The sequence below is a fragment of the Neopelma chrysocephalum genome, unplaced genomic scaffold (genome assembly GCF_003984885.1).
Source record: "Neopelma chrysocephalum unplaced genomic scaffold, ASM398488v2 Primary Assembly neopelma1_61b, whole genome shotgun sequence".
NCBI lineage: Eukaryota > Metazoa > Chordata > Aves > Passeriformes > Pipridae > Neopelma > Neopelma chrysocephalum.
Window position 1 is genome coordinate 3,226,570 of NW_020897717.1, and position 124,258 is coordinate 3,350,827.

Sequence of the window (124,258 nt, forward strand, 5' to 3'; positions counted from 1 at the left end):
CTGCCTTCATGCTGCTGAGGCAGACCACAGCAGGGATGGGGAGGGCATGCGGGGGCAGAAGCAATTTTTATACTGCAACTGCCGCCAAGCTGACAGCAGCCAGCCAGAGATGGATTTTCCCACGATCTCTTCCCCTTCCCATCAGTGCCGGGGTGGAGGTGCCAGTCTGGCCCCCAGCTGCTGGCCAGCTTTCAAGGGGTGGGGAGGTGGAAGGGGCTGCCCAGATTCAGCTGGAGCTTCTCTGACCTGGACATCAAGCATGATGTGGTTTTGGCAATGCACTTTGCCCTCCTTTTCTGTGAGCCAAGAGTTTACAAAGGCACAGGGAGAAGTGCCTCCTCTTCCTCCCAGGCACCACTAGTCCTGCTTTTGGCCACAAGCACTTCTTTGCCACATGCTCTGAGCTGCAAACAGGTCTCTGCTGCTCACTCTTTCTTCTTGTCTTATCCAAGGAAAAAAGAGGAAAGAGAAATCAAACAGATCTTTGATTTCCTCTTCAGGAACTGATTACAGCGAGAACAGCAGATTGTCACCCTGGCCAGTGCCACCCTCCTGCCCTCCCATATTTTGCCCCAGATTCAGCAAAGTGGCTGCTCCACGTAAGTTCCCGAGGAGCAGGAGGCTCATATCACCTGCAGGCGCCATGGGGATCTGCTGATCTGAAGGTAGCTCCACTTGTTTCACCATCTTCAAGGGACATGTTGCATTCAAGGTCACGTCAGCTCAGACACATCCCCATCTGCCTGACATCGGTCTCAGGGTCTTCCTGCCCATTGCAAACGCAGGGGCAAGTCTATGCTGGCAGCTGTGATGAGACACCTGGACACAGACAGCACGGAAGAGAAATGGGACCCTTCCCTCTGTACACACCAAGGAGGGAATCCCCATCACGTGTCCCCACCACACCCACACATCCCCAACAACCTGTCACAGCCCAACTCATGACATGAAAGGATGACTTGAGCTACACCCTGTGTATTTCCATCCTTGCTCTTCCTATCACAAGCCCAGGAGGCCCAGACTATTTACCTGATACAGAGGAAGGCGATGGAGTGATTCAGAGATCGAGGCTTTTCCTTTTTCAAAGGGAAGAAATACTTCCATGCTCCTTTGCAGCTTGTAAACTATTTGGTTGTGCCAGCACCATGACAAAATGTGTTGTTCTTGTGGTTTACAAAGGAGCATCAAGGCCAGGCCTCCAATGGGCTCTGCAGAGGTGGCACAGCCATCAGTCAGAGGCAGTGCTGGCATCTCCAAAGCATGCTGGGGGCTTCCAACCTGTATGAGTCTTAGAAGATGAATTTCTGAGTGGCTATTGTATGGAAAGGGCCAGGCAGCTGCAAGATGCTATGGGAAAGTGGGATGACGAGTCACTCAGTCTATGGTACCCATCCTCTTGCAGCAGCAAGCAACCACACAGCAGGTGGCCCCAGACGAGAAGACCGAAGTCTGTGGCACATGTCCAGAGCATTTCCTGGCATACTGCAATGAGCCCAAGAGCCTTGGGCAGCCTCACCTCCACAGAGCAGCAGCATCACTCAAGGAGCAAAGGCCTGGTTGTGCAGGAAGTCCTTGGCAGCATCCCTAGCTCAGCACCAGCAGGTGCCTTTGGTGGGCTGCATTGAAGTCCTGGGTCCCCTTGATTAACCCAGAACATAGGAGCAGCTCTTGCCCTCTCCTGGCCTGTGTTCCCTCATGAGAGGGACTGGAGAGGTATGGAAGGACTCTCACATCTCATCTTGCATACCCTGGATGGGGCTGCAGTCCAGGCTCCTATAGCTCAACCCAGGGATGGGCAAAGTCCTTCAACTGCCCCAGCTCCTTATTCTGCTGAAGAACAGCTATAACACTCTTTGGCACATGGACAAGCTCAATGAAGAAGCAATGGAAAGTGTGAAGCCTGTCTAAATACCTTGTTCATGGTGATGTTCTCAGACAGCACTGCCTGCAGGCCAAGGCACAAAGAGATTGACTTCCCACAGCCCACAAATTATAGGACATGTTCTTCTTTTAACTGGTGCTTCAGATGATCCCAATTACCTGGGATCAGTTTGGGTGGTTAACCACTCTGCAGATTCTACTTCAAGCACCCTGGGTAGTGCGGACATTTCCGCCACCTGCTTCCCTTTCCATTTCAGCCACAGCTGAAAGTCTTCATGCAACCAACAATTTCTCTAAGGACCTAAACGATTTGCTTACTCTGCTCTGCATTTCAGCTCTGAAGGGAGGATCTTTCCTCTGTGCAGTACCAGTCGGTTCAAAAATAGCCAGAAAATTCAGTATTTTGGTGTGCACAAGAAGTAAAATCCTATTTACCTCAAATATTGTGCTGTCTCCCAGAGGCAATCACAAGGCTACAGTTTGTAGAGCACCATAGTAATGAAAGCCCCAGAAATACCACTGGAGATGGAAAGGTTAGGTGATTTAATAGGAACCATACGTGCTGCTCTGAATTTTCTGAGTAATCCAGCTTCTGCATGTCCTCACTGTATTACAGAAATGATGCATCGTCTCCCCTTTTCTTGGCTTTGTTAGGGGGAATGAATCTCCCCCAAGACTCTAATTGCTTCAAATGCTCTCTGCTCTATTTATATTTGATTTTATCCAGTGGTTGCAAGCAATACTGATCCTGAATGACTGTTGATCTAGGGCTGTACCCTGGATAACATCTGCTTTGAAGGATTTGTGTGCAGGTCTGTTTGAGTAACATTACACAGGGCAGAGAGGACTCGGCTCTTCAATTAGAGGCTTTATAATGGTCCTGTCGATACAGTGTTTTTCTTCACAGACAGAGCCATGTGACCACGATGGTTTTCATATCTGTGGACTTATGCTAATGTCTATCTTTCCACTATCTTTGTGTCAGGTCCTTGCCTTAGCTGCTCCCTATGTCAGTTTCCCCCTCACAAATTGGCCTTAGCTCCCATTGCTTGGGCCATGGTGCAGTCAAAACCTTGAAAACCCATCCTGCCCTCTCTGAAAAGGGACCTTTCCTGCCCTGCCTGGTGGAAATATTTGCATCACGCCCCACTGCTGGCAGCCCTGGCATCCAGAGGTCAGCAGAGATGAGTGGCATCTCTTGCTGCTTCTGGGTAGAGCAGAGGGAAGAACATTTCTTCCCTTCTCTGGGTGCTCAGAGACCCTCTTCATGTCCTGGGCAAAGCGATGCTGCCGCAAGGGCAGAGACACAGCTCGGTCTGTGTGGTGGTGGAGGGTGGGGGGCAGGAGGAGCGCGTAAAGCAGACAGATGGCTACACAGCCAGCCCGGTTATTACCAGAATAAATTGGGTAAATCACAGGCTAAGCAGTTGCTCTCCCTGCGGTAGAAGAGGATCTGACACTGTGATTGAAAATTAGCAGCATCTCAGAGTCAATCATGGCTGGGAAGCTTGCTGTGCTGGGAAGCTCCACTCAACCGGGTGTTGCACTTGGACTATGTTATTACTGCACTTTAAACCACAAGAACAAAATGTTTGGGACATGCTAATAACATCAGGAGAAACAGAAGCATTTTGATTTGGTAGTAATTGTAGTAATTATTTGCTACCAGAGAAGACATGAATCCAATATAATGGGTCTGATTATTTATCAGCATTCAACACCAGAAAGAAAACAATGCTGGTAAATAGCAGAGGGTTTATTTTGGGGAACTGTTTAAAGCCAGGAAAGGACAAAACATCTCTCTTCAAAACAGGGCCCGTGGATGCTCTGTGGTGAATATCTGAAAAAGGCTTTCAGGATTCGCAAGAGCTGTGTATGATCGAGGTTTGGCCCTGATGTACTTGGCTGCGTTGCATTGCCAAGGCCAGGTTTGCAAGCAGCCTGCCATTGGGCAAGACCCTCACCACCATATTGCCAAAAGTCACCCGTTGGCAATGAAACCACCCAGAGGAGAACACTCTGGCTACCCATTTTGGAAAAACTTGGCAAAGATGCTTCAAACACTTTCAGGAGCGGCACAAACAGGAGAGCTGTAAGCACACAAGGACAGGTCTTACACTAGCAATACTCACTGTCCCTCAGTGGGGAGCAAATGCCTGTGAGACCCACCGCTACAGCCTCCAGCATGCTCCCAGGTCACTCTAGACCAAGTACAGGTGCTGACTAGCCCGCTTTGGGGTGTCTGCAGGACATGCCAGGGTGAGGTAGACAGAGCTCCCTGGGGACCCTTCAGTAGAAAGCAACTTTCCTCCCATTGCAGATGGCAACCACTTTCCTTGTCAAAGGGGCTTTGTTGTCTCCATTTTCTTCCCCACTGGCACCCAGCTCCCATGGCATTTTCAGTTCCTCCACTCATCTGACCTCAGAGCTACTATGCTGCGAACGTGTTAGATGGGAACATGCAATCAGTGCTGGCCAACCCACTAACAGACCAAGCTATTATTACAGCAGGCACTGATGTGAGCAGCCACAAAAAGGAAAACAGACCTTTGGGCTCCTCATGTGTCCGGAGCTGTCTGCACATCCTGCCCAGCGTTAACTGAAAACATGTGGTCAGGCCCTGCCAGGCTGTCATGCAGCTACAGCCCCAGTGAGCTCTCAAAGCATCTACAACTTCTGTTTCCTCACCCTCTTACTTGAATAAGCTACTGAAATCTAGCGCAGGGAAATGGTGAGACCAATACATTTAAGTGACCTCCTCATCACTGGTGTTAGTTCTGCAGAGCCTTGCTGTTTCAGCTGCACCTTCTTTGGCTTGCTCATTCCTATATAAGGATTACCAATCGCTGGAAGACGCTTGTCTCTGCTTTCCTAATGTGTTCCTAAATTCCAAAAGATAATTACATGTATAATATACCCATTGTAAGCCTGCAGCAGTGCTCAGACTCATTTTGTTCCTATGATACATGGACACTGACCTGCCACTTGGCACAAGACCTGTCACACTTCAGAAACCTGAGCCTGAGCTATGCCCTTGTGACCAACCTCTGCACATAGTGACCATGGATGATTCAGGCTCAGCCTGGCTATGTTGAGGGACACAATGGATGCCAGGCAGCCATGATGACCTGGGGTTCTCCTAGCAGGGCCCCAGAACCCACACACTGAGGGCAGAGAGGATCAGTAGGATGCCCATTTGCAGCTCATTTGTGGCCCAGGGCTCAAGGTCCTCCCTGATGCTGGCAGCTCAGTAGATGAACTGGGCCATCCCTGGCCTCACCATCAAATACACGAGGGCCAAGTCACCACTGAGGCCTCACAACATGGAGGAATTCTTGGAAGAGTAAAGGCAACAAGCATGCAAACAAGACAGCACTGGCATGCCAGAGTTGGTTGCCGGTGCATGTGCCTGTTTGGAGCTACTGGCCCACCTTGAATTCCGGCAGGAGCGGACTCTGCCACAGAGGAGAGGGAGGAGATGGGGCTGGCATACAGTAACCCACCCCAGAAAATGCCTCTGCCTCATCACCCTCCTCAGCCAGAGATAGCATTTGTGCATGCAGTTTCCTGAGGAGTTTTTTTCTTTTTTCTTCTTGCTTTCTTTTCAAGTCTGGAGCCATATAAATACTGAGCAGCCGCAGTGTCCTGTGGTACAGGGTTCGCCAGTGCAACCCCGCACTCTGTGCAGATCTGCCTGCAGTTGTTTGCTTTGAACCTGCCACCTGCTACTTTTATTTGATGTCCCTGAAGTTCTTGTCTGAGAAGGAACAGTCACACTCCAATTTGTATTGAGGTCACTTTGCTTTGAGTCACTGTTCTCCAGGTGCCTGCTTTTTTTAATTCAATGGTGAAAGCTCCCAAGTGCCTCAAGGGCACGGATCAGGCATTCGTAATTTTTTCTTACCTTTTCCAGTCATTTCTGGCGTGATGCATTGCAAAAGTCTGCCAGTTATTACCACAAATGGCTGAGACTGTAGAAACAGCAAAGAAATACTCACCACCCTTGCCTTGGCATATATAACCTCCTTGTATATCCTCTGTGCATCACTTTCTGCAGCCACTTGCGAACACACAGCCTCATTCATGCCCCTCCCCAGCACAAGCTCTTCTGCCCATGCCCCAGATGCATATCCACCAGCACCCATTCTCACAGGTCCATGCTTGCTTGCATGTATGCTCCTTACCTTTATTCCTCTAAGACTTCCTTCTGCTTAAAATATAACTAACATGCCATAAATATAAATGCCTCAAGCATATAAATGCCACTGTAAATGCATTCTATGTGTGTATCAGCACATACCCTATTCAGCTCTAACTTGATACACACCCTTGAATGCATTCTTCTACCCCACACCTTGCCACAAGGAAGAGCACACCTTCAGGAAGAGCAAGGGAAAGCCCGAAGTTGTTTGAAGGAGACAGTCTGTCCAGCTGGAAATTCTGCTTCTCAGTTGTTTCTGTGCCAAGCCACGTTTCAGTGGCCTCCATCTAGCCTAGGGTGAGAATCCTGGCAGCACTGCCAATTTTGCCCATTTTCCTAGTCAATCCAGTAGGTGGGCTGATAGGTCTACACTAAGCACACAGTTGGAAACAGAGTGGTGAGTGTGTTTTCCAAGCATCACTATGCCTTGTAGCACAGAAAAGGTGAGTGTGCCACATACGGGCTTCACATGGAGCCCTGTCAAAGACAGACCCAGGTGAGCACAGGACATCTGCTTGTGGGTGAGTGTAAGAGGGCAGAGATTTCTGCATAAATGAAACATATAGAGCTAAACATATATGTATATCATGTGTGTTCATGCACGTACACAGGTATGTACAAGAAAATATTCAGACAACACAAGCAGAGATAATCCTCTGTGCTGGCTCACCAAGTCTCACGGTACACATATAACAACCCACTTTGCCAGTGCTGTGAGCTTGGTTCCTCTCTGTTATTTTTATAAGGCTATAACATTAATGTAATTAATTTACTTTAATTGGAGAATAGTATTAGCCTAAATGGTCCCACTTAAATCACAGAGCAGCCACAGCAAGCTCTTCAAAGAGCTGCCTGTCCCCATTCACCCTCCTGCAGATGGTTAACACAGCTGAGCCTGGGCTGCACCTTGGCACAACAGTCCTGCTCTCCTCGCAGGGTTTGTTTTTTGCTCTGAAGGGAAACACCTGCACATCTCCAAGCAAGATGGCTCAGAGCAGGGAGAGATCTCAGCTTAGAAGTTATGGGCTCCCCCACCAAGCCACAAACCAAACCTGATGGGAGGATTAACAGTGGAGCCAGGAGTTTCAGCAAAGCAAAGGTCCTGTGGTCCAAGGGACCTATGCCAAGCTGACCATGCTCACAAAATGCTTTGCTCACATCCCAGCCACTGCCCCTGCCTGCTCCAGCAGAGAAGGGAATGTTTGCACAAGGTGGTTTGGAAGCCACAGAGGTGAACAGGCCCTCACTGGCGTACGCCAGAGGCAGCAACAGGGCCCAGCAAGGAACAGCATTACGAAGACCTCAGCTCAGCTCTCATTTCCCTGGTTTCTGCTGATAGCTCCTGCAGCAGGCTTTGGGAAACTGTTCCCCCATGCCAGGGTCTGGCATCCAAAGGAGGTCAACATCCTCATTCCCTTTGTCAGTAGCACTGGTATCTACAGCTGAAAAGCTCTCTGTAAGATCTTCATGAATACCACTAACCTGCTTTCTTTGAGCTTCAGAGTTGTTGCCATATCAAGGCTTATCTTCATGTTTTACCACAAAAACTACCCTGTTTGGTCATTAACCTGGAGGCCCAGCTTGCAGGGAGAGATGATGGGTGGGCATGATTGAACTAAACCCAAACACATGCCAGGGGCCCAGGCAGCAGCTCCGGGGGCAGCAGAAGCAGCTCACCATGGTCAATAAGCTGGCTGTGCACTGCAAAGATGCCATCACACTGACTGTACCCTGGCTTTGGCATGCTAGGTGTCTGTACCTACAGCCTGGCTGATACAAGGTCAGGGCATCCCTCTCTATGTATATATAAAATATACCTATGACCAAGCTTGACCTGGCAGAAGCCCACAGATGATCAGGGTTTGTGGAGTCATAGCCACCACCATGGTTTTGAACGGCATCTGGGGCCCCAAAGGTGGGTGCACTGAGCAATCAGGTTGTGCTGGAAGAAACATCACAGAGAAAGGCAATTCTTTACAGAAGGTACAAGAGCGAAGGGCTCGGGGGAGCCAGCAAGTCCACCTTACAACCCTTGTAAAATTGGCCAAGGCCAATTAACAACAAGCTGCAGCTGACAGAGAGGGGAGGATTTCATGATAAGAGAGATGGCAGGAAGCCTAGAGCAGATCAGAGCTTGGAGGGAAGAGTGGAAAAGGCCTCCTGGGAATGAGTCTAAGTAGGACTACTAAGGGAATTTATGCTAATATCTCTCAGGAGGCCTTGGAAAAGGGAACATAGGTAATAGCCTTGTGAGATGCTGGTGAAGATACAGGGGAGAGACAAGAATTAGCTTAAGTAGATAGCAAGGGGTGGGGAATGCACATTACAAGTATCCAAGACGGAGGTTTTAGAGCAAGATCCAGAAGAAGGGGTGAACTATAGTTCAATTATAGAGTAGCACAAGTGTAAACAAAAGGGTTGCTGAGAATCTTGGGATAGAGATGTAAGACTTCCTGAAGATAAAACTACAAGCCAAAGACCAGTCGGTTACCCAAACCCTCTTCTGTTTTGGGGGGATGGAGAGGTTACATTTTACCCCCAAGCAACAGGCAAGTCACTCAAAAGCCAAAGCACTTTCCTGGTGAGGGAAGAGTCAGTGAGGGACAATATACCATATACAGGGCGCAGCTGCACATGGAGCTTCTCTTCCATGCAAAGAATCTGGCATTCGTTTTAGAAAACCTCTTCAAAGCCATTCTCCTGCAGACGTGGCCTCCTTGCACGAGGGAGTACGTGGGACTGGCTGCACTGTCACAGCTTACTCTATTCCATCCCCTCCTACACCCCTATCCACAAATACACAGAAAAGGCAAACACATGAGACCCAGCAGAGGTGTGAATATAGCAGCTGTCACACTTTATTTCGTTGTTTTGTGGTTTGTTTGGTTTTTTTTATTATTTTTCCTTCTGCTTGAAAAAGAAGAGACAGAGAAAAGTTACAAAAATACTAAAAGGCAACAATATTGGCAGGATATCCCTGTCTCCCGCTCCCACCCAGGGCAAGGCAGCCTGCCACACCTGCGGGCTGGCAGAAACACACCTCTGGGTCCCTGCACCTCAGCAGCTCTCGCTGAGCAAAGCCTGGGGCTGCAGGGCCATACAGAGGCTGCTGCCCCAGCCATCTGCATGGATAATGCACCTCTCAGACAGGTACCAGGCTACGGCTGTCCCAGTTCCTGAGCACAGGAATTTGGTCCAAAGGGGCAATGCTTTCGGTCCTGCACTGGTCAGCTTGATCTGGCAGCAGTTAAAAAGCTGAGCTGTGCCATCAAAATGAGATAAGCAGAGTTTCTACAGGGCAGGAGGAATCAGCAGAGGAATCAGCCTCTCTTGGAAAAAGGGACTTGCAGGGAACCACAATGCTCTGCCAGAGGTTCCTCACCAGTAAACACAAGCGGCCTCTTGGAGGTGGTGCTGGTGCAGCAGGTGGCCCAGCTATAACAGCCTGGAGCCAAAAAGCAGGCTGAGCTGGGGCAGCATCAGGACTTTGCCCAGCTGCTCTGCCTGCCTGAATGAGAGGCGGCTAGGGACATAAGAGGGTAGGGTGGGGGATTCAGGTCCCCAAATCTACAGCCTTTGGGCTTTCCCCAAGGATCTCAGTGGAGGGCCCAGACAGTACCAGTGAAAGCTGGTTCACTGTGTGGCCTCCTACTGGCAGCTGGACTGACCATTGGTCTCATCCAAAGAGCAGCATCAAAGACCTCCACACTGGAGCAGATTTAAAAACAAAAATTATTTTGTATTATTCACAGTTGCTTCTCTTGATCCAAACAAGTAGTAAACTGCTTGCTCCCTCTTCCACTCAGATACACGTTCTTGGTGGGGAATGCCTAGACAAAGAGGTTACTCTCTCCACCAGGTGCAGGAAAGGGAAATGCCTTGTACCTCTGCTTCAACAGGAGAGGCAAGAGTTTGTTCCATTAACTCTTGCCTTGTGGCACAAAACACACATGTGCCTCAAGAACAGATCCCAGTCAAACACCAGTGGTACCAAGGCCTGGCACAGTCCTGACTGCATCAGAGCTGTCTATGGAGAAACGACCCACAGGTTCACCCAAACTCCTCTCCTGTTTCTTCCACCAGCAGACAGCCACAAAACAAACCTCTTTTTCCCACTCCTTGCTACATCTGGGAATACTAGTTCCACTGATACCAGAAGAGTCCACGTGAATTTAATAGCTAGTATGAACAAGGGGAGTGGAAAGCTTGCTGGAGACATTAAATTGGGTTGGGTTTGATGGTACCAGTTACCTTCAGAAACATGTTAGGGCAGCAGGGTATTGGGACAATGCTATGGGGAAGTGCTGCTTATGCCAGAACACAGACAGCCTCAGCAGAGAGAAGACCCAAGAGCACACAGTCACCCCCAAGTTCTTCTCTTCTGCTGAGAGGACTGAGGGTGGGCGCTGTGTTTTCCTGGATGGCTGGACTCAGACCTCTCATTCTAGAATTTTATTCTAACCCCTGATCTACAAGTGGGAGGCTCATGCCTTCCCTTTCAATCCCTTTTTTGACAATATCACTGAATTACAGCAGACCACCTGGAATACACAGTTAAATGTGCCAGTTACCCCTCCACACATCCCCCTGTCATAGGATTTTCCACTTAAGAGAGCTTGATGTGAATGCAATGATAACCATATCAGAGAAGGATCTTCTTGTTTTGCAAGCAGCCCTGTATAGCCTCTTTCTCCAGTCCTGAGCTCACTTTGGAGTAGGAGAAGTGTCAGGTCTATAGCAAAGCACTGTAACTCGGGTATCTTTGGAAAACTGATTGGACTTGGTTTCACACCTTGATTACTCATCCCTGCTGCCATGCAGGACGTACTAAGCCCAGAACCCCTCATACATATCTTCATTACTACCATTCTCATATTTAACACTGCCTTGGTGGCTCTCCTTACAGTTTGCGGATCTGACTGGTTTGTTTTGCCCTGAAAGACAAAACTTACTCCCTTTGCCACTGTTCGCATGTGGCAATGGTAAGAAAACAGGTGCTGATGCAAAGCTTCTTCTTGCCAGAGCGGCTGCATTGCAAAGATGTATCATTGGCCCTTTCTTCTCCCACCCCTCCCCTTGGGCATCACCACCTCCCCTTCTCCCTGCCAGGCAGGAGGTTGGTTGATAGTTCCTGAGGTTCTCTGGAGAAACTCCTTCAGTAGGCACATGACGGTTCTTCCACTGGAGCTATTGGGCTCAGCGGCTTCAAGGTGCTGAGGGAACGGAAGGCAAACGTGGATGGATCATACATAAAGTGGGGTGGTGGGCAGCCTCCATTGATGCTCTGCAGGGAAATAAAAAGAGGGATGAAGTCAGCACTCATATAAGCTGCAAACAGTGAAGTTCTTGCCTCAAGTGCTTTGTCATACCCCTCTCTGGTACAATTACACCTCCCTGAATGGGTGGTCATGCTTGTACTTGCAGCAAATGGCACTAACATAAGCAGTGCTCACAACCTAACCTTCAACTAAAAGGCATGCATGCCTCCCTCCTCCAGGACTGAGGTCCCTAGGATTCACGTGACTAGGAGCTATGGGACCTGTAGCCACTAAATGAAACAGGTTAACCATGATGCATTTAGAGTCCCAGAGTCAGAACAGCATCACTGCTAAAAGGTATCACATGGAAAAGCTAAATTCAGATTCACTTAGCATTGAAACAGGGTCTATTACAATTTTGGAGCACTGAGACAAACCAAGTTATCTCTGAAGACTCATTCTTCAGGCACATTTTATAATGACTCTACAGTAAGGATTTACAAATCAGCCTTTCTTAATCTCTCAAGTCCCAGGCACACTAAAACTCTCAAGAGTTTCGGTTCCAGACTCCACAGTTTAATGAGGAATGGCTGAGAGATGCCTGGAGGAAAAGATCCCACCTGATGGCCTTACAGCCTGGTTTGTACCATGGCCACTAAAAGCCATTCTCTTCCCTTTTTCTCCCAGTGCTCAGAGCATGGTCAAAGCAGATTCAGAGTAAGGAGACCAGAAATACCCATGCACTCCCTGCACTGTGTGACAGGACAGAAACACTGTTCCCCACTAGGCTTTGTGGTGACCCATGGATCCCAGAGGAATTATGGTGCCGAAGAAGTGATTCCAGTCTGTTAAATGTGAAGAGTTTTCTTTTTACTTTTCAGGAACTTTGTTTTGTTTCTTTCCTTATGCAAGCAGAAACACTAGAGGGGCAGCTACTTCACAGACACTTTTTGGTCAGGAGAGGAGGTCTCACTGCTCTATCAGCCAATAGAGTATTTACTCATGATCCTGCAGAGTTCATTCTCCATGAATAGGCGTGAGCTACTGAGTGCCACAAGCTGGGAAACTCATGCAAATGTCCCCTACTCTCACTTCCATCACTGTTGAGAAGGGCTTTACCATTGTTTTCATGGAGATTAGAAAAAAAACAACGAGAAATGGGTTAGAAAAAACACAAACACCACAGGCTGGGCAGACAAGTGAATGAGAGCAGCCCTGCGGAGGAGGACTTGGGGGTGATGGTTGATGAAAAACTCAACATGAGCTGTCAATGTGCACTCACAGCCCAGAAAGCCAACTGTGTCCTGGGCTGCACCAAAAGAAGCATAACCAGCAGGTCAACAGATGTGATTCTCCCCCTCTACTCTGCTCTGGTGAGACCCCACATGGTGTACTGCATCCAAGTCTGGTGCCCCCAATATAAGGACATGGAACTGTTGGAGCAAGTCCAGAGGAAGTCCACGAAGTTGACAGGAGGACTGGAGCACCTTTCCAAGAAGATGGGCTGAGGAAGTTGGAGCTGTTCAGCCTGGAGAAGAAAAGGTTATGTGGAGACCTCATAGCAGACTTCCAGTATCTGAAGGGGGCCTACAGGGAAGCCAGAGAGGGACTCTTTGTCAGGAACTGTAGTGACAGGACAAGGAACAATGGGTACAAATTGAAAGAGGGGAAATTTAGGCTGGATATTAGGAAGAAGTTATTTACTGTTAGGGTGATAAGGTACTGGAACGGGTTGCCTAGGGAGGTTGTGGACACCCCAACCCTGTCAGTGTTCAAGGCCAGGGCAGATAAGGCCTTGAGAAACCCGGTCTAGTGGGAGGTGTCCCTGCCCATGGCAGGCAGGGTTGGGACTAGGGATCTTTAAGGTCCCGTGCAACCCTTAACATTCTGTGTGATTTGGATTGGGATCTGGTGTTACGTGACTCCCTGTTGCCTTTTCTAGGCCTTTCCTAACTAGAACCATGGTTTCCTTTGCTCAGCCTGCATTATGACTGTTCCTCAAAGAATCAGGCTCTCTAGGAACAATTACAAACTTTACTGTCTCATCTAAGACAGAGACTCATTCTGGCACTTCAAAATCAGGTCTATCAGACAGCTGCAACCACATAACAGCACAGTAAGGTGATGCTTTGAGGCCCCACCTCTACCCTGACTGTGTTTTAACTTGTCATCACAGGACAAGCACACACAAATTTTCCCAAAAAGCTGCTCAGATGGTTGGTCTCACCCAAACAGCCATAGCAAATCAGACAGAGCTAGGGAAGTGTCCAAAAGCCAGGCCCCAGATGCTGCAGTAACTGCAGCAGGATCTGGAAGCCTCTGCCTCCAGCTCTTGGTCACAGTTTGGCCCCATGGGGCAGCCTTCATGTCAAAAAGGACATCTTTAAAAGCCAGTGTGGGCAGCATGTTCCTGCCTAGTTGGTATGTCCTCTGCAAATTAAGATGGGCACTTGAAAATGGAAAATGCCAACATGGTGCTTGGCATCAGTTGTGCCTGGAGTTTCAGCCAGCAAATCATGCCCTGCTACATTCCCCTGACACCTTGGCCAGCAGCATAAGAAACAAGAGAGGCAGATTTAAGGGCCTTTACTCAATAGCCACCTGCTGTGGGGTTATATATGGTGTGTGCTCTGGCAGGCCTCAGAGCTGGAGGGTAACATAGCAACCCCTATTCAAAGCTAAGGGGCAGAATAAATCAGCACATTTGTCCTTCTCCAGAGCAGAGGAGGTCCCCTGCCAGTGCCAAGAGGGAATGGGAACAAAGAACCTGGCAGTCCCCTCCATTTTGAAATGCCAGACAGGATTAGGGAAGGCAGCTGAATCAGTTCATTTCTGGCAGACAGCAAATGAAGAGGCTGGGGAAAGATGGGTCCAAAGGACAGACGAAAGTCATCTACAAAATTCACCAGGCTTTGGGTGGGCAGGTGCTCTGCAGTTTCTCTCTGGGCCTCCTTCTGAGGCCCTTCTGTGTGGGGCAGAAAGCTTTCCCAGGGCACTGTGAGGAAGACAGGCACAGAGAAAGGGTTGAGGTGAAGGACAGGGATGTGAGAAGACATGGGAGAATGCAGAGATTCACAGGTGGCCAGGCAGCTGCAAGTAAGACTCAAACTGCACCCAATCCTGCCTCTTTATCATGGCACCCTTTTAAGCAGCCACAGGATGATGGCTGGCTTTCAACAGCAGCAGACAAGGGCAGAATGAGAAGGGGCCTGTGCCTGACTGTGGGCAGTAACAGGAGAGGCAGTAATGCAACTGCCCTCATTCAAGGCAACACCCTGACCAACCTGCACTCCTTTATAACCCTGAGCAGTACAGGACTGTCTTGCACCTACTTCATGACTGACAGGGCAGCACCTCTGCTACGGATCTTGTTGGAAGTAGGAAACCTCCAAATCCCTCGATTTCCCTCTTGCAGAGGAGCGTTTTTTGATTAGAGCTCTCAGGATGACCAGGCCTGATCTGGCTTAGTCCAAGATACCATTTGGGCTCACAGCATGTGGCAGTCTGGCTCTGATGAGTAGCACAAGACAAAGCCCTATAGATGTATTTCCAGAAAGAAGACGGATAGAGCCGGCTGCCAGGGAGAGAAACACGTTCCTCCCATCCTGTCGCTGGGCCAGGTGGCTCCCCATAGTACGGTCAAGTGTCCTAGCCAGCCTGCCCTTCCCCTTGGGCACCCAACCCCAGACTGTGATTCTTGGGACATTGCTTTGACTATGGAAGGGTGTTAAGAGTGGTTGCTGCGGCAGCAGGTCCCCAGTGAGTTTGCCATAAACCTGCCTGACAGCCCCTGGTGAGCAACCCCAGGCCAGCTCCTGCAGAGGCTCCTCAGAGTGCAAACAATATGTGCTTGACATTAAAGGCTTGTGTGTTCACTCTAATGGCATTCGGGCAGCTGGGTAACGTGCACAAAACGGAGCCTAATATGGGCTCTGTGCTAATGGAAATCATTAACCAGAGCCCTCAATTTGTTAAGCAATGTATTTACACAGCTGGGGAATGGCCCGAGTCAGAGCCACTTGGCTGCTGACAGGAGGGCACACGCTCTGTCACACACACATGCTCACTTGCACACACTCACACACGCCTCAGGTTCTCCCCAGTACTCAGGCGCTTCCTGGTCACTTGTTCACATCCCTCTGTGTACACACAGACCTCCTCTTGACTTGGAAATCACAAGAACTGTCCCATTCATACAGATCTTGTCTGCTCATATAGTAACTCAAGACAAGCAGGCAGAAACTCCATAGCATCCAGGGGATGGTCATCACTTGTTTGCACAACTCCTCAGAAGACGAGGTAGTTCCAGTACCTCCAGATACCCATGATGCCTCATTGCACACCTTATTTGAGTTAGATGAGCTCCTAAGGGAGATAAGCTCATCCTACACACATTTCAAGCAGCTATGGGCAGAACACCTTAGTCAAGGACACATCTTCACCTATGTATGTGTGCTTACGCATACATACGCTTACACAAACCTGTATTATGATCACCAATAGTGTCATCACCTTTAAATACAGGTGGCAAATAAGCAACCAGGTTTGAAAGATATCTGAAGCACAATAAGGAAGAAGCACACCTAAAGATAGTGACTGGATGGAGACGCCTCAAAGAAGAGTAGTAAGACCAAACACCACAGAAGAAATGTAGAATTTTGATCCTATTAGCAGCTCTCAGAAAACAGAGAAATGAGCAACTGTTCCATAAATCCATCTGTAACATAACTATACATTTCAGCAAGGAAAAGTACATAGGAAGAAGATAAAACACGTAAACATGAATCTACTACTATGAACTCACAGTCCTCCTAGAAACAAGTCCCTTACCTCTATGAAGTCTGAGAAAATATCTCAAATGCAGATTATAACATAATTTTGGTCTCATGGTTTCAAAGAATTGCAGTTCTCCTCTTTGGACAAAGCAAAAGCAAGCACAGCTCCAAGTGTGCTTTCAGCTGTGAGAATGACAATCCCCAGAGGAGGGGGGAAATGCAGTTACCCAACACAATGTCTTCGAAGGGAGTGGTGTGCTAGGGGTGAAAATTACGCCCTGCTTAAAATTATTTGGTCTTCTTTCATAAGAGCTCTAGTATCCTGGCGGGATTCAAAATCACATCAGCTTGTGCATTCTGCCAACCCATTCCTACTCAAGGCCAATCCAGCACAGGAGTCCCTTCTTTCCTACCCCTGGGCCCCAGTGGTTGGGAAATGCTGCTGAGCTCCATTAAAGGATGCTGCCTTCCAGTGGTGGGTGAATGATCCCTTTGCAGTGTGTAGACTCACTTGTTAAAAGTCCTTTGGGATGAAAGGCACCATGTAATTGCAAGCTGTAAAGGCGCATCCGATTCCCACCACCACCCTGTGTGGAAAGGAATAAATCCCCAGAATAGCCTTGGCAAAGACAGGTCCCTGCCTGAGATGCTGTCTGTTTGTGAGACAGTTGCCTTGCTCAGAAGTGAACAGAGCCAGAGGTAGCACCAATATCCAGGCAGGGCACAGAGAGAGTAAAGGCTGTCAGACTCCACAGTGGAACATTTACAGGTACACTGCTTTTAGTTCCACTTTGTCTTCCTTCCGCTCACCCCTGCCAGGTGGTGAGAAAATAAACTCCTCCACACTTCAGCTTCAATGTGTGAAACTATCAGCTGTGAGCAAGGGAAGGGGACCAACACACCTACTCTTAGCTACATCTGTAATTCCAAACATGGTTCTGACCAGGCCACTTCCTATCACCTCTGCCTCAGTTTCTCCAGTGCATAATACACATATGTCCTGGCTTCTGCAGGAATAAAATTAATTTTCTTCCTACTAGTTGGTGTATCCTGTGGTTTAGATTAAGGATGAGAATAATGGTGACAGCAACAACTAAAAGCATCAGTATGTTAAGCAATGTTTATACTAAGTCAAGGACTTCTCAGATCTTCATGCCCTGACAGTGAAAAGGCTGGAGGTGCATGAGAAGCTGGGAAGGGAAACAGCCAGGACAGCTGACCCAAAATGGACAAAGGGTTATTCCATACCATATGATGCCATGAACTGGTGTTTTGTCTTCCCAAGTCACTGTTACGCATGATGGAGCCCTGCTTCCCTGGAGATGGCTGAACACCTGCCTGCTGATGGGAAGTAGTGAATGAATTCCTAGGTTTGCTTTGCTTGTGTGCACAGTTTTTGCTTTCCCTATTAAACTGTCTTTATCTAAACCCACAAGCTATCTCACTTTAAGCCTTCCAACTCTCTCCCCCATCCCATAGGGGTAGCAAGTGAGCAGCTTCACAGTGCTTGGTTAGAGCTGGGGTTAAGCCACTGCAGTTCACCACTGTCAGGCAGCTGGGATGGACCAACTAACATCCAGGTGTTTCGATCTTCTGACGAGGGGAGATTTCCTTTCAGTTACAGTCTTGCTTCAGGCAATTTCCAAGAAATAGTCCCTAGCAAGCAGGACCAGCTCCTCCAGTGGAGCAACGATTCATATTTAACTGCTCCTTCATTAAGTCCAATAGGACCTCTGACAATTTATTCTAGTCACAGACCTGGAGTGACCAGTCACTAGTCACAGCTCAAAGCGTAACTTGTCAAAGGCAAACTCCTTTCTCCTGAAAGTTTCTCCTTCACCCCCAGGTTCATATGGAATTGTATTTCAGGGGATAGTTAAAAGATAGACCATGACAGAACTTCATTTTAAGACTACTTTTTTCCCTTCTCTTCCAAGAAAAGAAAAGGTCATTTCCAAATGCTGTTCTGACAAGGAACCCAAAACTTTACAGTTAGCACTGTTTTCTTATATTTTCAAATACCCTCCCCTAAAAGACTGAAAGTCCTGCCTTACAACACCAGCATAAGGCTGCCTAACACCTACTTCCTTCTACACCACCGCATTGCAAAGAGCAGTTCAACAGTTTACAAATACATCACTGTTCCTCTAAGAAAGCTTTAAAAAATTTTTAAAAATCAAACATTTGCAAATGTGTGTGCAGGGTTGTCAGATGGTAACTACCAGACTTAGAGAGGTGCCACCAGACAGACAACACTGAACCTTTTTGGAACATACTTCAAAGGGCCTACCAGATGCTTGCTGGTCACTTGCCCAAAAGCAGAAACAGGCCAGTTTCAGCTATGGATCCTTGCTGGCACCAGTGTGATAAGCCTTTCTTCTCCTCTCTCACACACATCTTTAGATACGTCTTTGAGAAAGCTGACTGCAAGCTTTGATTTTGCCTGCCTGACAACCTGAAGGAAAGAGGCTGCACAAATAAAAGGGACAGATGGGTCATTCAGAGGGACAGGCTGTTGGTGCTCCCCAGCCAAGCTGCAGAACTCAAAGCTCCTGGGCCCCAGTGAAGATCATGCTCTGAAGGCAACTCAAATCTCTTAGGAACAAGTGAATGAACCCACGTTTACCTACTAGTGAGCTGTGTCTTGCCCCCACTTTTTCTCCTTCTGTTAAGAAACGGCCTGTGCTTCTTACATACCTGCAGCAGCTCCTGCCCATACCACAGGGTCTGTGTGTGCCTGATCAGGAGGAGAGGCAAGCATAAGAGTAGCTCCAAACAAACACAGGCAAGGTATGATCTGGCCCTAAATCTCTCAACTGCATCTGCATCGGAGCCCTTAGCAGTTTGCTCTGCGCTCAAGTGACACTACTTTGCCCTCTCCTTCCTCCCCACCTTCCCCTTTCCAACTCTTGCTCTGTAGCAGGACCATGCTTTCTTCAGACAGATGGCAGCCAGCTGCCTCACAGTCTTTCTCCCTTGGGGCCAGGAACCCCAGGTACCGTGCTTCTCCCAGAGCCTGCACGTGGTGTCTTCTTGGGCGTGTGCAGCATCCAGGTTGCATAAGGCCAGGGTAAGCAGATACCCTCCAGCCAGACAGGCTGGCATAGAACAGCACGCTGCTTTCAACTTAAAGGGTACCCAAATTAAAACTGCAAAGTGAGTATTAATTAGCCTGGCATGAGCAGGCTGTGAACACATGCTGACATAGTGTGCTTGCCTCTGGACAAACCGCCTCAGCTGTGGAAGCCGAACACAGGAAGTGGGTGTATTATGGGAGAGGTGTGTGGGAAAAGAGGATTACAGCTCTGGGGACTGGGAGAGGCAACAGGTGCCAGGTTCCCACAGCCATGCGAACAAAAGGGAGCAGGGAGCAACTGCAGCAGGCCTGGATGCAGTGGTAAAAGAACTGCCTAATCTGTCATCTTGTATTTGAAGCTCTGACAGAAAACAGTGGCTTTTGGTGTCCCTGTGCCATCCCCTACAACTCTCTCTCTACTCCATCACTCAGGTGTGACCCAAAAGGCATTAAATCTGACCCCTTCTCTGTGAAACATGCCTTGGCACTTTCCAGCCCCTTGAACCACGGTGCCACTAGCCATAGCCACCACTGACACACAGGACTGTGTCAGGAGCAGCCTTTGCCATGAAATCCAGTAAAAGCAATGCTAAATAATGTCCAGAGCCAAATGTTTGGAATAGTTTTTAACAGACAGAGACATTCTCCCCCTGGCTACACTGGATCCTTCCCCACACTGAGGAAACTCTAGACAAAGTGTTTTGTCGGGAATTATTCAGAACAAGGGCTGGCCTTCTCCAGGACCGTCTATCACTGCAGAGACCTTCAGCAGGCAGCTCACTGGCTGGGTTGGGAGGAGCATTGGATAAGCAAAGGGATATTCATGCTGTCACTTAGCAGAGGACCTTCTCCATTTTGCTCAGCAGCAGTGTGCCTATCAACTGGAGTCAAGAACCCATCTAGGGAACTAGAATGCCAAAAATCTCCATAAGGAGTTTCTGCCTAGCAAGTAATCCAAGGATGCAACTGGCCAGAGAGGTGAGTCTCTCTTGTTGATTCTAAAGGGTAGGCTCAGGTTTAGGCACTCAGTCCCATACTAAAAACAATCAGGAGCATCTGACAAACCCTGCAGTTTGGGATTTCTGCTGCCTAAGAGCTGTTTATATTCATGGCATGGTATGGTATGAATAAGGACACAACTCCAGGAACATGGCCTGGAGTTCTCCTCACCCTACCTCTCTTCAGGTGAGTGACACTTTCTGCTGATTTCTCAGTGTAACTCACTCTGAAATTGCAATCATGATATCTATCTGCCTCTGGTGTGCACCCAGAGCTAAACACTTGGGGGCCTATGATAGAAGGGGCAACATCTGTGTGCATGTATATATATGTGTGTATATATATATATATGGATATACACACTCTCTTCGGATTTTTAGAAATCATTACTTCATGCTGTGCGGCCAGAACTGCAGGCTTGCACCAATACTGCTCTGTCACCTAGTACTCCTTGCATTTCTGTATAGCTCAGGCATCTGCCTAGAAGGCTCAAGCCAGCGTATCTCCTGCCTAGCTCCAAGCTGAAAAGGTCCCTTGTTTTAGAAGAAGAAAAGCCAGCATGTTTCTCAGTGGCCTTTTAGGATGCAGATGTAAGATATAAGAGACAGGGAAGTCATTCAAGGGATTTGGCCCCTGTCCAAGCAGAGGGCGTTCTCAACATTGATAAGATCAAGGCAAGAGCACAAGAGGTTTATGTTCTGATTTAAAATTCTTATTTTTACATAGCAGAAAACATCTCTCTCATCAGCCAGGTTATCAGATTGGCCTTGAAATCCTTACTTCCTCTCTGCCAGCCCCAACAAGATCTCTTGAGATACCCAGGGGCTTACCAGTTGTGTCTTCTACCCACCTACTGGTGTTAAAATAAGCTCAGCTCCACTAATCCCATTCAGAGACTGCATGTAGGAGTTTGTGAAGGAAGAACAAGAATAGGAATAAATGAAAGACTTGTAAGCCTCATCTCGAGAGGGCCTGGAGAACTGAAGACTTGTGATATTACAGACACTCTGGAAGACAGGTCTAAGCACTCAGAGCTGACCAAGCCTAGTCCAGGGCAGAGGTAGAGGTGCATACAGTCATCCTCCTTCCAGTGCTAGGGAAGTGTCTCCATGTAACACCCAACTCACCACGCAAACATGCTCTGAATGCTAAAATACCCCCATACATGTGTACCCCTCACCCACTGCCAGTGCCTCGCTTCCAGTTACAGACATTACGCTGGCTGACACTTTGGGGCACCAGTGACCAGGTCTGCACACAGGCATTGCCCACCTCACTGTGAAACACCTACCCCTCACATTGCCCTGATGTGTGTATGCTACACGTATCTATTATGTACAAACCCATACTTCATATACACACTGTTACCTCTAATTTATCTCTGCTCACCTGCCTGCAGGGGCTGATTCTCTTGTTCCATTATCCTTTACGGGGTGGGAAGAGAAGGCAAGACTTTTTTTAATATAATTTGCTTTTCACCTCTCACAGCTGCCATTATTCCTGAAAACATAACTGAGCTGCTGCACATTAGAAAAGGTTATTAATTTCTCTGCCTTAATCTGTCTAGGTTCTTAAATTTGTCACATTACTGTCCCATCATCCTGCTCAAGAACCACTGAGTGAGTGGAAAAGCTGTAGCTGATCACAACCTGAGCTGGCCCATGGGAAAGTTATTTATAGGAAACAACAGCAAGGTGACACCTTAGTGTTAAAACAGCAGCAAAACCCAACCTAGGTCACCTGCTTAAGAAAGACTCTCAAGGACCACGAATATTTCCAAGGGTTGTTTTTCCATGCCAGAGAGCAAAGACACTGTCCCTCCATCTCACCTTCCCATGGGAGACTTCCAGCAGAAGTGGGAGGAAGAGCATAGCTGTGATGATGCATAAGAGCACAACACCTTGCATCGTGACATGCCAGCAAAGCCCCAAGATGCCAAGGGAACCAAAGTATCACCAGGAGGAGGGCGTTTTTATAAGCACACAGTATCTCACAACCACATGAGACACTGATTTCAGCAAGAATAGGATGAAAACGCTTCACTGATGTTACTAGAAGGTCACTGTCATCATCGTCCTCACACAATCCTTTCTCTGTCAGCAGCAGGAGGACTGGAGAGAGAAAGAAAGGATCCTTGCTCCAAACCCTTGGCATAGGCCATTAGGTAACCTGCCTGCTCCTCAGATCAGTTTACTCACTACATCTCCATCCAGCTGTACGCTGTCTGGATGTCGCTGCCCACCACAGTTCAGAAAGAGGCTCTTTACCTGTGTTGAAACAGGAGCGCTTGTGCATTAGGGCTCCTCAGGGCTACAGTGACACAAGCTGGTTCACATGGTGATGTTTCCTGCTCAGACATGTAGACAGTTGCCTGGTTCTTCCTGTAACAGCTCATCAACCCATTCGCTAAGAGAAATCTGTCTTCATTTCTTCTACCCTCACCACAATGGCCAAGTTCCAACACTGAACCTGTGTCACCAGACCCTCAGCAAGAGAGAACCAAACCTCTCACCTCGCTTCCTGCTATCACTCTTTGCAAAAGGCCACATTCACTAGGGCCTCAGAATAGCCCTTCCAAGTGAACTTAGGTCCCTAGTGTGCTCTGACTCCATTACTGAATGTTGGGCCAGAGCCAGAAATCACAGAATGGTTGAGGTTGGCAGGCACCTCTAGAGATAACTGAGTTCAATCCCCCTCCTCTGAGCAGGGTCAGCAGAAGCTTGTTGCCCAAGACTACATCCTGGCACACTTTGACTATCTCCATGGACAGAGATTCCACAATTTCTCTGGGCAGTCTGAACATCCTGCATTTCAATTTGTGCCTGTTACCTCTTGTTCTGCTGCTGGGCAACACTGAGAAGGAAAACTGTGCCAAACATGTCTTGCTGGTTGGATTGAGGTTTCCCTTTATATGACGAGAGCACAGCATTGTCCTCCAGAGGTATTGACCTCTCTCAGCTGCTTCCAGAGCTGAGGCACCTCAGCAAGGTATTCTGTCAGGGACCTGCTGCCTCCTCTCTCAGCTAGGTACAAAAAAGTGGGCATTCTCAATCACTTGAAAAATGGAAGCAAAAATGCACCTTTACCTAATGGCTCCACCATCATAAGAGATCAGTAAGAGACTGTGAAGTGTCATATGCTATTGTCAGGGAAACCACAAGTGCCTCAGGTAGAGATGCAGTCTCCCAGTGGAGAGGGTGGCCAGAAGGGAGTGGATTTTGTATCATCTATCAGAATAGTGTGCTCTCTGTTTCTGCTGTTTATTATAGTGCAAGCTGACATGAGTTTAGGGAGCAAAGGGATAATTGTCCTCTCAGATTCTCCAGGGGCACAAGAGTAAGCCACAATAATGAGCTTAAAGTGTCAGAGGAAACCACCCAACTGAGGCATCACTGAAACCTCAAGCACCACTGGAAATTTCTGGGTGTCCAGGGGACACCCAGAAAAAAAGCAGCGAAAGCACATGGGGCAGGCATAAAGGAAGGTGATAAACAAGTTGCGCTAAAACATTGCAGCAGGATTAGACGGCCAGTAGGTCTGAAGGACAGGCACAGTCTGGGGAGAGCTCGTGGAGCACAGGAGGACACAGCTGCACTGAAAACAATCCAAGCAGGAGCACATGAGAGAACAAAATAGATCAGGATTAATGGGGCAATAAGAAGTACTGGGTCACTGTGGTACTGCTGCTGTGAGGCTGCTGGAAGACAGGACTGAAGTGCCCTGGCAGAAAGCATATGAGGAGTCAGAGAAATACCACCCAGCTCTGCACAAGGCTTTAGCCAGTCCTACCTGCTCCTTCTCCCTTTAGACACTAAATTCACTCCCAGAACAGTGATGGGCAAGGGCACCCAACAGCATGCTTATAAACTGCAGTACTTCTTCGTATACAAAGGCATCAGTCCTATTTCGTGCTGGGCAAGGTGTAAACCCTGAAAGATCCTGGTCTGTCATTCATTCCTCTTGCAAGGTTATAAATTACTGCAGTGAAAGTAGCATCTTCATCACAAAGGATATTTGTTTTCTTCACCTTGATCTGTTTTGATCTGTGTATCACAAATATGTGGAGGATCATATGGGGCTCAGTAGACTGAGGTACACCTGCTTTGGCTGCCATGTGCAAGGCCACACACACAGAATCAGAGAATTGTTTGGGTTCGAAGGAACCTTAAACATCATCTAGTTTCAACACCCCTGCTGTGGACAGGGACACCTCCACAGGACCAGGTTGCTCAGAGTGATCATCTGACCTGGCCTTGAACACTTCCAGGGATAGGGCATCCACACATTCTCTTGGCAACCTGTTCCAGTGCCTCACCACTCTCACAGTAAAGAATTTCTTCCTAACATCTAAACTAAACCTACCCTCCTTCAGTTTAAAGCCATTCCCCCTTGTCCTATTACTACATGCCCTTGTAAAAAGTCCCTCTCCAGCTCTCTTGTAGCCCTCTTTAGGTACTGAAAGGCTGCTATAAGATCTCCACAGAGCCTTCTTTTTTCTCTAGGCTGAACAACCCCAACTCTCTCAGCCAATTTTCACAGAAGAGGTGCTCCAGCCCTCTGATCATCTTGGTGGTCCTCCTCTGGACTCATTCCAAAAGGTCCATGTCTTTCTTGTACTGGGGGCTCAAAAGCTTGATGCAGCACTCCAGATGGGGTCTCACAAGAACAGAGCAGAAGGGGAGAATCACCTTCCTTGACCTGCTCATCATGCTGCTTTTGATCCAGCCCAGGATACCTCTCCCACAGCACCATACAGCACTGACCAAAGAAAGCTAAGATACCCACAAAGGAGGTAGGAGTTGGCTGAAGAGTCAGGTAATAAGCTGCTAAAGACAAAAGACTCAGAAGTGCAGGCAGCAAAAACTAAAAGAAGGAGACTTGAGCAAACCTAGACCTGACAGACGTGTGCTCTCAAGCATGAGATGCTTAGACACTGCAGTGTCATCCCAGCTACAAAGCCATCCAAGCAACGTAGCTCTCATCTGCCATCACCCTGTCCCACATCCCATAGAGTTCTGCAAACATCAGTGCACCATGCGGGTATAGCCCCTTTTTCACAGCTATCTACCAGTACCTCTCACCCCTACCAAACACCACTTGCACCTTAGATCAGCACTTGGTCAAGAAGGATCCAAATGACACCCTATAGGACAGCTGTGGTGTATGAGTTCATAGCATGGGATGTAGACTTTCACTCCAAGGAAGCTTTGAAACCCCAGTCTCCAAAATGGAAAAGACAATGTATTATTAGCCTTGTCAGCACCTAACCTAAATTTCAACTACATCCTATACTCCAGACTAGCAATTTTTGTTATGCAGCTTTTGTTATCAAGCCACAGGAAATCTCCAGGAATCATCTTTTAAACCTCAGTATTCAACAAGAATTGCCACATTTAGACATATGTGGAAAGATGAAGGAACTGCACCAGAAAAGGGCAACTTACATGAATTTTAATTACTCTAGTCTTCGCTCCACAATTCTTCTTGAGCAGCATCTTCTGAAAGAGAAATAGAATCCAGGGATTAGTAGAAGTAGCATGAGGGAACAGAAAGAGGGAGGTTGTAGGGAGTCTCTTTTCATCAACATTTAATTAAAACAAGATGAATGAATGGTTAGGTGAGGTACGAAAGATTACAATTTACCTAAAGTGGCCATCAAGTAATCTGACCATCTCCTAATCTGAGACTGTTTCAAGCAGCCTGCACAAAGTCCCGCGGCAGTGGCCAATGCACAGAGTCCTTTGGCAGTGACTAATACACTGGGTTTTGAAAGAACATACAAGAAATTTCATAGAGAAAGGGATGGAACAACTGCCTAAAAGGAAGTTTTTTCCTAATGTCCGTCAATTAGTGGTTAGACTTCGCCCCGAAGCAGGTGAATTTATCTTCCTTTATGAAGGAAAAAAATAGTCTCTTTCATGTAAATGTGGACGTTCCCATTCTTTAAGAGTTATTTTCATTATGCTTATTTATTTAGAATTTAAAAATCCAAGGTAAAAGCACCTGCCTGCAGTCCTAGATCCCTTTGCCATATATTGTAAGAGCCATTAAAGTTGTCTTAAGAAGAACTGCACAACTTAGCAAACAGGATATACTTGAACCAGCAATTATTCTGTGTAACTGGAGAAATAAACAGGTGAGTTTCAGTTCTAACCCAGTTCTGAGACAGTGCTTTGAAAGGTGGCAAGTGAATAAAATTATTCTTTCCCAAGGAAAAAAAAAGTCAAAAAAATCCTCCCAAGTGGAAAAACAAGGCTTCAAGAGAGAACAGTTTTTCCATTAAAAAAATACTTCAATTACATTTTTCATAGTGAAAAACCTGATGATGGAGGCATGTCAGGAAGAAACTTCTCCATCAAATTTTGAAAAAAAAATAATAGATTTTCCTAGCTCCCATTTTTTACCCTTCTTCAGTTGGAAAGCTGTGTGAAGTGCAGGAAAACACTCACCACACTCACATGCTTTCACAAAGCAATTGAAGTGTTTTTTCACATGAAATTCTTAACACAAAAGACATGTAGAAAGTCATCCCATCATTTTACCAATATCACTTTTTATTTGTTGTCTTCTTACTTTTTCCAGTACAAGACAAGATAAAAACAATACAGTACAGTGAGCCTTGGAAACTCAAAAAGCTTAAAAAATACAAAATACACAAAAAAACCCTAAAAAATTCAGAAGAAAAGCCACCATCCCAAAACTGAAGACAGCACTCAGGTAAAAGTATTTGTTATTTTTCCAGCTGAAACTACTACTGGGAGGTGGTAAGAAGTCCCATTCCTCCACCACCATCTGCCACTCTACATCCCATAAGCACATCTTTGCAACCCCAGCCCACATAACTGCTCAAAACTTAGAGACGGACTTGGAGACCCACCCAGCATTTCTACACACATTAGCTTCTTTGATCTAAAATCCAGAACTCAGCACACTCACAGCCCACTTTGAAACTTTCAACGCACAGTTTGGGGCTCAAGAACAGTGTATTTCACTGTCCAAGCATGCATGGGGAAGAAGGGAGGTGCTGCAAGGATTTTGAACTTTTTCTCTTAATCCTTTAGCAGGTGAATCCTAATGCTGTCTCGATTATTCAAAGGGCTCAACAGTAGCTGTGCCTGATGGCTCTGCCCCCAGGTCTGACCTAGCAGCACAGCACCAAGTTTTCCAACCTAAAAGGACCCAACAGGTCTTTGCACAAAACAGGTAGAAGGAGACAACCGGAATAGCTGAGGTAAACTAACCTGAGCCTTGGCTGTCTGAGTAAACCAGTAATTACCAGGGAATTCCTATAAAACATCTAAGGGCTCGGTTCCCAGCCAGGCTGCAAGGCAGCTATTGTATTTACTTTGAGGTCACTGCCGTTCTTAAGGCCCCCACAACAACACAGTGAAAAAGACCGACAAGGAAGGAGAATGTGGTAGGGCTGACAAACCCCAGGGTTTAGGGAAAGGCAAAGTGAGGAGTTGTGAGGTCTTGCAAAGTTTTGGGTTCTCCCTAAGGTTTTCTTCCAGCTGCTGTGAAATGTTGGCTGGTGGGGATGAGAAGGATAGACTAGGTAGCTCAAAGCCACAAGCCCACTGGTGGGATAAAATGTGCTAGATACAGTCGGGTTCAGCAATGAAAGGGAGAATCAGGACTCCTGATTCTGAGCCCCATCCTTCAGGAGAAGAACACTTACAGCAGAACATACCCTGCTGCAACATATTTGACCACAAGCTGCATGACTTTGGGTGAGCCCTTCAGCTTCTCTAGGCTGCTGTAAACCTGAGCTTTAGAGTAGTACTTGGCTGAACTCCCAAGGATGAAGAGAGGTTGTGACACCAAATTCCTCAGTGCCTCAGTAGCACCACTGGATCCTCTGCTGAAAAGGGAAAAACAGAACTCTGTTGGCCAGGGAGCAAGTACAACACCTTCCAGTACGGTGAAATGCCTGGCACAGTCACACCCACAAGTCCCTCAATGACTCCATCAGGGTGCAATAAAAGACATTATTTCCCAACTATAAATTGGCAGAGGCAGCAAGATATTTACCCATCCTGGCCTTCTATTAAAAAGTATAGGGAGGACCAACAGAGACAGAAATTACAGGATGACGATAAAGACTGACTGAAAAGTTTGAACTAGCCTGTAGGCAGATGGACAACCAACCAGACTCTTCCAAGAGGAATTCAAGTGCTCAGCTGTATCACAAGTCCTACACTTCTGGTAGAAAACAGAAATGCTCCTTTAGTGATGCTGTTGTGATAAGCTTTAATTACATGAGGATCTTACCACTATTTGCACTGTTGCTGCAGTTTGCAGAGGCTGGATTGTGCAGCAAGAGCAGGATGCCCTACATAACTATTTTTGTTTCGTCTTTGTTCCTGGTGTTCCTCTTGATGGACTTAGTAGTAAAATGAAAACAGGACATTCCCTCATCCACAGGCTGTTAAACTGGAGCATAAACCTCAGCATAGGAAGATCCCTGGAACTGTTGGGTTCTCCTATTTCCACTTAGGCTGAAAGGAAAGCAAGACCCCTTGTGCTGTACTCTTGTGTAGCGGTGAATCTACCTTGTATGGAAGCTGTGGTTTGAGTGTGTTTCAAAATGGCTTTTTCTGGTCCCTGGGATGGCTCGTGTTTTCTTCTTCCCAAAATCCCCCATGGCCAGTTCTTATCTCTGTCTCAGGAATGTCCTGAGAAGATATCAAGAAGTCTTCTCATTGGACCTTTTAACCCCTTCCTGCGATTGGGCGTCCTGTAAACCCCCTGACCCCGTAATTGGTCACTCTCTGAATCCTCCAAAACCCTATAAATGTAACCACCCCATCAATAAACTCTCTCTCGCCTCCTCTCCAAGTCCCGTGTGCTGTCTCTTTCCGGCTGCCATGGGACCATGTGGGTGGGGGGAGGGGTGAGCACCTAACCCCTCCATGCATCCAGGACCCTGAAGAAACCCCTGGAGCTGGAGTAACCCCTTCCCTATCCACCTCAAGCCTTCGGAAATGGAACGCCACAATGGGAGGAATGCACCCAGACTCTTGCAGCTTCCAGGTCCAAAATCATAATAAGATACAAAACAGAGGGAGGGAGAGAAAGAGTAAGCTAGCCACATGATCCTGCAGCTAAGAATGAATACATAGAAGGCCAGTTATCAAATGTTATTCTATTTAATCAAATTGCTTCTACCTCACTTGCAGCCACACGCTTTCTGCGCCCAGCACAGTAAAGCCACGCTTTACAAAAAGTAAGTCAAGCATCTTTGAATGGTTTTCCATCTCTCAGTTTTCCCTTTCCTTGCCAAACCTGAGGGCAGACTTTTGGACAGGGAAGCTAAAATGCAGTGCTGCTTAGCAACAGCCAGGGACTTTCCACAGCAGCCTCTCCTCATCCTCTCTCTGGAGACCTCCACGTCACAAGCCAGCCATGAGATGCAGCAACTCATTAACTCCTATTTACATAGATACAAGGCAGAGCTGAAATAACATTTATTTGGCTACACGACTTGCAGTAGCCTAAAGCAGGGAGAATGGCCTACAAGAAAGGTGACATGTTCAGTTTAGTAACCCTGGGATCATTCCTAACCAATGTGAAAGTGCAGTTTTATTTCCTCAAGTTATTTTCTGGGAGTTATGACAAAGAAAAGAGATAAATCAAAGGTCATGGAGAATATTAGTAGCAGAGCTGGGATTAAACCATAGGGTATGGTTTCCAAAACCCATTCTTCCATTTCCTTTTCTGCAGGTAGAAGAAAATGACACAGCATCCCTATTTCAATTAAAAAGTCTCTCCTGCTGGTCTCTGACAGAATTGCTTTTTATACGTACATTTCTCGTTTTAGAATAGTTTCCTTTTCACTACCTCCATAGGACAAAGCAACAACTCTTTTGTCCATTAGTGTTTTGGGTCTTTTTTTTAATTGTTATTATTTAATTTTATTATCTGGTCACAGTTTTAAACCCAAGGAACTGTCCAGAGTTGGATGCAGTTTAACTATTACTGTTTTTTTCAGACCAGTTTAGTCTATTTCATGCAAAAGAACACAGGAACTCTCAGTTCAACACAATTCATCATTTAATGACACACTTCATCAAATGCTACATACTGGTATACAACCAGCTTGTTACAACTCAAGAATTTTGCAGGGATTTTCACTTGCTTAATGAAAGATTTCAAAATGTAATTAAAAAAAAAAATCTGTGCTGTATCTTGACTCAAAGACCAGACTTGCAGAAGAACATCAGGCAGGCCAGAAGTCTGCCTTTCTTTAGTTTGTTGGGAACCTTCCACAGAAGGGCTGGTGCACTTTGAAGGTATGGACACATCTTTCTGTTGTTGACATCTTAAAGCTCTTGACAGAATACAAAGTTTTAAGCACTGCAAGTTTTCAGAAAAAGCCTCCGATCCGTAAGCCTTGTTTTACTTCCATGCTGTTAACCCTACCAGCCCATTTCCCAACTGTTCAGGTACAAGAAGGCAGACCAAGCTTGAATGTCTAGCACAGAGAATAGAGAAACAGACTGATGATGTTCCTTGCTTTATTCAAAAAAAAAGAAAAAAGAACTGAAAGAAGAAACATTACAGTGTGAGGAGAAATCGCACTCTAAGTCACGGTAGAAGGCTGATGCAAAGGGAGAAACCATACCCAGTGATGCAATGTGCAGAGAGAAAATTGCCTCACACAGGGCAGGGAGGCAGCTCCATGGCCCATTGGGCAGAGGGCTAAAGGGGCCTCAACAAGACGCATCTTGGGACAGGGAGGTGAAGTGGATGCCGGCGCAGAGTCAGTGCCCACTCATGAGCTCCAGCCCAACACCACTCCCATTGCACACGGTGAGCTGGCTGGGGAAGCGTGGACCTGTGGCCCTTCTCTCCCGGGAAGGCATTTGAGAGCAAGAAGCCTGCTTGATCTCCTTTCCTAACAACCTTCAGAGATGGGTTTGGGCCAGGAGGAACAGCTTTCCCCACCAGCTGCCAATCAGAGCCTGTCCCCTGCCCCACCACTGCTCGGGCGGGGGGGGTGTGCAGAGGGTTAAGGCGCAGGGCAGCACAGTGGGCAGATGAGGTCAGGGTGCTGCACAAAGTGGCCATTGTGCAGCACACTGCAGCCACAGCTTCTGCTTGACCAAGTCCCACCTCTGTCCCACTGCATGGCACAGACAGACAGCCCAGGGGGCGCAGGGGCCCACAGCTGTGAGCCACCGGAGTAGAGAGATGCATGCAGGCAAACCAGCAGCAGCCTCATGCTACTAATGGAGCAGAGGATTTCAGCAGAGCCCTTTTAACAGCACAGGCTAAACTAAAGGAAGAGGATTGGCTACCCCCCCAAAGGCAGTGTTTCCACAAGCCAGACATGAAACCCCAGCAAGGCCCCAGCCAGAGCTCAGTGCCTTCATCTTCCCATTTCAACAGCTTCAGGCATCTCCAGGCTTAAATATCACAGCCCAGTGCCCTCTGCTTTGGAGAAATCTTCCACCCGGGAGAGCAATGCATGCCCATGTGGCAGGGCATGAGGGAGCAGGGCCATGGCTCCTGTCCTTTTGCCAACATGGTGATGGGCACTCTGCAAGTGGAAAGCCAGGTCTGCCCTCCCAATAGATTTAGGAGGATAATAAGCAAAAAAAAAAAAAAAAAAAAAAAAGGCTATTTTGTAGGTTGATTTTGAACTGGGGTTTTTAATTCCTTGGCTCTGAGCAGTGCTGCTAGGACATCGGCATCCACTCTTAGCCCTGCAGTACAAAAACAGTACAGAAAAAGAGTAAGTCAGAGGCTCCTCCTTACTGCTTTTAAGCTGAAGCAACTCCAGCTGACACTACCCTCCATCCAGGCTCAGGCTCTCAGGCATACCCGACTTAAATCAGCAGAGAAATAAGAGGGCCAGGCCTTCCCAGCAGTCACCTGAGCATGCTCTGCATTTGCACCACCAGGGATGCCCTGTGCCAGGGAAGCACCCATTGTCTGTTATCCAGTGCATCCATGTGCCAGAGGCGGACACAAGTTCCCTGCCCAGCCCCTGAAGCAATACAGCACCCTGAAGGCTATAGTTCAGCCACAGCCTTAAATAATGATTATCATCTGTCACAGTCTCCAGACTTCTCCAACACAAGTTAACAGCCTCACAGCACTTTAAAATACAAGCCAATTCAAATGATTTGGCCAATGGTCCCCTCCTGCAAAAACAAACCCTGGTATCCAAACACTGTAAGCTGCAAAGATGCTGTGAAACATCCTGAAAAGCCTCTGAACTCTTTAGAAGGTTATTTCTAGTTCACATTCTGTCGAATTAGTCATCAACGCTTTTTTTGCCACATTTATTTTCAACCTGTCTGAAGCCCCTTCAAAACATCAATACATTTGGTCTCTTAACACTGTGGTAAAGGGCTCCCATTTCTATCAAGATGAGAACCTCAGTTTTCCAGGCAGCACCTCTGCCACTAAGTGCCTCAAATCCACAGTCTCCATACAGTGCAAACACTGATGGCTTAATGCCTCTGGACAGGGCAACAGAGAAAATGCTAATTACTAAGTGATCATTGAGAACAAATTCAAATTAAAAAATAACTAAAAAAAGCCAGACAAGCCTTCCAATAAAGATGTACTGCACGGACTTGCCCAGGATCACACTCAAGCAGTGGACCATGAAAACCACAATAAAATTATTTCTGTGGTCACCCCTCCAACATGGTGTCATTAATCACCTTATTTTGTGCACTACTGGGAGGGGCTCAGCTATCACTGCTGAAGTGAAATGGGTGAGAGCTTACAGCAAATATGAAATGCCCCTGAACCACAGATAAGTCTTAAGTGGCAGAATAGCAAGTCAATCCCACCAGGGATTGCCCTCCAAACACACACAGGCCACTTGCACCCCAATCAAGAAAGGTGATCCCTGCAGGTGATCCCTGCAGAGTGGCACCAGGCTGCTGGGCCTAGTCAACACCCACTACAGAAGAGAGTGAGCTAAAGTCTGGACAGCAAGGCCTGCCACCTGGCAGAGCATCCAAATTCCCACTGCTCCCAAGGCCCAGAAAGCAGATAACATTATTCAAATTACAGGCTACTTTTTGAAGTTCTACCTCCATATCCTAGAGCCACAGTTAATGCAAACACGGCGCTACCTACTCACACAGTTGTGGTCTAAGCAAACAGACTCTCTGCCTGTCTGTAGGTGACTACAGGTTTTCTACTGCTCCTCTGTCTTCTTTGTGGCATATAGTCTCCAGATATGCTCTGGATCTGTACAGAAGCCCCATCCTCCTAGGAACAGATAAAACAGGCCAGATTTGCCCTGGCACTTTTACCACCAGCCCTTTGATTTGAATTTGGGGATGGAGGAAGTGAACACTCTCTATGGAGCATCTCTGGCTCAGCAGCCGCTTCCCCTGCTGGTCTGGCAGAGTCTGAGTCTGCTGATCTGCAGGGTACATCAGATGGTTCATCTATTCACTCTATGCCAACCCCAAATCCCTCACTGAGTTTTCTTTGAGGCCTGGAAAAAATGCAAAGCTCCATTTGTGCAGGAAACAGATCTGACCAAAAACTCCAGCACCTGTGGAGTAACAAAAATGTAAAGAACAGGCAGGATTCATTAATTCCCTATCACTCATCTGCACATGCCAAAGTTACCAAAGTTCAAATGCTGGGCTTGCCCCTCCTGCTCACTAGAGCCTGTGAAGGGAGGAGGGGTGCAAAGGGACAGGGAGGTCTAGTTTCACAGCTGGCAAGCATGGCAGCAGCCCCTGAGAGAAAGCTTACAAGGCTTTTATGTCAGGGCTGCCAACGTGACTGTTTCTTCCCCTCACTCCTGGCCTTGGCTCCAAAGCTGTCCACAGGGAATGTCCAGTCTAGTCTAACATATCATCTGATGTCTCTATAGTTTGTCTCACTTCTAACTGAAGTCTTGGCTCGGACGTGAGGCCAAAGCCCTCCCTCCCCATGGACTTTTGCCATAGGCAGAGCTAGGGCAGAAGGCATGTTGCCTCCTGCAGCTTTAATCCATTCCCCTCAGCACTGCTGCCGCAGCACATGGAAGATGGCAGCGCTGAGGGCTTGAAACAAGCAGCCCTAGATTCTTCCACCATTTGCTGTTCAAATGTTGTCACCACAAGCACCAAGAAGGGGTTAAGACATTAGCCCAAGTCAGGCAATAGAGTAAGCAGAGTTCCCTTTAAGCAGGGAGATACAGAAAGGGCTCTGAAAGTCACACAGCTGTATACCCTGGGAAAGAGGAAAAAAAAATTCTAAAATCAGGGGAAGGTACAGATTCTTGTCAGCTGTGACATTACAGGGACACAAAGAAGAAGAGAATCCACAGATGGCTGCTCCAAACCCAGAGGACACAGGAGCATGTGCCTTTACACCATCCTCAATTAACTGAAAAAACTACAGGACATTCCAAATGCTCTGTGAAAGCTACAGGGCCTCGTGCACACCAGCCACAAAGTGAACAGCCAAGCATCTGGAACACCAGGTTTCCAGAAGAGACTGCATGCTTGCACAGGTTTGCCCCAGAAAAGGATAGGTGTACATGTGGAAGGTAAAAGGAAAAAAAAAAAAAGCTGAAACAACCAGCTCAAAATGGTTTCAAGTCTAGGTTTTTAGGGCAATTTCTTCAGGGTTTTTAGCCAACCTGAATGTTTTAGATGTTAATGTTTAAAAGTAAAAATTCTTGGACCTCAATGCCTCTTTGTCAGACCAAAAACCTGCCATGAAGTATAGATAGCATAAGGGACTTTTCAGGAGGCATAAAATCCATACCACATCTATCTAATCCATCATGGAAAACATCCATTGGAAATCAGTGGGTTTCTCTGAGGAGAACCTGGAATATGCACCTTTTCAACAGATTTTCAGCCAGAGGGTTGGTTTAGTGGAGCTTCTCAAAAATAGGGCAATATAGGGTACACCCACTGCACTAAATGAGAAAAGGATTTGTCAGTGGCCTGGACCTTCACAATAGAAACCTCAAAAGGTGGCTCTGAATTGCCTCCCACCCTCTCCAGGTGAGTGCAAGGTAAGTTACCCTGTGGGAACCTTTGCCTTGGGTTCAGCTGGTGCTGCTGGGAGCACTCACAAATGGAATTTTATGCAGAAAAGAAACAAATACTATATTAGAAATTACAGGCCAGAAGATAATTAACAAACTAGAGAGACCCTTTTTTGTCTTCAAATAGACATCCAGGAAGGGGGAGTAGTAGAACACTAATAAACACAGAGAGAAATGATGATGTAACCCAACTGTTCCCACATTCCCCACCCAACCACTTACTTGTTCCCCTGCTCCCCTGCACGACTGAACCTCACTTACACATTAGTGACAAGGGAACATGCTGAAGCAGCTAGCTAGCTAACAGGATAAAGGCCTCTTACTCCACGGAGCTAATCCATTTAGGCAGAACATAACTAATGACTGCACTCTCCCATGCCCACACGCAGCAGTGCCTGCCCACACCTGTCTCACAGCACAACACTGCACAGCACACAGGGCCTTGGGTGGTGTTTGAGAGTTGGAACTCAGAGCTTGTGATGGGGTTTGACTTACCAACTTTGGAAGGGCTGGCCTAGGCCTGTACCCATGTGAATAGCTTGCAAATATTTCTGAGGAGTCAGTATGCCCTGTCTGGTGCATCGTCCTTCCTTTTAAGTAACTGTATGGTCCCCTTCAGAGTTGGTGATCAGCACTTGCTGATCCTGCTACCATGTTACATCCCTTTGTTCACACCCTCACAGCTGTACGTGGCTTGAGATGGCACAAAGATGGTCCAGGGAACTCTCCCCAGTGCAAGGAACAATACAACCAATTCAGCAAACAGTGCTTTTCCCTGGACACTCCAATGCTGATTGAGCTTCAGCATCTCTACTTGTCCACGGGTACTATTGGATAAACATTACTCCTGCTAATTTTTGAAACTCCCCTGTGCAAGGGCAGTGATGTACCAGCTCAGAACCAGAAGCAGGCCACTGCCCTTCTAAACAGGTGTTAGCAGGGCATAGCAAGCCTTAGAGCTGTGCCCAAAGCTGTGCATGAAGAGCTAGTTGGAGAACTGCTGACCTCATGCATGCAACTCCACTGTCTGCATCAAGATCCACTTTCCAAGTAGATGGAAATAAACCTTCAACTCAATAGCTTGCAAGATCCATATCAGAGCCTGTATAACACGTGCCAGTGCTCATAACACATGCATCAATTTTAATACACAAATCATTTCAGTGTTTCCTTCTTTCAGTTCAGGCTTTTGGCCCGTCTCACGCTTATGAAATGGTCAAGTCCCAGGACCAAGAGGGTCCATTCACCCACCACACTGCAGAAGAGCAAAAGTTCAGATTAACTTATTAAAAAAGATAATGAACTTGGTCTTGAGATATTCAGGTAAGACCCTCTGTGCAGAGAAAGGTTGATAATAAAGCAAAAGTTTATACCACATTTATATGAATTGTTTTGAGGGTGTTTAAATTATTTGAATGTTGGCATCTGAAACATTGTGAACCAGTGTCTCAATTCAGTACAGTTTTATACAGTGGACTGAGCAACACAGGCAAGTCTCACAGTTGCAGCAGCAGTTACAGCTGCTTTCTACCTCTAACCCTACCAGCAGCCACATCACGAGATAGCAATCTGATTTTTTTCAGCTTCTTGTGGTTTACCATTTCACTCAGCTCTAGAGAGAGTCCATAGTCTGTTTAGCATAACTGCCCATAGTAAGAGTCTGCAAAATGCAAATGGGAAGAATTAGCCTTTCCCACTTCTTGTAGCAGTCAGGCTTGAACAGAACATTGGTGTATTGTGAAAGAGAAGATACAAGAATACTAAAAAAGTTGTACTATAAATCTTTCTGCTCAGAAAATATTTTCTAAGAGCACCACTTCCAGTGCTCAAAATTACACTCATTCTGCTAACAATAATTAGAAACTAATAGAGCTGGCTGTATTATTTCAGAGGCTGACAAGACATTATATTAAGTTGAAAATTAGTTAAGAGCTTGATTTGATAGCACACCAAATGCAGTACTACAATGAAAACATCATGAATTCACTGTGCTATTTCCATCAGAGCTCTGAACAAAGCACCACATCTTAGATTAAGACTTACATTAAGGTACACTCAATATCTTATCACCTAGTCAGGTGCACCATGTTCTTTTGTGAGGTTTGTCTGTCTTTCCTGCACATACAACAAACAGGAGCAGTAACAAACTTTCCTGAACAAACTGACAGCATTCCCTGACCTGCAGTGGTTCGCCCAACTGCAAACCACATCACCTCTAATGAAACGAGAAACAGGTTTACAGAAGTGAGAAAACCAGATATCTGACTAGCTCTATTTAAGGATATTCTACCTGTACTAGGAACTACACAGATCCTCTGGCTCTGCAATTTGGAAAATGATTTTTTAAACTGTTCTTTGTTTCTTAAACATAATATGCCCATATACCATCATGGCAGAGCCTATAGGACTGTTTGATAAGCCTCTAAAGTGATATGCAAGATAGACAGTTTCTAAAGCCTCCACAGGTAGACAAAAGATTTTATTTATGCTGTACAAAAGAGCATGCTTACAATAAGATTACAATGTAACTTGCAAAGCATTTCAGGGTTCTATCCTTTGTACAGCTGATCAACCTATTTTTTCCATAATCAAAGGTGAAATTACAGCTTGCAAGAGTATGCCAGATTTTAAAACACAAGCACATTTTTTAATTAAAAATATAGTTTACCCTTGTATAGACATGACCACAGACTTTATTTACCTTAAGTTCCTAACGCTCCAGAGGATCCTCAGTTTTGTAAATTCATCCCTATGGAAATTGCTTTGCAGGAGCAAAGTCCAACAGGAGACCAAAAAGACTATGTTCAATAATGAAAACCAGCAAACTTCATAGGGTTTCTCTTAAGCACCTTCATTTGTGCTTTTTTAAATTTACCTGTGGCCCCTAGGACACCTATGTTTTTGAAACCTTGAATTTAGAAAAAATGTAATTACATGTTTTTCGGCTTGGAGGAGGAGGGTTCAACTCTGATTTATCAGACATCATTTCCTCAAAACCAATTGCAGCTCAACAAGAAGCATGCATCTGGGATCACAGCCCTGGAACAGGGCAGGGAGTTTCACAAGTGAATCTGCTCTGGTTTAACTCAGTCTCCGTCTACATGGGAAGTAGATGCCTCTATTGAGTGCCTCCTCCTGAGAGATGAGCTGTGGACCAATGCCCAAAACTCCCATTGACATCAACAGGCTGAAAGAAAGCGCGAGCAGAGCCCAGCAGTGTGGTTCTCATGTGAGCCAACAATGGAGAGGCTATTCAGAGCTAAGGTAGAAAATCAGAGCTAAACCCCAGTCCACGCCAAGGACAGCTGTGTTGTTGACAGCCAGGCTGGCTATTCTACCATGCCAAAGTTTGTCTCAAAAACAGCATTTCCTAGAGTGTTTACTCAAGTCACGGGCTTGGCCTTAAAAGCTCAGCCGGCTTCTGCCTATTGAAGAGTAATGGCTGCTGCACTTTCAAGTCTCAGACACACCCAGGACAAGCTGCTTGCTTTCTGTCTGTGGTGTCAAAACTGGAGCACAAACACCCGACATTAATAGTTAATCTGCACCATCACACAACTGCCCTGTTTCTGCTGTTTCCAAACCCACACTACCACCTCTCTCCTTCCTTCTCACTCAAGGCAGTGCCCCATGGGGAGACCACAGGGTGCAAAGCACACCCATGTCACCTTTCAGACACGAGTGCCCCAGTGCCAAGCCATGTTGGGCAAGGAAGGTGTCCTACTTCACAGATACAGGGCTAAGCAATGCCAGTGAAAAGCTACCATCTCTCCTTTGTAGTGCTTTGAAACAAGTCTCTTACCATCTGATTTTTAAGCCGCAGCAGTCCCCGTTATCTTGTGGCTGCTGAATTCTAAGGAAATTCAATGCTTAGTGGTGGTAGGGTAGAAACAAAGGGGGGAAAAAAGCCTAGTCTATCTCTACTGTTCATTGTAGTTTCTTAACCTATATAATAAAGTCAGAAAAGCAAGTAGAAAAGTGCCACCACCATCAGATGCTCTCTGGACTATATAAGGAATAACCAGATTGGTTCTAAACAGCCATTCACCCTCCCCAGTCTCCTCAAGCCACTTCCCTAATCCTCCAAAGAACTAAACTGTAAGGCTTTCTCCTTTTTGGACGTTGCTAGCATAAGCAAAAGTCACAACTTATCATGCCTGAAGAGATATCCATTCATCTGCACACCAAATACAACTTGGGCAGTGACAGCATATGGTGGAGCCGCCTGCAAACTCCTTTTCTCCCCAGGCAAGGGTGAGATATTTGTATCACAATGAGCCACATGCTGAGGGAGGAGTGGGCAGGGAGAGGTATCTGGCCAGCACAACAGTACATTGGGACTGGACCCAAGCAGCCTTTCTAGTCCAGACACACCAAGGCTGGGGGAGGTGAGGAGAATCCAGCCCTATTGCAGAGAAGAGCACTGTAGAGAAGGTCCTGACCTTCCCTTCCAAGCAACATCTCCAAACCGGCGTTGCTGGAAAATATAAACAGGTTGCAGCAAAACTTTTGAATCTGCCAGGCCCTAGAGGTTACTTAGGCTGAACTCAGGATGTGAGAAAGAGAACATGCCAGCATTATCCTTTTACACTATACTGTGTCAAAACAAGAAACAAAAATATCCTTCGGAAAACCTTCTTGGAAAAGGACCTGCAACAGTCAATACACAAGAGACAGAACAGGGATACCTTGCAGGATGGCCACCCTTGGGGATCCAACCCGGCACCTACTCTGTGACTCTCATTCACCCCACCTCCAACCACATTTTACCCAGTTTTGTTGTTGCTGCAGTTAGGAGCTCTTGGTTTTGCTGAGTGATGTTTTCTGTGACCAGCTGGCAGCCCATCATAAAACACTGCCAGTAGATATGGGAGACTGGGCTTTTCCTTCTACTAGTCCAGTAGGAATTATTCTCTGTGGTCAAAACTCCAGCTTTGTCCATTCACATGCAGAGCTTCTGGTAGCCACTTTCAGGTGATTTACCCCCCAGATTTGCTCCTCCCATGCCTACCTAGCCCCCAGAGTCAGACCAGGAGTTCAAGACCTACACAGTATCACCAGCACCACTCAGGACTTCTCTCTAAGTCACATCCCGAGGCCACATGCCAGTGGTGCCCATATGCCCATTTGATCTCCTCTCTCTGGTCTGCAGCCAAAGAATCAGCTCTAGTTTAATACCTTCTTACCAGGCTTAAGAGCTTTGAGAAAAAGAGAAAGACAGCAGGGTTGGGAAGGTAGCCAGCAAGCCTGCCAATCTAAATGATAAGCCCTTGGCTTTAACCTCAGGTTCATCATTTACTGCCTCTGGTGCCAGGTGCTAATATTGTCCCTTTGCAAATCCTAATACAACAAAATTAGTCTCTCTTGCTCTGTCTCCACCATTCTTAACCTTCCTATTCTACAGATCTCTACTGTCTTCAACATATACTCTCCAAACTTCAGCCACACCTAATTTCCTTCCCTCATCTTCCTTTTGCTCAACAAAGCTCTCTTGTGGCCTCAAAAATCACCCTGACCAACGCAATCCCTACTCTTACATGATTCACAGCAGCACCTCGAGGAACTACATTTCAGATGTTTCAGCAGATAGCTACTGGTTCACACTGTCATGGTAGTCCAAATGGCTATATTCACCAACATGCAAGCTTCCAGGAAAAGGCAAAGTTACACAGCCAGATATGCAGGGAAAAAGAGATCGGTAAGTATTTCCAGACAGAAGTTCACTTGTCTACCTCCCCCTTGAACTGTTGCCTTTGCACATGTTACAAAGCCACGTAATACAAATCAAAGATGCACTCAGGCAAAACAAGGAGGCAAAACATTAAGGGAAAAAAGTTTGGCCCTAGGAATGGACAAGCCAACACACTCTGTGCCAGGGCTGGCACAACAGTGGAAGAGATCCAAGAGACGTGTGATCAGAATGAAAGTCTGCTAGCAGCACACCTGAAAGGTGAACATAGTATCAACAGATATCACGGGGCAGGGCAGAAGTGGAACAGATCTCTTCCATTTAAATTAATTCTGCGTTTCAACACTGTACAGAGAACATAGATCCTCATGGAGAAGCTGGTGATGTACAGGCTATCTGAACTCCAGATGACCCTGCTTGAGCAGAGAGGTTCGACAAGATAACTTCTAGAGGCCCTTTCCAATCTCAACCATTCTGTGAAAATGCTCTAACCACTGGAACACTGATTGATGCTGAAAGTTTGAGAATAGGACTAGATTATCCTGCCTGCCTTGCCTTTGGCATTTACAAGCTGGCAGCAGATGAACCTTACCATAAGTGAAAACTCAGTTGCCTCCTTCAGAAAAGAAGAGGAAATCATGATGCTTTCTAGAAGCAGCCAGGCCAAGTTCTACATGGGTTACTGCTCTCTTATGCTCCGATTCATCCAGCTGCAGCAGTGCACAGGCACTTCCTAATGTTTTTGCATGAATTAGATAGCCATCCAGGGAACACTTAAGAGACATAGAGACAGAGGTATCTGCTGTCTGGCAGTCATACTCACCTCCCTGGGGCTGGGTGGGGTTCCTCGTGCCTTCCCTTGCTATTGAGTCTCTCTCTCTACCTCCTGGACCACACAATTTCTTCCCACCCTCCCCCTCTCCACCACTGTCAGACTACCAATGCCTTAATCAGCAAACCAGACATCAGCTGGGTGGCACTGAGCCAGAGAGTCTTTATAACAGAGATCAAACCAGAAGGGAACATGTCAGCTCCTCCAAAGACACAAAGAACAAGACAACTCTACCATGCTCTATCTCCCACTCATATGGTACATCTTTAAGATACCAGAGCCTCCTGCCACAGAACTACATCCTTGCAGGCAAGTAGACCAGACAATCTCATCGATCATGTTCACCCCTAAACTTTCTCATGCTCAGATTGCCTTGCAGCAGCCAGGCATAGCATTTGTTTTCTGGCTACTTCAGTGCCAAACACTGGCAGGGGTGAGATAGACAGGGGCTTCTATGCTGGAAGAACAGCTGCTATAGCATATTTCTGGGGATGAAAAATAAAAGCAAAATTGCAGGAGGTTACCAGAAGCAGAATTTCTCATTCTGTACTGGCACAATCAGTTTCTGCAACAGTTTCTTTATCATATTGCTTCAACAAGTGCTCTACTGCACCCAGGAACAAAGAACTGCTATGGCCCAACTTCCCACACTTGAGAGACAAGTTCTGGCACTGGGCCCCTTAGGAAATGGTGTAAGCCATTACACTCAGCACAGGCCTCTGAACTCTGCTCAGTTACTCTGGAGAGCGAGGCCCAGGGCAGAGACTGTGATTAAACTACTACCAGCACCAGCAGTAGATTTTCCGGCACCCTCTCGTCACAGAGAGAAGCTCAGATGGGCAAACAGATGGTAACAATTCTCAGGAACTGAGAAGGCCTGGATTCAAAGGGGAGGCCAAGAGGTGAAAAGGACTCACGAGCTCACACGTGGAAGCTATCTGGAAGCTATTTTTCAAGTCCTAGAGAGACAACCAAGGGCAAAACCCAGCTGTGCTAAGGATACAGAAATCTCACCCTGGAGCCATTAACAGTCCAAAGCCCAGACCCCGGCGTACCAGGGGTCACACACTGGTCCTCGGTCACATGTGGCGAATGCTGTTGTGCAGCCTCTGCACAACCAGTATCGGCCCAAAGAAAGCTTTTAGTGCTCATCACTTCACCAATGCCCAGTCCAACCAAAATGCCAGTATTCAAATACACAGTAGAAGAAAGATGGTCTTGATATCACACAGCTAAGCCCAGACCAGGGCTCACACTATACCCAGGACACTTTCAGTGTCAAATCATGAAGTTCCACTCGCCTGTCATGCACTGAAACTAGTCACTAGTCCAAAGGAGTGAATGAACAATCCAAATGTTAGCACAGGATGTATTTTTCTCTTCTGTGCTGGCCTTTTTCATCCCAGCATCTCAACGCATTTTAAATAATGCACTAAGCCTCCGTAAGAAAATGTTATTGATACTCTAGAGGGGAAGCCAAACAAGGAGCAGCTGAAATCACTCAGCTTGTTCAGAGAAGAGGAGAGTGAGGGGAGACCTCATTGCAGTCTGCAACTTCCTCATAAAGAAAAGCAGAGGGGTAGCCACCAATCTCTTCTCTGAGACAACCAGTGACAGGTACTGAGGGGATGCCATGAAGCTGTGTCAGGGGAGGTTTAAGGTGGATATTAGGAAAAAGGTGGTTGAGTACTGGAACAGGCTCCCCAGGGAAGTGGTCAGAGCATCAAGCCTGATAGAGTTCAAGAAGCATTTGGACAATGCTCAGGCCCATGGTGTGACTCTTGGGGCTGTCCTTTGCAGGACCAGGAGCTGGACTTCAATGAGCTTTGTGGGTCCCTTCCAACTCAGGGTATTCTATGAATCTATGATTCTATCTACTCATAAAAGTAAGCAAACCATGGCAGAAAGTTCAGAGCAAGTTGTGAAACCTATCTAGTGACTTTATAGTGTAACTGGAAATACACTCATGTACCCAAATCCTCTGTCTTGTACTTTAAAACAATGCTTTCATATCAGCCACCTACCCTCACATAAATGAGGACAATTTGGATTTTGCTCATTGTACCACCCCAAAGCTGCTCTCCTCCAAGAGATGTCTCTCCCTGCAAATGCTGACAGTCTGACTTCCCAAGCTTCAGTAAGTAGATTTCAAAGGTGATCCAGGCAGTCCCACTGAACAATACAGGAGGATGGATCCATTACTTCCTCTCTATCAGTTTACACAACATGCCAAGACCAATTAGTCCCCTGGGAATGAGCTTAGCAGCTCCAAGAAGTCTTTGTGACACCCTGGACTTCCTTACACCTCAGCTAACCATTATATCCACTGGTGCCTTTACCTTGAGCCATCAAAGGATGGCCCTACTCTCCCTAACTTTGTGCTCTCATCGTTGCCAAAAAAATCCAGTCAACAGGTGAAGTTAACAGGTGGCAGCAGCTACAGTCTTTCTAGGACATGCACAGCCTTCATTAAATAGCAAGTGGTTGGCAGCAGGGCCTGAATGCAAGGACATGTCTGCCCAAAGATCATGATCAAGGCAGAGCTGGGAGAGAGCATTCACTGCAGCTATGTGGGTGTCTGCACAAGCCAAGGTATTTCTGCCCAATTAAGGGAAAGAATAAAAGCCTTCTGAGGTAATTTTCTAGTCCTTTGGAGAAGTGAAGAAAAGCGTTGCATTGAAATGCCCTCGCTCAGCCTCAGCAGGGAGAGACTGGGTGACCAGCTGACCAGCCAGCCAGGGTGGGAAATACCACTGACTGTCCAAACTCAAGTCTGGGACACAAAAAGGCAGAATACTTTGCCTTGTGAAGCTAGAAAGGCATGGCTGGACACCTAACTGAAACAGGACTTTTTAAACCTGCTCCTGTGCAGCCTTCCCTGCTGCAGGAGGTTGAACTGAAAGGTATGGATGATGGAGATTTTCATTTATTCGCAGGCCATGAAAGTACAGCATTCCCTAACCCCTTAAAAGCACTCACATTGCCCCCAACCCACTTGTCTCTCCCAAATTTGCTCCTCTTTCTTCCCAAATGGCACCAAATTCATTGGAACACAGGGAAACATTTGGACACCACATGCCACTGACCAAATGGCCTTCCTGCAAAAGCTGTCTTGGTCTGTCCAACCCTAAGAATAGCTAAAGCATCCCAACACAGAGCCACTTCACACCATAACTCTTGGGACCCATGTTCCACCACCATCTGACATAAACAGAATTTGATGCAAAGCACTCAGCGTCTCTTCATCCACCCTTGAGTTACCCATACACATCACACTCTCAGAGTGTCTTATCTCAGAACACATTTGCTTCTGGCACAAATTAATCTTGCCTGATACTCTTTGTCAACTGTCAGCTGCACAGAGCTGCAGGAATGGGAATAAGGTTCAGGTTCAGGGATGTTGCTCAAAAGAGTCTATCTGATAAAAAAATTTTTCAGCTGCATTCTCATGGGCAAGCATATGATGGAAAGGAAAAGAATCATAAAGCAAGAATAGCTTGATTTCAGAGCCCAGATGAAGCCTCATACCATTCCTCATTAGAATTGTTTACCTGACTAAAAAACACATGATGCCAAGTGCTGCCCAGGCAGTTAATAAGAACCACTTTTGTTGGAAAATGGAAACAGACCAAAAAAGAAACACCCTGGCCCCATTTTATAAGGGGAATATGGAAGTCCTGAATCATTTTCATAGGAGAAATAAGTACAGATAATGAGCAAAAAGTCGTCATAAAGCTTCAGGATGTTACTGTCTCAAAGTTAGCCAAATAAAACTATAAAAAATAATACAAATGACCAAACACTTAAAATATTCAGGCTGCATCTCACTTTGCATGTGTGTGTCTTGTCATCCCTGACAGTACACTTTCTTTCAAATTAAAAACACCAACTGACTATCCTTTCTTTGTAACATGATTTCCATAACCTGAAATGTTAATGACATCTACAGTAAAAATGTTATTTAAAAAAACACACCACCACCTCCACTCTGGATTTCAATTTCTTTTGCAAAAATTTTTGCCACAGTCAATTCAGAAGTATAGAGAGCAAGATGGACCAGGAAACAAATTGTTCTCATAAGGTTTCCCCCCAAAAAACCACAACAGTTTGGAAAGCTTATCTAAATTAGCCCCTAACCTTCACACCAAAACACTCCCAAACACAGTGCTGAAAGGAACTTAAGGCTGAGCAGGCAGATGCTATGCCTGGGATCCAAATCAGAGAAATCACCTGGGCCAAAAAGAACATTTCCCCATTTACTCATGTGCACTCTGGGGGACAAAAAAAAAAAAAAAAAAAAAGAAAAAAGAAGGCTGGGCACAGGCTTACTAGCTTTCTTCTCCTCTCATAAGGATGTGAGACTAATTAAAGTCTGTCAGTATCAGTAGAAGATTTGGGTGATGTGAAATGCAAGACTGGGCCTTTTGAATGTTCTGTGAGCAGAAACTTGGCTAGAAGGGTGAAGAGGGGATGAGGAAAACTGTATTGAAAAAAAGTCTCTGCATTATGTATTCATGGGATGTATGCTGCCAGCAGGACTGAGAACAAGCAGCAATGTAATGGGGAAATGGAGAAGTCTAACTTTTATAGATGTTAGAAAATAAATACATAGTCCTTTCTTTTAGTGGGTCCACCTTGTAGGCTTTAAAGAGGGTGTTGTTAGCAAGGTTAAAACTAGTACATCCAAACAACCAGAGAGAGCGAAATTCTTCCCTGATGAGAGGAAATTCAGAACTAAAAATAATTGTTTTTTAACTTACTGCAATTTAGCAGGGCCAGCAGATGTCTGCAGATACTCTTTCAAACTGACATTATCCCAGTGCAAAAAGGAAAACAAATAATGAAGAGAGCTGAAATACTAACTCTACACCAATGCCTTTTGAAAGAGGGGCACCAGATGGGAACTGCACAGGGCAGCCTGTCCCATCAGTACCAGGCATGCCCCATTTCTCAGGCTCCGCAGAGACGATGCAAACTCCACACCTCAATCGTAGACCCCAACAAAAGTCCTGCAAAATCAAGAGTAACTGCATCTAGAGCAAACTGGAATCAGTTTGTGTTTTTAAAGTATTGAGAAGGTAAAAAGCACTGTTTTACACTGCTATAAAACTCCTAGGAGGCATAAAGAGACCTGAGCTCAAAGAGGTCAACAGTGTGGAAATAGCTATCATCATCAAGTCTACAACCACTTACATCAAAAGCTTTTTTTATACATCCCTAAGCAATCATTTATTTTGGAGCAAGTGATATAGGTCAGATCATGGCAGCAGGGGTAACTCAAAAGCAAACTCCAATTATTTTGCATGCAATGAACCAGACAGTACAAGTCCTGCCTTCCTAATGAGGGTTGCAAGAGAACAGTCCATCTGTAGCAGGAGCCACTCAAGTAGCAGCAGCTTTACCTCTCAAGACAGGTATCTACACTTAGTCCTAGTTTATCCGAGACAGAGAGCAGAAGTACCAGCTATGCCCCTGGAGACGTGACCACAAGAAGCAACCCTGTGAATTTACTGAGCCCTGCCTCAATAACACTTTTCTGTCTTTGCTTACAACACCTCTTTTTTCAAGCAACGCTACTTTCCTCACGTGAAGTTCTGCCTTACCTGCTGCATTTTTTCCAGGTCAAGGCTGGGCCTCCTGACCTTATCCCCATATCCTTGTCGATGTCTCTTACAAGGCATGACTTGCTCAAGGCCCGCCCCAACGCTTGTGAAGATTAAAGGTCTGGAGGCTGGGCTCCGCACCAGGGGCTGGAGTCTCTTGGGAGGGGAGGCACTGAACAGCACGGGGCTTGGGCTGGCGTGCAGGCCATCGGCCTGCTCTGCCACAGGCCGGAAGGACATGGCGCACAAGTTCTTCACTTCTTCGTCACTGGAGGAGGTGTTGTTGCCGTCGCTGCAGCAGGCAAGCCTGCTGACCTGGGACCACTTCCGCTTCTCTGCGGAAAACTCACGGTTGATGAGCTCCAGCTCCTCTTCTGAGCTGTGGCGGTCAAGGTTGGCATGGAAGAGGGCCCGAACCTTGCAGCATTGGTTATCCTGGTTCTGGAGCTGGTTGGTGGCCAGAGGGGTCAAGGTACAATTCCGTCTTCTCTCTAGTGGGAGGAGGAGATACAGGAATGGCAGAGCAGATCTGTGTCCCATGCCCTAATAAATTTGGCCTGTTTTCTCCTGACCTGTTGTTTTTATCCCCTCCCAAGTAAACTTCTGAGCTGTTTTCCCACCTTTTCTTCCCCAGATGAAACACCCTCAGCTGAATGCTACCGTTTGGAAGTTTCCAGACATTTGTTTAGACCAGACAGCTATACATCCCCTTTCAAGCTGTCACCTGGAAGTCTAGTTCCAGAGCAAGAACACGGACCTGTCACACACCTCATCTCCTGAAGATGGAGAAGACATGATCTTACAAATGTGTTGCTCAGCACTTGGCTCTAGCTAAAAATATTCAGTTCTAGTGACCAGTTCCCAGGGCAGAAGAGGCAAGTAAGTTACGTTACTCTTAAGTGTCACCTTTGTGGCTCAAATAAGGGAGATCTGGTTTCTGGAGATACAAGTCCTCTATTACAAGACTTGTCACACAAGAGAGCCTGCCTTCAGCCATAATCTGGGCACACTTTACCTCTTCTGCTGAGCTCTTTCTATGTTAAGCACACGGAGCAGGGATTTGAATTTGACTTGACATGGGTCAGGAATTTAACTACTTCTGCCTTTGCATAAGAATCCACTTGAAGGTGGGCACAGGGCATGCAAAAATGGCAGAGACTTAGTATAGCTCAAGAGATGCATTTATTACAGATTTCACCTGCAGCTCTAAGCTACTTCATACCTAGTCCAAAAACAATATCATGAGCCCCTGTCTCTTCTCTATCAAACACCCTTAGCTAGTTGCAAGAATAGGGCTGCCCAATACCAACAGTACAGGAGGAACGGAGAGAGCTCATCAGATAAGGAGTGGAGAGGAATCAGGAATGTGAAGGTCAAAACTCAAAATGGCAAGGATGAGGAAACCAAGAACAAAGATGATAAAGGTGCAAAAGAATGGAATAGTAGATAAATTTTTAGTCCCAGCTCTGCTGCTGGCACAATTGTGGACCATGTCTGCCTCATATCTGCAACACTGAGACCTTAACACATGGTTAACAATGTCTATCTCTGGTAATAAAAACCTGACTGCAGCATCTGGTAACGCTAGCTTCTCCTTGTGAGGTCTCAAAGGCTTCAAGGTGACTTATTTAATGCATCTGGTTGTGGTATACCGGGGACTGAGAAGGAGGCACTTGCAAAAGTACAAGTGAAAAGCAAAATGGACTTCAGCTGTGGTATCCCAGGATCCTCCTATCTCATCCCTTTACCTCTGTCGATCTGAGCAAGTTCCTGGTTCTCTTCCTCAGAGTCATCGCTGTCCTCATCACTTGGGGGATAGGAGATCTAGGGGACAAGGAGAAAGAAAAGGCTTCATTGTGAACACTGAATGTTGCCCTGCTGCTGCCCAAGTCACTTCCCCCACCCTCCTACTCTCATATCCTGCAGGCATCCATACCACCTAACCACACATACCCAGCCATAGCACCTCCCTCTATACACATCCTCATCTCCCAACCTCAAACTCCCATCGTATCCTCTTATTTGCAGCAACACAAAACACATGACCTGCCGCTATTTCTACCTTAATGCACCACCAACTCTTTCCCAAGCACAATGAACATATCCTGCCCTTTGGCTCCCAGACACGAAGCTTGTAATCATCATGGCTTACCACATCCACATCACGTGGATAACTGAATCTCCAAAATCTCCACTTCCGAAATAAAGACACATCCTGTCAACAGCACTATCATCTTGCATGGCACCCACAAATGAAAGTGGCACGTTAACTTTAGCCATCCTGTGTATGTACCAACACTTCCCCCTTGAAGGTTCACACACCAGCCACCACTGAATAGACTCAGCTTGCTTTCCTACAAGACAACCCTGAAGAATGTAACAGAAATAAAAGAAACAGGATTTCACAGAAATGCAAACAATACCATAATGCTGTCCCCTCCAGGACAGAATCTGACAGTACTGCTGAACACCCTTAAATGATCCAAGAGTACTGAAAATTCACATTTTTTGTCTATCAAGACTTTTCAGGAACATTTGCTCTCAATCAGACAGTGGACTTCAAACCACTTGCTGTATACACAGATACCCACTTACTCACTCAAATCATGTTCTAACACTGAACAAACTTGGTAGTTGCCTCTTGAGAGGCTTGAGAGATCTGAAACCAAGCTTTTGTAAGTCAGACAGACTGCACTGCTACCGAGTTTCCTAAGCAGAGGAAATCCTTACCTACCTTGTACCCAAAGTGACTTTTGTTCGGCTGCATAGAGCATACCTGGAAGTTATTAGATCAAACCTCTGAGCTACACAACTTAGTTTGTGTGTCTGGCAACTGCCAAATCAAAATGAGTCAAAGGAAAATGCAATACTTAAAGAAGCCTTTATAAGAAACAGTTCTGGAATAACATCATCACTACAAGATGAACTTCACTATTCCTTACACCTTTTTATTCAGAATAACAACAAACATTGCCATCATTCTTAGCTGCCTCACAAGCTACAGAATTCAGTGGCAACAGGTTCATGCTGTGTTTCTATTTTAAGTGTGACTGATGTGCTGTGCTTGACTTTTACAGAAGATGAGGCAGTATGCAACCATTACAGTGATACAGACCCATTTCAACTCCACCACCCTAGGGAAACATCCTTTGAGTGTTTCAGCCTCCCAGAAGCCCAAAAGAGTAACTAGGTGCCTATGAAAGACACATACAGCAGATGCAGAGAGACAACAATAACAGAAAAATTCTGGTTGATACTAAATTTGACAGCTATTAAGCCAACACACCTATTTTTGTGATCATCCTCCAGGATTGTGTTTGCAGGTTTTGTTCCCCCAAAAACATATTGACACTTTTCTTCTCCTCCTTTTTTAAAACTACCTTTTGCCCTTCTGTATTTACAATGCTCTTCAGGAAATCAAAAATATATTTTCCTTTCTTGCTAGTCTTCAAACTACTTTCTCAACTGTCAAACAACGAATCGGGCAAGTGGCACAGTTTTATCCCCACTGCCTACATTCTTGAAATAAATGCAGGGGGTTGTTTTTCCCACCACAACTACAATTTTCTTGTACATATTCACACACGCATTATTTAATAAAGGCAGCTGGCACTGAGGAACACTGCCAAATACAGAGAGACTTCTAGTTGTCCCCAGAGCAGGTATAATACCTTGTTTGTACCATGGCAGTTCACAGAGGGGACAGCTGACACTGAGGTGCCATTGTGCAAGCTGCTGTACAGACAGACAGAGGTCCTGTCTCCGTTACAAAAGCTAAGGCTCCCATTCTAACCCTAGAGGTACTGACCTTCGTCTGTGGCTCATTCCCACATAAAAACCTTTCATTTGGACACAGCAAGGTTTTCAGTGAGGTTTAGCGGCTCTGCGTGGGAAATTTATCAACTTCAGGTTTTGTAGTACATAAATGTCAATATATAGCATGGTGCTGCTTCCAAAAAAGAGGCAGTGACATCTAGCACATGCAGGTCAAACAGCTACTGCACAATGCCACTGGTTCGAGATGCTTAAAATAGGAGTTAGATGAGTCAATGACTGACATTTTGAAAAATTAAGGAGAATAAAAGAAAACCTTCAATTCACATACTTGAATGTTTACAAGCCATGGCACAAAACAATCCTGAAAACAAAGGACAGGAGCTCATCCACCCTTCTGTCTTTCTTCAGGAAATGTATCAAAGAGCACTCTCCTGTTGATGAGGATCTCAGTCTTACACCCGGGTCCTTCAGCTCCAGCATCTGACATGCCTTCTGTCAGGCTAAGGACTCCTTCTGTGCTAGATGGAAGCATGAACAAACTTCCCCATGAATTTGACTTTACATACATGTCCAGTAAGGAAAGACAAGTTTGTGTAAAATAAACAGATGGTATTTAAGGAAAACTGAGTGCAAAGCTTATACCTTTGAGGGATTTTCAATATGAAAGACAAACTAGCAGATATAAGAAAAAACTTGAGAGAAAATCTGTCTCACCACACTGCTGCTTGTCAACTGAGTAATGGTAACTAGCTGCAGCTGGAATTGACCACGTCCTAAAGGGTCCCATGACCCTTAAAGTCTAAAGCCCTGAAATACAACAGACAATAAAAAAGCCCCACCCTGTTAAAGTGCAGTTCCTCTTGGCTTTGCTTACAGAAGAGAAAGTAAGCTGCTATCATATAATCAAAAGTAATGACATTAAGAATTATCTGTGAGCTTACAAAGGAGAAGGAAGCTCACTTCTAAGACAAAATAAAACTCTCACCACAGGCTTCACCTAAAGGCTGCATTATCCTAAAAACCTGTAACACCAACAGTATGGTTTGGTGCAGTGGAAGGTGTATTTGTGAGGAAGAGATAATACAAAGATACAACTGACCACAGGCAACCCCTTGTTTCCAGCTTGAATCGAGAATGCACACAGTCTGGAGGGCATAATTCCCAATCTCCCTCTAGGAGGGAAAGAGGGAGGGAGTTTACCCTCCAGGGGGATGGTTTCCCCAGTAGAGGCAAATGCTACCAGTGCTGCCCCATATAAGACTGTTTGTGATATAGACTCATTCATTAGAGGCTGACCACTCCAGGGAATCTTTGCAACTAAGTAGAGTCCCTTCCAAGAGGCCTGGAAAGAGACTTTGCTGAAATTGGTCTCACACAATGGTTCCTGGCCCAAAACCGGAAAGGGATGATGAGCTCACCAATGATTACTGATACCTCTGCTATGGGGAACTGATTTCCATTTCTCCAGATTTCAGATTCTCCCTGCCACAGCTGCTACAGACATGGGCAACCTGCAGCACAGAGTTCTCTGTTGGCTCTTCTCCACCTCCCCTACTTGGCTTTAGCAAAAACGTCTTACTGAATCTCCCCAGCGTTACTTTTCCAGGACAACAATTGGTGCAGTTGCCATGAGACACTGCCTGATCTTGAATGAGGGAGGTGCCATCCTCCCAGTTATAAGAAACTCTGAATTAGAGAGAGTTGGAAAACAAGGGAGATGATGAGACACCAAAAGGCAGTTTTGAGCCATGGAACAACATGAAGAAGGAAAGAATTAGTCAAACAGACCTTCAAATTAACATGTAACTCCTTTCCCAAGAGCTCCTTTAATTTTATTTGAGAGGTATTCAGCACTACAGGGAAAATGTATGCTAGTAGAACAGACTTGCTCTCTCCTCAAGAAAAGTAGCAGAATCAAACATCCACAAGTGAGATATGACTGCCCAGACTAGTTCTGGGGTTTACAGCTGGGGTCCTTCAACAGCTAAATTTCTAGCCAGAGCAGTCTTTTCCCCCACACACATTGTTATTATTTTCCTTTTTAATTTTCATAATAGGTCTGCCTTCAAACTCCTTTCCCCATTTCCTTGCAAATGGCTACAATTCAAATCCAGGGTTCATAACCCTTGAACATGGTCCTGCTTGACAGAGCAGCTGTCTGGGTCAGTGAAAGCAGGGATGGGCCAGTGGGACACAACACTCCTCGAGGCCATTGTTTTCTAGGCCAGTCCCATGCCAAAGACAGCAAAATCCCCATTGTTGTAGGAATGCTGCACGTTTAGTCAGATGTATCATCTTCTTCATGGCCCTGGAGTCTACTTAACTTCACAGATCTGAGGGAAGCAAAGAATTGCTCCAGGAAACCAAACCTGCAACTTCGTTCAGTGCTTAGTGTACACAGACACAGGCAAACATGGTGACTGGCAACTCTCAGGGTGCAAGTGGTGGGAGTCATTAATTCAAGAACATGGAAATTGAGCTTCTCCTCTGAGAAACAACGACTGAACTTGATTTCCAGAAGCACAGGTTTAAGATGGGTTACCTGGATCTTGAGAGGAAGGCACTAGGCTTACACAGAATAGTGAGCACGTGAGTGGTGCATGGGTGTGAGGAGGCACATGCATGGTGCTCTTACTGTTTCAAGTCCTCTCCCTCATCCATCTGTAATTTCACAAATACGTACATATGTATGTTTTGACTGTACTATTTACATGGTGAGATTATGTTTATCTACTGTCTACAGCTTCTGAAAAGAATTTACACCTCTGGCCAAACCTGACTAGAACTACAGCAAAGATAGGGCACTGCCCTAGTCTTGGGGATCCTCATCTGCAAGTGGAGTAAATTGGAGGACTCTATGCAGGGACAAGTGCAGTGGGGCTGACTTCAGCACTGGGAAGGGGTACAAAGTCTGGTCAAAATATGGTTCAGGCCAAACCCACAGAACACAGCTGACAGTGCACTCTCTCATCTGCCCCACATCAGTTCTCTTTGCAGCAGTCAGAGTGTGTATTAAACCTCTTTTTCTAAATCTTCACCGGCTTTTCCCAGGGCTAAGCTGATATGATTTTGCAAGGATATCCCTAAGGATAAAAACACCAGGGAGTTTTGCAAAATAGAAGAAACAAAAAATAAAATAGAAAAAAAGAAGAAAAAAAGAAAAAAACAGCAAGTCCTGATGCTTCACCATTAATCCAGAAAAGTATGGTATACAGCATCAGTGAGCCTATGGTGTATGAGCACATGGACTCACCATAAACAGCAGACATCTGATGTTCACCAAACACACGAAAGTGAATGCACCTGATGCCTACAATTCAGACTCCTATCCATCCCGGGTCTGTTTTCAAACACTCCAGGCAGATACTGTTACAAGAGTAAAACAAAGGTCACCCTTTTAAATTCCACTCAAGATGGAGAGAAGTACTTGCAAAGAGACTAGAACAGACTCAGTTCTACCAATGGTATAGGCACCCACACACTCCTCCCATCAGCCATCACACTTGGATGACAACCAAAGACATAAAAGGAAAGCTATCAAATAAAAAAATCAGTCTTTAAAAGGCCTTCAAGCAGAACACACCCAGACTCTCATCCTGAGCACTCAAAATACTACAGACATGAGAGAACCCCATTCAGTTTATTTATCTTCAAAGACACTATGAGAACAAGAATCTCTCTGATCAAACATAGCTGCAGTCATGTTTGGGGCCATGATTTCACAGGTTATAAATTTCATGTGTTAAAATTACAAATAGACCAAAGTCACTACAGCCTGCACTCAACAGGTGGATGGGGGCTGGTAACAAAGGTGTTACCACAGAAGTAGAGTCTTTAATCCTTCAATTTACTCCTTGACTTCCCAGACCACTATGTCACAAAAGAACACCGCTTCTGCAGTACAGAAGCCTGGGGAATGGTGCAGCTCCGTGCTGTGATATGCATCATTCTCCCTGGAAGCAAGAACTTTTACAAAATTCTCAAACTATGCCTATGTTGTTAGCTTAAGAGGTTGGTTTATAGCTCTTACTGTAGTGACAGAAACCATACACTCCTCCAACTCCACCTCTACCTGCAAGTAAAGCTCACAGATATGCCACTTTCCAGTAGGTCTCCCACAAGTCTCCTACCTTCCTCCCACCACTCAGCTTCTACTCAGTACAAATACCCAGTACAGCCTGGTCTCAGCTGGCAGTCACCTGCAAGAGTGGCTAATTTATATCCAAGTTTCAAGGATTCTCGTGAAGACTAGCATTCACCTGTAAAACCTTCTCATTCTATGTGGGGATATAGCATATTTTAGAAGAGAATTAACAAAGAAAAAGGTGGCAAAGTGTTGGGAAGCACCCATCAGAAAGAAGCAGCAACGCACAAAACAGTTGGGGTGCAAAGAGATCCCTTTGCAAAGGAGGTCAACTCCCTTGACAGCTCACAGCTTGGAGCCCTGGCATCCCCCTGGCTTGAACTCAGCAGGAGCAGCGTTATTCAGCAGTGTTGACACCACAAAGCACAGCAGTCCAGAAAGACAAAAGGAGCCTGAAGAATTAAAGACCTTCATTACAGGGCCTCATCCACCCTACATTAAAATATAGTGACTTAGATCCATCTGTAATTTACAGCCCAATTGCTGCCGAAACTCAGCTCCAAACACTCAGATTAAAAGCAGCACTATTTATCACAGGCTGACAACCCTTTCAGACATAAGAGGAAGACAGTAAAGGGACACCTAGAATTGGAGAGGCACCTATAATAGTTAATCTTATCTGTAATGCATTTACTGAGAGAAGGGAGGATGGGAGATGGCTGCTGACACCAATGCCAACCATTGCTGCCCTGCCACAGGGATTTAAACACACCCCTCCCGACTCACATCCCAGCCCCACTGACGTAGCTCAGTTATTACACTGCTGTGATGAGAAAAGGTCTCTTTGCACAGGCCAGCTTCTCTGACAGTTTACAACAACTCCTCAGCATTCCACAAGTCCCCTCAACCAGGGAAGTATGGCTGACAGCAGCTGGCATAAACAACACATCTGGTAACAGTTTTTCCATTCTCTATTCAAAAGGCCCAGAGAGGGCAGCTGCCTTTGCCCTGAGATACTTCCTTAGCTTAGGAGAAGCTGCTTGTGTTGGGAGACCTCACTCGACACTCACCTCTGCTCAGCCATAAAGAACTACATTAGCCAGATTTGCAAACACAAGAAACAATGCCTTACAGTCAGGCTGGAAAATGCATTTGGAGCACATGAAACATTTCAGGCTTCTCCTCAAAATCCCACATTAACCCTTCTGAGTGCAAGCAGCATTTGGATTTACACCAAACTTCTGTTTTATCAGGGAGCAAGCCAGTAATATAGGATAATCCTTTCAGATCAGATCTTTGATCCAGCTGGTCAGGCAACTTTAAAGTAAGGGTTAGGAGCATGCAAAAACTTGCAATGGCTCTCACTGCACCAGTTCCTTTCCTGGTAAGCATTGTGTGATTCCAAGCGGTTCCTAATTGGGAAAATCTGACAAAGGGGTTGTCATATCATCTGAACATGGAGGGAGGGCTAGAGATGAGTGGCACAAAGACAGAATTTGAACATTCACTCTCTTCTCCAATATATATGCTTAGTCTCTTTAGCAATATATGACATAGAAGGTGCAAAATTAAATTAGTGAGGCAGGTCCTAAACAAACAACATGTGATCCTTCAGCAATGTGTAGTTAAGATGTAAAGCATTCTGCCACAGGATGTTCTGGATGCAAAGACCCTACAAAGATTTGGTGGGGTAAAATGAATAGGTTTAGGTAAAAGAAGTCTACTGGGCTACTAATGCACAGACAGCAGTTCTGTCTCAAGAAGAACTCAAGATTAAAATATGTGATGTTCTTGGTCTCCTGTAGGTGCCCACCTCTTAGTGCCCGCAGAATACTGGGGCAAACTGTACATCTAACACAGGATGGGTGCTCCTAAGCCCCATTCATGGAAGCGGGACACAGAGCACATGCACTTACTTGTAATGTCACAACATAAGGGGATGCACAGAACAAACTCAGTGTTCTTCCAGATCCAGTGTTCCTCCAGATCCAACTCACCTCTCTCAACACAGAATGCTACTGAGGCAGTGTCCAAGCACCACATAATAAAGTGGCACTCCCACATACCATTTCAGCAGTGAGATGGGAAAAGTTGCACTGCACTGTTGCCCTCTGCAAAATACCACTGAGGGGTTTCCCAAAAATGATTTTTTCTGTCCAAGCCAGAAAAAAGGGTTTTCTGAGAACAAAACCATATACAGGGAAGCTGCTGATTTTTCAAATCTCTAAATTATTTCACTTCATATGCTCCACACCAAATACCACTGTTCTCTCCCATTAATTAGCCATTAGATGAAGAACTTTTATTTCTTTGGAATAACCAACTCTTAGGAATAAAGAAAAAATTATAAAGGAAGAAAGAAACACACATACAAAAACAATCTGGCTGCAGACAACTGTCTGGAACAGCCTCTTGGCTTTGTGTATAATAACTGGGTGACAGGATATGGAAGGATTATTTTATATTTTTCCAGCTTACATCCAGACACACTCTTAGCAAACTGGAGAACATAGCTGCATGCCTGGCACCTTTCCTCAAGATGGGAAATTCCCAGTTCAACCAAAGGAAATTTTATTCTCATCTTATGCCCATATAGAGCTTGGCAGATTGCGGGCTCTCATGCCAAGAAGTAAGGACATCATCAGTTAAATAAAAAACAGCATACATCACGGAAACAATGTGACCCCATGAGGAAGGAGTAAAATGAGACAGATTTCTGAACAAAGTAAATGTGAGGGGACAGGATCTTTATGCTATCAGAAACTTGAGTTGTGTCATCTCCTTGAAATCTGTGGCTCAAAACCAGGTTTGTAGCCCAGACAAATCAATTAATCAGCTGCCCAAAGTCAACCAATAGTTTGGTCCCTAGAAATATCAGAAACCAAGGTTCACCTATTCTCATTGTGAATATTTATGAATATTGAGGTATTTGTGAATTCTTAATCCAGGTATCTCCCATCCTTTTATACATCTGTCTTGCAGTCAGGCAAAAAACCTCAGGTTAACCCATCCATGAAACAGGAAACATGACTGATAAAAACCTCCTCAGGACACCTAAGCTCTCCTCAGGCACTGGTTTCCTTTTTTAACCCCTCGGGAGATATTTCAAGCCCTGAGCTCTTACGTTTTCTCATATGGGCTGATGCCAGAACAAGGGTTGGGAGGCAACTCCAGGCAAGCTGCAAAGGGCTTTTCTCAGATGTGTTTGCTGGGTAACACGACCAACTAACCCAGTCATGACATTAGAGGAAGGCAACCCATAGCCTCAAGTGTCTATCATGCCTAGGAGACATCTCCCCAGGTTTCACCACAACTCGTCACTGACAAAACTCATCTAAAAGGCACATGCCCACAGGGCACAGGCATCGATCTGTTCCCAGCACGACAACTCAAGCCTTGGCAAGCTGAAGTGCCTCTGCAGCAGGTCTGAGCCTGGATGCTGAGCTGCCTGGCTAAGAGTGCTGGGGGAGAAGAGGGCTGGAAACAAAGACTGGTCCATAACAGCTGCTTGCAAAGTTGATATTCACTCACAGAACCTTCTTTGGGCTCTTAGCTCCTGCCACCCCTAGATGACATTCTGCCATGCCAACACTAGAAACAACAACTAGAAAGAATTAGGATCTGGATAACTGCACATACAGCCGTGTGGCAGCTTCGGTGCAAATCTTCCATTCAAGATACTTTCTCACATCCAAGTCCAACAGGAATTTTCCATAAGCATTCGTAGTGTTTCACCCTCCATGAAGCCATCAAGGCTGGAATAGAGAGGCAACCATGAGAGCTCTTCATATGATGTACCCTCACAAGGGTACTCTGTCATGGCACTCCCATTCTACTAGGGCTGTCTCAATGGGAGAAAAGCAGAAGTTCACCTGGCTAAGCATTTGGTGTGCTGCAGTGATTACAGAGGGGGGGAAGAAAAGGACTGCTCACCATGTAAGATCTGTTCCCTCTGCCTCAACCAGCTCCCAAGATGTCCCATTGTCAAAATGCCTGTCCTTCAACAACAGTTCAATATGACATAGATTGAGGTACATATGGAGGCCAGGTCAACGTCCAAACAGACTGACCCATGGCACAGAGGAGGTTATAATGGGCACAAAAAGCAAGAACAAGATGGCAAGAGGGGAGAAGGGCCTAGAGGTACCCTGAGCTGTCCACCCTCAAGGAGTGACCACACTGGTTCAGAAGAAACCTTATTTGAACTGTGCTCCACCAGTGTGGAGCTGTATCCTCACAGCTTGGGCTGTGCCCAGACTGGCATGGAGACAGCTCTGCATAGGTCACATTGGGTCATATGTCTTTTACATTGACATTTAGGCCTGGGCCACAGCAGAGTTCGTGCTGCACAGGGAAAGCCTTCAGAGCAGATAAAGGTCACAACTAATTGGCTTTCTTCTAAATCCTTGCCTGGGTGTTCATGCCGAGTAGTTGTGGGTGGTGCTGGTGCCTATTCAAAAACAGCTTAGCTGGCTGACTGCTGGTCAATGGTGGCAAGAGGACAAACAGGCTCTGCCCACAGCCACATACAGCAGTTACTGCAGCAGAAAACAGCCCTGAGTGCACACATACCTGTGATGCTGGTTGCTAGGATGAGTTGGGTCACCCGGCAACCTGAATCCCACTGAACAGGAGAACAGGGGTTACAGATAAAGGCATGTGGGTAGGAGGGGTTGGCGCTGCCTACAATGTGGGTGAGAGTGTATTTCCCACTGAAAAGGGAATACAGTCCTTGGTTCCCGTACTGAGACATCCCAACAACACCTCTGTGACCCCAGGCATGCTCCAGGAACAGCCAAGGAAGCTGGCCAATCTGGCACATTACAGCAGAGTGGTGCCATCCACCACTCCATAGAGGTGTCCTAAGCATATGCAAACCTTGGGTTTTAATTTAAAAAGAGGTGAACCCACTTTTTTGCAAAAGCCATAATTAAAATAAATTATGACCTGGTTCTGCTTTCTATTTTCACCTCAAATATGAGCTAATTTCCTGCTAAGGAAAACATTTAGCATCCCAAACAGTACAACAAATTCAGGACTTGTAGGCCAATGCATGACAGCAGGAAATTAAGAACTGTACTATCCATCAGAGCAAAATAGATTAATCTGTTTTTACTGAAATACCAAAGCCAAAAAGTACAGCATTTTCAGAATTCAATTTTTCATTCAAATAAAAATCAAGAATTAGGAAATACAAGTTCTTTATGACACTGGTAGGTGGACTTTTTTTTAATCTACTCCATATTTTCTTATCAGTCATAAAGGCCATCTAAGAGGACGTCTCAATGAACTTCCCCAATGTCAATGAGTGCCCCATCATGCTGTATTTGCAATATCTGCAATTTGTCTGAATACCACTCTGTGGAATTAAGTCATTACAGGAGATTATCAGTGCTGGATGTCTTCATGGGAAAGATGACAATCCTTGAAGATTCAGACCTTCGAAGCCAAGTAGAAAGAATTGCAAACCTATTATTTTACAATGCCTCAGGCAGAAGTTTCAAAAACTCGAGGCTTAAAGTAGCTGAGATTGCCTGTTCTATTCTTTGCCTTGGCTAAGTATCTATCACAGCATTTCTGACCCATTAACATATTTTTTGTCCAAATTATCACAAGCCTAACTTTAGGCATATTCACAGACACTCCAATAGTCACAACTGTACTCACACACATTCATGCAGGTGGTTGTGCTTTTCCTGAGTGAGATTAAGACAAATCAGAAGCATCTAATGATACCAGCTGTTAATAGGAAGAAAAGGCAAAGTTTCAATGTAAAACAGGGTCCTCCAGCCCTAAAGGAATGAACCTGTTTAGTGGGATCTGCTGAAAAACCCATAAAGGAGAAAAAACCTGCATACATCACAGCAGACAGACAAAGCTATGATTTCACTGTGCTAAGCTGTCTTCAGCCAGCTTGAAGACCTGTGACACATGACAAGCAGTCAGTGCAAAGAAAGACGGAAATTAGTCTGTCCTCATTCATACTAGGCATGAGCCCCCACACAGATCTTTGAAAGCACACCCACTGTGCTTTCAAATAATGCTACTCCACTCTTTTTTGGTCTAAGGAGTTAAAAAATAACACTCCTGGCTCTGCAGAATAACTAGCTACTACTGGGACAGTGACTCAGGAGTCACTCCCTGAAAGCTTGAGGTTCACTTTGCAGAGCCAACTGAAGCAACTCCCTTCCTATAGGAAGGATCAGGATGATTCCCAGTTGCCCTCTCAGTTGCTCAGACCGACCACAGCCTCATAGCTGATTCTGGATAGAGATGCCTGGAGAAAATAACTGACATGACTTGCGGGTCCCCAGCACTGTACATGCACACACAAAGTGCAAGGGTATATGAGCAGAGCTTTGTTAGTGCCTAGTCCACAATTCTCTTGTAAGCAAGTGTAAGGCTAAAATTACCTAGCAGAGAAATGTAGTTCTCTGTCATCAGAACACTCATCAGAACACATATGACTTCATATTGTTGATCAACATTAAGGAAGCAACAAACATGCCTGAATTATCTCTGACCAGGATGAAAATCAATACACCAAGTACATAATTTAACAACTTTTGTGGATTAGAAAATCAATTATATCACCTCCAAAGTTGTTCATGTCAACAGCAAAGTTGGAATGAAATTGCCACCTTTAAAGTGCTCAGTTTTCTTCAACAGCATGTTCCAGCCAGTTAATTTTTTAACACACCACAATCCAACTGTTTCATTCTGATAACACCTAGGGCCACTAATTAAGGGCTTAGTTTGACTGGCAATGCACAGACTTGTTCCAGCCAGATGCTCCCTGCCCCAAGGAACGTGCTTGCAAGCAAAGCTCAGAAAAAAGACACCCACACTTTAGCCACTACATAAATATGCAAGGCCACAAGAGTTAAAGAGAAATTTGGAAGAAACATTTGTGTGAGAAACCCCTACCCTAAGTTGTGGGGATGAACAAGGCATTTGATTTGTAGAAGGCTCACAGAGCTGGTTAGAGAATACTACTAAAGGCTCAGTATCAGTACTCCACGACATAAACCCAAATGCACGCCCAGGATATGCATTTTAAAAGCTCCTTGATCAATCTGACTTATAGTTCAGAAAGGGCTTCTTGGGGCTACCAGTCCAAAACTATGAAAAAAAATAATAAAAAAAAATGTACTAGGCTGTGGTACTGGACAACCAACATAAAAACTCAGGCCTTGAGTCACCCGCCCCTCTCACTTTTCTTGTTTGAAGCATTTCACTACAATGTGGGACAATCCCCTGTTCTTACTCTTCTCTCCTGTCCCACAAAGTCTGCTCTGGAACAGACCCAGTTGCCAGCTGCTAACAAAGATGATCCCTAACCTGTAAAGTCAGACCTGCTTTTGGCTCTCAATATCTAACAGTCAGCCAAAAACTGGAGGGTTCTAAATCTGGCCTTATCTCTGGCAAATAACACCAGACCATTGAGGCACCAGGCAATTCACCATCTCCTTTCTTGGATTTAGCCACAGAAGCTGAAGGTCGGAGAGTTGAAGCCGTTAAGCCAACAGACTGGACTATGAAGTACAACAGCTCAGGAGTGGACACACTGCCCCTGCTACAGGGGCACAAGTGTCCAGTGGGAAGACACCTAGGAAAACTTGACATCTGCAAGTCCATGGGCTCTGATGGGATGCATCCAAAAGTGTTGAGAGAGCTGGCAGACACCACAACTAGGCCTCTCATGATCATCTTTGAAAGGTCGTGAAGATCAGGAGAGGTGCCTGAGGACTAGAAGAAAGCAAATATTAGCCCAGTCTTCAAAAAAGGCAAGAACAGGACTCTGGGAACTACTGGCCAGTCAGCCTCACCTCAGTTCCTGGAAAGGTGATGGAACAGATCATTCTGGAGGCCATGTCTATCCACATGGATGATAAGGTGGTGATCAGGAGTAGTCAGCATTAATTCACTAAAAGTAAATCATGTCTGACAAACCTGGTTACCTTCTACAATGAAACAAGTACCTCGATGGATGAGGGGAGAGCAGTGACTATTGTCTACACTGACTTCAGCAAGGCTTTCAACACTGTTTCTCACACCGGACCTTTTAAATAATGCATGTACCACACAAGCCAGAATACATACAGACCTACACAGACCAGGGTTGACAAGGCAACAGACCAGGGTCTGTACCTGGCAGCCCCACATCATCTGATGGCATTAGAGCGAGAGGGTACAGGACACTTGTCCTTGACACAGGGTCCATGCACAGTGCAGCCTCGGGGAGCTTCCATACTAGTCACCACCTGCGACACCTATCCTGGGTCCATACCTGCAAGGAGCTCTGGTCAAACACCTAAGACAGAGTACTGCACACTCCATTATGCAATTAGTATGCTGGTACAAGGCTCAACCAAGACCAGGCAGCTGCACATGGTCCCCAAAGGCCTACAAAACATATTTAAACCCAGAGTTTGCAAGGCTGGCTTTCTGCCCATGCACATGTGTACCAGTCATTGTATCACTCCCCACTGCAGGCTGCAAAGACACCTCTGATGGGCTATGAGTTAGCCTTGCAAGGAACAGTGCAAGCTTAACTTTCTCCACTAAACCTGTTAAAATACAGACCACCTGTCTGAAGCACAAAACCTTGGCACCAATATGAACAAAATGGCTGCAGATACCCACTCCTACACATTTTCCTGCATGCTCCCAAGCATCCTGAAGGCTGTATCTACCTCTGAGAGCTCCTTCCAAAGATTTTCACAGTTTCACAACCTGAGGCTCCAAGAGACAAAGAATAAAGCTAAAGGAGGCAATCATGGCCACAAGGCCCAGAAACAATGTTCAAAAAAATCCCCATTGCCCCTGCAAAGATACTCTGCACTGAATCAATCCACTACAAGCTAAAGCATTGCCCTTATTTTACTTCCAAAAATAAAATCTAACTCTGCCTCCCCCAAGAACCACAGAATGTGCAATCCCCAGAGGAAGAAGTACAGCAAACTTTGATGAAACATCAGCACTGTTTCTAACCAAGTTGCCATTGCCTGTCCAGAGTGACTGCACAGAAGTGCAGCCACACGGCAATCTGCCTCTGTGTAACACATACAAAAGACTTCACTAGAGTCCCCAGCCCCCAGCTCAGGCAACGAGGGCTGCTACTTTTCCCAGATCTCTTCTTTAATTTGGGGCCAGGTGCTACACTTCCCACAGTACTGGTGCCAATCCAGAGTAACTCTACTGATTTCAGGAGGAATCCCTTGGTTCATAATTTTGACAAATCAGGATCTGGTATTTTTTCCTAACTCACTCATCATGGCTCCATTTTTATCCCATTGTATATGGCTCAAAAAATCCTGCTTGTATTTGGCAGGAAGGGCTTACAGAGTCCTTATCCTGAACCTGTGATCCTCAGTTTTATTTTGAACACTAAAAAAAGGACTTAAGAATAATCTGGAAAGACACGGGTCAATGCAATGAGGCAGTCTGAAAAAATTTCAGCTCAGATTCTGGCCTTAAGGACCAGAAGGGAGGGAAATGCAAATAACTAGCTGAAAGACATTTTAGGTAAATCATGTTTGTACAGTACCTAGCACAGTGGGGTTCTAGCCTGGTAAGGGCTGGGAGACTAGAGATTGTACACATACAAAGGTAACTAGGCAAATGCCTATGTAGTTAAACGTGAATCCCGTCAAAAATAAAAAATTCTAAAGAACAGAGAGATACATCTGTCTTTATACACCTTTATGTATTATCTGAATTGTGCAGGCTAATTCTGAGTGCAAAGGAACACGACTTTAAGTAAGAGGAATACAGCTTAGGCCAGTTCCTCCTGACCACACTGGCTGAGAGGAAACTGACCCAGCATAATAAACGCTGCAAGTTTCCAGCTTCTCAAGGCCCCGTTAGCAGTTACCTGAAGGGTTCAAAAAACAACCGAGACAAAACCGGCTGTTCTTACCTTTAGCTGGAAAGGTTGAATTTCGTTCAAACTCTGGTTCCTGAGCTTTTTGGTGAGGATCTTCAGCATGGTACAAATGCGAGGAGCCAAGAAAGGGTTAAGCACACACACACACACACACACGCACGCACGCATCTACATCTGCCGAGCCGCTGCTACGCTCGGAGGAGTTCCGCAGAGCTCGCATCCAGCACCCCAGGTACAGGCGGCGGGGGGGGCCCGGCTCCGGACAGCCGCTCCCAGCTGTGCCCCTTCCCCCTCTGGCACCGCACTCTGTCCTATAGCCCTGCGTGGTGGGAGGCACAGAGAATCCCTCTCCAAAGCCTAAAGAAAAAAATTAAACACCAAACTTCTCTGCCTTCCACCCCCTCTCCAGCTACGCTTCAGAGAGGAGGGAGGTACCAGCTGGCAGCGTGCGGCAGGGGACAAGAGACGCGGGGCGCAGAGCGCTCACTGCGGGACGGCAGAGCCCTCCGAGCGAGGCGCCGGGCTCCGCTCATGGCAGCGCTCCCACCCGGCCAGCCCCGGGCGGGCACCGCATCCCATCCGTCCAGCTGCCGCCGCCGGGCGCCGCCGCCCCGGGATCCCTCCCGACCGCCGCGACGGGAAACTTGTAACAAACGGCACGGCCGCCGCGGCGCACATTGGCCCGACGGGGCGGGACGGGGCGGGACGGGGCGGGGACTCCGCTTAAAGGGTCACCGGCCCTTCCCGGGCGGCGTTCCCTGGGTCCCCGACCTGGGCGGGCTTTGCCCTGGATGGAGCGGACTGGTAGCTGCCTGTGCGCTACCGCATCCTGGCTCGCAGCCCGCCCGCGCCAGGAGGGTAACGGGATGCCGTGACCTGTCTGTCCTGTCCTGCGATTCAGAGCGTTCAGATCCATAGAGAGGGCTCGTGTGTCCCGTCTCGAGTCCCCTGACACCCCGGGAGCACCCCGGGAGCTTGCAAGCGGCCTGCAGCAGCAGGGAAGCACGCCACCGCCTTTCCTCACAGCCGAGGCAAGCTCGGGGCCAGGACAGCACCAGCTCCTGCTGCACCAGCTCGGACACAACCGAGGTGGTTCATTTCCATCCTAGTCCTCCAGCACCTCCATGGCAAAGCAGGCAGGAGAGTTATCGGGGACTGACAGATAGGCTCTCAGCCACTTCGAACCCACAGGAAGCTGCGACACGTTTGCCAGCAGTAACAAAACAGGGCTTTCACCCACTGCCAACTCCATGCCAGTGATAAATTCCCCACATCTAGGTGAAAGGTGCATTTTGCCCGTTGCCAGTCCCTTGGGGCAGCAGAGCCTTTTGTCCCAACCTTCCTCCTGGAACTGATTCGGAAGCGTTGTGGAGGTCTCTGCTTGTGTACAAATTCCAGAGGAGCACAGACTGGTTAACGTATTGGTTCCCTGTTCGCAGCCAGCAGGCCTGTAACAAGATAAGGAAAGAGCACTCGTAAAATGCTGACGGTGGAAAAGAAAGGGAACGTCTTTGCTGCAGGGGAAAGGGCCTCGGTTCAGCTCCAGTTAGCAATGTATATTTTCTTGAAGAATTACAACAGTCAGAGTCTGAGCCAGAAAATGATATTTCAACTTTTAAGTTAGTGCCTTCTTAGAAGGTGTCTGCAGTAGGAAATTATCTCAGCTATTAAACCATACTTGCTCTGTGAGCTTGCATTCACACTGTGGACTTGTTTTCACCTCTTTTTCCCCCAGTTCACACCAAACTGAAATCACAATCCAACCCTACCTCTCTTATGTCTCTGTCACCACACATTTTTATAGGTACTTCTACTTTTCTTATTGCATGAATACAAAAAACCAGGGAATAGTGCACATGAGCAGATTGCTGGTCTGGCATCCTGTGTCAAACAGGAGAGGGTAAAATGCCAAATGAAAACAGAAATCCTCCATATAGAGATGCAGTAATATATCTAATGTTTGATAAGAATTACTCCTGTTCCTTAACCAATAATCAAGGTATATCCCAAAACCCAACAACTGAGACTCTTATAATTTCTTCTTTTTTTTCATATAAAGCCAAATTCCCCAAGCCATTATTTGTTACTTATTCCAGAACTGAACCCACTGGCTTTCCTCTTAATGGTCTGTAAGATACGACCCATAAACCACAGTCAGCTTAAACCACTGGTATGACTGCTTTCCCATATTTGAGCTCTTGGAGTTCAAGCACTGGGACAGGCACATGCCAGAGCCCCGTTGTTTGTCTCAGAAGAGATGAAGCTGAAAAAGTTCCCTGAAACAGAGAAGAGCAGAACCTGCCATCCCATTTGCAGTACCTCACAGCCTCTGCCTGAGCTCACACCATCCCACTAAGGCACAGAAGAGCAGCAGGGGTCACGGCGTGGTGGAGGTTCATGCTAGGCCTCCTAACCCGCTGCAGGGCCAAATCTGCCCAGGGCAAGCTGCAAAACCAAGTGCCAATGATGCTTTGTCATGGCACTTGTGATGTGAGAGAAACTAGTACTTTAAATCCTGCTTCCGCAAACTTTACCTACATGTGTTTCAGCAGGTACCTGCAGAACAGCTATTTCTTTCTTGCTTTGTATTTCATATAACCAGAACAGCCAGGAACACCAACTTTGGGTACACCCAGGTCTTTAGGGAGTCTAGTTATACACACCTGCTCCCCAGTGTTTGCTCAGACTGTATATCCCTGAGCATCTCTGTGTTCCAGCAGGCTCAGGAGAAACTCACACCCTCAAATCCCTCTTCAGCTAACCTTGTGCCGTGCACTGGTGAAGTACCATGGCCTCTCTCTTGGGCCACAACTGCAATGCAGGAGCAACTGGTTGATAGATCACAATCTCTCCGTTGATTCACAGCATCCAGCATCTCCTCTGAATGAGGCACAGTGACACATTGCTGCAACTAGCGACAAACAATTTAGCAGACCCCCAGAAGAAAAGAAACCCTTGAAGAAAGCAGAGCCGCAACCTACTGCTACAACTCTTATGTGACCTGTGCCCCGAGGACAAGGTTTGACATGCTAGATGGGTTCCCAATAAGTTAGGCTGCTGAATCTCATACTGAAAAGTTTCCTGAGGGATCTGGAGGTTTTCCTTCTCCATGCACCTACAGGTTGCAGAACACTACCAATTAACAAGGATAGCAACATATTTTCCAGGGGTAAGTAACAGTATTACTCCCAAAGGTGAAACCTAAGTCAGAGGAAGTTTACTTGACTTTCTGAAGGTCACTAAGGAAAGCTGTGGAAGATCCAAGAATAGAAGTGGTATCTCCTGGCCCCTAGCCGTAAGCTCCGAGACTGTAATATAGCCTGTTACTAGATCACACTGCTGGAGCTATGCAAAATTCAGTGGTTTCACTTCCCAAGCATCTCATGTGATCACTTTGCTTTGGTTTTGGTTCCTGTGGGTTTCTCACCCATGGAGTTTTGATCTGCCTACTGGGTTCAAACCAAATCTCAATCTCAAACCTAGTCCAAGTTTCCTCTGGTCACATGAGAAAAGCATGAAAAATGCATCACATAACATTTAGGGTAAATCCACACTCCTACTCCAGCATTGCTTGAAGATCTCTTTAAAGTCCTCATGGCCAGACAAGGAGCAGAAAGGAGGCAAGTGGCAAGTTTCCCCTGCAAGAACACATGGCATTGTGGTGACATGGAGAGGAAAGGGGGCTATGAGCTGATGCAGGATCCTGGTTCACTTCCACAATACCCAACGTTCCTGCCTGCTGCTGCCAGGGGGAAGACATCCCTGGATGTCTGGTGTGCCACGTGTTATTTTCCCTAGGAGACATTCCTCTGTGGGAATCTCGGCCAAACTGTGTAATAGGGGAGGCAGGCAGTGAAGACAGTGTGGTGAGGATTAGTTTAATGCACAGATTCCCTCTGGGCTGTGTTTCCTGTTGTGCTTAGAGGACAAGCTAATGCCTTTTGTAGTTTATCCTGCCCAAGGTGTTCCACTGACACTGCCAGATGCAAGAACAGGAATGTGTGTGGGTGCAGAAGGCCTCATTATGCAGGCCTGGCCAAGCCCTCTCAAAAGGCAAGTGATGCTATTTTCACCCTTTGAAGTCACCTGGGTATCTGCTCGGCCCTTCTTACACACTGAACTGCTCTTTGGTCTCCTTTTTCCACCCACTGTGCCATAGCAGGATCATGCTGCATCTGAGCATACACTGATCTGAACATACCGAGATTGGAGGCAAAAGACAGCCAGGGAAGAGGTTCAAGTGCCATCTATTGGGGATCTCCCCTCATTACACCAAGGGACACAAGGATGAGCTGGGAAAACCCCATCCATCCCCTCTCCTTTATGGCCTTAACTGTGAGATTTCCGAGTCAGGCACTGGAGCTACAGGAAGTACCAGGCGCGGAAGGAACATCTGTCTGCCAAGGACAATGCTAAAAGAGGATAGCAAGGCAGGAGCAGGATGAAAGCTGAGCCTGGAGCTTGCTTGGAGGGAGATGTGGGCCCAAAGCCAGGCACATCTCGAATGGTACCACAGAGCACGGCCATCCACCAACTGATTCAACCATAGGCCAATGTATACAGATAAAAGCAGAGGAGAAGGGCAGTCCACAAAAATAATGAGAATTGTTTCCAGAACTGTATGACTGACAAAACGAAGAACCCCAAGCTCTGTCCCTGAGCCAACCACCAATCACTTCTAGCAGGTAACACAGGGCACTTCTCCTCCCAGTGTGTGAACTGATGAGCCTGTAAGCTCATCCTGAAGGGATCATCTCTGACTTTGCCTCTGTGCTAGTTTGCTCTCACATAGGCCAAACCAAGCTGAGTCCCCACCACAAAAACCATAAACACACCCCATGCCCCAGCTGCAGGGGTGAAGTTGCAGTGCACACAAGTGCTCTCCAGGCTCTAGCTGTGTGGTCTTTATACCAGGGGTGTGGGGCAGGCAGTGGGTAAACATCCTCCACACGAAGGAGCCCTTCACTAAGGCTACAAGCAACCAAAGGTGAGAACTGCCCAGTGTTACCTTAAAGCCCACAAACTGTCCCAGAACTGAGCCAGCTGCTGTCATGCAAACACTTTGGACATTGAGGGAGAATCAGGAAGGGCTGGTCAGAGATGGCTGAGGCTGACGGCTACCTGTTCTCTTTTAGATACATCTCTTTTAGACATATCTGAGCAATGAACTGCCTAGGATACATGTTTTTGCAGTTTTTGACTGCCATGAAAAGAGGAAAATAAGCAGAAAGAAAATTGGAAAGAAAGGTGTTCAGAAAACCTTGCTATTTGGTAGAGAAACAATGACCACACCAGCACAGGCAACATGACAGACATAAGGAAAAGAGATGATCCTCTTAACAGCACTTCTGGGCAGCTCCATCTCTGTTATAATTCCCTTGCTGCCCATTCTCTCCCTGAAAATTGTTAGGGCCAGTTGGAAAGTCAGCATGTGGCTAATACAGCGAGAACCAGGGAGAGCAGGATTACCACGGCCATTTACACTGTGCTTCTCCTGCTGCTACTGCAGATATTTGTTCCTCTGCAAAAGGCCCTGGAAGGGGCCCCATGACACCCACTCAGTAACGGTCTGCTGGGACAGCACTCACAGGGCCAGCAGTTTAGCCTGGCCAGCCAGAAGCTCCAGGGTAGCAGGGCAGCCTGGCTCCTCAGAAATGCAGGCGAAGACAAGTGATGATTTCTGTTTTGGATAGCTTTTTTCCTTGTAATCCCTGAAGAAGAGGAATTGTCTCATCTGGCTAAAGGATCTCTGACCTTCTTTCCTTCAGAGTCACTGCACCTCACTCACCTATCTTCCTTTTCAAACATCTTCTCGATAACAGTCCTCAGATGGGATCACCAGTGGTTCTGAGCCCTAGCCACAAGCCGTCAGTCCAAAGATGAAAGAACCATCCAGTCTACCAGCCTGCCTCAGACTTGAGGTCTTTAGGTCAAAGACAAGAAACTTCAAACTACAATGCTTAGAAGGGGAGCATCAGAGAGGAAGAGTCCAGGATCCTGAAAAAATGGCAAATTTCTTAAGCAAAAGTGCTAGGAAATGAGCACACTCAGTCTCTGCAGAGGAAGGGAGAAAATATTATTGTGGTTGCTGGTTTGATGGGGGAAATTCCTTTCTGGAACTTCCTGGCTGGCCAGACAGCCTCTGGGCTTATCCCAAGTATATAAATAAAACACAGCTTTCAACATCAAAGAGGTTTCCTAGTTCCTCTAGTTGGGCACCCCATCTAGATCTGTATTTCTGAGCAGTTTCAGTGCTTCTAAGGGAAGTGAAAAAAAAGACAGGTTAGTATCACCAGGGAATGAAATTCCAGGAAGAATTTCCAGGAGGTGTAAGTTTGAACTTGATGCCTTACTGTGAGTACAGTGCATGGATTAAGAGAGCAACAGCCAGGCTGCACACATGCTGTGCCCTGGCTGGGCCAGCAGCCTGGGGGACTCCTGGCCACAGTGCCCCACCATGAGCTTGGCTAGACATCTCAGACTGACATCAGATGACCAGAAAACACCAGCCAGGCACTGGTAATGTTTTACAGAACTGTTAGGACTCCCATCTGCCTCGCTGCACCTCATCTCCAGCTGCTGCCAGGCTCCAACTGATTACTGGGGAGGGAAGACAGTTCTGGGTCCACTGAAGTCAGTGCATGAACCTGTGCTACTGAGCTGCTCTTAACACAGGAGGCTGTGAGAGGAGCATGAGTAGTGCCTAAGGCCTCTGTGGGAGTGACAGCACAACAGAATCCCCAGAGAAAGGCTTGCAGGTAAAATACACAGCCCTTAAAATAACTGTAGAACTGAAAATGACTGAGGATTTGTGATCACAAACCAGCCATAAGCTAACAGAAGGCGTCCAAGCATCCAATAAAACTGCACTGTGAGGAACAGAACAAGACAACTTGTCTTCACAAGCCTCTGCCTCAAAAGCTCAGATTGCTAGACTGGCCAAGGAAGGAGTAACCTTAGAAGATTTTGTAATGAGAATAAATCATGAGCATGTCATTTACTCCTTGATTTCTAAACTCCATGAGTGCACGTTGCACCTGTACATCCTCCCCAACTCTTCTAGAGGCCAAGACCAAATGATGAAACCTTTATCCGTTTCTCACAGCTAAGAACAGTTGTTTGCAAGCTATCTACCAGAAATTCCACTTGAAACAGCTCTCCAGGCAGCATGGCTGTGTAAACAAAGATGAAAACAGCCTTGGGAGGAAGGAAATAAATTTGGCATCAGTAACTATGAGTTCTGCATGCAGGCACGCTAGCACTAAAAAAAAAAAAATGGTCAGAAAGTGGGATGCAAGAGAAGATGGGCTGATAAAGGGTAGAGATGAGATATCTTCATGGAGATCTTATCATACATCACTCCCTTATGTCTCTGTTTCCAACCTCGTGAGAAGCCCCACCTGTACCGTGCCCGACACCTTCTGGGCCTGCATTACCCACCGGCCGGCTCCAGGGGGCGCAAGAGACCGCGGCTTTGCCTCTCTTCCCGTCCCCAACGCACGGCCGGGACAAGGAACGGCGGGAAGTGGGAGTGCTCGAGTTTCCCCAGCTCTGCCGGCCTGTGTGTTCTCCCGTATGGGCTGAGGGCAGAGCCGGGATTACCGCGCAGCAGCAATGAGCTGCTCTATGTTGACGAGCACATGTCCAAGCAGGAAATTGCGCTCTAGTAGCCAAAGATCTGGGTGTCTCATACGCAGCGAGCCAGGGTGCCGATCCCAGGCTCTGGCTCTGCACACTCAGCCAGGTTGCCAATGCCAGGCTCTCTCTGCACGCTCCCTTCTCAGTGCTTAAGCTCGAGGACAGTGCAGCAGGCAAGAACGAAAGGACCAGGCCTGCCACCTAATTCCACCATAGAATGACCTCTCCTCGCCCAAGTCCATGAGAGGTGGACACAGAGCCTGACACAGGTTACACCTCCACATCAGTATCCTAGCCCTCAAAGGCAAACCAAACTGTGGTCCACACACCTGAGGAGGGAACGCAGAGACAAATTCTCAGTCTTAGTTTCCACACCACAGCCAGTATTCCTAGAGGCATTAACAAATAGTTTTCCGGAGCCTGGTTTTGAAAAAACTCTCCTCTTCCTCAGCCAGATCTATTCAAATGTATTCTAGCTCCCCGCTAGATGGGTAATGGGCCCAGATACATGGCATCAAATCCCCCAAATAAACCTGCTCACGCATCACAAAGAAGCACATATAGAAGGTGTATGGGATTCCATCTCTGCAAGACCTGTGTAGCAAATTGCAAGCAAAACAGGACAGATAGATTCAGTCGTAAGGATCAGGTGTTCATCTCATCACTCCTCAGCCCTCATCTTTTCTCCCTTGCAAACCCAAGTGATGACTTCTGAAGCCTAATTTGCTTATATATGGCAGACACTCATCATACCAGCAGATAAATAAGTTTTCAGTATACTTCTGCCCAGTTCCTTGCTGTTATCACCAGTCTGTATCATCATCACAGTATCAGAGCTGTCCCAACACGGGCTGTGGTTGGGATGGTTGGATCCTTGGGTCACATACTGCATAGTAGAGGAGCAGCCCCACCTGATGGAGCAGAGTCACACAGATAAGAAGAGACACTCATTATGTCAGTGTTCATGCCAGCCCTGGCCTGTGTATCCTGATGCTAGTGTGGTGTCCACATTGACAGAAATGAAGCTCAAGTCATGGCAAGAGTCAGGCTAAGCAGATAACAGCCAGGAAGAGTTAGGAGAAGAAAGAGCTATGATTAGACCAGACATGGGTCAGGAAAAGTATGTGACTGGAAGCACTGTAATTGGTATCCTGACCAAAGGAGTTTTGTTCCTTCACATCACTGCAGGTTTGCTGCTATTGGTCACACACCTTTCTGTGCTGTTCTTCAGAGGACATAGAAAAGCTCCAAGGTCAAGTACATTCATGTACTGGAAACTCAATAGCACCATTCCCAAGAGATGTTATACCATAAGGATCGGTATAACTGAATACACCTGCAGGGATGTTACCTTCAAAATCTAATCAGTCCCTCCATAATTTCATATAGCAAAATTAGTGTAATCTTTAGATCTCCAGTTTTTACCTGAAGACAAAGGAAGTTGTTTTCTACAAAGCCTGATGAAAATTAGCCAGGCTTCTTACTGGTTTGTAGGGGTTTTTTTTCCTCTTACGTTTTAGATGAGTTTCCCCTTAAAAAAATTTAAAAACTTAAGAAGTGTTAATTAAACAGAGCTCACTATTATTATATACCACTGTCATGAAGACAGCAATAATAAAACTGCATAAGTACAGTCCACTTTACCTTCCACCAGATTTTTCCTATTTAGAGAAAACATGAGAGGGTCGCTAACACCAGAAGGCAAGGCTTTTTAGCCAAGGTGATAGAAGATTTAAAGGCCCAAAGCCCATGTCCACAAAAAAACAAGGTTCCATAAAATGGATCTTGGGAGAAATCAAGTATCTAAGTCCAGGCATGCAGCCCTTAAAACCCTGCCTAATCCCTTGGGCTCATAGACTATGTCTATACCAGTAAATTAAACGTGCCCAGGACTGTTCTCTGGCACTGAGAGCCCTGGCACAGGATGGTTTGCACCAGTAACATTAAAGTCTTTTATCCTACAAGCAGGGCTATTTGGATCCAAGTAGTTGTTGGGAACAGCCCCTGGCCCACAGTAACTCCCTCAGTCGTGCCTGGGAATTGTTTGGAAAAGCGTTAACTGGCATAGGCTAAAACCATGGCAGGAATAAATTAACAGGAATCAGTTATTAATTTCTAGAGAATGGAATTGTAATGCCTCAGATACAGATTTGCTGATACAGACATAACCCTAAAATCCTAGTGTGTGCACATATATTATCCATATCCATATATACGTATATATAATATATATATACTTATCTATATAATATACATTTATGTAGAATATTTGGCCCTTATACCATATGCTTACAAGCATCAAGTTTGGTCTACACAGGAAGAATTTCTTGACAAAAGTGTGGCAGATAGATGTTTATGTTGCTGGTTGACCAGCCATCAGCAGTTCTCATTTTCAAGTGTCTTCATACGTCCCTTCCAGGTTAACATGAATTTCTAGCTTCTTGGACACTGCAATTTTATTCTGAACAACTGGAAACATTTGGGGGCAATTTTCACATTCATTTGCACAACTGGAGTGTGTATTTGCCCATGCTTAGAAGTGTTTGTCTGGAGATTGCCTTTGCTCTTGAGGTTTGCCGTGAATCTCTAACACTGTCTCAGGTCTGTCCTGTACATAATCTGGCAGTTCCCAACGTAAAACCCAGGACTCTCCTGTGACTGAGCATCTCATGTCCACCTTGGTGGAAGGGAACCTGAACCACCAGCTCTACCTGCTCCTCATGGTAAACAACTCTGCTGCTTTTCAGAGCTGGAAGCCATCGGTCTGTCCTGTCTGCCTGACGTCAGTCACACAATGTCATTTTGCAAGGACAAACGGGACACACAGGGATGATGGGATTGGCACAGCAATTGTGGGACCATCCCTGTAGCACATACAGGACCTCGAGTGTGTCCCAAATTACAAAGTACACTTTGATTTCCCCTGGCAGTAATAGCTGGTTTTCCCTAAGACTAGTCCAGACAAGTCATGTGAAGGCATAGGGTATTTATTTACAGGCTTAGCCTTTGGACCACTTCTGCTTATCCGTGGAAAGGATGGCATCCTCTGTCCACACAGTGATTTTGCTCCAGCATGAGCAGTAGCTGGTCTTGACTTTTACAGGAAAGAGCCTCAGTTACAAAGTCAAAATCCTGTGCTGTAAAAAAGGAAACCTTTTGTTCATATCAATTTGTCCATATAAATGGTATCATATAAATTGTTCATATAAAACAATATACTGTGCACATCTTAGGTGCAGAGGACACCCTCTGAACCGTTTGGACAATATCTGGATTTAGGCTATGTTTCACTGTACCAGAGGCGTCTGAATCAGCTTTAGATAAAAACCCCTGCCTCAGCACCTGACTGTGCAGGGTGTGCAACATTGGGATGGTCACAGAAGCCTTTTGCTCTGTGCCGTGGATCTTTCATTTCGGCATAGCAGTCCGAGCTTGGAAAGCCTGCTCAGCAGGACGCTGGAGCTGACTTGCCTGGCCCACGAGTCATGCCGACACCTATAAACCAGCTGGGCATATACAATGGACTGGCTGGGGAATAGCACCCTGCCAGCCGCAGTCAGTGCCAAGGGACCAGAGAAGCCAAAGCCCGGGGCTCGTCTCCACACTGCCCACAGCCGGTGTGTGAGCAGGAGGGCATATCCTCACAGCTGGAGACCTGAGCCAGAAGCCAGAGCAATATACTCCTTGATTGATGCCGCTGAGTCAAAAGGAAATGACCCAGTCTTAGATATCCCTGCAGGAAGTGCTGCAGGGATGGAGTCACACGCAGGCACGGCCTTGGCAAGGCGCTCTGGAACAAATCCGCCGAGCCGTGCCCCGCGCGGGCGGCAGGGAGGGCTCCGGAAGCCGGGGGGCAGGACGGAGGGCGAGGGACGCCTGGCTCATCCCCGAGCTCCCAGGAGAAGCCCTTGTCCCGCTCTTTCCCGACGCTCCCGGCAGGGGGCAGCAGCGGCGCGCGCAGTGGCGCGTCACCAAAACCATCCCTGTCCCTTCTCCCTTGGTGGGGATGGAGCATCTCCAGGTTTTCTGTCACGACACTAGGGCGGTGGCATTGAGCCCAAGGGAAGCGTGGCCTCGGCTGCCTCCTCATCCCAACGCACTGATCCAGGGTTCGAGTTTGCGGCTGCCTTCACAAACCCTTTTCTGAGCATTCCTCATCCCGGTGCAATCCCTTCTGGTAACAGTTGGGACATTGAGGCTGGTTGCAAGACTGCGTGTGCATGTCCCTGCCAAGATTTTCCCATTGTCACAGCTCACTGAGTTCCTTCCCCTTCCTCCACCCACCAAATCCTGCTGGGTTACTGGAAAAGCTGCAGTTCGAATGTACCAGTGTCTTCAGGCCACCTATCGCATAAAGGGATTTTTCCAGGAAAAGCACATAACACAATCACAGTCATTCCCAACTTCTTTGCCACTTGAAACTGCTTCTTCTCCCTTACTGAAAAGGGTTGGTAACCTATTTCAACAGCACAAGCTACTAGAAAGGCAATAAATAAAAAAAATAAAGTTTGGTGGACCTGTGTTCTCTAAGCTCTAGGACACAGCCAAGCTGGCCAACCCGGTCCATATAAAATCCACTCCAGCCACCAACTCTGTCACTTTGTGGTGACCAGCCAGCAGGTGTGCAGATTGCCTAGAGAGTGTCTCCTCCACCCAACAAACCTTGGGAAAATTGGGGGATACACAAAACAGGATGGGGTGGCACTAGCAAAAAAAAAAAAAAACACAAACAAAAAAAAAAAAAAAGGCACCCAAAAAACCCCAAGGAAGACAATGTCTCTGAGCCTCATAATTTTCAATATAGCACCTTCCTACCTACCTGTGCAGTGGCTGGTGCTTCCTGATTGTCATGGTTTGAAAAAGCCCAAATCCAATTCTGATTCCTAGCCCCCCACCCACATCTCAACCCCATGTGAGATGGGTTTTCCAGACAAAAACACGAGACTCAATATGGGGGAAGGAATATATTACAAAGACTATACACATAAATAAATACTATAATACACTGTATACAATCTTAACTCTATATCTATCTCTACCATGACAGTAATATTTACAATGGGCCAAATCTCTTCTCCCTTCAAATAAAAGTCCAGGAGAGAAGAAGAAGAAAAGACCCCTTCCAGTCTCTGAGCAACAGGTCTCTCTCTAGGCAGCAGGCTTTCTTCTTCTCTTTCAGGCAGCAGTTGCAGCTGGATCCTTGCCAATACACACGAGGGGGGTCTCCAAGCCCCTCGGCCCTCCGTCTTCAAAACGGGGGTCTTTCCATGGACTACGTAACCCCAGACAAGGTCGTTCCACCACGGTCATATCACGAAGCACGGGGGTCTCGTGACAGTCTGGTATCTTCAGGGGAAATCAAGCCCCTTCACAGAGCTTCTGTGCTCTGCTTCAAAGATGGCTGCCAGCTTCTCTGAAACTGCAGCAAGGAGGGGGGGGAAAGCCCAAGGTCACCCCCTCCACACACATTCCTTTGGCCATCCTGGCTGAGCTCTCAGGAGGCCGGAGCTTCCTAGCTCCTCTCTGTAGTGCATACTGCACTTTAGGACTCCACTCAGTCCACCACCCCCTCCTCTTTCTCAGAGGGGTCTCTAGCGAGTTTGGGGGTTTTGGTTTGTCCAGTTCTTACCCTCCGAAACTCTCTTCCTGCTGCTGGCTCGGGTCTCTTGTCCTGCTTTCTGCTGCTGGCTCTTTTCGTTTCCTCAGACAACTCTGTGTCTGCTTCAGTTGCATACCGGCATCTGCTGCTTCTCTTGGTTCTTATCAGTTGGCTCTTTGCCACTGCTCTTCGGACACTGCTGTTCTGCTGCTGCTCCGTCGCTGCTCCCAGCATCTCCCACTTCTGCTTACAGGGGAGAAAACTCCCCCAGCTCCTAGCCACAGGCACTCAGTCCAGCTAACACTGTTCCAAGTCCCTGCAGCCCCCCAACTGGGGGCTGGGGGGGGCAGAGGCCCCCAAGGGGCCGGAGCCCCTTCTCCTCGTGGCCTCTACAACATGGCCACCTCTTCTTCCCAAGAAGTACCACTGCTTCTCTTCCGGTCTCCAGAGATATGTTTATATTTTGCAGGAGCACTGATTGGGTCAAGCCCCAAGGGTCACCACCCCCTGGGGGTTACCACTTTCAGCTTCAGGGGGAAACCTGGTTCAAACCACTACACTGATGAAGGTCACTGTATAGGAAGGCACTTTAATTCCATGTTTAAAGTGACAATTGGATCTTTTTATGATCATGACCTGAAGGAAAACCAGATTCCCTATTAACTAGAGGTAGAGAACACTCCATTAAATGAAAGCAAGGAAGGTAGAATTGTGAGGTTCTTGTTCTCTTTCTTAAGGTTGGATTATTCTGTAGTTCTGCAAAAGCCAATTAATTTTTAAATGCCTTGGCTCCCCAAACTGCAAAATGGGGGAAAATATCTATCACACAGGAGAAATGTGAGATTTATTTATACAAATAACACTGGCAAGGTTCTTGGACGTTGTGAGATAAGGCATGTTAGACAAGAACAAAGTAAATATGGTTGATAGCTTTATCATGAAGTTAGTAGGAAATATCTTTGGCTTTGTTATGCTGAGAAATATAAGGAATGAACAGCCTCTTTTTACACTGTGCTTTGCACTCTCTTGCTGAGCATTCCCTGCTGGATAAAACTCAGAAGGACTCAGATGTTTTTGCCTTAGCACATCAGACACAACCCTACGAAGAGTGAAATGCAAACAGAGAAACAAACAGAAGCTTTCTTGTACCATCAAAGATGTAGAAAAAGGAGCAAGAAAAGGTGGCAAACCACAAAGTTTGCCCAACAGAGAGGCCAAAACAGGGGAGAGAAGCATCAAAAGCAGCCACACACATCTGAGAGGAAAGCACAAGTGAGTGGGAGGAAGACAATGCAATAATACAAAAATAAAGCCCCTGGCCCATTTGGGCACGTTCAGATTAAAGCGCAGGGGCCAGCCAGACTGACAACTATCTAGGAGCTCTTCCCCAGGGAATGAGGCACTGGGTGTTTTCTTTATATAATGAAAAGGCTTTAGGCCCTTCTCTTCATGCCAGCTCCCTTTATTACTTGTTCCTCAGTGAACTAGAGTCTTCCCCCCATGATGGCTTTCCCCAGAAGCCTTACATGAACCCTTAAGGCAAGTGCTGCTTTCTTCTGCCCACAACAGCAGCGAAAGGCAACATCCACCACACACACCCCACCACTGCCTGCCCCACCAGATCTACCAAGGTACAAAACCTTGCTAAAGACTTCTTTGGTTTTGTCCATTCTGAGGACAAAGGTCACAGAGTGTAGTCACATCTCAGGTGCTCTCTTTACCCAGCAGACTCTCACTGACCTAACGCAAGAGAACCATTAAGTGATGCTGTCCAGCTGCACTGTATCTTCACAGCCAGAAGAGCACGCAGCAAGCCAGCTCTGTATGGTACCACAGTGGTGCAAACTGGAAAGGCAGTTAGGAAATGTCCCTTCTCTCTGTAACTCCAGCAAAGATACACACATGGGGATACCCTGATATACTTTTTAATGGCTATTAAAACATTCAGTTCTTGCCACACAATTCAGAGTCCTCTGCGTCCCAGTAGCACAGCACATACAATGTAACACAGCCCAACAAATCCTGGGTGGGATGCAGGTGGATTCAAAGTCCCCACCCTTTCTAAAACTTTTCAACAAGAAGTCATCCTCAGAGCCCCACTCATCACCCCCAGGTAAATTCTGCTCCCATTTCAGCATCTTCTGTGCACTGCTGGAGCCTCAGTACTCCTCCTTGTCTGAGAAGGCCTCATAGTATAAGAGTCTTGTAGTTGCCCTTTTCTCCACTGTATTTGTGACCTCTGGAGTGGGAGACTGGTGGGAGCCCCTGGACACCACACTTGGGTGGCTGGGAGCAGTAGAGCAACCCAGGGACCATGAGAAAAGTTTGTAGCACTTCAGGCTTTTTGATGCCTCCAGGTAGTTAGGGTGTGATCCGGCCTCATCCTGCTTGAAGAATCTCTGGCCAAACTGCCCACTATTCTTTAATGAGATGCACGAAGCAGAAAGGACACAGCCTGGTTTCCCTCAGAAGCTTGGCTCACCCGTTTGATGGTAGAATGCTTTTGGTGTAAAATGATGGGGAAAATCTGAATATCAGAGCTGTTGTTTCTCCTGGCTCAAAGATTCACTACAGAAACCTGGTCCCTTTGCTTTCCTAGATCTAAGGAGCTTGGTTTGACTCCACAGAGATTAAAGGTGCTGAACTGGGAGGGAGGGGAGGATCCTACCATTAACAAAGGGCTGGCTGCAAGTCTGGTAAAGGAGTCTACTCCATTATTAAGATATATCCATTCCCTCTGGGAAGCCTTTGACCTGGAGTAAGGGTCTGAGTTCAGTGTCATTCTTCAGGCGGTAATTAAGCAGGAGGTGAAGAAAGCAAGCTCTTCAATCTCTCCCTCCTGCTCTTGTCTCATTAGACTTCTTGCACTATGTAACAAAAGTCCTTACCTGTACACAACCCTTACTTATTGCCAAGTATTGGGAAAGCTGTGACATCAGGAACTGTTAACAAAATGTCACTGAACTGCTAAAATCTGACAGCATCTGCATCACATCCAAACCACGGCAGCTAGTTTGCTCTCTGCACCTCCTTCCACGGCTACAATAAAAAGTGGGCAGCCCAGCAGTTAATGCTTGCAACTCAGAGTAATTGAATTTGCACAAGGCCCATTTCCAGCCCTGCTATTGTGCAAGTCTGGGAAAGGCACCAATTCTCCCTGTGTTCTTCCCCCTCGCACTCCTCCCCCCTCCCTGAGTGAAACAAAGTACCCATCAAGCAGCAGCCTTACTTGTCTGAATGAATTAATAACCGTAAAACAACCTGAGTTCTACACAGGTCCTTCAAAGCCATTATCAGGAGTCTGACACTGGCTATCACCCCCTCCTTCAGAAACAAAAGGCACAGAGGCTACATCAGGCAACTACAGAATGATCCAGCCTTAGGGAGAGAGCTGACATCTCACAGATACCTTACAGTAACATTTATCCATCAGGACTGACATAGACTAGACTTGAACCAGGCAATCTGGAGTTTTGTAGCCAACCTCCCAGCTCCTAAAGCTCAGAGCCTTAAAAGATTTAAGCATCTAAATAACACCAGCTGCCTGAAACCTAAATACCTTTGAAGAGCAGGGCCTCAGGATTACCCTGCTAACCAGAAGAGCCTAACTTCATGTCACTGGGAACACCACCCGATGATACTTGCAAAAAGGCAATTGAACCCACCTTATTAATTAAAGCAGCTAGTATCTTGCTTCTTAATAGGGAAGGCGTGCTCCTAAATATCCAAAGGGGATGTTTGTTTTGCAATTTCCCTCTTCCTTAATGGTAGGCAATGGCAGACTTTTCCCTGCCCTGCACAATCAGCCATGCTGCAAATCACAGCTATAAATATTTTGGTTTGCTTGATAGCTGTAGCATTTCAGTTTCTTTCACCTCAAGCTTCACCTCATCCATTGATGATGGCAATGCCATCCATTGCTCCTTCGTGGCAGTTTCTGAACTGATCTTCTCCTTTTAAGCTACATATGCTGTGGGCTCTTTGTAGACTTCCTCAAGCTCTGGATGCCAAGCTGATCCATACCATGTACCTGAAATAGTAGCAAAGGAGAGCAAGCTCTCGCCTTGGGCAGCCCAGGGAATATGCAAGCCATTTGCCTGAACCACCAGAGACAGTAGAGATGTCCATCTTTTATTGAGGAATATGGATTAGAGTGGGAAGCAGAGTAGATTGAAAAGGGGAAGAAGGAACGAAGAGGATCAGATGGGTAGTCAGGAGGACAAGGGGAAACATAAGGCAGGGGAAAAATGAAGCAACAAAGGCAGTGGGGGAGAGGCAGGATGTTTAGGAAGAAACAGGATTTGAAATGAAGGAGTGGGTGACTGGCAGAGTGGGCATGGCTTAGAGTCAGACGTGAAGTTTAGCTGAGGAGCCAATGTATGTGGAAGAGTGGAGATCGTGTAGAAGAAGGCAGTTGTGAGTATGGATGGAAAATCTAGTTATTGATATACTTAGACTCCTACCTGCCAAGTCCTAGCTGTGGCAGCAGTTTTGGAGTTGCTATACAGTGGTCTTAACAAGGGCCGAAAAAATTCAACAGCTTTTTACAATGGGGCTTGAGAAATGTCTGATATGATTTATGGAGAGGACATATCTAGCATGTGACTGGAGAGGATAAAACCTTGTAACCTGGAGACTTTTCCTAAGCATCATGTTGGAAGGCTTGGGCATAGTTTGTGAGTAAACAGCAACAGAAGGTGCCATTACTATTTCTAGAGGAAAAAGGGTAGAAAGGGTGTGCAGAGAACATGGATGGATTGAAGGAAAAGCAGTGCTGGTATTGTTGTACCTGGCCTCTTGGGCAAACACTTGCAAGTGCCCTAGATGAAGCTGGCTTTGCTACAGGCTTTACAGCTAATGCCATTTTAATTTCTGACATGTCACTAATGGAGAAAGATTTAACATGTATTTATTCAATGTCACTAAAAATACTCCAGCAGTTGCAGGGGAAGGGGATAGGGCTGATGCATGGGGGAGGGTGGGGAGGACCTGAACTTTTGTAAAGACTGAAATGTGATACTTGCAAACAGGATTTGGAAAGGTTCTCTCCCAGTAACTGCTAAGTATCCTCTGCCATGTCAAGCGTCATGTCAAACTGGGGAGACTGTGGGCAGAGGCTAAGAGAGACAGACTCTTCTCCTAAGTGCAGCCCAATGGACAGAAAGTAATTGCACTGCTATGGCATTGCCTGAACCTGGCAGGTTCTCACTAAAAACATGTACTCTTTCACTGCTAATGAAGGAAAAGTTTAATCTCATTTCACTCCAGGTGAGTATGTCCAGTACAGCAAGTCCCTTTGTCACTGCTAACATTCACTGTGTTAGCCCTCAGCGGTCATCTGGCCGGTTTTAATCTGTTTCACAAAGTCAGAAGGAAGTGTGGGGCAATAGGTCAGCTGAGAGGGCAGCTGGGTGCATCATTTTCTTCCTCCTTCTGCGTGGTGCAAAGCCAGGTCACTGGCTCCTATCCTGTGCTTCTCTCTTATCTATGCATGGGGAGGCTTGTATCTACAGCAAGGGGTGGCAGAGGCCCTTCTTGCCCCTGAGCTGGATACAGCCTTGGTGCACAGACTATGCCAGCTGTACCGATCTGCCCCTCCTTCCACATTGTGTGACCTGGAGGATAGACAACACACTGGGCAGGGGACCGTGACTCCCTGCCCTCCCTTGGTAAACCTTCCTTGCCTTCTGCCAAAAAAATGGAAAAAGGATTTAATGCTTCCTGGGCTAGGGGTGACCATGATGTCCTGACTTCTCCAACCCAACTGGGCATTTGGTCAGTTAATCATGAAGCAATAGCATGCTTCAGTATGCAGCTCACAGTATGCAGCTCTGTCCCTATGTTTGCTAGAGATGGGCTCACACAAAACGCTAGGATTCAAGCCTCCATGAGCACCAAGGGAATTCAGATCCAGATTAGACAGTGCTTGGATGCTTTGGTGATTGGCATCTTAGAAATTACATAGATAGACAGAGCACAGTGGAAATAGATGGGACTTTGCAGCTTTGGCTCTTCTCTCCTAGTTATAATTATTTAAGATGATGTTTCACATCACATTCAAGCTCGTGCGCAGATAGCAGCGGCAGAGAACAAGAGATCTCTGCCACCTAGGAGAGGATTATGTGGATATGACAATGTTCAAACCCACTGGGCTCTGCCACGCTGCATTATTTAAGCCCAGTAACCAAATTTAGTAACCAGCCCCTGAGGCGCTGAGAGAAAAACACAGCTTCCAGAGCTCCTTCCCTGCAGTCCTGTTGGCTTCCTCCCTTAAAGGAGCCACCAGGTTTTCTCTTCCTCTCTCAGCCCCACCAGCCAGGCCTGACCTCCCACATTGTTCCCACAGGAGCCATGGAGTCCTTTGCACAGGTGTAACACATGACCCAAGTACAAGACATCACACACAGTGTGAAGCCTTGAGAGCCCAGAGCACCTGCATGGGGAAAACAAGAGACATCCCAGCTCCAGGCCTTCAGGATGCAGGGCACAGAGGTTGCATCTGTGCAGTGAGGTGTGAGGGCAATCCTACAGCCACTGTATAGCCTGTCTGGACCTCTGGCTACTTCCCAGCTTTAGTTCCGTACTAGATATCCATGTGTGCTCTGGCTGCTCTGATGCTCCATGCTCTGCTGGAACTGGCTCTCACCTTCCTGTGAGCTTTGCAACTCTAGATAAATCTATGTATGAATGTGCCTGTTATTAAATTGTGTGGACAGAAGCAATTCTGGACATACAGACAAGCTCAGACTTGTGCTTGGGTGAAGATCTCTCCTTGCCTTCCTTGCCCACCAAGTGCTGCAGCTGGTGGGAAAGCGGTGGGCCCAGCTCTACCTCTCACCAGCTCTACCCCTCAACAGCCAAACAATGGCACTTGTTAACCAATTTTTGAAAAGGAATAAAGCAAAGGGAGACTGTGAGTCTTGGGCTGTAGGTCATCTGGATTGCGTTCAACAACCAGGTGCTATGCCACAGCAGGCCCTTGTCTGCCCAGTAAGATCAGAGTGCCCAGGTCCATGTATGTGGCCAAGGTCCCTGGAACAATCTATGGGAAGAACAGGGTGAATAGAGTGAATATTTAACCAGTGCTGTGTCAAATGCAAACACATGTCCACTGTGGCATTTGTCATCACAGGGCACTAATCTTTTACATACACTTGAGGCAACACAGCCTAACTCCCCGCTGATTCTGGCAGAGCTGGCTTGAGAGGCACAGAATTTACCTTGGCATGTGAAAAGGTCATTTCAGTAAAACCCAAGATCGGCCTCAGGGAACCATGAAATAATGCCGAGACCTGCTGGTACTGTAGGTGACTCCCGACACCACGGCTATTAACTGCAAGGCGTGCCCTCTCCACCACAGCAATCGGACGCCACCGCCTCTTAAAACTGTCTGCTGTCTCTTAGATCCCTCCCTGGCCTTCCTCCCAGAGCCCCAGAGGCAGAGAGTCAGAGGCTGGTGTTTACAAACACAGTCTTTTAAACCGTGTGTGGAATGAGAAAAAGGAGCAAGCCCGGCTGAAGGGCCTTGGGAGGAGCATATCTCATCAGAGCTCACATGGAACGTCTTCCTGAGCTGCCTTTCTCGACCTAGATGAGCTATGTCTGAGCTACCAGGACAGGGAACAGTATGGCAGGTCAGCAGCAAGAGGGCTCTCCAGGCAGTCAGGGCTCCTGCCAGATCTGTATCCTGTGAGCTGGGCCTCTCTGGTTGCTACCATTCCAGGGAGCCAGACAGCAAGGCTGATCATAAAGGCCAGCTCTGCAAGAAAAGAAAGAATTTGGGGTTGCATGGATGGTATCAGCCAGTCCAGAGGCCACGGAATCTCTGCCATCTTGTGCCATTCCCAGATGCCAAACTGTGGGTATTCAGGATTGTTTGGGCTTTTTAACTTCTTTGTTGTTGCTGTTTCTGCAATACTCAGCCTGACCAAACTCAAATATGGGTTATTTATCACATACCTCAAATGCCATGACACATATGGCTTATTGCACCAGTGCCCCTAAGCTACCCCTATCCCACAGCCATTTTATCTGTAAACAACAGGCTCTTTCCCAGTGCTCCTATTGTTCCAGTGACCACCAGAGCCTATACAGCATCGGTCTCTGCTGGATGGTCCTGGCAAGCAGGCAGGGACTCAGCATAAACTGAATATATACACTCAGCATAAACTGAATTCTCCTCCCTCCTTGAGCCCCCATGCCCAGTCAGCTCTTCCCTCAACTGCACAGACCCTCATCAAGATGCTGCAAGTCTTTGGCAGCAAGGATGGCAGTACTGGCTATCATGTGGACATCAGTCCTTGGAGAGCTGTTCTCATCCAGCGCAGGACACACACCTGTCAGCTGGCTCTTGCTGCACGGCACTGGGTGTGACGCTTGGGAGCAGGGTCATCTTCTGTGAAGCCAATTTACTCAAATTCTTTTTGAGGTCCTTTTTTTTCCCCTCTTGAAGGGGAAACTCTCCAGCATTGCTGTTGTGAGAGAAGTTATTCTGCAAGAACTTTTAAATAGCTGCCCATGGGGACAAAGTATGATGAAAAAACAGTCATTTCGTTCTGGTGTGATCACACCCATTCATGAGCCCACCTCTTTCCCCTCTCTCCAATCCACTGCAAATTAGTTTGCTCAATTCAGCTGCAAGCTCATTGCAGGCAAGGATGAGAGGACCACGGCTTGGCCTGTGACGGGACAGCTGCCCAGCTCTCCTCACTGCTTCAAACAAGCAGCAGAGCATGCAACGCTAGCGTGTAGCCTGCTCTTGGGAAGGGATGTGACTCCGCAGCCTTCTCTGGGGAAATAAAGTAACAGTCCTGGTGAAAGCACAGCAAAGACTTTCAGCGGCTGTAACTAACATCAAACCACTTGGAAAGGGCTTCTTGCTCTCAACTTCTCTGCCTCTCCCACTCTCCGGGAATCTCAGAAAGGGCATAACTGGAATCCCCGTCTGGGGAAGGGGAGGATAAAGAACACATAAACACCCAGCCTGGGATTTCCCACAGCTATTGCTCGTACCACACAGACAAGAGCCACGTGCGGCAGCTCCAAAAGTAACTCACAGGAAGGGAAAGGCGTGAGATTGTTTGTGTGAAATATATACACCAGGCCTCTGTTTCCCTGAATGTAGAAGCAAGGCCCGGGGTTTTGCCAGCAGCCTGCTGCCACCCAGCCTGCTCTCTTACGCTAGCAGGTATTCGTCTGCAGCAACAAACATCCAGTCAGAGGAGATTTTCAGGATGGGTTGCTTGGCAGGGAGGGAAGGGGCAAGTGGGTGTAGAAGAGGATAAACCTGTAATGTTCCTCAATTGTGGCACAGAAGCAGGCCTCAGATTTCCTCCTAGGGCTCAAACTCACCTTGGCAGAGCTCTTATCAGTGCTCAGCCACGCTCTCACGCAGGGGATGAGCCACAGTTGCCTGGTGCACCGGGCCCTTCCGGGAACTGCAGGCTCCATTCTTTTTCTGCCCTAGACTGACGCAGTTACAGCCTTCCTCAGGGCTGACCCAGTGGCAGCTGAAAGCCACAGGAGACACGTGGATGCAGCAGAATGAGACACACAGAAGTTGTGCTCTGGCACAGGCAGGATGAGGTGGTTGCCGGTGGGGGAAACTACTTGGGGGCTAGAAATCTGCTGATCGCCTTTACAGAGAAGCAGACTCAGGAGAGAAAACCCTTGTCAAGCAGTTGAGCTCTGTCCTAACTCCTCTGCATCACAAAGCACATGCCACTGGTGTAATTACCTTCTTGGCAGATGAGTACACTGGTCATGGCCCATCATTAGCTGCTGAGCAGCAGCCTTCCTTGCCAGCCAGAGTATCCTCTCTACAACACTAACCTCTCTGAGGAGGGAGGAGCAGGAGAATAACACTTTCAAAACAGTCTGCCTTGCAAACCATGACCTCAATATTGTTTGCACTGAAGTCCAAAAGCAGGAAGAAGATCAGTCTCTTCACATTTTTTGCGGGCATTCAGTAACTAACCTCTGGGACCCGGCTGCTTACGAGAGAGAAAATTTCTAAAAGACAGCAATAAAGAGGACGTGGGTGCAGGGGGAGGAGGAAAGCAGGGAGGGGGAGAGGAGGGATACGTATGTCACAGCTTACCTCAGAGCCAGAATTAGAAGCTGGGTAAAAAAAATAAAATCACAGCAGGAAATAATGTGTGGCTTAAAATAGCAACATCAAATGCGAGCGGGAATGGGGAGTGGGTGGCATTTGAGGTTGCTGCTCTGTTCCTCCCTCAATGGCAGGGTGATTAATATGTCTACGCTACTTGTATTTATGTAACAAAGGGCACTAAAGGCCAAAGCTGCATTTTCACTAACACTGCAGGGGAGTCTGTGAATCTTTTCTTCCCCCCAATAGCATTAAATGTGAGGATCTGCACTTGCGCTTCCTGACTCAGAAACAAAAAAAAAATCTTTAAAAAAAATCCATGCTTCAGCCCTGCACACACAGCTACATTTCCACAGCTTGGCATGGTGGCACAGAGACCTTTAAGGCTTTGAAGACATTCTGCTGCCTTTCACAGCTCCCCACAGAAAAAGCCTGTTCCCAGAGCACACCTGTAAACATGGTTGGGTTGTCTCTAGCTGGAGGCTGCGCTGCAATAGCAGGCAAGGTACCACTACATGTTCCTACATTTTCATGCTTGTTCTCCGTATTTCCAGTGAATCATAGATCTTTGAGATGGGTCATGCAGTCCATTTCCTTGCCAGCACAGGATTGTTCCCAGCCATGTACTTAAACCCTCACGTTTCCCTTGCAAGACAATGATTCAGACTGATCACTCTTTTCTCTTCACACTTTATATCCTGAGAACTCCATTAAAGACTCAAAAGCACTGATGTGTTTTGAAAAGAAAGGGATATTGTTCTTGGGTGCATCAAGAACTATTCAACCTACCAAATCACTGTTCACCTATGATGCTGAAGTTACCCAGCAAAGTGGCCTTGGCGGATCTATGGCACTTGTTTTTCAGACTGTTGTGATCTCCTCTGGACTAATAAGCAGAACAGGCCTGCTCTGAACTTGCAGTGAAAGGCAGGAAAGCATCCCAAGAGGTGTCAAAAACTTGCGTCCCAGTTGGCCACACTCAGCACCAACCACTCCTCTGAAAGGCAGTGTGCTGCTACAGTCTCCCCCCTCTGTGTTTTGTCCCCACAGAGAGCAAAGGCAAGAGCAAAGACCTTCCATCTGCACATCCAGCATAAGTCTGCCCCCGCTCCAGTCAGTCCTATCAAAATAATGCTTGCAAGTATCTGTACATGCAAATAGGATAAGACCAAGTTTGTCATGTGATAAAAACCTGCTGCACGGGCTTGATCCTGATATTTCCTGACATCAGCAAATATCTTTGATATAAGTTGGGCTGTGCTGCTGTCAGAGTAGGGAGAATCTGGCCCAGATCTCATGCAAATCTTCACACAGGCAGGCAGAGCAGCACAATTTGTTTAAACATGGCATGCTGGTGGTTGCAGACAGAAATCACTCCCAGCAACTCCATCAACATGCATAATATCCTGCTAGTTAAATCCAGCCATGGTAAATATCTCCACCGTGTTATCCCTCCAAGCAAATATAGTACCTGTATGGAAGAAATTCCTCAGAACGTTTCCTGTCTGGAGCTGAAGCTTGCCAGGGACTGAATTTCCTGTGAGGCTACAGTTGGGAATGCAAAGCAAATAAGCTAACAAGAAAATGAGATGATACGAATTTGGACCTGCTCTACACAGATCCTCCTCAGCAAGCACATTTCCCTCCTGTTTACATAAAAATGAAGCGCCTAGATTTTCAAATATCAGTTGGGTTATTTTTCATTAGTAATTCTTATTTTTACCCCACTGCCTCCCTTTCTACCTGTTTTTTTCCAGCTGCAATTCTGTGACTTACACATCCTGAAAATTAAAGAGGTTGTTTTTGCCAATAGCAAAGTGATATGCATCCTTTCAACCATCTGGAAATGGATTTTTTATTCTTCCCCTCTCCCAACCCCACACGCACGTGCACACACGCAACCGAGTCTTTGTCTCTTGGAATCATTTCCCGCACCAAAGCTGATGGCCATGAAAAGAATTCAATAAAAATGTTCCACAGGCATTAAGAGGCCAGACAGAAAAAACAAAGTGACTTCCTGGGCACTCGTTCTCATCCAAACTGCCACCTCATGAAGAAGTGATGAATGCAATGGAGCATACGGTTCAGTTGTTAGAGATTAAGAGAGGTAGTTTAAGGCTCCTGAGTTTTTTCCTGGCTCTGCTACAAACCTCCTTTGTCACTGAGAGCAAGTTGCCTACTTGCTTAGTGCCTCAGCCCGCCCCCAGCCCCCCACCCCATCAGTAGTAAATAGGGATACACTTTCTAACCCGTGTGATGATCAATGCATTTGTGTTTGCAATGTGAGCTGATCTCCAGAGATAAGGAAGTAATCTAAAGTGAAAACTGCCATGAAAACTCTATGCTGAGCCTAATAGAGTCAAGCAGGACACTTTAGGAGCCAAAGACCAGACTTGATCATCCCTTGCCCAGAGGCAAAATGTTAAGTGAGCTATGTCACCACGCTATCCAGATGACTGCAGGTCTGCAGGAGGAAACAAAGAAGAGCCAGAGCCACACTGACTGGTACAAACATGCTTATGGTGTCCAGCTGAGAATGAGTAACAGCTGCTTGCTCATCATCCTGATTTCTGTCACTACTAGTGTTTCTGAATGCTGAAGTGTCCCAATGCTGTGACTCAGGGCTGTGAGTCATGGGCTGTATGTCTCCACCGCATGGAATCACTCACTTGCTCTCTTTGATGAGATTGCAGAAATCACAGATCATCTTGGGTCTCTTACAGTGGCAGGTCTTAAAAATATAGACATATTTACAAACACATTCAGAACAAAGCCATTCTGTCTCAAATACTGTCTACTGGGGATTTGTATTAGAGCTCAATTTCACATACACAACCCACCCAATAAATCTAGGAAGAGTCTTTTTTTCCTTCTGTGGACATTTAATTTCTATATCCTCAAAGTCTGGCTAAACAGGATGCAGTGCAGGTAGCATTCAATCTTTTGCTTCCCCTGCTTTTACCAGTCACATTTTTAGACCTGAAATGCTGACATCAAGGCGACACAATGCTTTTTGGCACCGGATCTGCCTCATCCTTGTCAAGGCTCTCCAGCCTTCCCAGTAAGGAAGCTTTGATCTAGTGGCATTCTACTAACCTCAGTGCTAGGCTGCAATTAGTTGCACGCAGGGCTGCAGCAGAAGCCCTCTCTGAGTTGGCTGTCAAGACCTCAGAAAAGACACCAGATACTGCCAAGGTATCATCATATCTGTGTTGACCACATACAATGCAGCAGACTATTTTCCCATCTACAGACTGCAACAGCAACCAGCTGCGCATTCAGGAGCTCACCTTCAGTTTCTGTAAATTCTCTGTTGATGCAGGTGCAGCTGAAAGAGCCACCACTTCCTCTTCAGATGAGGGAGAAGGGGCTCACCTCAGCACTGACCTCACTGGCTGGGAACCTCCTGCACTGTCCACCCATACAGCACCTAATCAGTGAAGTGGAGGCCCCACACTGACAAGAGTGGGATTGCCGATACTCCTCTAGTGGCAGCACAGTTTGTGTTGGCAAAAGAGTGTTTCTGTTGGCATATGCCTCTTCCCAGAATTGATTAAGTCATGCCTGGTTTTGCAAATATCTCTGCAGAAAGGTGTTTTGCCGGCGTAAAGATGTGGTAAAGAATCACTCTCTCTGCTCACAGGCAGCCTGAATCCTTCCCACAAAGGTAGACAGAAGATTGTGTTGGCAGTCTCTCTGAGTGGGCTTCTGTGTGCTGGGACAGGGTGAGTGCACTTATAGATCTGGAGTAGTGCAGACAAACACCGAGATCCATACTAAGAAAGCAAACAATGCTCTGAGCACAGGGACTCCCGGGTGATAGGAAGTGACTTCAGCACACCAATTCCTCTATTCCCGTAACTCTCTGTGGGTTTGCCAACAATCCTTATCATCCTTGCTGAGAAAGGAGCGGTTTGCTAACTGATTACATCCGCGTTTCCTTACTGTGGTCAGTCAGTTGCTGCATACCAGAAACAGCTGGTACAATTGATAGATAAGCACACATCTCAATGGATTTTCCTCTGTCTGCTGTAACCACATCCATCCCTGCAGCCACGAGACAGGCAGTTCTAGAAAGGAGTGAAACAACACAGAGCAGTTTTGTTACCAGTTTTAGTTTTCTAGAAACCCTAATCCAGGGAATATTGACTTTTCCCACATTTCCATACAAAATACTGCAAGTCTCCGTAATGGCAGGCAGGATGGTCCCAACCCTCCCTACCAGTCCCCCCAACACAGCACATCCCACAGCCCAACAAGACAAGACCCCTGCAAACAAGGCAATTCAACTGCTGGACCAAGAAGATGCAGGGCTCAAGACCCAAGATATCAGGACCCCCGAGATACCACATCTAAGCCAGGATCCGTGCCCTGTGCTGACACAAGGTCGAGTCTAACAACAGAACCTGAGACTAGCCAAAAAATGAGCAAGACCAAGTTTTTTGAGGACAAGCATGAATGCATTTGGAATTTTACCCCATTTTGATTAAAGCTCTCTGCACCTTGAGTTCAGCATTTTTGGATAGCCTGAAGGCACTCTTCAAATGCAACAGCACGGTTAAGTAATAAAATGCCTCACGATCACCTCTAGTCCAAGCACATTGCCCTCTTTTAAGCAGCACATCATGACAACAGTCATCTCAGGCCAAATTTCTCTTCAATTTGAGTCATAGGAGTATCATCAGAGATGGAGTTAGCCTAGTTTATTAAGTGACTAGAAAACAGCCAATATTATTTTGGTTTCTGTCCTTTTTTTCTGTATTAGTTCCTGGAATCTGGTTTGTACACATGACCCTTCCCTTGCTGTGAGCTCACACCATGAGATGGGCAGGAATGTTCAAATAGCATCTTCTTTGACCTGTCTGGTACTGAGACATTTGTTGTTGCTTTTTTTGAGGTTTCTGAGAAGCTCCCACAAACCTCTGTCCCCCCATCTCCTGAACTGCATCTGCAGCATCCAACCACAGTCCCTCTGGAGGGCAGCGTGGCTCTCACAGTGACGACACTACACTCTTAATTTGTTCCAGTCTGTTTCACACTGACATTTTAGCACTGACGTCATCAGCTGCTGAAATTTCATTGCTGCTGCTAAGAATAACAGCCCTCCTCATCCACCACCTTACACCAAATAATTATTTTAATACAGTAGGGATCTAGGCTTATCTTTTCTGACACAAATCAGGTTCTGGTGGTTAAAAGAAGAAGTAAGAACAAAGCATTGCAGATGCTTTTCTGTTCTGTCAGCCTGGGACAAAAAAAAACCCAACCCAATACAAAAATCAAGAGTGTATTGCTAAGTGCTAAGAGTGCTATAAAAAATGAATGGGAAAAGTTCAGACTGATTTGTTTAAAGCAGTTGGACAGTCTTAGGCATTGCAAATTGCTAAATAGCCTAGGCTACAGTCTGCCCCAGCAGTCCCTTACAAAGCCCCTTCCAAACTCTCTGAGGCTTTGTACCTTGAATATTTACTTACACTGGTGCAGCGTGGACATAAAGTACTAACAAGTCAGAATTTCCCATTGACTTTGGGGCCTGAACCAAATCCCATTGATTTCCGTGGGAGGATTTCTATTAACTTGAATGGGCATTGAATCAAACCTAAATTGGCAGTGCTCTGCACCCATTTGGCACAGTGTAGTTCTCTGCATAAGGTGGAGAATCAGGTCCAAAGACACTAAGAAATGCTTTAATTAAGAGCATTATTGAGGAAAGCAAGCTTTTCCTTCATTAAGCTGATAAACCAGATTTACTCTATACTTTTAATGGCAAAGGGTCAGATTTTCAAAGACATTTGGTCTAAAGATGAAGCTGAGTGCTTACAGGATTTCCAAGAAATGCTTAAAGGCAAATCAGGTACTGTGAAACCTTTCAAATCAACACATCTGTATCCTTATTTACATGCTTTCAAAAATCCTAGGAGCTACCTATTTGCATTTTTTGTAGCCTTATACACCTATTTTGGTAGTGTTCTAAATCTCATCAGAAGTTATAAGATGATCATTGCCTGCAGCCAGCATCCAGGTATACACACTGATTCCTGATCAGGCCTGGGCCCTCTAAGGCACACTGAGAAGCAGCTGCAGTAACTGCACCAAGTATTGCCCATGGGTATCTGCTCCCTGTGTCCCCCCATTCCCCACAGAAGAACGGCACGTCCATCGGGCACAGCAAGTCATCTGCAGTCCCTTATGGTCAGGAGTGGCAAAGGCCTTTAAAAACCAGACATGCAGAGGTCCTGGAATTGTTATTTTCAATCCCTGCTAGGGAAGTCAGCGGCTAGCACAGCTTCCACTCCAAAAGCTGACCTGAACCTAGATGGACTCGCATCTGGTCAAGGAGAAAATTCTCACAACTTCTTTGTTACTGCTTTGCCATCAACTCTGAGGTCTGGAATAATTTCCTGTGTTGCTGCTGACCTTCTCAGGCACCTTCCTCTACTGCTTGATCTCTAGAAACTGATGCCTTCATTATCTCTGCATCTCCCTTTACTACAGAATAACGCACGTTTTAGTAGCTGGCACTTCTGATGGATCCTTCAGTTACTCAGCAGAAGTTATTTTGCCTGGCTATTATTTTTCATTTGGACTTGAGTGTTTGGCATGGTCTTTTTCTGGAAAGTACAGGGAGATTGATGATGAGGCATGAGAGACAGACATCTCTGCTTAAAAATCCTAGAGGCTGCAAAAGAGAGAAGATGAAAGCGGCATTGTCACACTAAGAAGCCTTCCCCTGAAGTGCCGCAGGGGAAGAGATCGGGAAAAGGTTGATGATAGAGAGGAAAGCAAAGAGAAAGTGAAAGTGGTGTCAAAGCCGAGCCTTGAACATGAAGTACAGGAGCTAGGAATGTCTCTTCTGACCCCTGGCAGCCATTCTTTTTTGGCCTGAATCAGTCAGCAAGGTCACATGCCACTGGGCCAACAGGAGCATATCTCTGAGCTGACGTGCCTCTCCCAGCAAACGTCAGGATGGGCTTGGTTGGAAGCCTGAGGGATAGTTGCAGCCACCTGATTTCCTCAGCCCCCGTGCTAACCTCTTCCTCTCTTCCTCCCCATGACTAATTTCCCTTCACCTCCTCCCACGCAGACCCCCAGTTCCTCACCCCGTGCATTTTTATGCACAAAAGACACTTGCTAGATTACACCACCTGCTACTGGGATAAGTATCAGGTAAAGAGATAGGAATGTACTGAGCAACAGACTCCTAAAAACCAAGGAAAGGAAGAAAAATTTCTGCTTGGCATTGGCACAGGGGCAACTCTCAGACCAGCTCCTTCTGATAAGAGACCTGCTTCTGGGTTGGAGTTAAAAATGTGCTCTTTAAAGAAAATTTAAGTTGCTAAAAAAGCTGCTCACTACAAACAATAAGGCCTCAAACACTCTCATGTCTGTGCTGGGGAGTCAGAGGGCCAGATCATACCAGAGCTGGTTCAGCTCCAAGGGGGTAAGTCATGACTTGGAGCCACGCACTGAAAGCAAAGCTGTGCCCAGCAGGGTTCCTGGGTGTGAGTGGGAATGGTGCTGCCCCACCATATACATTTTTGCTTTCTTTTGCTGACATCTACAAAACTGCTCCCAGCTTCAGGCTGTGGCTCTGGTTCTGTTCCATACCAGTTCTGCCGTGGTGCTGCGCCACCAAGGAGCAGTTTTGAATCTCAGCTTTCCCAGGGCGAGCAAGAGGGGGAATAGGCCTATGGTTTTATTTGTTGCTTACACCAAAAAGCATTATCTAATTAAAAATCATTAGAAACCACATCCATTTGCAGAAATGGCTCCGCTTCAGAGGAATCTCTTGAGGCAAATAAGTGAGTAATTTTTAAGGGTTTATGAAAATAGCCTCTATAGTTACACTCGCTAGGATAAAATTACAAGTGTTTTCAATCCTCATACTTTGGGGCATAAGTTGATCCTCAGCTGGGGGCCAGGGAGGAATTTCCTCCCAGAGGATATTATTGTTCTGCGAAGTATCTCATGGGAGATTCACATCCTCCACAGTTATCTGGCATTACCCACTGGAGGGAAAAAAAAAAAAAAAGAAAACCCAAGAAGAGGTACTGCTCAAAACGAGCCAGTGCTCCGGTCTCCTCGCATCACACCTCGGGGGCCCGGGCAGGGGTGGCCCCCGTTGTTGCACAAGCTGCCCCGTCCGGTGTTGTAAGGGACCCCGGAGGTCCGGGAAGGGCGCGGGACGGTCCCGCTCCTTCTGGGAAGCGCCGTGACTCACCCACCGCCCCGGGACCCTTCCCGGCGCGCCTCCCGCCCCGCCCCTCGCCGGGACAGCCAATCACCGCCCCTGTATTTGCATACCGCTCAGGGGTGCTCCTGGGATGGCGGCGGGGGCTGCACCTCCCGCTCCTCTCCCGCCACCGCCGCGCCGTCGCTACGTGCGGAGCGGTACCCCCTCGGGAAAGAGCGGAAGGTGCATCCTGATGGAAAGCATCCCTCACCCTTACTTTAGGATGAAAGAGTGGTAGGGTTTTATATACGGGGTCAACAGAAGCACAGAATTGCCCGGATGACCCTCAGTGGTCTGGGGTGCAGGCTTCAAACCTGTAGCTGTCTAGCGACAGAGTGGTTCAATTCCACCTTTCGGGCGACAGACAGGGACAGCAGCGCTAACACTGCATACCTTTTTGCCCCTGCCAGGCCTCCAGCCAGCCCTCGAGGCAAAACACAGCACCTTCCACCTCCTCCAGACCTGTCACCATAGGCATACATTTTGGTTACCCTCTTTCCACTTTTCTCCCACATCACTGGACTGTGCTGGGCACAGCCAAAGGAAGGGAAATCTCCCAAGGGTGCCTGGGTGACAATTCTAGATTTTAATTGGATTCTTTTCTGTTTAGCATATCTTTGTTAAACAGTGTCACACATCCTACAAGAACAGAAAAGAAGTAAATAACAGAAGCCATTCTCTAGCTCTGCTCCATATTGACGATAACCCATCTCCCACCCACACCACAACAAAGATGCTTCACTTCAGCAGTAGGCATGGGTGCTAATAATGTCACCCAGCCCCATGAAAAATAAAGGTTAGCATCAAGCTAAAAAACATATTCTTCAAGCAGAAGGCATTTATTTCATGATATCCTGTTGCAGCAACTCCAGTGGATGATTTGTGGAGCCTCTAGTTAAAACGAGACCCCAACCACCTGGACCACAGGGGACAGCAAGGGTTGAGAGGGCATTTTCACTTTATTTCCTGGCCCCACGGGCTGGAAGGGCAATTCTGCCTGGTGAATTCCAGAAGAAATACTGAGTGAATTATCAGATCTCTGGTGTTCCTGGGTGCTTTCTGAGGGATGCAGTGCCATCCGGAGTTAAGTAGGTAAGCACCCCTGAGGATCTAAGCCAGAATGACTGTGCTTCCTTTACACAGAATGAGTCACTCCAGCTGAAGGCCTGGGAGGAGGAGGGAAGGGCACTGAGAGCCCTGACACCATTCCTGATGGCTGCTACTTCTTCAAGTCTGCAGACCCCGGAGCCGTTTAGAGAGGAGCAGCCTTGATGCCAGCACAGCACATCATTCCAAGAATATGCTGTCCCATTATGGGAAATCTAGGGGGAAAAGCCCCTCTGAAGCACGTGCCAACTTCTCTATGGCCTTGCAGGAGATGTGCGTGCACTCTCCCCGGCACAGCTGGGAGCGCCCCAAGTCCCAGATGGCTATCTGCTCCATGCCACTCTGCCTACCAGCCAGCCTCCCCTGCCCATAATGAACTGTCGATGTGGAATTTCTCTGCGGCCTCAGAAATTGGTATCTGCGCCGCAGTTTGGCTGGGGGGTTGTGTTTTAGGGGTGAGGAGGAGAGTTGGAAAGTCCTTTGCCCAGTAGTGGGCAGCTGAGAATCCTAGTGCTCCATGTCAGTTACTAAGCAGAACATAATACGGCTCTTTCATGTGGTGTTTATAACTGAACATGCTGTTTTGTGTCAGCCTGATTTTTTTTTCCTTCCAAGAAGTAGTTTTGGATTAAATTATGACAATTACATTCTTATATTCACCCCCCCAGCCAGCCCCCACCCTTGCCCTGCGTGCACACAAACACAAATGGGAATTATGTGCTTTGAGCGCGATTTGAACTACACAGCCTGGGATCTGTGCCTGGCATTGAGTTCACTTTTTTTCCTCCAGAACAAAAAGGCCACATCCACTCTGCACTCCTTCATTGCCTTAGGATAAAGTAAGATGGTCAGATTGCTGGTGTGGGTGATTTGTCCCTCAGGGAGTTGATAGGGAAAACAGACTTTCAAGCACATGACAGAGGAGGCTGGCAAGGTCCCGCTGGGGAGGTCATGGTAAGCAGCATGAGGAGAGCTTTGTGAAATCCCCTGTGGATCCCTACTTGAGATGCTTACACATCCCCAGTCTGGCTCCTGTACCTGGGCAGTACCTCATCTGGGGAGTAAGGCAGGCACATGGCAGGAAGCAATCCCATCTTTTTGGGCTGTGCCGTCCAGGGCTGCACCTCTAGCACATGGTTGAACCCCAGGAAACACGGGTGTCCATTAGGACAGGAGACATGGCAAGGCTGCTCTCACAGCTTTAGCTGACACAGTAGGTGGGACAAGGCCTTAAGAAGCAGGGCACCCTATATTTTGGTGCTGTTTTTTAAACACTGGTTGGAGAAGAACACCAGTGTGGAGGCCTGTGTAGATGATCTGTCTGTAGGAGGGACATTTTGCACAATGCCATCCATGTCTTGTCTGAGTCGGCTTTGTTTGGAGTCGCTCATTAGTCAGGCAAAGCTTCCAGTGTTTGAACCTGAATGTCACTTTCTTCCCTGACAAAGGGCCAAATTAAGTGGAGCCAAAGGCCTCACCACTGGTTAGGAGGCAATCCAGGGGTTACTCAGAGCCAAGACCCACGAGAGCCTGGCTCCTCAGCCGAACGTAATCTGCCTCCTGTTGTTTTCCCCACGGAGTCACAGCACGGTGAGGAGGATGTGCTGGTGACAGATGGCTGACGCGACTTGCTAAGTGTACGGGTGACTGGGCTCTGACTCAGCAAGTGTTTGGTTACAAGAGATTGGGAGCATGTGCTTTTGCATTGGTAACAGTGGCTCTAGCTGGGTCTCCTGGAGGACCAGGCATGGGCTGTCATCTGAAGCCTGTGGCTGCCGTCTTCCATGGAAGGAAAGCAGGCACACGTGGCCCATTAGGGCAGAAAGTCAGGCTCCTAAATTACTGTTTACATTTGTAATGGATAATGTCTGAGTGTGTATAAATATGTGACGTGCCAGTGGTGGTTAGATGTCCTACTGGCCTTCAGAAAGGAAACCATTCGATATCCTGGCCTAGAAAAACTACCATCTTGCTTGGAGGGAGTAGGACTCTGAAAACTTCTGTTGCAGTTGAGTCACTAGAGGGGGACAAAGACCTAGCCTGCATATGCATCCATCTACCAGTTCCCCCACTGCAGCTGTGGGAGACACCTTGGAAAAGCAGCAGCAGAGATGGCTCTGATCTTCCTCAGGTCTGAAGGTGCCCAACTGCTGGGACAGCTTTCTGGAGGCTGAGCACACAGCTGAGGATCAGCAGTACTTGGGAAACAAAGCCACTCCTTTTCCCCCAAGAAGCAGGATGGCACATGTATGTGCATGTGCAGGTTAGCAGCCTTTATGTTGGCTCTTCCAGCATTTCTCCCTACCTAGAGCCTGACTGTCCATAGTTTGCCTGAGCTCTCAAAGGCTAAATTCCAAGCACTGCAGAGGACAAGATGGTGTCCCCCAGGCAGAGGACCTAGATAATCATTTATGTTTACAGGCACATGCCATTTTTCTCCTTTCTCCTCTTTTATGAATGGGAAAGAACTGAATTTTCAGGTCTGGATGGGTGCCAGGAGTTACTGTTGTCTCTGTGAGATAAAGACGTCATGGAAATATTGGAGGAGTTGAACAGAGTGTACCTGTGTGCATCCCACACATGCACAGACAGCCAAAGTGGCCGTGGCAAGCAGCACAGCAGTGCTTGCAACTAACATATTGACCTGGAGTGCTTAAAAGCTACTACACATGCTCTCCTGGTGAAATGTCGGCCGTAATGACTCATACAAATGGATCGTGATACGCAGCCCTCAGCCCAGCCAGGCTATGTGTGGAACCAAGACACTCCCATTTTCTCCCCTCCAGCATGCTTCCCTGACCAAATCAAGGACTGAGCCATTTGGCTCTGACTAGAGCTGGTCAGAACATGTTTCTCTTTTCTTCTCTTTTCCCCTCCTTCACCCTTTGGAAAATGTTGACATTTCAGCAAAGGGCTGAAAACCCAAATCCTGAATATTTTCCATTGGAAAATGCTGGGGGAAAGGGAGGGGAATAATCCCCACACTGCCAACAATCAAACCTCTTTGGCTTTTAAGACCTTGGGGTTTATAGGGGGGGCACATTTGGAGGTCAGTGAACACTTTCTATGAAAGTATCTTTCCTTTCAAAACCAAATTTTTCACTAGAAAAATGTTCCAACTGGCATAATTTTCACTGGTGATGGTTTGGACCCTCTCTACATCTAATTTGGACCTGAAGAAAATGTAATTCATTTTATTGGAATATAAGGCACAAGTGACATTCCCACAGCAGAATTAATATATACTTGGCATTCTCAGTATCATGAGACTATACCCTGATATTCTTTCTTTGTCAACAATGCTGTTCACACAATCATCTCAAGAAAGTTTGGAACCAGGTCTCTGGAGACACCACACTCCCACCACACTCCCAGAGCTCCAGTTGACTTGCCTCAGACCTCAGAGCACATTCCAGAAGGGAACTTACCTTTCACAAGATCACATCAAAGGCTGTAAAGGAAGCAATATGCACAGAAAGGCGTTACCTGTAACTATCCCTTGAGTAACTGATAGCACAGAAACACACGGCATTTTGTTCTGATGTCTTCAGCTGATTTACATTTCTGTCTGAATCGTAATGACACATCTGTTTCATCTTGGTTTTGCACATTATTCTGCTTTCCTGTAAGTTAAAAATAAAAAAGAAAAGGGACAATGTTAGCATAACAGAACACACATACTTGTAGGAGATGAATTGTGCCCTAAAACTTTTTCTAAATGTGGCTAATAGCAGGTTACAGTTTATAAAAGGAAAGATCTTAAAATGGGCACACGCTGGTCATAAATAAACTAAGGCTGCAACCTTGCAGAAACTTTTAAAAAAATAGCAGAGTGAAGTTCAGAATAACCTTAAAAGACAAGCAATGGGAATAAAAAGCTTATTTGTTTGAAGACAGATCTTTATCAGTTGTGGGACATCATGATAGCAAAGGAGTAGATTCAATGATCCAGAGAACCTTTTTAATTTGTTGTGCCCCTTTCCCTGTTTTTTTTCCACACTGAAGCTTCCCAGTTACTATTTACATTCTCTCTGGTATGACTTAGCAATTGCACTGCTGCACTTCACTCTGATTTAGTAGAGGTCCCTATCTCCTGTCACTCCCAGGTTTTTCTGAACTAACCTCCTGTATTTTAATTCAGTCAGCACCAAAGAAGGGGCATATTTGACTTCATCAAACCCCCATTTTTTATTCTTTTCAGTTTAGGAACATCTTTTTGAAATTGTTAAAGTTTATGCAGCAGTGGGTTTAGAAAGAAAATGATGCAAAATCTCAATTTTAGACCTCACCTGTGTTGGTTGGGGACAACTAAATTGCATGTTGATAAAAGAAAGAGGCACTTCCTTTATCAGAATGTCTCTGATAACTTAGTGGCAAGAAATACAAAGTTCCCAAGGACCTGCATTGGTGCTCTGTGTCCTTTGTCATAATTTTTCAAGATAAGTAAGCAATTTTTCACTTACAGAACCCTATTCCCGAGTTAATAAAGTCAAAAGATCAAGAGTTCTAGTCCCTCAACTTGAAAACACAACTGCATGCAAGAAGACACAGCAGAAAACTGAGGAACTGCCATCCGGATATGCAGAGCTGTAACTAGCCTTTGGAAACCCACACACACATAGCTGAGATGTAGCTATGAGCTGTCCTTGCTCCCATCAGTACTAAAGGGGCAGATGCAGAAACAAGGAGATTCCAAATAAGAAGATAAAGAGTCAAATGAATCACCCTGTCACTGTGTGAAATGTAACGACTGGGAGAGCCAACAGATTAAGCCAGGGCTTGTGGCTATTAACATTCACGGAAACATGTTCCACAAATTCAGCTTTCCGAGAAAAACTGGATTCTAGCTTCCTTCTGGTAATTTAAAGAGGCAACAATCTGTTCATATGACCTTCAGATCGGGCTGGTACAGGAACTGAATCCTACAATAAAAACTGAAGAATGGCTCTTTGGGGCCAGAGCAGTGGTCCTCCCCACACAGCATTCTGTTCCAAGCTAGGGCAAGGTAAGAGATTGTCCAGGGAGCGCACTCAGGCCTGGACATTTCCCTCTCCCTTTTGTTTCCTCAGCATTCACCTTTGTTGGATTGGGATGTTAGATTGTACATTTTGCCTGTTCCTTTTAGTGTCATTTTATGGACTTGTTGCCTGCAAATTTGTCTAATGCCATTCTGAGCCCACTGGTGCTGTCTGCCTCTGCAGGCTTCTGGGCCAGCAACTTCCAGAAGTCCTCTACCTAATATGATGTAATTTCTTCAGTCTGTTTTAAACTCATCTCAGTCTGTTTTAAACTCATCTCCTACTAGTTTCACTGAGTGCTCCCTGTTCTGCTGTTGAGGGATTTGGCTTCTAATGGCTCTGCATTCACCTCAGCCACCCTGATTTAGCGAATCCAGTCCTTAGCCACCAGAAAAAGAGCGAAGCATTGTGATACTGGGTTGCTCAGCTCACTTCCGTCCCTGACACTTGCTGACCTGCCCAGAATGGTTTTGTGCCTGGAGCACTCTGGCTGTTACCAAACTCAGGGGAGAAAAATAATGGCAAAGCAAAGGGAGTGCAACTTCCTTCCAGGGCTGTACTCCCCACGCAGCTGTTCACCGATGACGCAACGGGTCCGTTTTGCGGTTAAGAGCTGGATGCTGATGGCTCAGTCCTTCTCCTGGGGCTCTGCAGATCTGGGCCCAGCAGGGGGCTGCAAAGCAGCAAGCAGGATTTCAGGGAGGGTAGGCTGGCAGCCCTGGCGGGGGTGTCCGGGGCATCTTCCAAAGTGGCTTTAATTAATGAGCACATGTGCAGTGAGGAGAGTTACAGCATCCCACTCAAATTGTTGACTTGGAGCCGCTTCTGGAGACAGCCGTATTCTGCTCATTAGGAAAGAGCTTTTTTGCAATGCCCTTGGATTGGATGGCTCTTGGATTGCACCACAAGATCAAGTCCACGTACGGGCTGCCTGCCTTTCGGCTGCCAGCTCCAAGAGGGTTGTTTTTCTTGTCTTCTCATTCTCAAGGAGTGCTCAGCCAGATGGCCTGTTTTCGAATGCACTGTGCGTTGGTTGGATGTGTGTTTGGAGAGTCTGCCAGCTTCACGAGAAGGAAGAAAGAGCAAAAGAAAGGGAAAAAAGCGCCATTTGGTATCTATCTCTGGGACCCAGCCAGAGTTGAGGCTCTGTTTGAAGAAAGGGGGAGTCTTAAGAAAGAAACTCTAGACAAAATTGAAAGCTGGAAAAACTTTCAAACTTGACAGACTGGGAGACTGAAGTTCTGTACAACATCCATCTACTACCTGGCTTCATTGCAAACGTGTAGCAGACTTCCTCAAAAACAATAAGAGCAAGCACAAGCACCAAGTGCCTATCTCTCTGCTCTCCCAACATACCTTACCTGTGGGCTGGAATGTGGAGAGGTGACCCAGCCAGCCTGCCCACCAAGGGTGGGTGATGCTGCCTGTGGCTCCTGGGATTTTGCTCTCAGTTCACCAAAACCAGAAATTACAGCATTCAGCCTTGGACACATCTGCTCAGGAAGAGGAGCCACAATGGAGTAGTATGAAATACCCACCACCATGGCCCAACTCTCGAAGAAGCTAGCCTTAATTAGTAAATTAGGCCAGGCCAATGTCATTTTCTTGCACTCCCTGATATTAATTTCCCAGAAAAACCTTCTGTTTATTTGGTGCAGCAAATAAACACAGGCCAAACCAGAGAAATGGCTTTTTCTGTCACTCATTGGCAAATAATTTGAACCTGACAAGAAAAATCTGTTGTTGAAGGGAAGGGGGAAGTTTTAAAGTTTATCGTGTATTGTGCTTGGCTTTCTTTTCTTTACTAGATGCCATGTTGTGGTAACAACATATTGTTACAAGCAGCAGGAAGAGGTCTTGTTGAGCAGAACTGGAGAAAGCCATGTTTGTAACCATCCCTGCTGGCTGAAATGCCACTGTGTGTTACAAGCAGACTTGTCTGCTTGCTTACTGAAACCATGTCACAAAGAAGATGGTTGCAGCAGCATGTGTATCTGTGCAGGTGGGTGTGGTACCTGCAAACCCCACTTCTCCACTGATTGCACCGAATTATTTTCACTGAAGTGTTTGGAATTTGCGAGTCCAGGGTGGACAGTGTGTCCATGGCAACACCGGCTGGGCTGTGTGTCGCAGACACTCTGCAGACAGCCAGGGTACAGGGGGCTCTTCTCACTCCTGCTGTGGGCCACACATCTCAGGCAAAGCCTGCTGGTGTCTACAGCACATCAAAGCACCTGTGGCTTCTGAGGACTGCCTGGCTGTCACTACACCACGTCCAAGAGCTACACAACGTTGACTTCACAGCAGTAGCAAGAACAGCATCTGCAGGCCCCACCCTGTGAAGAGCAGGACCTTTCCCCAAATAGGAAAAGGGGAAAACCTCATCAGCTGTTGGCAAAACAGTGTCTCTGGCCTAGGGGTGCAGATGCCTTCCTGGAAGGGAAGGAGGATTAGCTGGTTCAAGGTAGTGATTACACCACACAAATACATCCTTGCATGAGTAGGAAGGCTACACAAAGAGATTGCCTCCCTTCCTACTCCAAGAGGACCCAATTTTGGTAAATAACCCTGGCATAAAAAACAGGCTGCAGTACCTATATACATAATTAGGATCTTTACAAGAGACTAGATTTTCTGTCTGCCAAAAAGAGGTGGGAAAATCCAACAGTAAGTTCAACCATTCTCTCCAGGGTTTTAGAGGGCTCATTACACCATTCAGGCAATTGCCTGATTGTCACCAAGTGTTGTCATGGAGCTGGTAAAGGAAGGATTTCTGTCCTTAATTGCACAGAAAATTCAGGGGTCTAGGAGTCACAAGATTAGGCTTCGCCACAGTTAGGCTAGTTACTGCACCTCTTGGCAAATGGAAAAAATTATTACCACAACATTCACATGAGTACACTTGGGAGGAGGTAGCTCCCAAACAAAGGTCCTTGGTGCACTTTGGGTGGGAGTTCAGCCAGAAACAACACCCAGCCATCTGGTCACCCAGGCTGCACTGGCTGTGTCAGACATGAATACCAGCCTCTGCATTTTCCACACAAGGTTATTTTCCCCTGCTTTATTTCATTGCTCTAGTGCTACCTGACTTGTGGACATGTGCATTTCCTGCACACTGCACAACATGGCACAAGTTGACAGTTCAGTCTGAAAAAACAATTCCCTCTAAGTTATCTGGCCAAGTATCATTACATACCTAACATTGTCCAAGGAGGACAAGCTAGAAGAATTGTCCAAACATGGGATTTTGGAAATATATGTACTGTAAAGAGAGGGGAGGCCTGTCTTCTGGCACCAGTCCTGGCTGTTCTGTCACCAGCCTTTGTTTAAAACTTTTTAGCCACTCAGTACCTGGATGGGAGATCTCCAACAGATAAGGGACCAGAGGTTCAGAAAGTCTCCTCTCCAGCTACGGATAGGTCAGTACACACCTCAGCATGGCATAAGTGGTATTGCATTGTCCATTATGAACAACAGTCTTGAGTATGGCTGCACCCTAGTTCAGTAGCACCCACTGGGGTACTGCAGAGGATGGCTCCAACTTTGCATCAGAACAACTCATTTAGACACCATTCTCCTTCAATGGCTCAAGGCTTTCAGAGGGTGTGAACTCCCCAATCCAGTTCAAAAATGGCCACACATCTTCTTTTCTTCCATGCATGGCCTCACTCTGCACCCAGAAGTTCCCAGAGCATATTCTTAACCTCATTAAGAAAATCATGTTGCTAGCAAGAAGAGGTGATGATGAGCACACACAGCTTCGACCTCCAAGTTGCCGGGGAAAACTCCCTGTGCTACATCTCCAAGCAACAGAAGGTGAGATTACAGGCACAGGACAGAGCTGAACATCAGTAGCAAGGATGTGGTGATTGAAGCTGGAGATCTGGTTTAAGTTTAAAGCCTACACAGACACAGAGTGGACAGTGCCTGAGGTCCATACTGCTTATGTTGTCAAGCCTACACAGGCCAGGCATGGAGTCAATCCTGTTCTCTTCAAGTGTCTCACTCACATCCATTCTCTGAGCCCATGAGCTTCCCATGATTTTCTTGGTGGTCCATATCTCCTGTAGACGCTATGTTTGACATTACTGGGGAATGCAGAGGTTAAAAAGATTACAACGCCTTTTGAAATTAGGGGAAGGAAAAACTTTAGAGAATGACTTACACCTGGAAGTAGTTTATCATTCAAATGTAGAGATCTGTGTCAGTCATGTCTGGAGTTGGATGTAAGGACAAGGATGGTTGCTTTAAAAATTCTTTGTCAAAAGTAAAATAGAAAACCATAAAGTGGAAAACAACAGAGCACATGTTTAAGAAATTGAACTCTAAGACACAAATTCAATTCACTACCATGCTGACTGGCCTCTGGACTGTGACTGCACAGTAGTTCACAAGTCTGTTTTCAAAAAGTGCCAGCACATGCACACACATAGAGGTAAATATAATGTGTGCAACTGTTATTAATACATGATTTCTTGGCAGGCATTTTGCCAAGACTTTAACAAAGCTTGAGGCTGTCTACCCCAACATTCTTCCATTCAAGTTAGGATGCTATGGTCTGGATGGGTGGACTAGCAGAAGGTAAAAAATGGTTTAGATGGTCAGGCTTGGAGAGGAGTGGATATATGTCGTACTCTACCCAGAAGTTCGTAACGCGTCAGATACTGTAGGGGTCTATTCTGGGGCCTGTCCTGTTTATCATCTTTAGCAGTTGTCTGGATGAGGCAATGGAGTGCTAGCTCATCAAGTTTGGAGACAACATCAAAGTATCAGGGCGCAGCTGATATGCTTGAGTGCAGAGCTGCCATTCAGAGGGCCCTAGACAGGCTGGAGGAACGGACTGGGAGGAACCTTATGAAATTTAGCAAGGACAAATGCAAAATCCTACACTTGGGACGGAAGAGCACCTGCAGCAGTACAGGCTGGGACTGATGAGCAGAGGAGCAGCTCTGCAGGAAAGGATCTGGGTATCCAGGCAGAGGGCACACTGGGCATGAGCCAGCAGTGTGCTTTGGCAGCAAAAGCAGCCAAAGACATTCTGGGCTGCATTAACAGAACAGCCAGGAGGGTGAGAGATGTGTTTATCCCCCCTCCCTAGGTACTCAGATGGCACTGAACTACTGAATCCAGCTTTGGATCCCCAGTGCAAGAAAAACATAGACACGTTGGAGCAAGTTCAGCAGACACCACCAAGAGGTTGGGGACAAGAGCCTTATGAGCAGACGTTGAGAGAACTGGAGAAGAGATGGCTTTGTAGGAGACAACCAACAGCCTGACAGTTCCTACAAGGAGATTATCAAAAAGGTGGAGCCAGGCTCTTCACCACAGGGCATGATGGAAAGACAAGAGACAATGGACATAAACTAGAATGGAAGACATTTAGACCAGCTTTAAAGAATGGCATTTTTTACCATGAGGATAGTCAAATATTGCCCAAATAGACTGTGCAATCACCATCCTTGAAGGTTTTCAGTATCCAGCTGCTGAAAGCCCTGAGCAACCTGTCCTCATCTTATAGCTGACCTTCTCCTTCTTCGAACCACAGATAAAACTAGAGATCTCCTAAAGTCTCTTCCAACTTGAGACATTTTGTGTTTGCAAGGTATTTGGGAGCCTGAGCAATCACTTAAGGACCAGACACAATACCATGTGAATTGATTGGCCAATCACTCTGCAAGAGTAGAAACTACTCAAACAAAAGTCACAGTGAAACACTTGCAAAAAGCTTTGTTTGCATAGAACAATTCATTGAAAATTTTAGAGTAACAAATAGTTGAGTAAAAGTCTATCTGTTCTTCATAGCCTGAGAAAAAATGCAATTTCAGTGAATTTATGACCTGGTTAAACATCAGTTTTCCTTAATGCCCAGTCACCAGTTAGTAGATTGAAAGCTCTGTTTTCTCTCTGAGGACTGTCTTCTATACATGAAAAAGAATGAAAATGCCAAATACCAAAGCAGCTAGAAATATTTCTTTGATTATTACTATGGCATCTTCCAACTGAAAACTCAGATTGCTTCACTTCTGTTAATTAATTAAGCCCAGAAGCACTTATGCCAGGAAGTTTGATATCATCACCCCTTTTTACAGATGGGGGGGAAACAAGATATAACATTCATTCAGGGCCACTCAATGAATGAGGGGCAGAACCAGAAATAAAACCTGGGAATCCTGGCTCAGAGTCTCCTCTTATAATCTCTAGACAAAGCTTCTTTCCTGTAAAATTCCATCTAAGCTCTTCATAGAATAATTAGAGCCAATTTATTTCCTCACTCGTTAACAATGAAATCTGACAGGCTTTGTACTCAGGATGCTGAAGCTCAGTTAGAGGACCAAGGCTCTTCTCCATGAGGGGAGGCCTGGAATGTCAGTCTTTAGGTGGCTTAGCAGGGGCATGGTTCCAGCTGCCAGGTAATTAAACTCCTGCCTAAATCCCTGTGACAAAGCTTTAGGGAAGAACTGGAATGTAAATGACCAAAGTGACCTACCGCAAATGTTAGGGAAGGGTTTAGAGAAATAGCAGCTGGTTTTGTAATGGTACAACTTTGCACTCAGTGACACTTAAGAAGTAAGAAAAGATATTTACCTGCCTTGGTATTAGGTTGGTTTCTCTTTTCCTTTGAATTCATTTGCCTATTTTTCAGGTAAGCAAGCTGAAAAGGCTTTGAGATACAGAGAGGTTCACGGCAGTAGTTGAGATGGGCCCCTCAATTCTACCTTGTTCAGTTCCATCAGATCTGGAGGACATAAAGCTCCAAAGGGCTTACAGCTCCCCTGCAGCTCACTAGCAGTCACCTGCATTACCTTGAGATGTGTAGGAAGGTAATGAGTCACAGACTTCTCTACCTTCCCTACCCAGGGCAAATGGCTCACCATATTCTCTGTCATCACTCCCAAGGTTTCCTCAGAGGTCAGGAAACTGAGAGGTGCTGACCATCCAATATTTTGAAACTAATGACTCTGAAAGTTGCTCAGCACCTCTTAACCACAGGCCACTACATTTGAAGCTGGAGCACCCCAGACTAGGCGGTGCACTTAAACATGTGCCCTACTTGCTCAACATCACACGAAGGAGGCTCTGGCAGAGGAGGGTAGACTCAAGATTTCCACATTAAAAAGCCTGTACTTTTGCTGCTCTGATGTATTTTCCTTCTGCAAAACAATACAAGAAAAACTATTTTTACAGAGATTCCTGGGAAATTCTGCATGCCCTCTGCCTTGCTCTCTTCAGATTTTGGCTATATGAATGCTTTCTGCAGAGTTGAGGACACCGATCATAAAGTCCAGAGACCAGAAGAGGTGAGGGAGGGACCATCTTTTACAAGAAGTCCTTGGGGAGTCTGGAAGCTCTGGTTCTTCAGTGCCATCTGTCCCTTCTCTACCAAGGCTCCAAGCTCAGGTCCAGTAGGTGGCATGTTTGAATTGGCTTTGAACATCTGGAAATAGTTTGCTATTTGCAGTCCCCTCCTCATTCCAAGCTTCATTTGTGGCTACACAAAGTTAACAAATCGCTTCTTTGGCCCCAGATATCTGCTATGGCCCTTCCCTTTCCCTCTTGGGCATTTTTAGTCACTGGGACAGTGCATTGCCTCCTGCAGTGAGGCAGACTGACAGAAAACAATGGCAGGAAAGCCCATTGTCTTAACATCTGGGGCCAAATCACCTAGGCTCCCTTGGTCCAACATTGTCTTGGTGACCTATGAAGCAGAAGTTCATACACAACTTCTCCCACAGGGATGATAAGGTTGCAGACTCCCAGCCAAGGTCTGGGGAGTGTAGGGGGGTGAAAATGGGGAACAAAGAGAAGAAGGAAAGAACAGAGAAGAGCACTTATGTCTGTCAAAGCAAAACTAAAAGGTCTGGGGAACAAAGGAGGTTGGCTTTGGCTTTGGCTCAAGATCAAAGCCTGGAGGTGGCTGTGGCTTTCTGAACTTCTGGATGAAAGTAGCAGACAGAGTTTTTTTTCCTTATGATACTGGTAGCACGGAGGGCTACTTGCAAGAGTCCAAAACTGCAGAAAGAGAGTGAGACCCAAGGAGGCAAGCTTTCCCATCCCCCTGACTTTCCTTTGGAGGGAAAGAGGTTGGTGGGATTCAAGTGTCATGTAGCAGGGGAAGAGAGTTTAGGCTGTAGTACCTCAGTGGCTTCAGAGATCAAGAGTAAACACAACCACAACTGCCTATCTGTTTGAAGTAGGGTCAGTGGAGGCTGCAGGATAGGGAAGGGGCTATTTCTTCACCAAGCTGTGTGTTCAGTGGAAACATGAGCTGGCAAGAAAGGAGAGTTCAGCTGAAGCCTAGAACATGAAATTGAACAAGTGGCTTTCTAACGAAAAGCTAAAGGGGAAGTTCCACAGTCAGTTTCACTGCAGCAAATGATGGCAAAACATTGCAGCCAAGGGGAAGGGAATAAAGTTAATTTGAAATTAAGAAGGGACTTGATACTCTGCTGAGCTAAAATATGTGTCATTGTTACATAGATTCGGTTTTCTTATGGGCATCTGCCTGTTTCAAATGTGGATGAGAATGGCTGAGGACACTCTGAAGAGAGGATAGCCTTCTATAGTGTTGAAACTTTGCCCAGAGGTCACACCAGCTTTCTGTTCATTCACAAATAACCCAGCATGTCAATCACTTACCACGGAGCCTGGTAATTTAAATAAATCACTTGGACTGAGAGGTTAGGAAGCACTAGATACAGCACCTAGCATCAGTTGAAGCAGTCACTTAAGAAGCTTCTTGGCCTGATAAACATGCCCTTCTTTCAGGAGTTCCACAGTTCAGGACTACAGGTCATGTATAAATATCTCTCTCAGAATTTCTTGTATACCAAAAGATTCTGGCAATCTGCTGGAAACAAGGAGAAGGGCTGAGCTAACCCAAGAGTGGCTGTTTTTTATGTCCCTTTCCATTCTGAGACACAGGAACATTTTTACACATTAGCATGCTAATGTCTCACTGTGGCACAGCTGGGCTTGATGGCAGATGGCATAAAGACTTGTCCAGAAGAAGAAGACATGAAAATGTCTTCTATGGGCAGTGGAGCTGTAGGAGAGGAGACCTCTGCAGCTGTTCAACTCACAAATAAGTACAACTCACAAGAGGTACAACTCACAAATAATATAACCAACCAATAGGAAGCTTACTGTAAATTCATCGGGCAAATATTATTCAGCCATCTGAAGAGTGGCTTGACTAATGAAAAGGTTATTTGTGAATAATTCCAGAAGGATGATAACACATTGGAAAAAGTACAGAGAAGAGATACTGGGCTGATTAGAAGACTAGAAAACATGCCTTAGAGTGAAAGACTCCAGGAGCTCAATCTGCTTGAACAAAAATCAGGTGAAGGGTTGACTTGATCACAATCTCTCAGTGCTGACATGAAAACAGAGGATTGATAATGAGGGCTGTTCAAACCGAAATTGGATGAATTCTGGCTGGAAAAAACCCCATGATTTTTTAGAAGCAAGAGTAATTAATCAGTTTATGTAAGGCTTCTGGTGATTTTCTCCCTTCATTAGCAATATTAAAAAAAAATTCCCTTGAAAATGACTGTATTTCCAAGAAAAAGCAATTCATTGTGATCCTGCAGCCTATGGTATGCAGGAGCTCAGACTAATGATGCCACTGGCTCCTTCCTACTTTGCAATCTCTGAACCAACGAGCAGGTTACTCAAAACTGATAGCAGAATTGTAGACTCACAGCATCATTTAGGTTGGAGGAGACCTCAAAGAAGGTAAGCTGCTGAATATACATACACCATTTGTCAACGTTATTCAGCAGGCTCTAATTATGTTTGCAATGACTGAGGAGATCAATGAAAAGACTCCTAGTGACAACATCACCTTGAGTAAATCACTATCTACAAGACACATCTTCACTCTCTTTGTTCTTCAAGGAGAAAAATCCTCTTTGCAGATTCCTTTTGCCCCTTGCCATACCTGTCTCTCTCTGCCTTCCACCAGTGAAAGGGACTTAGCACTAACTCAGGAAGGATTTGTGAGGTTTAACTCACTAATGATTGCACAGTGCTTAAGAGCCTCATCTGGGAGATTCAGTCTATTCCTGTTCGATCCCACTCACTTATTCTCTTAGACAAATGGAGGCAGTCACTTGCATCCTCATATCTGGCAGCTACTGCAATAACAACTTCGAAAATAGATTTTGGCAGAGAATTAAAAAAAAAATTAAAAGTGTCCTGACTTTAAAGGCTAAAACAAGGATTAGACAAGGCTGCTTGATCTGGCAATTCACGGGGAAATAAAAAGTTCCTTCAGTCATGACTGTGTATCATTTGTTGAATAGAGTCACTGCCTGAAACATTCCCAGTTCCATGTAGCTAAAAAAAAAAATAAAAATGCTGCTGCTCTTCTTGTGACCAAATGTGAAGTCACTCTTTGGATCATGGTATAAAGTCATAAGGGTTTGGTCTGATTCATTTTAAGAGAGGACGTTTTCAAATCAGTGAACAAGGCAGTTCAGCACATCGGTTCAGTCGCCACCCTATTAGTGGATTTCACATCTACAGTAATAACAAAAGCTGCTAGAAGGGAAACAGGCCCCCTGCTCAGCTGCCTGCCTTTGTGTATCTACTTGAAACCAGTCTTGCAGAGAGCTCTTAGCCTCTGGACTGAACATTAGTTGGAGTTGAAATAAATATGAATGAACAATGGTTAGGACACTCAAGTCAGTTGGTAATGTGGTAATGTGGTTGTACTGGAAGAGAAGAGAGGGACTGGTGAAGAGACAGAAGTGCATGTGTGTGGATTCCTTTGACAATGAGGTTGCTTTGCTGAAGTATAATCACTTCTCTTCTTTGCAAAGACTTCCAGCTCTTTTTTACATGGGAAGATAAAACTGTCCTTATCTCAGAGATGCCAAGAGGTACACAGAAAATTAACCACTTGAGACCACACAGAACAACTGCCTAATGTAAGGCACTTAACTGAAAGACCTAAACTTTAGTTTTCATTTCAGACTACTTCTAACGGAAAGAGATACAATTTCATCTGCTGCCTAGAGTGGCACATTGCCCTAGTTGACTATAGCAGTGCATGGGACTTTAAGTGTCTAAGGTTGGATGGTATAAGGTTAAGACCTCAGCCCAACCTCTTTATGCTTTGTTTTTTAGCTAAAACTCCCTCTACAAAACTCATTGAAATCAGTGGGAAACCTCTTGAGGATGCCAGTGAGCTCAGCAGAAAGCCATGCAGCTGAAGATCCAGGCCTTGGTGGTTACAGCTTTGTTTTGGGCGTTTTAGTCTAGATTTTCAAAATGGTTCAGCTGCTCATAACAAACAATTGCTGAACTGTCTCATTTCTCCTCGTTGGGAATGGGTATCATTTCATGTAGGAGAGTCAGAGGCTAGGGAGATGCAGCTTTTCCCCAGTGACAACTGAGCCTTGCATATGGGGCAATCACACGTGTCCAAAGAGGTAGGAATCCTGGGTGCAAATGCAATTGAAGATGGTCTATGTGTGTGCGTGTGCTGTCCCACTGTTCATGATTTCTGGATTGCCACAGTCATACTGGAAAATTACTAATTTTTCTGAAGAATCTCAGCCACTCCTACCTAATTTCTGTTGATCAGTCAGTGGGTTACAGGCTCCTTCTGGAACAGAGACAACCTCACAGGAAGCGATGGCAATAAACACAGCAGAGCAGGCAGCTACTCCGTCCTCCCTGTTAACCTGAGACTGCAGCAGAGCTATGGAAGGTTACAAACCCCACACGTCCTGGACCACATCACCAATTGCAAGTTGTTCCCTTTCTTGAGGAAAACATCAGAATCAAGCAAATGGACTTTGTTCTTTGTTGTATTTCACACTATTTGACCTTTCTGTTCAGCAGTTCTAAGAACAAGAAAATGAAGTCAAGACTGGCAACCAGTAGATCTCTTAAAAAGGTTAAATGATAAATTGTATCTGACTGAATGAACCCATGAGGCCTAAAGTGATTCAGTCTCTCTAAATCTTGGGATTTTATTGGGAGGGATATAGCTACATTTGATACAAACATATGTAGTAGGGAGACACAGATGCTCTGTTTCTAAGCTTACACTCATATCACCAAAGCCCCCGTACACATAAGGCCGTGCTGCCAAACAGGCTGGCACTCCGGAAGGACTACTGACCAACCTGCTGGCACTCTCACTTCCACTCACAGCTGAGTGTGTTTGACAAAGGAATCATACAGATCCCTGTAAGCTGAACTCAGCATCTCCATGCAGGGCCAAAATCAGGACCATCAAGGACTTGACAGTAGGGCAGAATTTAGCCACAGCAGCATTTCACTAGAGGATCATCTAGACCCTTACAGAGAGTCTGACATGATGTCAGTGATACTTAATGCCAGGAGATTTACTGGGCGAGAGCCATGAGCAGGCAGTGATGTTTTAACTCTCTCAGTGAAGAAGACCTTTTGGTTACTGGCTGTCAAAATCTGTTCTCATATCATTTCCGGGAGGGACCATGCAGAGTCCAGCCCTGGGGAAGAGCCACCCAAACATTTACAGCAGCTGGAGTTGTAAGATACTATTGTGGCTGGAGAATGGGCTAGGATTCTTGTCAAGGTACCAGTTAGTCACTGGTCCCAATGTGCTGTTCTCTGAAGACAATACAGTGCTGGATCCTGACTTCACATAAAAAGAATGAAAAGGAAACCACCAAAAAAACCCTACAGGGGATATTTTCCATAGGCAGAATTAGAAAAAAAATATGGAAATTGTCCTTTTTTGGATAAAAATCTGAAACCTGCAGACTTTTCTATGTAAATTACTTGATTATTTTTTATGTAAAAAGCCCCCAAAACCCAGTGAAAAATGTTTACTTTTTTCCTCATCTTTCCTTTCTCCCCTTCTACTTTGCTCCAGTGCCATCACTGAAAAGGGGGTAAGAGGAAAACAGACAATAATTCTGAAGAGAGCAAAATGTTCTTCACAGGAAAATTTTTGAACAGAGGGCTATGACCAGTTCCACGTCTAGACATTCGACGTGTGGAGCTCCCCCATCCATAGTTTCTGTGTTCTTCAGGGGAATCCATTTGCCCCTGGGGTTAAGTGCTTCAATTATTAATCCAGGTATATAATCAGGATTGAATGCAGCCACCATGTAAAACATGACTGCTCTCTCATCATATGACTGGGAATATTCAAAAAGTGTAGGGAAGGTGTGGCCTCTTCATGTTCCTGTGTAACTTTTCTTCTAACTAAATTCCCTAAAGCTTAGTTGAACAGCATGAGACCGCCTGTGGGACAGGTAAATTGGTACAGAGGAGTTTTATTCTCCCAGCTTTCCAATTATTATTTCATGAAAAATACTCAGATATAAAATGTCTGGAATGGATGCTGAGCTACATATGGAAGTGAATTGTTTGCCAGTGTCGGATGCTTCCATAACATGCATGTCACCATGCCTTTCTCAGTTGGTGACTAGTAGTTTGCAAAGTCTGGGTGAGCATGGAGTGGTTTCACCAGATATGAGTGAGATGCTGTGTAAAAAGAGTCGTATGGTGTTTGAGGTTTGTCTTTGTAACTGGCTCCAGCAATCAAATACACCTCCTCCCAAGCTGTTGTTTCCTACTATTCCATCCACTTAGCTTGAATTTTGGTTTTTGCTATGAAAGACCTTATAGATATGAGATGTGATTGCCTAGAGAAGGCAGGCAGATAATCTCAGTTGTATAGTTATATTTTTCAGTGTTAGCTTTCTGGGTTTGCCCTTTAAAGATATGACAGTTGTATATAAGTGGAAGTAATTTAGCCCTGGAGGGATGAAATTCTTTTTTAAGCTCTTCATGTAATCTTAGTTTGTTATTGCAAAAAGATCTCTAACCAGGAGCAATTGGGTCCAATCTGATGCGGAATTAAAAATAACTAGAAATCCTGGGGCAGTCCTCTGCAGTACCAGAGTGGTTGCCAGATGCAGTTGGCATCAGATGTGCGTCTAACTCAAATGCATTTGCCTGTATTTCACCCACAGGTATTGCAGACAGGAAGGCAGGTGGAGGGGTGTCCGGCTGACTGTTCTGCAAGTGGAGGCTCACAATTGGTGCAGAGGGTTCAGTGAAGTGGCACCCTACAACACTGGCAGCTGTACAAATACAGGGTAGAAGACAGTTCCTGCCTAGAAGAGGTAAAAGGCTGCAACTGGCAACAGAGAAGTGCAATGATTGCCTCTGGTTGTTCAGCAGCTCAGAAAACTCTTGGAATTGATTTGGCTCTGCAGACACTTTGAAAACAAATTTAATCCCTTTTCCAGTAAATTCTTCTGGTTTAGTGCTAGCATGAAATGTCCTGACCACCATTTTACATGCAGCACAAGGTCACTACAGACTGTACTGGATTATGGGCACACTTCAATGGCAGCATCAGGATTTCAAAATGACGCAAGAGTATTTTTGTGATGAGGAAGTGGTGAGACCTTCAGTTACCCAGAACTAGATCATCAGAAGATAAGGCAGTGTAGGGCTGGGAATATCAACCTGCCAGTCTTATCCCAGTATGGACTGGGTCATGTGAGCAGGCAGGAATTTTTCTAAGGTCAGATGCTATGGGCCATGTCTTCATCATATTTACATATCTGATTTTTAGGCAACTATGCCCCTTGGACATATAATGAGGTTGGACTAGATAGCAAGGCAGCCTTAAAGAGCTGGACTAGAGTTATGGGATCAGTTACCTTTAGGGAGCAACACCTAGTCTCTTACTGATCTTCACAGTTGGGAAGAGCAGCATTTCCTCTAATGGTGAGGTTAGAGCCCATGTTTAAGAGTTGGGGAAAAAAGGAAGGTGAATGCTTTTTCTGATTCCTTTGGGTAGGATTACTTTTGGAGAAAACATGATTCAGTCTAGCTTTGTTTTGTGGGCTGTTCAAGAACATCTTAGTCTATCTAATGATGTGGGGCAATAGCTTGTTCTTTGTCAGACAAGGAATATTTCCAGCCAGATAGCCTGAGCTACCTTTAAATTATTTGATCTAGCAGTTTGACAGCACTGAAGAGTTTAACATGGGCTAAAAGTTGACTGAAGTGTACATATACCTTCAGTGATCAACAAGACCCTTGCAACAGGACACCTGTGAACATTGTTATAGTCTTTGTCTTCTTAACCTAGTGGACTGCCTCCCCTCTACAGGAGGGAGGCTAATTCTTTATATCTGGGGATGTGACAGGGCAGACCATGTGGACAATGCTTACAAAATAGAAAAGAGGAAAGACAGTCTCTTTGCAGAGATTGTTCAAAGGTCAAAGAACACACATTGTGCATCATTAGGGCTTTCAAGTTGCTTGTATGTTTTCAAGTAAAATGAGTCTAGGGAAACTACAGCAGATGAAGAGTTTAGGGAACTAGCCAGAGACAGTTATGCAAGAGTCTAAGACTTCAAACAGATTTTTACACACACACTTGCTGATCCTAATTTCTAGTACCTGTTCCTTTATGATGATTCCTATTTTTTTTAAGAGTTCATCCCAGATCTAGCGCAAATCTGAGCTAACCAGACAGAAATGAATGGAACACTGCCCTGCTTAACTCTGTTTTTCTTCTATCCTGTCAGGTGTAAACGAGTGACTGGCTTCAGAAGCACAAACACATTGAAAAAGGAGCGATGATGCATTCAGTGCTTGCAGCTATGAAGCCCTGGGGCCTTCTCAGTTCGTAGATCAAGCAGCCATCAAACCACATCACACCACAAATTTATACCCCTCTCCTCCTTCCCAGCTCTCTGCCCTTCATAAAATCCACCAATACTCCTACTTCAAATTCCCCAGAGACACACTATTACCAGACATAGACAGACAGACAGACATCAGTCAGTGAGGTATAGCTCATAAGTAACTCACTAAAGTGTCTGCTGGGATGAGGGAGGGAACTGCTGTGGGTGTATTGTTCCAGTCCCATCATTTCCCAAAACACTGAATGAAATAATAACTTGTTTATAGTAATGCATGACATCATGGCAATGCTACAGAGCTGCACTTGAGAAACAGTTTTGAACCCTGTGACCTTCCTTCAAGTGAGAAAGTCTTTAGGGAGGCCACAGGATACAGAAAGTCCTAGCCTTCCTCTGGTTCTCTAGAAGACTTTTTTATTCTAGAATTAAAAAAATGGCAAGGACCACATGTACTTGCACACTTGAACCACCTGTTTTCTTTTCCCTTAGAGTCGATCACTGGCTTAAAGCTAAAGATACCCACTTGCCAAGGAGTGACGGGAGTGATACACCAATTCATTCCACAGCAGATTTTTGACATAAAGTGAACCATGTCCAAGCACTTGATCCATTCTTCTCCAATAAGCTACAAGAGGAAAAAATTTCATCCCCTATCTGTGTCACACCATGTTCACATTACATAATTATCCACTCCCTTTGCCTTTACCTACCTGCTTAAAAGTACCTGGCCTTACAGGTTCACTACTTTGATTTTGATACACTCTTTCTTTGCCATAATACCACAGCTAAATCCCTTTGTGCTACACAGCAAACAATTGCACCTTCCTTTGAAGGTACACTATGTACACTGCCTAGTGTACTTTTATTATTTCTAGGCAATAGAGAGCATCTGCCAACCAGTTAGCCTCTTGTATTTTCCTATTTTACAGTGCAGTAAAAGTGAAAGCAATCCAAAGTTTAGAAGGGGGAAAAACAAAAGCCAAAACAAATGAGAACTGATCCTGCTTTCCTGAGAGATCTACTTTAGAGATGTAATCTAATGCACCTTCTATCTTTTTCTTTCCCCTAGGCAGCTTCTTTCACAGAAAGGAATAGTATCTTCAGCATCAGTACGGGTGTCTTATGTCTGGGGGACTAATCACTCCCAGGACTGAGCCCTGATGATGACTTAAGCTGCTCTGAATACAAAACTCCATGCATGGAAGGCAAAAGCCTTGTTTTGTTGCCCCAAAAAGGGAAGAAGGTTTCAAGGCTTGCTAAAAACAACCTTCAATCAGCTGTACACATCTAGACACTGTTGTCTTTAGTGTTCCAGATGGTCCCAGCTGTTGGCATACGCAATGACAATGACATTCATTTCTTTTGCATATACATCCCATGCGAGTCCAATTTTTCAGCTGCCTGCTGATGGGAAGTGAAATTCACCCAGAGAAAAGCTGTGCTTGAGGCCTACAGGATCCCAAAGCTCGTGGAAAAAGCCTCAGTGGGGAGGATTAGTCGTAGGATCACTTCTGGCTACTATCTAATTTTATCTGTGTGTCACTGATACCAAACGTCATTCTTTTCATTATGAGAACCCCTCGACAAACAGGACTAAAAATAAAAAGCAAGAGCTTGGAGTTGGCACAAACTGTGCTACATGGACTCCAATTTGTATAGCAGGAACTATAATCACTCTGAGACGTGCCCAAGCCCTTGGGCATCCCACGGGATTTCAGTCACTTGTTTACAAGGTGTTCTGATTTGCAGCTGTTTGACTACTGTGGCATTTCAAGAGGGGGCGGTTTGAGAGGATGTTGTTACTTTGGACGTTGGGATTGGGAAATGGGTATTGAAAAATCACACAAGAAACAGGCGAGTGCTGTCTTTGTTCTTCCTCCCTTTCATATGAATGACGTCAGTGCCAGGGAAAGGAGCTTCAGGAACAGATCCAGAGACCGATGCTCTGGAAGGAACACACAGGGTACAGGTAAATCCCCCAAAACAGAGTTGTGTCCTAACCTACCACACAGAGTGCCCCGCATCTGATCTGGGGGGACTAAGCTCTGGAGGTAAGAAGGGAACCATCCAAGCCCATTGCTTTTCCACCTTTTCTAACAAGGTTACCAAAAAATAAATTGATATTGTGCCATGGACACCCCTAAGAACTAGGATAAAGGCCATCACCAGCTCACTTCAAACAGGCCAGCAGCAGCTGAAATGGATTTGGTCACTGGCTTAAAGTGATTTATCAATTCAGTTGGCTCTTTCCATCATTCCCGCTCTCCTGACCTGAACAGTTCCTCTTTCAGAGCTGCATTAAGCTAATACCCACTTTCTTATGGGCCCTCTTGGGATAATGGATTCAGATATGCAGAAGGAATGTAAAAATCTGTCTGTTATCTGGGATGAGTGATTTGCACAATAGTGCCCATGAGTGTTTGTTTAACACTGTGGACAGCAGAACTCTGCTAAGTGGTAACACGCTGAGAAAGGGAAAGCAAGAACGGAGGAGAAAGTAGCCTGGCTGATTAAAAACTATGGTCCACCAAGCTGTGTGCGTTTTTTGGCTTAGTTAGCTGTTCACTTGTTTTTTGTGGGAAACCAAGAAGGACACGTGGAGCTTTTCCCAGGCTTTAGTGTTATTCTCTTGTTTCCAGCATTGGCTTTTGTATGCATTAATTGACAGTAACTCATGTAGAAGATCTAGTGCCAAGAGGATATTTACCTTGCAAACATTTAATCTGCTGCCCCTCTCTCCTCTTCTGTTACTTTTTCAAGCGATGACTGACTGGAGGCGCCATGTGCACTTGAAGAAGCATCACTCCTGCCAACCTTAGACACGAGCCCTCTGCCTGCCCAGTGTGTGCCAGAAACCTGACTGCACTTTCTTGGCAGGGAGCAGCCTTCCCCTCACTTCCTGGAGGTGAAAGAGGGCTCAGCCTAGAATGCAGAGCGTAAAAATGTAAAGAATCTGTTAGATTATACTATGACAAATTGGTGTTTTTCTAGCGAGATTAAAACCCACCCTATGTTTGATTCTGAGTGACATTGATCAGTTTGGCACCAACAACTTCTCTGCTGGTGTCATGAGTGACTTCTCTTTAAGCAAGCACCCAGAGAAGCATTCCTTGCTTTCTCTAGGCAAAGTTGAAGGAAAAATCTGCATTTGCATTGCACATGCCATCAAAGATCTCAAAGTACACGACTTATCCTAGCCCACATGGCAAATCTGTATCAGAGTTGGGTCAGAAATTCTGACTCTCCCTCCTTTGCTCCAGCCAGGCTGACTTTTCCTCAAGGTCAGCTATGACTGCTGCCATCAGAAGCATGCTATCCTGTCACCACCTTGTCACACATACCAGTTTCAGACTCCCTGGTTTTTACCCATAGCTATGGAAAATTGTCTGCAGAAGAGGCTGCTTAGAAAGGAAGTGGAAGATTGCTGAAGTCTATTCTAATCCACAGTCTATATTTATGCAGCCCTTGTCACAGCAGAGCAGAGAAAATGTCACTGGAACAGTTTTCTTTTTGCCAACAGGCAAGAGGTTTAAAACGAGGCAGTATAACCTCTATTTGATGATGTGTTTCTACAAATGTTTAACTTGCTATTTCATTTAAAAATCATCTTTAATGTTGATTTATATTCCTGGCAGTGAAGTCAGGAGGTTGGCAATCCCATTCCATTTCAGTCTGTGCTCTGACTGAGGCAATAACGCAGATCAAAGAGAAGGAGTCTTGCAGCACTCACATTTTATCATCCTGAATGTTTTCAAGTTCTCACTCTGATATTCATGGGCAGATTATGTAACTACTAGATTTATACTTCTGAAGGCCAAATAGTAAAGACTGAAATGTTGTATCATTAAGAGGAAGTATTTGGAAATAATTGAATTGAAATAAGGAACAACACATGAAGCAAACACTTGACAAAAGCAGCAATGCTTTCCTGGAGATGTCATCTTGCTCCAGTCTTTTATAGGGTCAGCCATTTGTTTTCATGCCATAGAATATAAAATTAACCGCATGTTATTATACATTCTAAGTCTTATTTTACATCTAAATATGTCAAGCTGACATTTTTATTGCCTTAGTAATTGCTAAATATTCAAGGACTTGAATTCCATCATTAACAGTTTACCTAAATGATGGAAGAGGAGTAAGCCACAGAACTTCTGTGAATGTTTTAGAAGATAAAAACTTATAGTTCATTATCTAACAAGTCAGAGAACATGAAAACTTGCCTTGGTGCCTGCCTTGAGCCTCCCTGCCCATGGCTTTTGCAGAGTATCTTATAAATACTGGTAGGTTTAGTTGTCTAATGCCCTGGGGACTTTGACACCATAGCAGCATCCCCTTTTTTTACAGAAAAGGGAACACAGGCAGATAAAGGTTAGCAGATCATAGAAGCATAGAATCATCAAGGTTGGAAGAGACCTTTAAGGTCATCAAGTCCAATCGTCAACCAAGCACAACCAGTGTAGCCCCTAAACCACTAACCATATCAACCAGCACCAGATCCAGACGCCTCTTAAACACCTCCAGGGACAGTGACTCTACCACTCCCCTGGGCAACCTCATGGCTAGGCTTCGGAAATGAAGATACTCCCATGCCTAAGATGCACCAAAGGATGAGAGAACGGATTGAAAGCAGCCCTGAGAAGGACTTCAGGGTGTTGGTTGATGAGAAACTCAATGTGACCTGGCCATGTGCAGGTTGGTTGGGGCTCTGAGCAACCTGGTCCAGTGCAAGGTGTCCCTGCCCATGGCAGGAGGATTGGAAGGACATGATCTTTAATGTCCCTTTCAACCCAAACTACTCTATGATTCCATGCAGTGGAGCAGGACCTGGACGTGCTGCTGGCCAGAGGGCCCAGGCTATGGGGCTGTCAAGGCCAGGCACAGCCCCCTCTGCATGGGCTCGGCTACTGTGAGCCACCACCAGACACCTGGACAGGCTGCGGGCACATGGCTGGCTCGATCTGTGTGGGGAGATCACAGAATTGTTAGGGTTGGAAAGGACTTTTGGAGATCATCCAGTTCGACCCCCCTGCCAAGGCAGGGTCACCTAGAGCAGGTAACACAGGAACACATCCAGGTGGGTTTTGAATGTCTTCAGGGAGGGAGACTCCACAACCTCCCTGGGCAGCCTTTTCTACCTCATCACCCTTTCCCACTTTCAATGTAAGGTTCTTCCTCATGTTGAGGTGGAAGTTCTTGTGTTTTCATTTATGTCCATTACTCCTCGACCTGTCACTGGGCACCACTGAAAACAGCCTGGCATCATCCTCTTGGCACCCATCTTTGAGATATTTATATGCATTAATGAGATCCCTTCTCAGTCTTCTCTGAATTAAACAGGCCTAGCTCCCGCAATCTCTTTGTAAGAGAGATGCTCCATACCCCTAATGATCTTTGTAGCCCTCCGCTGGACCCTGTCCAGGAGTTCCATGTCTCTGTTGCACTGAGGAGCCCAGAACCAGACACAGCGCTCCAAATGCGGCCTCACTGGGGCTGAGCATAAGGGTATGATCACCTCCCTCAACCTGTTGGCCACACTGTTCTCGATGCACCCTTGGATACTACTGGGCCTCCTGACCGCCGGAACTCGGCTTTACAAGGCTCGGCTGCTCAGCACGGGCACCCTCACGGACACGGACAGCGCTACCGAACCCGCCCCTTCGGGCGGGAACGCTCCGCCCCCGCCCCGCCCCGCCCCGGCCCCGCGCTCCGGACGCGGTTCGGGCGAGCGGAAGGGGCGGGCGCGGCCAGGGCGGCGCGGGGGGCACCGGCGCGATGTTTCTGACGGC

The 124,258-nt window shown here is 46.2% G+C and overlaps 1 protein-coding gene and 1 long non-coding RNA gene across 7 annotated transcripts; both read right to left on the bottom strand.

Moving 5' to 3' along the window:
* Nucleotides 1–8,912: 8,912 nt before the first annotated feature.
* Nucleotides 8,913–65,646, bottom strand: LOC113966865. Of its 5 annotated transcripts, XM_027681949.1 has the most exons (6): nt 65,123–65,646; nt 54,370–54,482; nt 49,088–49,163; nt 47,340–47,830; nt 25,635–25,688; nt 8,913–11,366 (listed from the first exon to the last, which is right to left on the bottom strand). In XM_027681949.1, the coding sequence occupies exons 2-6, from the start codon at nt 54,370–54,372 to the stop codon at nt 11,238–11,240; spliced, it is 753 nt and encodes a 250-aa protein (XP_027537750.1). In that variant the 5' UTR covers nt 54,373–54,482; nt 65,123–65,646; the 3' UTR covers nt 8,913–11,237. The 5 variants fall into 5 exon arrangements, with proteins under 5 accessions (XP_027537750.1, XP_027537746.1, XP_027537745.1 ...); XM_027681945.1 differs by lacking the exon at nt 54,370–54,482 and having other exon boundaries at nt 25,635–25,685; XM_027681944.1 differs by lacking the exon at nt 54,370–54,482.
* Nucleotides 65,647–66,195: 549 nt separating this feature from the next.
* Nucleotides 66,196–121,371, bottom strand: LOC113966871. 2 transcript variants are annotated; one of them, XR_003533987.1, is made up of 5 exons: nt 121,177–121,371; nt 104,152–104,288; nt 101,303–101,400; nt 92,407–92,507; nt 66,196–66,537 (listed from the first exon to the last, which is right to left on the bottom strand). It is a non-coding gene; the product is annotated as an uncharacterized LOC113966871 (long non-coding RNA). The 2 variants fall into 2 exon arrangements; XR_003533986.1 differs by lacking the exon at nt 66,196–66,537 and having other exon boundaries at nt 91,350–92,507.
* Nucleotides 121,372–124,258: the final 2,887 nt, after the last annotated feature.

Bases quoted from the DNA above. Each gene is read 5' to 3' on its own strand.
- LOC113966865 (XM_027681944.1), bottom strand. From the start codon at position 65,257: ATGCGTGCGTGCGTGTGTGTGTGTGTGTGTGTGCTTAACCCTTTCTTG. The intron at 49,164-65,122 runs GTAAGAACAGCC...CTTGTCCCCTAG, and splicing joins TTCAACCTTTCCAGCTAAAG to ATCTCCTATCCCCCAAGTGA. The intron at 47,831-49,087 runs GTAAAGGGATGA...TCCTCCCACTAG, and splicing joins ACTTGCTCAGATCGACAGAG to AGAGAAGACGGAATTGTACC.